Here is a 144,179-nt window from a genome sequence, read left to right as displayed (position 1 = left end):
GAATACATGTGGGGGAGGAGGTGGCACCTCATGGGGCAGTACTTGCCCTGGCAGCAACACTGAGCAGGGACAGAGGATGGAGCCCTGTTTTGGTGTCTCTCATGGACCAGAGAGTCCGTCCCCTTCTGTGTGTGTCTCTATGAATCAGAAGCCACACCACCCAGAGGGCTCTTCTGAGCCTTTGGGACACCTGAGCTCTCATCCTCTCCCACCTTATGTGAGTGCTTGTAGGGGCTGCATCAGTCTGGACCCTTTGGCAACTCACAGCATGTCTGCAAAGAACTTCAGTGTCCTTGCCCACATGCATGTCCTCTCTCCCTCAGAGCTAAAGGGGCAGCCCCACAACCAGATTACCTTGAGGTCTGCAGGTGAGCTGCTCTGGAGCTGATGAGCAGGACAGCCAGGGTGCAGATGAACATGGACACTGGGCCAGTTCCCATCAGTTCTGGTAACAGCACCTGTAGGTTTCCATGGCAAGTCAAATGGAGAAGTGGGTCCCTTACAAAAGTTCTGGATAATTAGAGAAATGGTTATCCCCAGAATACAAGCAGTGTACTGGGGAGGGGAAGAGTAAGGGAGCCTGCACTCCAGAAGCAGCTAAAAGAAGCAAACACTTCTCTGGCAGCTCCTGCATGGTCACACTGGGCAGTGTCAGCTGCAGGAGTCTCTCTGTACTCATGTCCCCTGGTCCAGAGGCTGAGAATACAGCACAAAGCTCCCTTTCCTCTGATTGCACCAAGGAGCTTCTAACTGGGACGTTTGAAAAGGTAAAGGAGATCAGTAGATGGGATGGTAGAAGAGTCAGAAGGACCATCTGTCATCCCTTCATTTCATTTAAGAGAGCTGAACTGAAGAACTACAGCAGATAGTAAGAGAAAAGGTATTGCAAACTCTGTGTGTGTGTGTTTAAGTTTGGTATGGACTGTAGAATGAGGTTACTTTTAAAGAACAGCTTAATATAGATTGGGATATATTATGAGCTAGCTGACATGCAATTTAGGTTGACTTATTGTATCAAACTATTTAATAAGTAAGTATACGTTGCATCAAAATATAGATTTTTCACACAGGACAAATAAATATTTTTCATGCAATATCCTATGAAGTACCCTAGGATATTCCATTAAATATGGATATTGGATTTGGAAGACAACAGAAATCGAAATGTAGAGCTGTGCTTTATGTTGAAATCCTTCTGGATTTCTCAGTTGGTGCCTTTGTAATTGAGACTGCTTCTCAACACAATCCTCTTAAACTGTGAAATTGTCTGTTCAGAAAGGCTTTATTTAGCAATAGCCCTTGGCCATTGCTTATCCCTGGTTTCCTGCTTATACTCTTCACCTGCTCTTAATTAGTGCCTTGGGCTTTGCCTGCCTGTCCCTGTAGGATATGAAAAAATAGTGAGGGAAATAATGAGGGAATCAGTAAGCAAGTTTATAACAGTATAATTAATAATGGATCCTGACTACAAGGGGACATTTTGTTATACAGAACTGCATTCACAAGAAGCAATTTGAAAATTAAAATATAATCTGAGTAATACACAAAATTGTGCTATAGAGGATGATTGTGCCTTAGCCAGGTGATGAATTGGACGATTTAATCATTCCTGCAGATTATAGTTCTGTTATTCAGATAAGTACCAAAATCATATGGCCTGTTTCAAAAAACACTTAACTTGACCTTATTACTCAAAAACAAAAACATGAAGAAAAACATTGTTTCCCTCAAATACACAACATCTTTTAAAAATCATTTTCATTTTGCCTTTGAAGGCCATAACATCCTGTTTGTTGGACTAGGACTGACACTGACCATGCCATAATTATGCCTCCCCTGCTGGGGGAGAGTTTTAGAGTCTTTGCCAGGAGTCCGAGAGACGAATGGGGCTATCAGCCTTCCGTGCTTTCAGATAGTTGTTTATTAAGTCTTATCAGAGAAATAGAGCCGCTTAACGTGACCCAGACATAGCACAGTGCACAGAATGTAAGAGAATGCCCAATTATCAAGATTTACACAGTCTTTTAAAGGTGAATTAACCAATGGTCACTAAAAGCGTACATTATTTTTACTTTTCCACCAATGTATAATAAATCATCTAGTCACATAGACAGGAACTGTGGAATTCTTTATCCAGTCATCCCAAACTACTTCTACTGCAGAATATGGGGTAGTAGAAGAAGAAGAAGAAGGTCTGGAGAACAACAATCCTGCATTTTGAAGTGACAATCTTACATAATATTCTATCACCTAGTTCACACCAGTGTAGATTCTAATTCTTCCCAGAGGGTAGGCAATTTTCTCCAAGGACGAAGGTTAAAAACACTGTTGTCCAGGGGGGTAGAACCTTTCAAAACAGGCAGAGAAAATAGTCTCTGCATTCTGGCTTCCTACAAGGACAGTAATTTATCAATTTAGACACTTGAAAGTACCGTTTTGTTTTGAAACATACGGAATTAATGTTGTTAATAAGTAGGGTTTTTTTTAAATCTTTGAAAAGCCCAGCATATACCTTGATCAGGGTATAGCTCTGGTTGCTTGTCCTGGTACCTCAAACATGAGCTGAGAGCAGCTTGAAAGACACAGGCAATACTGGGGGTTTTTTATCATTTAGGCCTAGTCCATTTCTATCTAACTTGAAACATTGCAATTAAGTGTTCTATTTATAATTCTTCTTTTTGACTGAATGCAGCACTAAAAATCCAGCCCAAGCACTGCTCCCTCCTCTTGGGTATTACATACCCTGCCCCAGAGGAGGCCTTGCCTGGTGCCTGCAAGGTGCTGCTGTGGGGAGCCCCATGTCCCCACAGAGGGTTCAGAGAGTCTGCTGCTGCCCCTCACACACTATGCCCCTCTCTGGCAGTCTGACAGGGCTGTGCTATAGATATGTTGAAGTTTTCCCACTCTTTCAGCCGCTTACGAAATCTGAATCGTAGTTTAAACTGTGAGATCCCTGATTTTATTGTCCCACTCTCATGACATCCAGTAGGAAGATACTTTACAACCCTTTCTGGCTTCACTGCAGGGAAATACTGAATTTACAGCAATGCTATCAAACATACTAATGGATTTAAAGGATTAAAGTTGAGTAACAACTGTTCTTGGATGCACAAAAATCAGCAGGAGGATTTTTTTATGGTTCTGGTACCTATATAAATTTACTTCTACGAATGAGTCAAATATTGACTGGCATCACATAAACTGAAGCTGGAAGTTAGAAAGTTATTTGCAAATCACCAGAGGAGTGAGGTGTTGAAAAGGCTTAATCTCAGGAAAATTCCACTTTTAGATTCCTGTTTATATGACTTAGGAGGAGTAACACATTATGAGTCTAACGCAGCTGGGGATTAGACCTCATGACCCATGCACTTATACTTCCTACACTCCCATCAGCCTATGGGATCTTAACTGCATTAATATGTCCAAAGTTTTGGAAAGAAACAGGAAAACGTTAGAAAAAAATTATAAACTTTTACAAATTGAGCGTTAAGACAGATGAATTAGTCACAAAAATCATTAGGTTTTGATCTGTTGTCAACTGCTATTACAAAACTCGCTATTAACGCTATTTCTGTCACTTATTTCAGCTGTAGATTCAGTCTTGTGCTGCTCCTTTGTGCCTGGATGAATGGAAACTGCTGTGACGTAGATACTTTGGAAGAAATGTGAGCACTATAAAGAGACTTTTAGTCTCAGTCCATCTTCTTCCTCTATTGTGCTCCGTATTCATCACAAGCCTAGAAAAGTTCTTCCAATTTCCTATTCATATACTGATCCATGAATAGTACAACTGTACTGCTATATATGTTCTCCAAATGTCTGGGCTGAATAGTTTATTTCCTCTGAGTTGTAATTATTCATCTCAGCATTTGGCAATGTTTTCAAGTGGTTTTAACTTTCCTCATGCAATGTGTCATCAGGTTTCAAAAATAGTAGTTTCTTTGGACAATCTGGATGCTGAAGTATTAGGTTGGCTCATAGGGTAGGAAATGGCCTCTGACCTTCACAACTAACTTGTGGTCAACTGCTTTAGCACATTTAAAAATTCAGATTAATGCAAAATAGTAAATTAGAAGAAAAAACATCAAGGAAAAGGATATGAAGTTGGGAAATAAATTGGGGTAAAAACTAGGATCTAATTTTGAGGAAATACAATTATGCTCTAGGACAATGGAAGTGCGATGGGAGGGTTGGTTTGGGGAGGCCACATGTAGAAACAAGTGGGTGGGAAAAGGGTTGTGATAGCAAGTGAGGAGCTCTGCTGAAGGTTCATTTGAGTCAATTACTACTTGAGGACAATTTTCGTGAGGAACTGTGAATGATCTTCCTAAATATTTTCTACTGTGTATGTGTGAAGCTGAACTACAACCTAAATTTTCAGCAACATGCACTGCAAGCAAAACCTGACCAGTTTTGCTCCAGTTTGCAGCAAGGATATACAGTCTGAAAAATTTCGATGTCCAGATACAATCCCCCTATCAACTGATGGTCTACATTCCTGTCCTCTTATATAGAAATTTTACACATTTTAGATGACATGAAGGCCATTTTTTGGCTCTCTACCTATGAAAAAATGAAAAATTTTCTGAGTATGTAATAGAATTGCAAAGCACTGATTCATCTTCTAAGACAGAAAAGACAAAAGCCTTTCACCCCACCAGACCAAGAAAGCATTTTTACACCAATAAACCAATAAGGTAATACATTTTGAGGGCATTAAACATAAATCATGAATATTGATCTCATTACCAAACTTAAACACTGTGGCATTAACTGTGTCAGCTGATGGACTGTGTGTGCTGTGATTTCCACAGCCAAAATCACTAATGAAAAATAATATTCCCTATACTTTCGTATGTCTCGAATATTTATTTTGTGATTCTCCCAAACCAAAACACAATAATTTTGGCTTTCACTCTTTCACGAGTGTCCAGTTTGTGCCTATTGAATTGCAAATGCTTCACTAAAGGTACAATCCCAGTAGCCAGCAGGCTGTCAACTATCAAAGTATAGCTCAGCACCAGTGAAGTAGGAAGTCGATTTTTGAGCACAACTCATTAATTTGCCCTTCAGTTTTCTACTTGAAAATAGTTAGCCTTTGGTTTCATTATTAATACAGCTTAAAGTTTGCCATCTACCTTTGTAAAACCATGGGTTTTGGACATGCTGGGTCAAATTCCTGCAAGGTAACCTATGGCCTATCCCAGCTTTAACTATGTGTCTGCTGTTCCTGACCTATTTATTCAAACTGTACTTCATGTCCCTCAGCAACAGGCACTGAACTAAGAGGGCAGAAATCCTCTCAGGGAGATGTTTGTCACAAGTTCTGGCTGGTGAAACACCTATGCTTTGTGTACAATTCCTCCTCCAATGAGATCCACAGATGTCACAGTATCATAGTAGTTGTTTGAAGGAAATTAATTGCTGCTCTAAAATAAGTCTTCTGCAATATGTTTTAGTTCATCTTCTGCAATGATCAAAACCTAAAAGCATCTGGATAGCTGCTTACCCTAAATTTTTATTGCTTTTAAATATTCACATTTTCAGCTACTGTATTATTGTATCTGTTGGGGGTACAAGTGACAGGTTGGTACCAGCTAGGAATATGTGCCCATTTCCTACAAAAGAACCACATTCTCTCAGGCCCGTTCAGGTATCCAGCTGTGCACATCTCAAGCTTTAAGCCTATATTTAAGTCCTAAAACATCAGCAGAACTTAGGATGCTAATCTGGTGTTTTGCTGACTATAAACACAGTTTAGAGCAATAGTGCTTGCTCTTCCCTGCTTATGCTTCATGGCTTCCATTGTGTAAATTACATATGATCTTGAGAATCCCTTATCAATACTTACCCATCTTACAGCATGTTTGTTACTCATCTTTTGCACTCCATCATGGATGCAGTTTCTTCTTGTGCAATATTATGAATATTTTATGATATTTTACATATTTCCCTTTAATTTATATGGACATGTTTGCTGACACTGGTCGCTGGATACAATATTTATGGTCTCTGGATATATTTTCAGAATTGTTATGGCAGGAGGAAAACAGGGTCACAACTACAGCTGTGACAAGACAGTCATGACACCCTTCAGGGAAGAAAACAGATTGGAACACCAAGCCAAGAGGGCAAGTGCCAGGGCAGGGAGCTGGAAGACCAAAGCTTGTCAACATGCAGCTGGAATGAACCTTGAGCACCCATCCTGCCACGGGCAGAGCCAAGGAGATACCATAGAGCCTCTCACAGGGGAGTCTGAAACCCTTTCCTAAGTGATCTTGGTGTTGACATGAATTGACAGCCTACTAGAAGAGCATAAGGGGAGGGCTTGGATCAGGTGCACCAGTGCTAAGGGAGCTCTTTTGAAGGCTTTAGCTGACTTTTTTCAGTGAGTGATTCAATCACCCTAATCTTTTCTGGGGCCATTGGACAGCAGTGCAGACAGCTCCAGACTTGCAGTATGACCTCCCAGCTGTGGGTTCCAGCAGGATCTCTGGCTCATACATCAGAAAGTCTCACTATCATTGCTCAAATTTTCTGTTTATTCTTTCAGATATCTCCTCACAAATGTTTGTTTTAATTTCATGGGAGTTACTTAAATCAAGATGGCTTTTATCAAAGTTAATTACTAAGAACTCAAACTTGAGAGATACTTTGAATATTCCTACCAGGCCTATGACTTTTTTACTGTGGAAGAAGAGATATTGAGTAAATTAAAAGCAGTCTCAGATTTTGAGGGTACAGGACCAGCCAAGAAGGAGGTGGCCATTGGGCCCAATTTTGTTTCTCCTTTTCTTGGTGAATAATAACTTGAAGCAAGCTTATAGATGAATTTCAATTGACAATAAACAAGTAAACACTTAGACAAGCCCACCTAGGTCCCAGTATCACTTAGCATTCTTTAAAAATAAGCCATTGTAATGTAGATGAGGAATTCAAACAAGTGGAGAGAGAAGCCCGCTAGATTTTCCTTGCAAACTCCCATGCAAACCTATTTTTAAAATGGTTGTGTTATGGATGGAAAATAAGAATAGTAGTCTGTAGCACTATTTGTACAGAATAGTAATCCTTAATGACATTCACATTAATTCCTGTTTTTTTCTAAGCTTTATTTCCTATATATAATTTTTCTTTCATCTTTTCCTGTGTCCCTCCACTACCCCAGCAATATTGTTTGTGATTTATCACATGATGTTTTAGTACCAAATTAACAAACCCCAGAGATGATGCCTGGACACTGAAAAATGGTGTAAATCACTGACAGAGGACACATGAATTAGTGCAGAATTTCTGTGCAATTAATGAGTGCACTTGAGAATGTTTCAGTGCATTTAAAGTACTTCAGAATTTCCACTAAGTCACACAACCCAAATGCAATAATTGTTACTAAAGCCATGTCTTGGATGGGGAAAAGTAAGAAAGCTTGGACTTGACTTTCTCAAGTCAGCAATGATGGAAAGACACAGATTTGCTTACAGGTAAGATTAGTGTTCCAGAAATAGACAGCTATATGGGCTTAGAACGGAGGGCTTTCTGTTTATCTGTACACTCTTCAGATTCTCATAAATTTACTTCAAATACAATTTTGCTCCAAGAATCATTTAACTGGGTTCTGTGAGGTGTCCCTACAAAGGGAAATAATTGGTGTAAAACAAAGTCTGCAACTGCCTGTTATAAACTGAGTATAAACTGTGTATATTTCTGCTAGTTTTCAAGAGGGTTTTTTTGTTTATTTATCTACTTGGAATAATTTCTGAATACATTGCTACATCATAGATAATACAGCATGCTCTACTAGATCAAAACAATGACCACATATAGCAAAAGCTTCAGCAAAAACACACCTAAACATTTTTACTCTACAACCTCTGTTTGGTGACCTTCTAACCCAGAGTTCCCAACTTACACCCAGAGACATGCAACACCCAGCTCCCTGTGCTGCATTTTAACTCTTCCCTAATACTCTCCTGAGACTGATTCTCTGTTTGCCATTCCTACCCCACTGTAGACTGTCCTTTCTAAAGGGTAATTTTCTTTTCAGCTCTGTTTGTTGAGCTGGCCAGTGCATTTTCTAAGTGCAATATTACCTTGCTGTATAATACAGTAGTTGCATAAGTCTGAAGTCTCCAAACTATGGTATTGCAGTTCATTTTTGGCTTCTGGGCTGAAGCATTTCCCTGTGCAGCTCCATGCTGCCTTCCTGCATACCAAGACATTTTCTTGCTATTGCTGATGGCTGGAAGATGTTCCTTGCCCTTCCCCAGCCCTTAGATTAGCAGATCCCTGGCTGCTTACATGGTTGAAATCAATCTGATGTACTAATGCTTTTGTTCAGGATTTCCACTCCCAGAAGAATAAAAAGCTTCATCATACATCAAATGTCTCAGACTCTACTGTTTCAGAAACTTTAGAGACTTGCAAGAACAAATAAAATTGCAAAATATCAATTGAATGTCTTTAATTATAAAAGTTTACTTTGTCTCCTTCATCCCAATTTCAATGAAGGTGGAATTAACTTCATGATGTTAAGATGAAGTTTTAAGATTGTCCAGAGCAGCAGCTTCTTCCTGCCTTCTCTTGCTTTTTGCCCTCTATATAAACAGGACCAAAAGCTAGAATTTTTATGTGTTCATGCAAGCTAGAAAGCCTTGTTGTACCCATTTGTCTGCTACAAAACCTTGCTTTTTTGTTTCTTGCTGTTGTCTTAGGATATTTATTTTCCAAATAAGGAAAATTTTCTCTTTGGAAGTGTGTAATAGTTCCCATTTTATATTTTTATTCACCTTTTTTTGCTTTCATATATCATGTCCTTTTGAAAATGGTTAGTAAGACCTTTTGTAACATCATATGAATAATTTTCAAACATTTTTTGCCAGATTCAAAGCTGTTTTCTCCCTCTGAGGTTGTGCAAAGATCTAAACCTATCACGGGTGGTGAAATTGAAACACAGCTACTTAATTTGACTAATATTCCTTTCCCTAATCTATGTTGTTAAGACCCATTGTATTCATACCCTTTTCCATTCATGAATAAATCATGAGCGTGTCAGCTGTGTTTGTAGGTTTCAGATCACAGTATTTATTTCTGAGGGTGACATCCAGAATTCAAATAATGTGGCATACCTCAGGTATTGCGAGCTCTGAGTGATTCTGTGAAAAGACCAGCTTACTTCTGAGCAGAGCTGAAAGGGGCAATTGAACTGGTTTTGTTGGAAAGGAGCAAGACTTTGATCAGGCAGTTAGTTAAGCAATCAAACTGTTTTGTTAATGATCCTGCAGGGGCTGTCAATTCACATTACGTGTTAGATTAGTTTCACTGGAGTGGAGCTGAAAGTTGAGGGTTGGTTTCTGCCTCTCTCCTCAAAAGCAGGAGTAGGTAGGTGGTGCAGAGCAATCTTCTTCACAAGCTCCTGAGCCAGCAGGCAAGGGAAGGGAATGGCAATGTTTTAGCACAGACACAAGAGGTGCTGCTGATCGATCTCACCTTCTCTCTGGTACCTTGGCAAAGGCACCATTCTGTCTGTGGATGCCTATCCCAAAAGAAAATCACCCTGCAAAATACGGTTATCTTTATCTTAGACGAGTTCCAGGCTCTGTTTCATCATGTTGCCCTGCAAATGGTTTATTTGGCACACTGAGAGTTGTAGACAAGGGAAACAGGATGGGAAAAGGGGGCCAGAAGCTGCCCAAGCCAAAAAGAAAGACTTATCACTCTGTGCCCATGAGTAGGGACAATATAAAGTCCTACATGTGGCCTTTCAGAGGAGCTGCAAATTCAATCTCCATAAAATAAAAACAATTGGTAAGATATGAATATAGAGAAAATTTAGTGGCTTCAAGACAAAGGGCTGGAAAATGACTGATGAAGAGAAAAGTCAAGGAAAATTAATTTCACCAAGTGAAAGATAAGATTATACTAATATTTCATGGTAAAAATCTGAAGTGCATGAATAATTTAGACTTCTACCAAGAAACAGAGTAAGTTCCAGGCGTAGATACCCTGCTATGCGCAGTGCTGTAGTATAATTTATATCCATTTTTTGTGGCTCTATACTGTCCCAAGAAAATCTGTCAGAGTACTTGAAAAATACCAGTTAATAAATTCTCCCAGTTTATTACCTTGATAGAGCTAATCACATTTTTCCTAGGAGAAAACTGGATATTTCTCATATGCTTGGATCATACGGGAAGTCTGTGGCAGCCCAGGATATAATCCAGATCTTCTGAATCCCAGCCCTGCTATTTAGCTATAAATCTTTTACTTGTTTTGAGTCATACCTTGTACTCTAAAATAGCCTACTTCTCCCCCCTCCCTCACACCACCCCCCAAAAAAAAGTTAATTCAAAATAAGATTAAGGAGATGAATTTTTGGACTGGTGAAAATTTGCATGGAGTTGAGCCCCAAATATATCAGCAGACTGGCTGGCTTGACACTGAAAAGAAAGAGAGAACACAGAAACTTCAAGAGCTATACAGACATTTTTGAAAGTTTTAAATGGACACATTGCAGGGTTGCATGTAAACTGTACAAGATGAGACACGCTGTCATTAACCTCATCTGTTCCCTTTCTGGATGACAGGGTCAAATCAGCCATTTGTCTCCTGGTTTTCACCTGTTCATGAAATATGTGCTAGTTTACTAAAACTCTTGTAGACTGACCTGGACTATTCTCGTGAAATAATTCTGGAGAAGGGAGAGAGTCTGTGTAATATAATTTTCTTGAATTATGAAAATTTTTACTCTCTATTCCTTCCCTGCCTGCTATCAGATCATCAGCATGCTGTAGTCTTAAATCCTACATTATTCAGAGCTTTGAAAGAAAAGTAAAAACATAACATTGCAACATATCCTACAGTCCAGACTGCAGCCACCACAGAATCCCTTCTAAATTGGGTTTCTTAATATTTCACTTCTATCTTGCTTTAAAAAAAAAAAAAATTAATTGGGTAAAATTATTTTCCACTAAATTTTGAATTCGTGATGAAAAACCCCAAAAATAGTTTTATGTTTTATGACACTTTCTACAATTCAAAGATATAAGCAGGTACATCCCAAATCCTGGCTGACTCCTTGTCCTAGCCTGCTCTTTCAGCACATTTTTAAGCTGAAGTTAATCTTTCCTGAGCACATCACTACAGCAGCATAAAACATCTCACTTAGAAACCCACATTTTCTGAAATCAATGCTTTTTTCTATAGGGAATACCTTACCAAACACCTTCTGGGACTGCAAAATTTTCCACAGAGTAGCAATGACAGTTCATGTCAATGAATGTGACCAATACATCTGTCAGTCATTCTCTCATTCATTCTCACAGAAACACAGAAATGTGGTTGGAAAAGATGTCTGCATCCCTGGTCCAGTTCTCCTCTCAGAGAGAAACTGTTGCCAGCTTGGATGATGACAGCTTTGGTTTTGTCTGGCCAAGCCTTGGAACCTCCAAGGTTGGCACTTCACAGCCAAAGTTTATACTAACAGCCCTTTTGTTCAATGGGCTTCTGTCTCACATGTTCAATGCCTGGGCACATGTTCATGTTTAATCACTCTTCTCACATTTTGATCCTCCAGTGACATGTAGCTCTATTTTGTTTACAAAATAAATCCCTCTATATGGATGGGTTTTTTGTCTTCATGTTACCAGCAAGTTTCATGAGTAAATTACTACGTTTCTGGGCCAAGACCCTATGAATTTAATTCATTATTGTTTTTAAATAAGATTTGTCTCAAGACTGATTCCTGAGGAATTCCTTGGATATCTCCCGCCACCCTAAACGGGGTCGACTGCCATTTCAGCTTTTTTCCTACAATGCTTACATTAATCCCCATCTTCTGCTTCCTAACTCACATTTTCAGTTATCACCCTTAGTGAAATGGGACACTGACCATGGGGTGACTCCTGTGCTGATGGATTAATTCACCAATTGCATTAATTGTTATTCAAATCTTTTTTCTCAGAAACACATATGGCTACATTATGTTAACTATTTAAATTACTAGAAATGCATTTTTCATTCTCTTCTGGCCATAAAGGGAGCATTCTTTGTGTCTCTAGCTCCAAATTTTTTCTAGAAAGCAGCAGAGATGTCCCTGAAATGTGTTCTATTGCAAATGACGACAAACCTGGTTTACCAGTTCCCATGTGGCTCTGGCAATGGGAGCATTTTGCTGGAATACTTAAAGTGTGAGTTTCAGGTGAGCAGCACATCACATATATCATGGTTAAAAATCATGAGTAACATTCCATATATGCTAGGTAACTAAAAGAAAGAGAGATCAAAAATCATGTGAACGGGTGAGACAACAGCTTTCATGGCTTCCCCTATTTCCGTCCATTTTGAGGACTTTGAGAGTTTTATGACAACATCATGACTAGTCCTACTGGCTGTGGCTGGTTCATTTCCACCCAAAACCCACTCAATTTATTTACCAGCCCTCCTGGCAGTGCCATGGGGCTGTCCTGACATGCAAACATACTCTAATGATTTGCTGACTTAGTGCAGCTTGAAAGCAATCAACATCACTTTTGAAAGTTCAGGTTATTTTAAAATAGAATAATCCTCGAACATCAGCTTCTTCTCTGTTTGATTTAACTGGGGAATATACAGATCTTAACCTGTCTCTGAAAGGAGTAAAATCAAAGGCATGTGTAACTGGAAGCATACCTGAAAGTATGCACCTGGCACAGTTCTCCATGACAGTGCAGCCTTGCAAGTCAGAGTGGGAGAAATTGCCCACAATTTAAGAAAGATACTAAACTATTAGAGAGTGTCCAAAGGAGGGCAACAAATAGGTCAAGGGCCTTGAGGAGAAGCTGTGTGAGGAGTGGCTGAAGGCACTTGGTCTGTTCAGCCTGGAGAAGAGGAGGCTGAGGGGAGACCTCATTGCAGATAAAATTCCTTGTGAGGGGAAGAGGAGGGGCAGGCACTGATCTCTTCTCTGTGGTGACAGGACCTGAGGGAATGGCCTAAAGTTGTGCCAGGAGAAGTTTAGGTTGGATATTAGAAAAAGGTTCTTCCCCCAGAGGGTGGTTGGGTACTGGAACAGGCTGCCCAGGGAAGCGGTCACAGCCCCAAGGCTGACAGAGCTCAAGGAGCATTTGGACAATGCTCTCCAGCACATGGTGTGACTCTTGGATGGTGCTGTGCAGGGCCAGGAGCTGGACTCGATGATCCTTGTGGGTCCTTCCAGCTCAGCTGATTCTGTGATTCTGTGATCAGCTGCTGTCTGAGCTCCTCAAGGTACCTGTCATGCATCTCCTGGAACCTCCTTTGCCTTTCTGGTCCCGGTGCCTTTTCTCTGCTGATCACAACTGACCTTCCCAGTTGTGCTGGACTGGAAGTGCAGTGCAGAGGACTTGGCAAGCTGTCTGTGAAATGGATGCATTCCAGCCTAAGGAAAGCAGGAATTTATCATTAAAGACTTCATAAATAATGATTTGCTCATAAAGAACAAAAATGGAAGCAGACTAGCTCGGAAACTCATGAACATTTGAAATGGCAGGAGCCATGTTACCAGCATCTGAAATACATTTAAATTGCTGTAAATGTTGTGGGTCAAGGATCACTAAATTGCATACTGGAAGAAAGCTAGTGACATATAAAGTAATGAAAAGAGCCAGAAGTGAACATTACTAATGTTCTTCATAAAAAGCAAGTTTCCATGACTGACTCATATATTGTCAATTACATGTGTTTAAGAGGCTGGATTTTAAGATTAAAATAGTGTACTAAATTTAACTGAGCCATTATCTTTATATTCTTGCAGAAATGTTTTTCCCTGGCAATTGCAGAGAATAGGAAGGTGTTTGTGAGCATGGGTTATGGTAACATCCGCCCATAACCTGCATTCACTGCTTATATAAATGTGTGGATAACATAGAGGATTTTTCTGTTCTTCTAAATATTTGCTTGCCAAATATTCACTGTTTAATTCCCATCTCCAAAGAGCTTTATTTTTACAGATGTATTTTCAGTATTTTCCTAGAGATGTTATTTATGTGCAATGTGAACTGAGCTTCCTAATGTCCTGGAGCGTGATGTTTCAAGGTGGTTGCAGCCACACCAGCACATGTGAGACACAATGACTTTCCCTCCCTCAGTCTTGGTTTGTGCTCACCTGTTAATAACTTTGTGGAGAATAAGAATGTAAATGCTACATTGTATTGATCCAGAGACCAGCCCAGGTGATTAGTCTGCCTCTGGCAGGAACTTGTGGTGGATGCAAGAGGAAAAGGAATGGGAAAAAAACTACGTATTCTTTCCTGTGTCTGTTCTCCCAGTTTACAACTTATTTTAAGCCTGAAAGCATCTTGAGTCAAAGTTGCATCCAGTGTAAGTAACTCAGTGTTAGTCTTGTCCTCCATTATCTGAACTAACACAATTATATGTTTTGACTGCCACAGCATCCTTAAAAACCTGAGTACTACAATTTTGCTATGCATTGTCAGAAAAAGTAATTATTTTTGTTTTAACACTGTAACTTAATAAATTGTTTGTCCCTGAAGTTTTCTGTTATGGGAAGTCATGAATAATACTTCCCTTGTTGCCCCACTCACAAGTTGGCTCTAAAGATCCTCTCTGCAGTCATCGCTCTTCTAAACCAGGTAGTGCCTGGAAACGGTCCTGGGTTAGTCTGAGACTGAATTAATTCTCTTCATAGCAGTCTGTAGGGAGCTGTTTTGGACTTGTGACCAAAACAACATTGATAACACAGGGATGTTTTAGCTGTTGCTGAGCAGCCTTTACACAGCATCGAGGCCTTCTCCACTTCTCACGCTGCCTCACCAGCGGGGCTTGGGAGTGCACAACAGGTTGGAATGGGACACAGCCAGGACAGCTGACCCCAACTGACCAAGGAGATGTCCCACACCACATGATATCTCAGTATTAAAAGCTGAGGGGAGGAGGAAGGGGGTACATTTGGAATGCTTTTGTTGCCAAGTCCCTGTTACGTGTGATAAAACTCTGCTTTCCTGGGGATGTCTTGATGCCTTAGGTAGCCTGTTAATTTCTGCTTTCTCATGCTACATAGACATAACAAAGCCTCTCCAGGCCTGCTCTTCAAGGACACCCAGACTGTCCTAGGCCCAAAAAGTATGAATCAAAAGCCTTTGAGAGGGGGGCAAGCTGAGGGGAATTACATCATTAAACTGAAGCTTTAATTGGAGAATTAACCCTGATATGCAAATGAACCAAACCTATAAAAGTGTGAAGAACTCGTGAGCTGTCGTCCATCTCGGGATCCATCTTGGCAATGGCCTCTGGCCCTCAGGGGGTACCTTTGAAGGCCTTTCCAATAAATACCTGCCTTATTCCCTTACTCCTGTCCAGTCTCTGTTTCTAGGAGGCCTCTCAAGGCATCAGGCTGAACACCTCCTGCCCATGGGAAGAGGGGAATGAATTCCTTGTTTTACTTTGCGCGTGTGTGTGCCTTTTATTCTACCTGTTAAACTGCCTTTATCTGAACCCATGAATTTTCTCACTTTCACTCTTCTGTTTCTGTCTCTTTCCCACTGAGGGAGGGTCAGTGCCTGGTTGTGTGGGGCTGAGTGGGGTTGAGCTCCCTGTCAGGGTCAGCCCACAACAGCTCTTTAATACATTCCAGTGCAGCAGATGCTCTGTCCCTCTGATCCTGCTCTTCTTCCCTCTTTGTATCATCTCTAGTTTTGCTGCATCTCCTTTCCAGAGGGAACCAGAGCTGCACATAGTGATAAAGAAATGGCTCCACGTTGATTTCTATGATGAACTGATGATTTCTGTTCATTAAGAAATACATACTAAGGGATCATAATTAAAGATCCTTATTTAATTTTTTTTTTTACTTTTGTCCATCACTGAGCAGCAAGACAACATTTTCACAAAATTATCTAAAGGCACATTTCTGAGTGAACACCTTTCCTATATTTGTGGCTCATTTTATGCCATATAGACCTACAGCTGTCATCTTTACTGCCCATCTTTTGACAGGCATACCTTCCAGAACAAAACTGACTTAAAGCAAAATGGACCTTCAGAAAGGAATGCATCAGGACTCTTTGAGTCTCATTCATAATGTGTTCAATTTCTTCTTTTCAGAACATGCTGCCTTGGAAGCTTTACAGCACAGAAGTCCTATGAATTTACATGAAATATTTGAGTGAAAAAGAATTACTGAACATGAATCTGAATCTTTCTGTCAGCAGAATATTCTTTTCTGTAACATTTAGTTTCTCTTTTCATTACATGACATAGCAGAAGTATTTTGAGTTGATTGAAAAGTAATTTATAATCAGTGGAAAACAGCATGTAAAAAGTTGTATACAATATATATTTATTTTCACATCCATCTCCCTATGAGCCTTTCACTTTTTTTCTCATGTGGTTTTGCCCCTATCTTAGGAAATACTGCAATTACAGTCAAGTAAAATCAGTGCAGCCCTTAATTAGAGTAATTAAATTCCTAAGGAAATAAAAAAAAACCACAACCAACCAAGGCAAAACAAACCCAAGACCAACAAAACCAAAAATACCCAGCCAACCAAACAAAAAAAAACCCAAACTAAACCCAGTTACTGAAAACATTTACTTCAGGTACAGAGTTTTGGTGTGGTTGTATTTGCAGAGCTTGTAACAGAAAGCCTCTTCCTTTAATAGAAGTGGTTTTATCTAAATAAATAAAATCAGAAATTCTAATTCTCAAATACAGGCATAACTCCTTTTTACTAGTCTATTCACTTTTCATCATGATCAGAAATGTTTAAGAGACCATGGGAGGAATTTCAGTTAAAAGCAATTCATGTTTATTAGTTTATCGTGGATTATCAGAACAGTTTAGAAATAGAAAAATATGAACAGGTGAATAATCTCATATAATTTATTTTAGTTAAATCACATTAATAAAAATATCTAATGAAGGACTTTTCTAGAGAGACACATCGTAAATGGTTGCTAAGTGTTTTAAACCTAACAGAAATCCCTCTATTTTTCTCTTTGCAAATACATAACTATTAGTAATAAGTAAAAAGATAAGGCAATGTCTTATCTTCAGGAACATCTGAGAGCCCAAAGCAAGGCTTCCCAAACTCAGTTTAACTGAGTGCCATTATTAGTTTGAAAAATACTGTGGCAAATGAGTGCCTGTGGTTGCTTCCCCTCTCTACCCAATCCTGATGTCTCTTGAGCCACAGCTGCCTTTGTAGCCACTGACCTGCAAGAGCCAGCACTGATGTGGTGAGGAGATATCTCTTTAATCACTGCTATTTTGACTAACCAGTATCCATCTTGCCAAGTCCTCCCAAATTCTGCCTTAGTAATGAAAACTTTGGGTTTTTCCATTCTGTTTCTGTCTTCACTTTTACTTCCATATTACGGGTTCTTTCCTTGCTCTTTGGTTTTTTCCCTATATCTAAGACTGATTTGATAATCTTTCCAACATGCACTTCCTATAGCTATTCTGATTTTGGCTTTCTCATAATTGCAGTTCAGATGCAGTTATGACACTTCATAATTTCAGAACTTGCAAAAAACGAAGTTTGCAATCATGGAAAGGTCATTTTCTGCAGGAAGGGAGCCACAAGGATTATTGAGTCCAATTGATTATTGGCCCTACACAGCACCTCAGGAGTCACACCATGTCAGAGTATTGTCTAAATGCTTCCTGAACTTTGTCAGGGTGGAGCTGTGACCACTTCCCTGGGCAGCTCGTCCCTGTTCCCAGCCCTCTGGGTGAAGAACCTGTTTCTAATATCCAAGCTAAACCTCCCTTGACACAACTTCAGGCCATTCCCTCAGGTCCTGTCACCACAGAGAAGAGATCAGTACCGGCCTCTGCTCTTCCCCTCATGAAGCTGCACCGAGGTCTCCCCTCAGCCTCCTCTTCTCCAGGCTGAACAGACTTCAGCCAGTTCTCATTTCCCCTCAAGGCCCTCACCATATTCATGTCCCTCCTCTGGACAATTTCCAATAGTTTTTCCTTCTTACATTGTGCTGCCCAAAATTGCACAGAGTGTTTGAGGTTGGGCCACATCAGGGTGGAGTAAAGCAGGATAATCCCCTCCTTGGACCAGCCAGGGATTCTGTGCCTGATGGACCCCAGGGTACACTTGATCTTTTTGGCCAATTTGTGTCTAATTCTTAAATAACATCTTTAAATCTTGAAATACATCAGCAGACAACACTGATTGTTCCTATCTGCCCATGCAGGCTCCATTTGCAGGCAGAGGGTCAGTGCCTTGCAGTTTTTTGCAGCCTGTTTTCTCTGGATTTATTAAGGATTATTCTTGAACAATGCCAGATAATAAATTTCCTTCTTAATATAAATTTTTTGTAGCCTTTTTCATTAAGGCCCCCTCACAGCGATCAAGGCCCATCCTCAGTTGCCCATTAATCATGTGTTATGGCATAGCAAGGGCTCCTATGAGTGGGTTTGCTCAAAGGTTTCCATCAAAATGCAACTTGAACATGTTTTCAGCAGACATTTACCTATAAATATTAGCACGTAGTTACTCCAAAAGTAATCTATGAAATGTCTCATCTGCTGAGTACATCAGTGAACTAAGTCAAGGTATAAATTTTCAAAGTAAATAAATCTGTTCAGATAAATCCAAGTCTGCCTGCTCTGATAGTTTTTAAACAAAACCTGTAATTGTGCAATGTCTTGTGGTCTGCAGTTGTGTTTGCTGTGTGCAATTTGTAGAGCAAGTAATTAAATTTCTTCTTGGACAGTCTCAAAATTTGCTCAATGAGTTTAAACCAAAGCTTGGTTTGATAATCATTTCATATCTCAGCATTAATTAGATTATTGTGAGATCAAACATCAAGGGAAGAAAAAACATCATTAATTTTTTGAAATAATTTTATTTGCTGCCCAAAGAAAACAAGTGGAATATTTGGACTGTTAATCTCTCATTCAGTAGCTCATATGTAAACTAATGCACTCCAGCAATGAAAGTCCAGTAAAAGACAGCCATTTGTAGGGACACCAGGGAAAATCAAGGAAGGATGATAAAGATATTTGCAATACCAGCTGAATTGCTGCTGGGTTATCACAAAGATATTTAAGTTAATTTCATGGCACAATATTCCTGGTTTAGTGTATTCAGTGAATTAGTATTGAATTAGTTGAACTTAGTTATTATTTGTAATTAGAATTAGTTCAACTATAAGGAAGTGCCTCAGAAGCCAAGCAGCACAAAATGATTATCATTATGTGCTGACAGGATAATCTCTTTTTTTCATAGACCTTGACTGAGCAAGTCACTCATGTGCTTGCTTTGCTGGCAAAACACTTACATTTGATTAAGAATCAGAATCTTATGAACATGAAGCATGTGCCCAAGATACAGTATGACCAGTCATCACCTGATTTTTCAAGAGATTTAAATAGACTTTGGATCAAGTCCCAGACTGCAGTGGTCTACTTCCTTACAACAAACACTGTCTTAACTAGCAAGAACTTGAAACAGTCCTGACATTTTATTTTATAAAAGCTACATAACTTAACAGAGTAAAGAAAGGGCATACAACACTCCATATGGTTAGTTATTAGAGGTCCTGAAAATAATATTATGTACTGTTAAAATGCTACCTTCTGTTGGTTTTGTCTTCCAATTATTTGTCCTTGTGGTTTGGCACTAAAAGTAATACTCAAGAACAGGCTGAGGTGTTCATTGGGTGCAAATGTTCAGTGTACATCTCTCAAGTTGGGAGTTTTTCAGGCAAATTGAAAAAATCTTATCATTATAATTCACTCTTTTGTGTGTGTTAGAGCACAGTTTACATATGCAAATAGGCATTTGCATCATTCACATGATTGAGTGGTGAAGGCTGTTGAAAACGTCACCTACACAGAGCCTAAAATGAAAGAAGTATCAGAGAGACTTACAGAATGACACCAATGGCTTTTCACTCACAGTAACTGTGTACTGTATTTCTACCACTGCCAAAAAATAGATACAAGAACTGTTTCTGTTGTTATCCTTCATGTGAGATATTCTGTGAACACAACGCGGAGTGGATACGTGAAACAAATGAAGTTATTTCACACAGAGCAGTCATTTAAGTGTTCATTCATTTAATCTTATTAAAAAGTACAACCCATATCCTTCCAGTGTTGAATTAAATTGATCTCCTTTGCCTGTTTATCTTGCTGCTTTTATGTTTGAGCTTTCTGACATCAAAGAGATGGATGTCTTCAGGCAAGATCCACCATTCAGTGTTCTGCAATGAAACAGCATTGACCTATGTGTATGTCAGCACTAGCATAAGGTTCGCTGTACAAACAATAGCAGAAGTTCATTTCCTCCAAATTTTCTTTAAAGAGTTATTTGAAAATGTTTGATTTATGGTTGGTAAAGGCTTATATGTATGGTAAATTCTTCTTTAGTCAGTTCTGATCTTTTTTATGCACCCTATGAGGCTGTCAGCTCTTATTAACATCAACACTAAAGCTTTGTATGTCTTAGTTCTGAAGTTTAACAGTTTACAGGGAAAAGAAACCTTTAACATTTGTTTCTACAGAATAGACTATAACCAAATAAGAAGGGCAGTAGACTTTAATATAATGCATTTATACTCAGCATTGAATGCCTTTTGGCTAATATGCTAACAAGCACTCCATGAAGTCTCAGAACAGAGGGAGAGGGAAGATACTTGTATCCATAGCAGCAATTCACAGGAACCAGTTTCTATTTCTCCTTACTGTCTATTGTGAGGAAACTGCATTAAATGAACTGCTCAGCAGGGAGGAGGGAAACAAGCATCTCATTTGCTGCTTTGTAAATAGGAAAGTGGAGTGGTTAATCATTAAAGAACAAAATGTAATATATTTTGTTGGAACAGCAATACTATCAGTAAGAACAACACAAAGGGCACCTACATGAGCAGCAAATCCATGTTAAAGAGTGTTGGGGATTATGGCATTTGGGATAAAAGTCAAGATTGAATTCCTAGCAGTTTTCAAAACCATTAATGTTTTTTAAATTTCTATTTAAGCGTCTTGAGGTACAAAAAACATCTTCTACAACTTCTGCAGTCCAACACTTAAATATTTTTAGCAATATTTATTCCCTCATTAAAAGAGTGGTTTTACCCTGAAAAGCTTCAATGTTCAAATATCCCAGGCTCCATCAAAAGAAACCTGACTTTCTGGGGCATGAGGGATGAAGCACCTCTCCCATGGAGACAGGCTGAGAAAGTTGGGGTTATTCAGCCAGGAGAAAAGAAGCCTCTAGAGAGACCTTAAAACACCTTACATTACCTGAAGGGGCTATTTGAGAGAGGTGGAGAGGGACTTTTTACAGGGGCATGGAAGGATAGGGCAAGGGTAATAGTTTTAAATTTAAAGGGAGTAGATTCAGATTAAGTATTAGTAAGAAATTCTTCCCTGTGAGGGTGGTGAGGCCCTGGCCCAGGCTGGCCAGAGAAGTTGTGGCTGCCCTATCCCTCAAAATGTTCAAGGCCAGGTTGGATGGGGTTTTGAGCAACCTGGTGTAGTGGAAGGTGTTCCTGGCAGGGGGGTTGAAGTGAGATTGTCTCTAAGGTCCCTTCCATCCCAACCCATTCTATGATTCACTTAAGCTGTTCAGTCCTAGTAGAGTATTTCAATACCCTACTGTTTCCTTTCATGAGTTGTTTCCATCAGATTGAGCATTCTGTGATTATCGCTGCAATGGCAGACCAAACACACAAAGCCAACTCAGAGAAGAAGCAGATGATATGCCAAGATTGTAACTTTTAGAGCAAGAACCTGGGTTGTTAGCTCAGTACTTCAAGGTGGAATCATGATGATAGGCCAATGTGCCTTATTCTTTAAACTGAACTGGAGACTGGGATGTGATTCACCTCCTGAAAAGCTGCTTTCAAAAAACCGTGTAGAGAGAAGGAGATGCTTCTTTTCTCATTCTCTGCAAGAGAATTTTCTCATTTCCTCTTGCAAGCCTTTTGCATATAGAAATTGAGATAATAAGATAGACACTGATGTTTTAGAAGTTATCAGGGCTCCGGTCCTGACTTCCACCACTGCTCATATGCAGTGTACTAAAGACCATTAACTAAAATACACAGGTGTTGTCATACCCCAAGTCCCTTTTCCCAGAAAGACTACTGATCCACAAGTAGCACCTTGGTTCCTATTTTGTTACTCTCCCTTTGCATTTCAGTCAAATGGCTTACTTTCACCAGGAGGAATGAAGATCTGCCACATTTTTTAATCTGGTGTTAGTCTTTAAGCAAAAGAATGATAACACTTATATATATGATAGAATTGTCTATGTAATTTCTCATTGAAATCAGGTCACTGCTGTAGAAATTAGATTGTTAGGTTGTTCCAGTGTTGCACAGTTCCAACTCCTCTGTAGTTGGCCAGGCCCAGGAATGACAGGAATACTGTGACTCTGGGACTACAGTCTTTCTGTTGTCCTCATGAGTACAGGAATCCCTGGGCCCATCTTTTTCTTCATGGAGCATTATAGGTCTTCAAAGAAATTCTGAGTTTATTATCTCCGCTTGATAAATCTCCATCCTCCAATTTTAGTTTTACACTCAGGAGCACCACGTCCTGGAGAACTGACATCTGAAAATGTATAGGACAAGTTACAGGGTTTAGAGCAGTTACTAGCTTGGCAGGTTTCCTTTCCTAGAAACCATTGTCTCTGGAGTCTGCAAAGCATGGGAAGACATCAGGGGTATCTATTCATTATACTGCTCTGGTGAATGCTTAAGAGATGAGTTTAAATTATAGCAGCCTGGGAACTAGTCATGTTATCTATCTGAAAAGACAGAGTAGTGTCAGTAAGTTTACAAAAGAACAGACATAGTTATCATATTCTCTGGAAAAGCACTTCAAAGAGGGAATTCCTGGAAGAAGATCATGAAGTCACAGTCGATAAATCCAACTAATGTTTTTAAAATATGTATTTTGAAATTTTTAAAATATGCGTTTTGAAACTACTGAATAAAATATGCTCACAGAAAATCAAACACAAAGAAGACCTTTTGTTCTTGGCCTTAGGATTGTTTGGCAGTCCAAATGAAGTGTGGGGTGGGGGACACTCCCACTGTACCAAGGGCAGGAGGTAAACAAATCATTAGTGTAGGAATGGGTAGGCCGTGAAGCAAGAAGATGAGGGAGTGAATTATTTGGTTTTTTGCTGAGGGCCATAGCATTTCTCACTGGTCCTGAGTAACTCATTATGCACCAGATCCTTTCTGAAGATGTAGATATTCCTAAGGGTTTTCTGTTAATCAAAGTTCAGAGCAAAATTTTGCACATTGGGTCTAGCTGAGAGCTGAGACATCACTCTCTGCCCACGTGCAATTGCAGACTGAGACGTGGCAGGTCCAAAAGGTGCTGCCCAATGAAACAAGGCTTGCTACAGATCAGAGGAGTGCCAAACCAGTTTTTTCTCAATTTTGTCAAAATAGTCCTATATTGGATGTGCGGGCCATAGGAGACTGGGGACATAACTGTAAGATACTGGCCAGGGGTATGCTTTTCATTTCGACCTCTTGTGGGGACCTTCTTCCTGAAGATCTTTGTTGTTGACTCTGGGGATGTTAGGAAGTGGTCAGCTTTTGAAATCACTGTTGTATAGTTGGTTGGTTGGTTTCTAACTGTAAAAACTTTATGCTTGTTAATGACCTGAAAATAAAAATTGAGTTGGGTCCCTACCAGGCAAGTCACACCTCCTGGTGAGAAGCTATGTCTTCTCAGCAACTCTAAATTGCACCACTCCAATCCCTGCCACCTCTTTTTCCCAGAACACTGAGCTGGTAACTCATGTGCCCTACCCGAATCAGGACATCCCACACTTAGCAAGGATGTTGCAGTGCATTCCTGTTAGTGATGGGATAAAGTCTGTTTTCAATTAAGGCCATGCAGATGTCTGTGCATTGAAGCAAAGTATTGATATATCAAATATAATTTCCATAATCAGCTACAGAAATCTCAGCCTTTAAGCTGCTGATGCAGAATGCTGTTCTACTTTCATTTATATATATGGATGTTGTATATTCACGACACACACATATACACTACGCTTAACAACAGAAAAACACTACCCACATGCAACAGATGGTTTCTTAATTCTGGGGTTTTTTGTTAGTAAAATATCTATTTAAGCAAATAGTAAATCCATAACTTCTTCAAGATAAAAAATATTGCATGATAGTCTCTATAAAGTAATGGAAATATTAATGAAATAATGCAGCCTCATTAATGGCAGAAAAAGAATTGAACATAATAATCAGTTGTAATTGAATGAAAGGCCACATAGGAGATTCTGTCTTGGAAATAACTTTTACATGAAAAACAGAGTAAGTCAAGAAATCAGAAGAAAGAGAAACACAGCTCACAATTCAAGAATATTTTCTGCAGGAATCAGTGATAAATGTTTCTTCAGAGCTATCGCTCCCTGCAGGAGGGAAAAAACATCTAATAAAATACAAGCTGCTGTACAGAAAATTAATGAGTGAATTCATTGAGTAGAGAACATAGCACACATAAAAATGAATCAGATACAAATAGATCAGCACTCTGATATTTCTATTAGCATTTATATATGAAGAAAGAAAGAGAATTTCTCAGTGACATACACAATAAACCTAAAAAACCAAAAAAACCCAAAAAACAAAAAACCCACAGAAATATTTTTAGAACATCTATTCTAGTTCTACGGAATTCTGATTTGCCATTTTTAAATCTTTTTTTGACTGTTTTTTTTTTTTAAAGATCAGAGAATCAAGGAACCCCCAATCCTCTGCAAAAGACCTCATGAAAATAACTGACTTGTAACTTCTGTCCTCAAGGATCAACTCAGTTTAAACCATTAGTTCATCATTTTTGTGGAGTGAGGACTGAAGGACCTCTCCTCATACACCTGGCTAAACGATTTCTGAAACATATAGCCTCATCTGTATTAAAAATCTCCCATTAAGACAAATTCATAGAATCACTGGACAACATTTTTAGCAGCCTTTTTTTTTTTTTTTTTTTTTGAAATATTCAATAACTTTCCAGTGAGTAGTCCCCTCATAAACTATTTTCTGCTCTAGTGGACATAGCAGTTTACACTCAAAGTGAATGTATGCCATGAAACTACATTTTGGGATCCAGTGTACAGTTTGTTTATACTTCATTCTGAATTTTTTACAAAAATATCATGTGGCAACTGAAACAGAGATGGAAAACCTTCCTTAAATCATGCCATATTTTTATCCCATAATATTTCCCAGGACATTTTAATCCCAGGACATTAAAATCTCCATAGAAGAGAAGAAAATGAAACAAATTATACCTTCTTAAATTTCTCACTGCCTAATTACTATCACTGACATTTACATGGCAATACTTTTCATATATTTCAGTTTCCTCAGTTCAGGACCGTTTGAGAAAATCACTTAAATAATCATTAGATCATTATCCCCATTCAGAGAGAAAGCATTTAAAATGTCATCACACCACTTATCCCATAAATAAAGCACTCAAAAACTGAGTACAGTTTTATGAGGGCCAAGCAGCCATTTGCAGTTAGTAACTTTTCTGACAATGAAATATAAGTGGGCAGCTCTGTAACAGTCAGAGATAGGTTTGTGTTTTATAGGAATATGATCTGTATCACTGCCATAGCTTGACTATTCTCCAATTTAAACTAAACTAGTCAATGCCTTGTTACTGACTGCCCCTATTTGTTATATTTTACAGCTTGCTCTTGGCTGTAACAAACATATCATACATCTCCCATAACACCTGGAGGTGTGCTACACTTCCCATGCAGTTTTCCAGAGGGCACAGCTCCGTAGCCAGGAGCCAAGGACAGACACATTTTGTCTTTTTATTTGCTTCTCTTAGTTTTGAGGGTTTTTCCCTACAGAGATAGAGCTCAGCCAGACAGCACAACCAGCTCACCCACTGGCTTCTCCTGTGCCCTGAAGTCACTCCATGTCTTTGCTGTCCCTTGCTCATTACAATTGCATTTCACAGTGATTGGCAAGTCAGCAGGTTATGCCATGAAAAATTGCTCCATCAGGCAGCACTTACTATCATTTCAAGAAATATAAAGTACTAATTCCTACACTGTGAGTGTTAAAGGGGACTGGGCTTTAGACAAGTGTGGATACACATTTAACCAATGGTGTATTTCTATGGGAGAGGAAGAGGAGCTGAGGGTCTGGTCTGAGTAAGTTTGACCTTGATGTCAACAAGATTGGTGCAGTTTGGAAGGAGAAAGCATGAAAGAATTTTTTTCAGACACCGAGTTGTCCTCAGATGTTTTGACTTTTGTTTCCCTTTCATCTCCCAACGTGATAATTACTTGGGATGGCTGTCAGAAGTGCAGCAGTGATTGCTTTTAGATAGTGCTCCTCTCTCAGCAAAGTAGCTGCATCCATCCCAACAGCACACTCCATGTCATTAAGGACAAGGCTCCGTGAGAAATTACTGCTCCGCCTAGTAGCAAATCTTCCATTTCCTTTGTTATCCAGACACTGTGGCCAAGGACTGTGTGTTCAGCCATGGACACACAGTGCAGGCCTGCAGGAAGGGGAAGATGGATAATTTATGCTGTGAGCCAGGACAGTGTCTCACACACTTTAAAACAAGCATTTCCTATTTCATTACTTTGGCCAATTCCACAGCTGGAGACGGCTTCTGTCCTACTGCACATAAGCCTCCTGTGCATATTTCAAAGTCTCAGCACTAGAGGAGAATTTCTATACTTAAGTGGAAATTAAAATTTCCTTCACATATCAGCCATCTCAAGCTAAATGTTTTTTTTTTTTCTTTCAGGCAGCTGCAGAGAATAAGTGCTAACACAGAAAGGGAAGGATGAAGGATATACCTCTTGCTCCAGGTACAAGTTCTAATAATTGGAGAGAGTCTGTTCTTATCTTCAACAGCAATTAATCTTTGAGAGGACATAAGCACTTGATTTTCCTTGTTGCTCTGTCCAGGTATCACTCCAGTCCCAGCTGTGGTATGTATAACCCTTCCTTGCCACCCAGTGAAGTTAGTCAGGACATGAGCCTGATCACTCAGTGGAAGACATGCAGATATTAAAATGCAGACATGCTGCATTTCAATCTGTCTTTGCAAGGCCACAAAACCTGAAAGATGCTGGGAGGACGTAGGGCAGAAAATAAATCAGAATTAAATGGTAGCCAGCATAACAGAAAAACTAGTCCTTTTTTCCTCTGCAGGAGCCAAATAGCACCACCCAAACTGATGCCATGAAAGTGTCTTGCTGGATGGGAACAGTAAGAAAACAGAGAAAAAGGACAAATCCTGTTTGAATTGTCATTTAAATAGTAATGTATTAAGTGGTGCCGTATTACTGGCAGTGGGTAAATCAATGACAGACTTGCTTTGCACAGTGAGAATTGTGATAGAAATAGTTAATGGCATTTTGAAATAGTTTTATGTTTTTGTGCAAGTAATTCTACATTTACATTCCCTTTAAACAGCTCAATTTATTTTACAGAGTGTTGTTGCAGTTGTGCAGCAATTTGCTCTGGACATTTCACTTAATATTCTAGAAAAATGAGAAGCACTAGAGGAAAGAAATAAAAACCAAAAACTTTAAGAATCCTCAGCCTCTCAAAAAAATTTGTAAGAATTATCTTTATTCATTCTAGAATAAAGAAGTGTTGCAGAAACATGATAATATTTTTCATATATATGCAGACATTATTACAAAATAGGATAATCCAGATATTTCCATTTACACTAATGTAAACCAAGATGTAATCAACTTCATTTGCAGTCAGAGGAATCTGGTTTAGGAAGGCATGTGTGCTACAGGAACTGGTAAATCCTACAGCAGATCACCAAGGGAGATGAAAGAATCTCCAACAGGTAAATATACCCATAAATTAATATTTATGTCTGGGATGATACACTTTGTGTGCATGTCTTAGACATACACCTGCTAGAGGTGTTTGGTCTTCAGAGATGCTGAAGGAGACAATGAAACAGCAGGCCTTTCCCCAAGGTCCCTTCCACAATTTATTTGAATTTATAGCAGAGAGTTTCAAAACAGAATCTGGCCACTCAGCAGTTAGAAAGGTGTACAAATCATAATAAACCTTCTAGAGGAGATTACCAGCTTTCACTCTCTAACAGCATCAATGTCTACACAGCGGCTGAGTGACCGAGAAACCAGTTTGCTGGTTTTTTAAGCAACATAAAGGCATGCAAATATTGTCCATGCTGAAAACCTCCCATAGCATTTACTCTAATCTAACTACTCTAATTAGAGCTGACAGAAAGGTCATGAAGGACAAGCTGATTTTCCTAAGCTGAAGAGGCTAACTCTTCTCATGGTTTTCCAGCTTGCAACTGGGACAACAACGGGCATGTTATAGGGTAGAAAATGACCCCTTGAGTGACACCTACTCCCTAAATTGTGCCAGATTATCTCAGAAAGTTCAAATTGAAACCCTACCACCACTGAATTTGATGGGAACTTTTTCCACTAGCTTCAGCAGAATGAAAGTTTTCCTCTCACATCAAGGCTGAATAACTTCCAGAATGGAGGAAATTTAGCTGCAAACTGTCTGCAACAATTCCATCACTTTCAGCTGTGGGAACACAAACTTGCTTTAAACTAAATGAATAATCTGACTCTCTGTAGTCTGTAAAAGCTCATCTGACCAGACATGACAGCTGTGAACTATTTTCACTGCTTGAGATAAGGAATACTGGGCTTGTGCAGCATACCTTCAGATCCTTGTTTGGAATATAACCAAACTGCCAATTTTTGTGGGCGGTGGCTGCATTTGGAATAACTTCAGAAAATCAGTGGGAGCTAAAAATCCCTGGAGATCCTCCTTCACTCCCTTACTGGCCTTTAATATGCTCATTAAAATGGTGCAACAGCCCTGTGCAGGTTTATACACTTCTCTCATCCTCTCTCATTTCCTAGTTCCTGCAGCTGTCCACTGCAGAGGCACCCCCGTCAAATGGCCCAGCCTGGATCTCATCCACCCCACACAGCAAACACTGAGAGTGACACGAGGTACCACACCTGCCACCACCACACACCTGCCTTACTTACATGTTTAAGCTGGTGACACACCCCAAGACAAAGGCAGTTTCCATCACTGGATTTAAGTTTGTTTGATCAGTCTTCAATACAAAACGTGCTGCCTGGAGCTAATTATGTCACTGGCCTTTAATTCTCTACCTGGCAGTCTTTTCAGGATTTCACTTGCCATTTTCCTTTCTCACCAATTCCAGATGTCCCAGAGTTTGAAAACAAGTGGAATTTTGAAAATGTGCAGCTTGATCAAACTGGTTTTGAGACTAGAGAAATACTGTGGTATTCACCTCACTGACTTTCCGACTCTCTTAAACTCTCATAAGGATCTGGCACCACAAGATATGGATTCCCTTCAGTTGCACTCAGCAAGTCAGGAAGTACCTACAAACTTTTCCTCATCTTCCCCAGCATGGGATAAAAAGGAATATTTGAAAAGCCTATTCCCTGCTCTAAGGATCTGCAAGATGCTGTGAGGTGCTCAGAAGACAGATTAACGTTCTCTTTCAACATTCTTGGGTATGTTTTACTGACTCCTTTCTACATTTAAACTTTCTATTGTCTTTCTTTTATGCTCTTTTATGCTCTCTTTGAGCTCTTGACTTCTGCCTAAACTGGTATATGTGCATGCAGTGATGTAAACCTCAACCATTCTAACTTTCCCTTACTTACTGTTGTGTATTAATACATTCATAGCCACTGCAATATTTTCTTGAATAACTCTTTTTAAAGTCTACCTCCACTATTATTATTACAGACAATTTAACTAGAGTCATATAGAAGGGTTTGCCATATGTTATTTTTGAATTTCTCTTCTAATAATTTGAGGTACAGACTGTTTACAAGGTACGAGATGCTATTTTTATAATTAGCTATAATAAATATGCAAAGGTCAGCTTGGCTAAATAGTGTCTTGACGATGGAAATTACTAAATAGAAATTCATTAAATCAAACATAGCAAGTTAAGATAAAACTGTAAACAGCAGTTTGGCAGATAAAAATAACTATCCAGGCCTGTAGAAGATATGGTAGAACAAAATAAGATGAGCAGAAACTGAGCCAACTTGATAGGAAGTGCTGCTGCTGATGCTGGTATTTTTAAAATAGACAAACACAAAAGAATAGTGTAGAAAGGATTTTTCAATTTAAAAGTGGCTACTGCACTTTTGAATTATAAAATACTGAAAAAAATCCTAGAGAAAGATATTGCAGGACACATATGTGTTATGATGTCACCTGGTTCTTAATCAAAACCTGTGAATTCCAGAAAATACGGAAACTCATACAACAAAATTTGAGCTAGCCTTTCCATCTCTTTGCTGTAGCAAGAATTGAATCAGTAGGAGGAAATTTGTTGAATTTGCACATCTGACTGTTTTGTATTTCTCTGCATTACCTTCCTTCGTTATCAGAAACTGAGCTACTGCTGCTTGGTTTTCCACCCATCTCCACAGAGCTGCTGAGCCAAACACCTTAGCTGCAAAGTGAAATGAGTTAGCTCACACCACCTGACTTGTGCCAGCACCTTTGGGACAGTCCCAAAGTTAGTAAGCAATCAACTCCGGAAGCTGAAATTTGCCTTACTGCCTGCAGCATGTAATGTGAATTGTTCTGAGGCGAGGACTGTCCACATGCTCAGCATTTACATCTTCTCATACTCCGTTGATGAGAAGCAGATGCTTAGACTATTTTTTTATCTGAGCTCCTTTGCTGTGAACCCTATGGCCCATCTGTGAGAGTTTGACAGCATTGTTTCTCCTGGGAACAGTCCACACAAACTGCCTCCATGGCTTTAGTAAGATAAAGAGAAGAAGCTTATCAGCAGACTTTAGCATGTGCAAAATTACACAGAGAAAACCAGTCTGTTCTGTCATGCTGAAGCACAGCCAGTGTTGTACCAAGACTCTGCCCTCATTACTGTTCATGCAAAGTCTGAGCTGGTTCGCATTCAGGCTCCTCTCTGACAGAGGTCAGATGGCTTGAGGCAGGGAAATGCAGCCGGAACTGGAGGTTGGATCATTCAGAGATTCCTACTCTACAGGTAGGGTGGGTGTGAGTGGTGACCAATATACAAGAGCAGATACTCTCTCTTGAGCAGAGAAAAGGCCTAAAGCCACCTAGAAGAGACTCAGAGATCTGGCAGAGATTTGGTACTTAAACACAGAAAAATCAATGATTCAGTCAGGCACTGCAGCACATACTTGATTTCAAGGGAATTCGGAAATTCACCTTTAACCAACAAAGCCTGAGTTCACCAAAGATTTGGTGATCCTTACCTAAATTAATGTCAAAGGGAGCCAACTTGGCTCTGAGGTCTCAGAAGGAGCCAGAGAAAAATGTGTTCTGCCTTGCTTTTACCCAAACCGATTTTTGTGTACACTAATGCACTGCACTTTCAAAGCAATTGAAGGGTTGCACAGAGCAATCCCAGCCAGGCACTGATTGTGAAAACAAACACTGATGTACAGACATTCAGGATTCAGTTTACTTTTCAACTTGCAACAATGATCAGTGATGTTACCAAGCACAAAAATAACCTACAGGAAATAATCTGTGTGCAAACTGTACAGAGAGCAGCCAGCCAAAGCAAAGGCAGCTTCACTCCCTGACTCCTGAGTTCATCCTTAATAATTTGTGTGCAGCTTTTCCAGTTTTTCTTTCTCGTACAGTATCACCAGTCTCCAAAGACAGCTGATGGGATTTTGAACTTTGCTGGTGTGTTTGGGCTATTCTGTTCTGCCACAGGGGCACACAGCACCCGGTTCCTGGGAGTCTGTGGGCCAGAGGAAGACAATTCACAGGAGTTCAAACACCAGAAAGAAGCAGGGGCACCATGCTGAGTACTAATAGCAAGCGTCAAAAGACATTTAAAGGATACTTCATTACAGCTTGTACTGCAGAGTGGTGAAAAGCCATGAGCTGAAAACAAGTGGGCTGACCTGTGTTATTTTTTGCAGACGGAAGAATTTCAGCACTCAGCAGTGCATCATGCAGCAGTTCTGTGTGATAGGTGGGTGCAGCACTATCATGGCCAAGAGGGGTGGTGATGACATGCAAAATAATTGCATTTATGTATTCAGGCTATCAACAAGTGCTATTCCCAGAGACGAGCAAAGGCCACAGTCGCTGGCAGCAAATCGTGTAGGTGCAAGCAGAGGTTACTCACTCCTCTTAACCCCACTTCCCTAAAGGAAAAAACATTCCAGAGTTTCAATGGACCTGAATTAGAAGCCATGATTAGCCTAGCTGACAAGGATTTGGGTGTGAGAAGTCAGATTAGCTGAGTTTAGCCACCACACTCTAAAAGTGACCTCCTTTCCTGTGCTCAGCTCCAGAGCTGCTCCCCACTGAGCAGCCACCATGTCAGGTCCTACCTCTCACTGTCCTCTGTTCCTCAGGCAGAAGTTTCAGAGAAACAAACCAAATCACAATCTCACTGATGGAAATCTCCCATGATACTAATGGAAATACCTGGAATTTACTTCAAGTTGTACCCATGCATTTCAGAGATTGTTCCAAAACTACTCACCATCACCTGTTTTGCTGCATTTGTATGAAAACTAGGTAAAAAAGTCCTTCCTGTAGTTTCTCCCTTCATGTTACAAGACATGTGCAGCCAAGACATCACGCAGCAGCATTTTATGTGCACAAGTAAGTTTAACTAAAAGCTTTGAAAGTGAAACTTGAAGAGAAACCAGAAAGAGTGAGCTGTGCAGGTCCAGTAGAAAATACTGTTAGGTGACTGTTGGCAACTTGACAGGTCTGCACACCTCTCATGATCTTGTACGTATTGGTGGCACCTTTAAAATGGCACAAAATTCACTGAAATGCTTTTGAAATTCTTACCTGCTTTTACCTGCCCACCTCTTCTGCTTTACCCATACTCAAGGAAAATAGTTTTTTCTGTCTCTCTCCAATTTATCACTTTTTTTTCAGTCTCAAGGTCATTAAATGAAAGATAGTTGTCTTAAATATTGAATTGTGAACATGTTCTGCTGGCTCTGTTGTCAGTGGCTGCTCCAGAGTTGCACTCAGCGCTCATGCTGAAACAGAAAGAGATGGCAATAATCCAAGCAAAGTCATTGCAGGAGGCACCACAGGGAGCTGGCAGCCACCATTCCCAGGGAATGGCTCCTCTGCCAGCAGGCATCATGCTGGCCCCTCCGCCCCCTCAAAACACCTCCATTCTCGAGCATTTGAAAATCACATAATAAACATTAATGAGTACTGTCAACCAGCTTCCTTCCTCCTCGAGATCAGCTTGCATAGTATTGAAAATATTTTGAGGTAATTTCATCGTAACAACACGTTTAATTACTTCAGACATTTCGGAGTGTGGGTTTCAGCACAATTAATTGCTCTACGTTATTCCACTTACTCGTGACAGTGACACAATTTTTGGCGATAAAAGGTTCTTAATCACAGCTTACTTGGTAGGCAAGTGCAAAGAAAGAGCAGCTGTCATCAGAGAAAAAAGCAGCACAAATCCTGCCTGTCTGGGATTGCAGATGAAGGAAGCCAAACATGTGAAACCAGACCATGAAGTAGCCCCTCTCCACCTGCACGTGCTGCTTCTTCCCCTGCACTCCAGCTGCAGAGGCTGGGAGGAGGAAAACACCCATCCAAGGGGAGTTTGAAGCTCCTTCCCTGTGTGTTCTCTGATGGTTGAACCAGTGCTGGCCCCAGGAGCTAAAGACAGGTGTGTTGTGAGAGGAGACAGGGGATTAAAGCATTCTTTAGCAATCCTGAAGTTAAAAGCAGGTTGTGAGTACCCGGGTAAGCCAGGCCCAGTGCATTAAACAGATGGTGTCCATCTCTTTGCAGAACTCTTCATCCTGACCCTGGGAACTGCTCCTCAGCTGCCTCTGAGCTGCCTCCATGGTCCCTTCTTGCCTTCTCTCCTGGCCCTCACAGGGCACAGACTGTCTCTCACCCAGCAGTAGCTGAACCTGAGATGCTGTCCTCCATCCATACTGTGTACCTTTCCCTCAACTCCAGGTTTCCCCATACTGCAAACTAACAATTCATTTTCCAGGAACCTTATTAGCCAGGACATAAAAGCACAAACTATTTTAATGAAGTATTGATGATTAGGATTTCTTGACTCTTGTTATGTCAAGTAATGAATTGTATCCAAGCACATAGCCATGTGCCAATTTTGATTTTAGATTATTTAGTGCCTGTCAGGACTAAAGTTTTCCTAAGAAGTTTTATGTTGTTCCCAACTGAATTTACTCCTTATATTTCTTACTGGAATATTTATCTCCACCAGCTCACGGTCAGTGTTCTTTGACTGCTTCTATTACTAGTAAGTGTCCATCTCCTGGTCAAGACTGTGCATTTGCTCTTTGATTATGGATTTTCCTGTTTCTTACAGATAGAAAGCTAAAGTGATCCCCTCAGCCCAAACAAAACTGACCAAGGAATGTGAAATTAAATCCCTGTGACTGTCTCTTGTCCCTAAAAATCATGCAGGGATACACAAGAAAGGATGGCAATGGAATTGGGGTCAAATTAATACAACAGGTATTTCTATCCCCTCCTAGAAAGGACACTGCCCCCAAAACCTCATATCCTTTACAGCAGCACAGATGTGCAGCCAAAGCTGACATGGCTCACCATCCAAGGATGTCTGGATGGGTAATGGAGTACCAGTGGGTTCTTCCATGCAGGTTGAGTGGAAGAAGTTCCAGTAGAGCTGCACTACTGATAAGCCATTAGATTGTGCCACTTCTTTACAGATATTCCAATGTTTCTCACACTTTATTATCATTTTAGTAAATGGAAATAATGCAAACACAGAAACGCAGAGGTGATAGGCAGGGCTTTTTTATCTGTGCTCTTTTATGTAACCCACCCTTAATGCTGAAAATATCCATGTGGTATCCATAATGTATGTACCTCCTGAGGCTGCAACACTGAGCTGGCAACAGCAAGTATTTTGCATGGGGTACCTATCACTTACTATTTCCAACTGAGGCTGAAGTATCGCAGGCAGGAGCTTTCCTGTGGCAGAGCAGCAGCCCATGCCAGCCTCCACTCAGTGCTGCTGGGCATAATTTAGGAGAGAATGAACAGGATATATTGTGAACATCCAACAAAAGTCATGTTCAAGCTTTGCTCAATGGCCCAGATGCAAAAGGCTGCCACCACTGCTAGCCCAGGGATAAAGTTTCAGGCATGAAGCACAGTTAAATGAGCAGATCTGAGGAGGGACCTCTCCCTCACCCCAGAGACAGAGGCTTGTGAGCTTGGGTAGATGCCTGAAAATTAAATATCTGTAACCTCAGGGGAAAAGACAAAAGGTATTTAGGGCCTTAACACAGTAATATTTGGAAAATTCTGGATTTGCTGATGATTCGTAGTGGAACATAGAGGTTTTACCTTTCCAGTTGGGTATGGAAAAACACTGAACATCTGTTATGGAATTCAGTAGCAGGCTGAAAGCATAAGCTTTTCATTGAGGGGAAAAAACCAGAATTTTTCCATGTGCCATTTGCAAATCAGAATGGCAAATCCTGATTAACCTCACAAAAGTTGCATCATCCAAATTCTCAGGCACACTTTTTATCTTTTTGGACAACTTAATTTATTCACCTACTTATTTTCACTGATGTCGGAATAATGGAAACTGAAATAAGCAAGATCCAAAACCGTAAGAGGATAGATTTTTGTCACTGTAGCTGTGTGGAAGGAGAGGGCAGACCATATCTTAGAGGGTTGTTGGCATCATTTAGACAGGCTGTGAGGATGGTTGGAAGATGCTGTGGAAAGAAAACTGACAGGTTTGGGACTAGCCTGACAGGTGGGATGGTGGTACAGAATGTGCTGGAATGAGAAGGTGGGCAAGGAAGTGAAAGGTGGAATGAAGCCAAAACAAGGAGGCGAAACTATTGAGTGTGAACAAAGAAAACTGCTGTCCAGATGAGAGAATAATAGATACCAGCACACACTGAATATGTTGAGGAAATAGACAAAGAGCTGAATTCTGCCAAGCCCAGCACCCAAGGCCACCAATAGCCATAGGTCCTGATCAGTCAGCGCCTCACACCTTGTCTTGGTCCTTGCATTTATGCAGAACTAGAGGAAGGGAGACTGGTAGAATTCTATGCTTATTTTCTACTTATTTGTAGGTATTTTGTACTTATTTTTCATGGATGTGTACACTGTTACAGCAGCATATTCATATTGCTCAAACACCTGTGCTTAATTATTTTCACAGGCTCACAACTGGGTGGTTGGAAAAACAGATCCAATCAGCAGGGATGACTGTGCTGTTCTGGATGAGTCTTTTAAGGCAGCTGTTTCCATGGTGTTTAAGCATTAAATACAGTAAGTGACATTCCTGAAGCTCCTTGCAAGGCAGCTAGAGTTGAAAAAATAAGGACTTTTATTCAGATGATGGTCAGAAGTTTATAAGGCAGATGGAAGACAGACTAGCAATTCCATGATGTCCTTATGCATGATCCAGAACTGCAATGTTTTGTATCTATGTATCTGTCAACACACATTTCACTGAACTCTAGAACACTCTGCCGGCAACTTTTTTATTTGCATATATCTGCTGATCCTTGAATCAACCTGGATAAAATATTTCCCCTTGCTTTCCTTCCTGTTGTTGATCTCATTCTACGTTACAGGAATTTTTTAACAAAATGTTAAGCAATGCTATTGCTACTATTGCGAATTGATAGATGTGCTCTAATGCAAACAGCCTGTGAGACAATCCCTGTGCTTTTGACAACATTTTGAAGGCGTCACAGTGATTGTTAAGTAGTCCATTAGGGATGTTCTAGTTTTTAAAATGTACTGATTTAAATTATGTATGTTAATGTACCTATCAACATTACAAATGTCATTTGCAGCAAACTGCTTATAATATATGAATGATAAGCCATAAATAATAACTGCTGCTGTAAATTAAATTACTTGATTAAGCTGCAAAGATGCACTCTAATTTGGAACAGAAAATTACTTTCAAGTAATTTCAGCAGCTGATAATTCTTTTAGAGTAGCAGAGTTTTATGAGCCATAGTCTTCTTCACATCAGGCATCAAACTTTCTGATGGATTTTGCCCACTTACATGGGTGGTTGGGTTTTGCTGTGCCCTGAATGCAATGGATGTGACAAAACAGTGAGTGACAACAATTTTAACCAAAATATGAAAGTGCTTTAAATCAAATACATGAACTCTTTTCTGATAGAATGTGAATAACCTTGGGTTGGGTGTCAGCAAGAGTAAAGATCATAGAAGGGCCTTAATTTCGAAAGACATGAGAGACAGCCTCCAAAGGAGTTACAGGTACTTTGGAATTTTTTAATAGGCACAAATAAATAATGGTATTATAAAACCTCCAAAACCTTCAGCAGAATTTAATATGAGGCTCTGAAATAAAAACTGAGTAGATATGCAAAGCTTAAGCTCTTCTCCCAGCACATCTTACATTGCTGGTATAGTAGATTAGATTCTGGATGACTTTCAGTAAATAGAATAACTTACAAACATGTACCCAAAAGCTGCTTTGGTAGTTTGCATGTACCTAAGTGGAAAGGGATGAAGTTGGGGGAGAGTTCTGGAGAGCTTGTGTTCAAGGAGAAGAGAGCCTTTTCTGTATAACCCAAGTGAAGTAGTGCACCTGCCCTAGAACCACAGAGTAAAACCTGTGACTGTTAAGGCACATGTAACTGCTCAAGGCTTATTTGGAGCTCAGGGCAGTGGTAGCACTGCTGTATATCCATTAGGAGACTCCTCAAACCTTCTTGGCCTAAGGACACCCTAGACACTTGCTGAGGCAGGTAGATGCCTCAGGGATTGTTACACAGTGTTATTGTGGAGTTTGTAATTTGTGGACTTCCCCTTTACAAGGCAAGGGCACACCAGCAATGGTTCATCTGGGCTGGATGAGCAACCAGATTTCTCATTACAAAGTGACAACAAAAAGACACTGATAAATGAAGTATAAAACCAATTCAACTTTAAGCCTGGTGGGTACTTCTAGTTGTCTGGGTGCATTTTTAAAAAAATAATCCAGTATTTCTAAATGTCCCAGCTATTGTAACTGGGGCTTCGGGTTCACCTCTTTCTTCTGAGTTCTTCCACTAGATCTCAACTTAGACATTTGTTGCTCTGAAAGCCAGTTTCTAGGTACTTCCAGTGTGGGTTGGCTTTTTTCCCCTTTACTCTATAAATGCAAATGCCAAGGATGGTGTGATCATGCATCACAGGATGATGAAGGATTCAAAGTGTTTCAAGTAAATGGGACTTGTTTGTTTGATCTCTCAACCTGATATTACAAAATCATTCAACGGCAGGATTTGGTTTTTTAATTATATTCTGATTTCTCCTCTGCTGGGTCTGGTTGGGCAGAGGTATCTCAGTTCTAGATATAGAGATACATATAAATATATGTTTATATTATTCAATTAGTATTTATATTTAAAAATTCCATTGATTGATAATTCCCATATTCCTTTCTCATGTCAATATTTTACAGCTGTATTTGAAAGTGTGTTTTAAAGACAAGATAACTGTCCGTGGTCTTTGGTTCTTTCTTAGGAGTTGAATGATGTCACTGTTCTCCATGAGCATTTGATTCCAAAGATCAATACCGACAAATACCAATCCATAAACTGTGGGGTTTTCCCTACAATTTCCTACAAACTGGTTAAGGGTCAATTTAACCCAAGAGCTGCCAGCTGCTGATGTGTTACACCCTGACTCATTCTGAGAGTCCAAGTTTCACCTGAAAGGATTCAAAAGGGTAATATTATCCTGTAATTTATAATTCACACCCCCAAAGCTTCCCCTGGATCACAGGGCAGCTGTTCTTTGCCAGGTTCTTTGTCTAAGGATTGTAACCCCTCCACTCACTTCAGCAGTCACTTGCCCTGCCCCAGAGCAGTGCTCCTTCCTTTCCTTTGGAAATCCACAGTCTCTCAATGAAAGGCACCTTTCTCAGTTCTCTGGGGCGATCAAACTGGTTGATCTACCACATCACTAGCCTAATTCTATGCCAAAATATGTATTCTGATTTTAAAAGGTGATCACTTTAGGAATGCCAACGTATTCCATTACTGACCTTTACTGGAGTCTAATAGGCTCCAGCTACACTGTGAAAAGTCTGAGGCTCCCAGGCGCTCTGCTTGAGGCTGATTTCAACACGTACCTACCTTCCTCATCTGAGCTAGTGTCTTTGGAGCAGGGTTTGATGCAATTTACTGGTATTCCCAGGCACAACTGCTACAGAAAACACCTTCATAGCTGAAAGTGAGACATTTGAGCCTAAATCATACTCTAAATGCAACTCACCTCAACATAGAGGTGAACATTTGGAAAATTTTCTCTATAAGGAGTGATAAATAGACAAGATATTATGGGAAATACTGATTTTTCTACTTATTTCCTGGTTAAAGTTTTCCTTTTCAGATAATACAACATGTAGGACATAGTGAACTGATCAGCCAGCAGGCTTGAAACAGAAGTGTTTATTTATATAGCCTAATTATTTGGTGGGATATATTGCCACAAAATATTTTGGGGACAAAATAAAAATAGTTTTTAAAAGCTATTGGATGAATCACTGGGAAAAAAAAAATCCTCCCTTTCTTTTAAGCACTGTGATCTGTTACCATCTGAGTCAGAAAATTCCTCTGCCACCAAGGAATTGCCTTCCAGATTGCCAGAAGCTTGGAAGACATACCATACTTGGAAGAAAAGTGTCATTGCATGTTCCTCTTTCTTCCCCTGTTACTCTGTCTTTTTTCTTCAGCATTTGCTGTTGGCCCATGTGTGTGTGTAAGATCAACCTGGTGGCAGAACATGGCTATTTTCATGTATGGATAGATTTTTCAGAAAGACCTTAAAATTCAGAGATCAGTAATCACATTAAAGAAATTAAGTTTTTTGGTTTTAAAGACATGCATGCAACGATATGAAGAAATGCAGTATATTGTGAAATCCTTACCTTTGTAAAATACAAAAAGAATGCAAAACAGAGCTTAAACAAATGCAAACTACACTGAATGTTTTTGAAGATTGTGGATAGGTAGTTTTCAACTGGACCCCATGCAACACCCACATAATTAGTAACGTATTTGCTTAGGGAATCAGCCTTATAGGACTGCCAAAATGCTAAGTATTGAGCAAGTAAACCAAAAGCCTCAGGGTAAGCAGTAATGTAGTGTCTAACCTATGTCCTGCGTTCCACAGCACCAATGAAGGAATTTCCTTTTACTTAATGTGAATTTCATCATTTTGGGTGAATTAATCTTTAAATGAGGCCCTTTGACACCGTCCCATAATGTGAAAAATAGCTGGATATCTAAAGTAACCTACGTAATCATTAATTTTCTAACTGAAGGTTAGAAGGGCAGTTTCACATCCATTTTTTGCTTTATCCTATTTTTCTGGTATTAATCAGTCTGTCCTTTGGCTCAACTGCATGCGCATTAAGAGTATCCTATTACCATTGCAAATAAATGGAGCAATCAAAAAAAAAATCTTTTCCACCTACCTCATATAAGCTCTGAGACAAAGACTTTTCTTGGTCACTTATTTCAACAGTGCAATAGAACTTGACTCCCAAATGATTGACAAAAATTATTCCAGATGAGGAAAGTTTATTAAATTTTTCTCTTAATTCTTTGCCCTTATGATACGGCATTGGAAATCTGGAGTTCTGAGTTCAGTCATGGTAATTCACAACTTTATGAAACTCACTGTAAGGGTTCACTGTTTGATTCTGCTATTTAAAAATTATAGCAAAGTCTGATTGTGGACTTTCAGATTGTTCTCTAAGCCTCTGGAAGAATTCCTCTATCACCCTAAATAATACTTTTTTACCAAGTCTCTCATCTTCTCTCTCCCAAGAAGTACCAAGTGGATTAAAAATGTGGCCTTCAAAATACATGCCTAACAAATTGCTGTGTTATGCCTCTTTGTTTTTCTATAACAGAGAGAGAAAACATTGCAGTTGGAGTTAGAGGCAAGTTATGAAATCCCTGATGTGCAACAACTGTGGTGGAGATGAGTTGAGTAGTTTTTCCTGGTCACAAGACAGACAATGTAAAAGAGGGAGAGCAGTAAAATTATCAGCTGGTGAAGCAGAGCTTCTGGCTAAGAAAGACTTCTTAAGAGTACTGTAGCACTTCAAGGCCTGACTAAAAAGACTAATAATATAGTCTACCTGTTTTTTATTTATTGTGTTGAACCTATTCAGCAGCAACAGATTGTCTGACATGTGCATGGGATTAGTTTCAAGTGGAGCTGTTATATTTCAGACTCCTAAAAGCAAAACCTACTTGACATCTGGGAGAAAAGGGCAGCAAATATATCACAAAATTTAATGAATCCAATGGAAGTAAGGGTTCAACTAAAGGTGAAAAATAATCATGTTTTAAGTGTCAATGGGTAGTATAGGCTATTACTCTACTGCTTTACTCCTGCTTTTAATAGGGTATCATTGCAATTTTCAATTGGGTTGCACCAGAAAAAAAACGGGAAATAGAGCCCTTAGGCTGTTTTAACTTATAATAGGATATAAATCATTTGGAGCTGAAATTCCATCAGTTTAATGGCACAGTGTCAAAAAGTTTAAGCTACATCCATGAAAAATACAGATTTTTCTAACTATGTGCAAATGTTAGTGCTTTTATTTGAGTCTGTATTTGACACTATGTCAGTAACCAATATGAAGAAAAAAAGACAGATTTCCTCATGCTCAAAGTCAAGCCCATCAATGCTATCAAACAATCTGACTTGTCTGCCTCCCTCCTCACAGCTGAGGAGGCTCAGAAACACAGACAAACAAGCAACTGTCTGTAAATAGAAGATAATAGAAGCTAATAATGAAAATATGGCTCATTAGACATTTCCCTGTCATGGTATCTTCACAACTTTTCCTGGTTTGCATTTCATGACTGATGGCCACACTCTGGTTACATCCTAAATGAATTCTACATAGGCCTATTCCAACAGTGTCCACAATTTAATGACACTTCAGTATTTGCTTTAGTCCTGCCGGTTTCTACACCTAGAATAGACCTAGATGGACTTTCCAACTCCTCAGGAAAAAGCTTCTATTTTTACGATTTAAATGTGTCCTGGTAAAAATATTCCAGCTTTCAGAATATTCCCTTCTTATGGAGGCTACAAAGTGCCTGTATCCTTCAATATGACTTAATTAAATGACAGCTATGATTAATTAAGGCAAAATTGCATTGGGTAGGATGGTCACCTTCAGTACAACTAAAAAGAAATGTTCTGGGACAAAGAAAGAGTCATTCTATTCCAGTTCTCCCAAGATCTGCTGCAAATGCAGGCTGACAGCTTAATAAAAGCATTCTAAACAGTTGTACAAAATCAGCCATCTGATTCAGGAATTCTGTTCCTCGGTTAGCTTACTATTGAGCTACTGAAAACTTGATTTTCCCATCTGTGAGATGACAAAATTGAATGAAAACGGTATTAATATTTATGTTCTAAATAGAAAAGGCTTTCAAAGCACATTCATAAAGTGGAAAATAAAACTTTTTATCCAAAATGTTCTGGCCTCTTGCAAATTTCAAATTTAGCAGCCTTGCTGGCAGGATTTGTTGATTTAAAAGCAAGTGATCATATTTTATAACGGTTATTAATATAGGTTAACTTTTATATCATTTGAATGGTCTCTATTATGTGGATAGTTAATTTCAACTACAGTTCATACTATCATGAATATGTATTTCAAAATTGCCCACAGGTGGGAAAAAAATATGTTTATTGGGTCTGGTTGAAATGTTTCGTGATGGCAATGTTTATATCCTACATAAAGATCATGCAACAGAACGTGTGTGCATATGAACACATAACAGAGGTACCAGTAAAAATTATATGGATATGAAAATACAGTGAACTTTTTTTCATAAGAGTCTCATTCCTAATTAATCATGTTACCTTCTTATGAATAAAATCCAATACCCTTATAGAACTTGACAATCATTAGAAGTAGCTGATGGAAAATTAAATGTTTTGTTTGAAACAATTTCTTAAATCTTTATGCATGGAATTGCCTGCAAATACTTACCCCTTTTCTGATACATGCTCCAAAAATGGTCATATCAAAATGTCCAACTGCTAAGACTGAGTGGCCTGCACTCTAATGACCTGCATTTACCCATTGAGAGAACATGCACAAAAAGGAGCAACTTCCACACACTTTTTTCTCATATTCTTGTAACAACAACTGTCAGCCCAGGATGCTTTCATTATAACTTATATTTTTACATTAGTTTCCAGTTCAAGAGAGAAAAATCCTTTAGGCAAGAAGCATTGGCCCAATGCAGGAACTGACTCTCCAGGCAGTACAAGCATAAAATAATAGAATATTTGGACATTTGAATTCAAGGATACCTAACAACAGCTGCTCAAAAGTAGTAACAGGTAATTCTGTGCAAATTCTGACACTATTTTTTTCCTTTTTGCATATTGAAAAGGCCCACCACAACTGCACACAGCACAAGGCAGGAAACCCCCAAACATCTCCTTACAGTTGCCATTTACAGAACTGGGTACAGGAGAGAAAATTAAGAATGGGAAGTCCTGAAAGTGATGAAACTATAATAGATTTCTTTCAGAATACTACTATAATCGATCTTCAAGTGTGGGGATGGAGCGGTGGAGTGTGTGGAATGTGTATCTCTCACTTTGGGATGGAAAGAGTGAGAGACTTGGGGTGGTTTGTTTACTATGGGTGTCAATAGAGATGCTCTGCTACCTTACTGGAAAAAATGCCTTGCCCTTTCTTCTTTATCTGCATTACTAAAGCTATTCTAATTTAACCTGTAGGGTATACTATTGTCAGCAATGAAGATAAGGAGGGTCACTTGTGTTTATGGACATTAAAAAAAGTCCACAGCTAACCAAGGACCTAGGATTGCAAAAATGTTATATGAAATATTATTTTCTCCAACAGTTCTTTGGGCTCTCCTTATTTGTGCAATGGACAACAACAGACTAACTGCTGAAGCGATGGATGTTGTTCTTGTAAGGCACTCATTTTTTACTGCTGTGACTTGGCACCATCATGTGGTCACTTTGAGTTTTCTCAATTTAAGTAACAATTTAAATAGAAAAACGCTTGCAATTAATTAATTTGAATTTACAAAATATTTTGATCTATTCTAGAAGGAGACAGTACATATATATACATCTGTTCACTAAATACTGAATACATTGTCTTCCAGTTGTCCTTGTCTTCATCGAATCAGAGCTTGTTTAATCAATGAGGTTTTATTCATGTTCTTTAAGCCAGGTTTTGTTACGTTACAAAAGACATTTTCAGTGCATCATCTGGGTCCAAACCTTACCAAGAGTGTACAAAAATCAGTACCATATTATAGACAGCTGTCCTCTTCCTCACTACAAGAGCTTTGGAAATTATATGCAGAATTAAACAGGTAAGTATGTTCTGGTTTACATCAGAAATCCCAAAGGATTTAGAATTTCAGTAAATCTCCCAGGCATACTGTTCACATAGTTCGATCCAAACAGGGAGTGTATGTGAGAAATGAGACAACTCTTAAAAAGATTAATTTATTGAAAACAGAAAAATTGAAAAACTACAGAAATTAAAAAAATATATAAAAATTTGGGATCCTATGGCTCAGTAGATGGTATGCCCCAGGAGCGCAGGGATATGAGATCTTCTGGCTGAGACAGCACTAGACCTCAGGTAGAGAAAAAAAACTTGCAGTGCTGGGTTGACTTAAAAAAATTACTAAAAGCCCCTTAAAAGGGGTAAGGCTTTTAATGCCCAGCACCGATGTGTCCCACAGCTAGTCTGGAGAGAGCAAGAGGGGAAGAGAGAAGAGAGCCCGCCTCTCGGCTTCGTCCTTTTTATAGTTTTTGCTCCGCCCCCAGTCCGCCCACAGCCCGCCCCTTCAGTCCAAGGCGATTGGTGCTTTCCCTTTGATGGATCATCTCTGTCCACCAATGGCTCATCGTTGTCAAGGGGGGTGGTATCAGTTAGAGATAAGGGAATACAATGCCTTCATTAAAATTCAGGTATTCAGGTTGCCACGGAACTTGCCTGCAGAGTAATGGCTGTGGCTAAAAATAACTGCTGGCTATTAAGACTGGGTGGGGGGTTTGGCCTTGGAATCAAAATGCAAGTGAAACACCTACAAAAAGTATTAAAATACATCCAACACACCTCAAAACACTTGTAAAAATATACAGTAAACACAGGAAAGGTAACTCTTATGGTGTACCAGTGGTTTGTAGCTTGAAAAGGGGCAAGTTTGTGATTTTTAACTGGGAAAATTTTAACTGGGAAGGGTGCAACTCTATTAATAAACTTTAAACAAATGGAAACACTGATAATGGAACTGGATTTTTGTACCTGGGCTAATGGGTTATTTGTAACATTCAATTTAAAAATAATTAACTCAAAATTAATTATTTAAAGCACTTAATATGCAAAGACCAAGCACAAATAGGGATTTCATGTATGACAGTGTACATGTCAGAACCTGAGTTAGTCAGGTATTCCCTTTGCAGTTTCAGGGTCAAAATCAGAAGATAGAGATGTGTGATGTTAATTTTTATTTTGATATGTTTGCATAAGGTCTTTAGGTAGACACATGAAAGTTTTACCAAGAATTAATGTTTAAGAGCCCCAAAGGTGGAAACCTCCCCACATCCAGGTTGTACAAAAATACAACTTCATGTTTGCCAAAGAATTGCTGTGATTTCCTTCAGAGTGGATTAATGAGAATCAGCAGTGCAATTTATAGGAATGTATTCTCGCTATTTTTAAAAAATATATGTACATCTAGAGTACTTTCAATAACGAAACACAACCATCATATTTTTGAGTACAATAATGGTAAATTTGATTCTGTTATTTTTATGATAAAATATATTGTTTCAATTGAAATATTGTATTGATAGTCTTTAAAATATATACAAGTTATATACAAATACAAAATTACATTACAAACCTTTTAATTTAAGTCAAAAATAAACTACACATTTTGCAATAAATTGTACAACCCTGTTTCTAAAAAGACTGCATTAAAATAGAATGCAGTTTGTCAGATTCCTCAGGCTGAGGTAATGCCCACTTCTTCTTTACATACTGAATGTCTATCTGTCCAGATTCCTTGGCCAGCACGATGCCTAACAATCCATTTGCTTTTTCTGGCTCTCCCAGCAGAGCCATAGTTACAACCCTGAAATCAGAAAAACAGGGGAGTGTTCTTTAATTGAGGCAAAATAAATAGAAATTGGTGCTTTTGAACATGTTTGTATCAGGTTACTTACAGTCAACTAAATTATTCTTCTTTTCTGCTTAAGTGCCAGCATGTTTTTTAGCTTTTCACAAGTTGCAAACATTTAATGTAAATATAACATGCAATTCTTCCCCCATTCATTTCATCATCAATTTCTAATCATGGTTGAAAATTATTTCAAGCTTGTAAAAATGAACAATGTTTGATGGCATTTTCCAGTACAGTGTAAAAAATTTAAAAATTGTAATACTTTCTCCAAAAGCTAGCAGTGTGTTGCTATAGTTTACAAGGATACAAAGAAAACTTTCAGTTTGAGGGATATTCAGCAAGGCTAACTTTTGCCTAGGGAAGACAGTCAAAATTTAGCTCACTGTAGTTTGTTTCCACACCTTTGGTAGTTCACAAAATAGAAAAGCAAATTCTAATGACCATTTAAAGTCAAGTAAAAAACCCCATACAACAATATTAATATTTTGTTAAAAAGAAAGCACTTACTTCTCTGATGGGATAGTCTGCTTTGCCACAGGCAACAAATCATTTTCCAGAAGATCCCAAATGTAAATATTGGATGATGCATCCAGGGCAAAGAACACAGCAGGTCTTGTCAAAGCCCATTGCAGGGCAATAATTGGCTGGCCCTTTGTGCTGTCATTCCACTGCATGAGGGGGTACTCTGATGTCATCTGGTGTAATCTAATACTTCCATCTGAACAGCCAACCTATGCCATAGTAAAAAAAAAAAAATACCTTCTGGAACAAAACAAACTAAGCAAGATATAAAAAGTGGTGTTTAGGTACACGGCTTACTGGTGGACTTGGCAGTGATGGTTTAAGGGTGGGACTTGATGATCTTGGGGGTCTTTTCCTAACCTAAATGATTCTATGATTCTATGATCTTTTTTGTCATCCTTCATTGGCAGATTGGAATCAGTGAGGTAAATCAACTACCACATCTAGTTTAAATACATCAAGCAAGTGCTTAAAAAATGAAACTTCTATTAAAATGTTTTCATACCAAAAAAAGTGGCTTTCCAAAAGGGAAGAAATCAATTGCAGTGATGCTTATTGATCTCAGTCTGCTCTCCTGAGGCCTGAATAGCCTTGGAACAACTTTTAAATCATGTCTTGTACCATGGCCTACCAGACCCTATGAACAATATAAAGAAAATTAATTAAACAAAAGTTGCATTATTGGTATAACAGGAAAAAGTTAAATAATTCACAGAGCTGCTACTTCAAAAGATGCTTACTAGCTAACAAATTTCAATAGCTAACATATATTAATAATAGGCTCAAATTATAAATTTTAAAAACAAAAATTCAACAAGATGAATTCCAGCATGCTACTCACAATGTTCGTTCCAACAATGAAGTGATTGGGATTAGAAGACAGGAATTTAATAGTCAGTGTCTGCAGCATTCTCTGGCTAATATCCTTTGGGAAAAGGCTGAAGAAAATGGCAAAGGCAAAAGATGACACTAACACAGGAAATTGTCTCCTAAAGCTGTGCAAGTTCACACAGAAACTCTTGATCTAAAATGTCTATGTCTAGATCTATGAAGAAACGTGTATTAAAAAACCCCCACAAACAGAAAATAATGTTTAATGTATCTTATGTAACAGCAAATTAGCAAAGTATAGGAAAAAATAAGCTTTGTGAGATACATATGTAAAATTGAAATGTCCCAGTTTTCTTACCTGTTATTCAAATCCACAGTAGAGCTATGTACTAACTTCACTTTCCCTCCAGGAACTAAACCTAAAATTATACAAAATTATTATTTGAACTGATTTAAGCACTTTGCATTAAGAAAAGTGCAATAAATAAATCGTAAGGTAATACGCTTCAGAATTCAAATCTGAAGAGTCACAATCTTTGACAGAAATAGAAAAATAGTTTCTTTTTTTAAACATGTTTCTTTTTCAGCACTTTTTAAGACCCAATTCTAGCAATGGTTAAAATGCACATTTATGTTACTTGGATCCTTGACAATGTATTATAGTAATGAGATACTGCAATAATGCACCATAAAGTTGGTCTGTGTTACTTGCTAGTAGAGAACAACATAAATTCAAATCCTTCAAAGACAAGAATTTTTTGAAGAGGAAAAAAAATTTTACTGCTGGTTGCAATAGAACTGTGTCAACACATGACCATAACTTTAAAATGTACCTCTCTACAGACATAATGCCCAGCTTTAACAGCTTAATATAGCCTGACATTGCACATGAGCTTACAGAAACTGATCAAAAATTCTAGTTTGCTAGCATTGCTTCATTGTTTATTGATGTATTTTCAAATGTACAAGGATTTTAGTCACAGTCTTTTCCAGTTAGGTAAGCATGTAAGTGTAAATTTGTTTAAAGAACAAAGAATGTAATTTTCTTCATTTGCGTAACTCAAAAAGGGTGGAATGGACTTAGTTCTTCCATTTGTTCACAGAAAATTTTTTTCACACTAAATTAAGTATCTCACCTACAAAAGACCTTTCAGGACAATTCTCAGAATGGAGACACAAGCAACAACAAAAGCATTATAACAGGTCTGCTTAAAACTAGAGTATAAAAAGGAGGACCAAAGACATAGAATTTCATATTCTTTGAAAAAAAAGCTGTTGACAACACAAAAAACTGCTTTGACATTATAAGAAATGTGGCTGTCTAGTGGCAATTACCAATACAAAATTAGCAGATGAGATTTAGATAGCAGTGAAAATGATTCTCATTATACCTAAACAACAACCTCAAACATCAGCTATGAACTATTCAGAATTAATCTTTTTCTCAATAATTTTGCCTTCTTCTAAACTACTTCTTGGCATCAGTGACTCTTCCTTTCTCTTTTCACTTCATAGGCTCAAAACTGGAGCATTTTATTCTACCTCTAATGTACAGTACTCACCTAAGTCAGTTTGTGACCCAGCTAGATCCACTTTTTGTAATTCAACAACTACCTGAAAGGTCAATATTTAACATTAACAAGCAATCAATATGTACCAGACTTGGAAGTTTTTTAAGCAGTTGTAATAGTAATAACTATAATATAATAGAAACAGCAATGACTCTAAAGGACTGTTTGGAGAGACAGGTTTAACATTACAGGTAGATTCTCTCTTCCCTGTCAATGTCTGCAATTCTAAAAATAGCTTCACATGCCTGCTGGATGTTCCCTGATGGAAAGCAGAATATGGAAAGCTACATTCTACACTTAATTGCTAGTTGGCATCTTGTTGGTCAGTCACAAAAAACCCCTCACTAAACAAGGAATTGTAATGCATTCCCTGTGCTTTCCACTACACATGAAATTAAAAGGGTAGAACAGTTGGCTTGAATCTGTTGCTACTAAAGTGTTGGGGTTTTAGGAGCTCTCTTGGGTTTTTCTTTTCTGTTAAAGGAATTTTCCCCATTCATGTTGCTAGGGGAGCAAATGGCTGGGTACTTCAGAAAAACAAAAGAGCTGGCTACAGAGGGTGGGGTGCATCTGGCTACTCTTTTGTTTCACCTGGGTGTGTGGGCAGTCGGTCTCTGGCATTTGGACAGAGAGAGAGGCTGCTTTCTTCGGCTGCTTTTCCTTCTGCTGGAGAAACCCCAGGATCCCAGGCCCGCCTTCCCTGCCCCGCTGGGAGCCGGGCCGTGGCCGCCCTGCCCCGCCGCTGCTTGGAGCCTTCGCTACGCTGTAGCCGTGCTCACCCTGCCTGCCCAGACCTCCGGGGGGTTCCCCGTTTGGATACACCTCATCTGCCACCCGGGATTTGTGCTCGTCCCTGCCGTTCCAGCCTGCTGTTCCCGAGGGTCCGGCCGGACACCGGGATCGGCTGCCCAGGGCTTTGTGAAGCCTTTGTCCCATCCCTTCCCGGGATCCCAGGCCGCCAGTGCCGCGTGCTCCCCGAGCTCGCTCCGGAGCGCCCCCTGCAGCCGCGGGGGAACCATCGCACCTGCCCTGCTCACCGGGAGCCGCCAGCGCCCCTGCCGGCTGCGAGCGGAACTGCACCCGAGGGGAAAGGGCCCGACAGCCGAGAAGGCTGGGACTGGGTTTGGGATTGTTTGCTGGTACTGCCATGGTTATTGCTGCTTGTTTGACTGGTTATACACATATAGATACGTAATAGTAAAGAACTGTTATTCTTATTTCCCACATCTTTGCCTAAAAGCCCCTTGATTTCAAAATTATAATAACTTGGAGGGAAGGGGGCTTGCATCTGCCATTCTAAGGGGGGCTCCTGCCTTCCTTAGCAGACACCTGTCTTTCAAACCAAAACATAAAGTTACTAAAGTAATTAAAGTTAAGGCTTTAAGGAACTTGATTACTGGCACAGAGGTGAAATACTTCTATGCCTTATCATTCACAGGTTCAGCAGCTGGGCCAAAGCTGCATCAAGAAGAAAGCCACTGAAAACGTGTGACAGAAAAGTTGTCAGGACAGTAATTAAGGGCAGCAGGCCTGGTGCTTTCCTGACCATCATATTTTAGGCAATGAAATTTTATCCTCTGATTTTCACTTTTTATCTCCTGAATATTTGTTTTATATAAATTATGAATTTAATTCCTCCCCTACATTCAGTACAGTCTTTGACACCACTGTGATTCTGAAATAAAGTAGGTGGGTGAAAGAGGACTGAGAACGATTAATCAACTAATAGAAATACGTGAACATATTTTTATGAAGCAAAACTACTGATTGCCTTTTTTCATGAATTCATGTACCTGTTAATACTTTTGCCTAAAGATAACGTTAGGGAGTCAGATCAAAACTTTTGAGTAGAATTCCAACAGAATGGTTAGTGTTGCTGTACTTTTCAGGGAAGCAGTTTTCATAAGAAATTCTGAATTTGTTATATTGTTAAATTGTTATATTTGAAGTATTTTATTACACATTATACTCTCTTTTCATACATGTATTACTCACCCACATATTGAGGATTCCATTTTCATCCATTGAAGCTATCTGAAATGGAGGGCCTGACATTTCTAAGGAAGGAATGGCAACAATTTATATTCATACACTGACCTTGCTCCTGAACAGTATCAAAGGATTTGAAACATTTCCTACATGAATACACCCTCTGAAACTTCTACAGTCCTCTCAGCTGCATAAAAAGGCAAAGTGCCCTAATTCTACTGAAGGGGAAAAAAGGCATGAAACTTTCTTTATTGACAGCGTGGTCAAGGCTTCCTAGAGAGGTGGACAATGCTCCAAGCCTGTCAGTGTTCAGGAGGTGTTTGGACAATGCCCTTAACAACCTGTTTTAACTTGGTCAGCCCTGAACTGATCAGGCAGTTGGACTGGATGATCCCTGTACGTCCCTTCCAACTCAAACAGTCTCTTCTACATCTCTATTCCAGTATGTGCAGTTTGTCCTACCAGAAAAGCAGATGATCTCTGTCTGCATCTTTTTTAAACGTCTGGGTTCTGCATGGACTTTGGAAGGGAACATAAAGTGAAACAGATGAAATCTTGTAAAACCTGCAATATGCAGCACATTTCTTCAAACCACTGTGGATTTCAAAGTACAAATCTGCAATGGAAGTGATAATGTCTTCCCTAGCACACTGTCTGAGAATTTGAGGATGTGAGGATTAGAGTTTCTTTGCAAAGGTTGGTCATAAGAAAAACCAGGCAAAAGGCACAGGAAAACCACCAGTTTCAAATCACAGCCATACATTTCAAGTGCTTTCAGATATAAGCAAGTTGCTCCACTGACTCAGACAGGGATTTTTTTGGATATTAGAGAAGCACTAAGATTCTTTCAAAGGCAGTTTTTGAGTGATGACTTTTTTTATCATGGAAATATTGCCTGGAAAACAGACATTGTAACAAGCACGCACCCACATCTGACATGATGCTGCACTGAATGCACATTACATAAAAATGAGAGCAGAAAACAAACATGAATGTTGTATGCAATTGATACTATAAACAACTAAAGATGTCGACTGGGATTATAAACTGGAGTTTGGCTATGATGTATCTGTTTCACTAGATACCTAAAGAAATACTCAGATGTATTGATTCTTAGAAGAGCAGCTTACATACCTTCCTGGTAAGAGAGGCTTGAGAGCCCATAACTGTGGTCACTGCTGAGAGAAGTTGAGACAGGTTCCACTGCCAGTATAGGAGAGGTGTGGTTTACTGAGTTCAGAATGCCATCTGTAAATAAGGATAATGAAAGTTAAACATAGTACTTTCCACAAAAAAACAACAACAAAACCTTAATCACTTTTCAGTTTATGGGAGAATGATGATTTCAAAGAAAGAATGGTAAATAATGAACTTTGCACAAGTCTCAAATACAATACTGCAAACTGTTTCCTAAATTAACAAAATACTACTAGATAAATCAGTATTTCAGTATTTCTATTCAATTCTCATTTTCCAAATGACTGATGCACCATTTATGCCACTGTACCAGACATTTCATTAAAATCTGCCACTTCAGAGTTACCAGGGAAAGAATTATGATTATTTCAAGCTCCATAAACAACAGGGGTAATCACTGTTTACTATAAAAGAAGACAAAATTGAAGAAAAATTACTCTTAGTAGAAAGTATCCTGAAAAATCCCGAAACAAAGTATTCACCACAAGAAAATATATATTGACCCTTTAATAGCATTTTAAGGCAAATGTGTGTTTAGTGTAATTTCAATGTGTGTTCTTTGTCAGATACTCATGTTTTCTGGACTTGCCCTGTGCACAGAACTTAATCTCACTTAAGACTGAAGGCATTAAAGCTTCCTAAGTGTCCAGCATTAAACCTGCCTGCTTACATAAGAAACTAAACGAAACTGTACACATACATTTGACTCCCAGTGTACAACACAAGACCAAACATCTTTGATCTATTAAGAAAATAGAAAGTCTATCTACCACCAATTACTGTTTACTTTTACATGGCTGCTACAATTAGAAACACTTGTGAAGGAAAGAGGATTTTGTGAATGCGTGTAGTGGCGTGTTTCAGAAAAATAATAGTACCACAGCCAAAGTTAAATCAGAAAATCATAGAATGGTTTGAATTGGAAGGAATCTTAAAGATCATCCTGATCCTACTCCCTGCCATGGGCAGGGACACCTTCCACTATGCCAGGTTTCTCAGAGCCCCATCCAGCCTGGCCTTGAACACTTGCAGGGATGGAGCACCCACAGCTTCTCTGGACAACCTGTGCCAGAGCCTCACCACCCTCACAGGAAAAAATGCCTTCCTAATAACTAACCTAAGCCTACCCTCCTTCAGATTATGGTCATTTCCCCTTGTCCTATCATTACATGGACCTGTGAAATCACAGCACCTGCACACATACACAAAAAGGGAAAAACACATAAAGAAGGAGTTGTTTTGAAATAATAAAATTATTTACAAAATTATTGCTGTATGTTATTCTTTGCTCTAGGATATCTTGCATGAACATTACAGAAACATCAACACTTAGGTGACAATTTCACTGTGCACAAAATGACTAACCAGGATGCACATGTACTCACCCGTGGAAAATGTGGGAACTCTAAATGCCCATTCAGTTTCACTGATCATCATACAAGGGTGCATTCTTGAGTCCTCTCGAAGATCCCACACCAACAATGAACCGTCTACTGTTCCAGCAAAAACTAATGTTGCTTTACTGGGACTAAAGCAGCAACATATCACCTGTTAAACAGCAAAAACATACAGGGTTGGTATTGTGATAAAGGTCAATGATTTGATGAGTCTGAAATAAGTCTGTGAGCATGTAAACCCAGAAAGCAGAGATTACATGTGTTTATGGCAGAAGGGCAATCTATTTAAAAGGGAAGGAGGATACAAGACTTTCAGTAGGCCTTCCCTTTTCAAAACAATTGTGTAATCTACATCTACTGCCACAAAGCTGAAGGGGGGTCACTCAACTGTACGAGAATGATGTGTAGAGAGAAGTCCTAACAACATCTGAACCAGATGTTTTACTTCCATTTACTCTTCAACCATGAAATAGAGTCAAAATTAAACAATCAAAACAACCAATGAAACACCATGATCATCACTACAATCTAGTTCTGGAGCACAAAATAGAATGAGAATAGCGCTTTGTTCACCAGGCTCAAATGTGTTTCTCAAAAGATATAAGATGGCATATTTTGCAAGACAAAAGAAAGACCCCAAGTAAAAATAAAATCTTCAAATAAAGTCTTTTAATTGATGGGCAAATATACAATGTCACTAAAACATACCTCTGAATCACATATTAAAACTTTCTGAGGACTGGAGGGCTGCCAGATGTTCCAAACACATATGAGGCTCTTTCTGCTCAGCAAACCAACACCTGCCTTTTCAGGTAATCCATGAACAGAAAGTAGTGCCTGCCTCTGAACTTGAGAGACATATAAGCAGGGTATTTTTCGGTCTAAACCATAAAAAAAAACATCAAGAAAGAAAAGCAATAAGTGAAAAAGCAAACTCACTGCAGATGGAAAAGCATATTTAGCTGCTATAGCAACAAACAAAGAAACTAAGATGTAATTATGAAGAATATTTCTATTAACACTGTGTTGCTTTTGAAGCTGTACAATAAAAAAGGAGGGACTAAAGAATGCATCCAAAATATTAGAAGTAGAAAGCAAAAAGGAAGAGAGCCAGGAAATTAATAGAATAATTATTCTGGGCATAAGCAAGCCAATCTGATCTGATGTCAGTATATATACTGAAAATTAAACTGAGTCTCAAACAGGAAACAGCACAGGCCAGGCTTTTTTTGTCTCATCTCATGTGTTCATGTTAGATGACATAGGGTTCTGTTAGAATGGGCCTTCCTAACATAATTACAGATGCTCTATTTTTCACTTTTCATCTGAACAGCTACTGTTTATATGGAGAAGATACAATTGCTTTTGAAATATATCAGGCTACAGTGTTCCTGTTCAATAACCTGCCTTTATTTGTAACTTTGGCCCTACTGCATAAAGAGCCCAAACAAAATTACACCTGTTGGGATGGCCCTTCAACAACAGGGACAAGAAATTACACACATTATATTAATTGCTGGCTTTTCTAGTTGGAATAGATGGAATATATTCCTTGTAAGATGCTCTGACGTTCCCTATGTGAAATCAATCTGCACAGAGTTCCAGCAAAATTAGTGCAATTAGAAGAAAAGTGACATTTACATCATCTGTATATCCTGATATGTGCTACTTGCACAGTAATGACAAAGAACATGGTAGTTTGCATAAGAAAGAAGAGTTCACTCTGTACACTAAAAGGTATAGAATAAAGTTCCCTTACCATGGAGGAATGGCTGGTTAGTATTTAACTGGAAACAGCTATCACTAATAGACAGACTGGTTTGTCGAGATCTTAGTTTCCTGGGTTGTGTTGCAACTTGATCTTCCTCTAGCAAAACAGCAACCACCTTTCAAACATAATTACATTTATAGAAATAAAAGGGTCATCTTATCTTTCAGCTTTGCTATTTGTAGCTTTCTAAAGTTATGTGGATTAATTTCATAAACCTTTATCAACTTCTTCCTAATTTTGTAACTTTGCAAATACAGCTTTACAGACATAAAAGTTGCACAGCTCTGATTCCATTCCTTTGCAGAGAGATTATTCCCTTTGATAATGAGTATTATTTAAGTAATTTATTTAAATTAGTCAGAACAAGAACTGTAAGTGATCTCTCACATTGTATACTTATGCACATAGCTCATAAGGGATATTAAGGATATAAGTGTACCTGGCAAGCAGACTGGAGAAAATTTGTTAATCTTTGAGAATCAATTTTAGGTGCTGGAGCTCCATTCACTGATGTATCCTGGTTGCTTATGGGACCTGTGAAAAACAGAAACTAAGCTTGAAGCTTCAAAAGGGAATCAGTTAAGAAAAGTATAAGGACAATTCAATTTTTAAGCAAGAGGAGAGCGGCAGGAATCAACTTATCTTCAGCAGAAATAACAGCACTGAAGAACAAGATCTGTTGGAGACTCATTTTTGCTGCCAACGGAAACATCAAGCCAGAAGGAAAAACTATTTCTGCCATTTGTTTTTCATAGCCTCCACATGAGGATTCAGAGTGCCTATGTCAGCTTGCTATCAATGCAGCCTGCCACTCTATAGATTCTCACAAGTAATGGATACCAAAGAGAAAGTTTACGTGACATGCACTCATCCACAAGTGAGTAAGACTAAAATCTTCTTCACCTCCAGATACAAGAGCACTTTCTCCTGGATGCTGTGTCCATTTCTCCGATGTCTCAACTTCCTCAGTCTGAATGTCTCTATCAAGATTATCCTCGTTACACTGAACATATGCCTAAAGTAGAAAGATAAAAGTGATCATCAGTATATGGGTTACACAACTAAGAATGACAGCACATAACTCAATAGAACTTAGTAATTTTAAAACTGAAATTTGAAGCTCAAACTTTTCTGTTTGTAAATTCAGACCTGAGCAAACTGACACACTGTCACTATTTTGTGCATGTACATTTTACCACATTTCACACCACAGTGCTAAATAAATAATATTGCAAAAATACAGAATGTCTTCCATGATGTGTAAACACCAAACCCAGCATATCTGAGGACAGTGGGCCACAGACAGACAGAAAGCCTTTTGAAAATAGGGAAGGATAATGAGAGTCCTCTTCTAATACAGAAAGGAAATGGCCTGTCTGGCCAAAAGTTTCGAGATCATTGCTTTATAGAAATTGAGGTTTAGAGATGAATATTATTAATTTATTACTTTATGTCCTGGTAGCTTTAGCAACTTTATTTTTTAAGGAAGATTATTTTCCAGAAGGAGGATCAGCACTTTGAGGATTTAAATGTTACTGTGTATTTGTTACGCACCTGCTTAGTGTTCATTTTACCAAAATTCCTGATATACATGTCGTACTCATTGACAGGGGGCAAATCCAGTAATGAAAAACTAACTGAGAAATCCAGGTCAATTAGTGGCAGAAGTTCTGAACTCCGTTTTCTTTAGGATGAATTACAAGAGAGAAACACAAAAATGGTTAAGACCAAGCATTTGGTATTCCTAAGGAATGACAACCTGATGTTGTATAGTACCAGAGATCTAACAATCCTTTAAAATATGTGAAGTTGTGCCAACATTAATTAGCAGATAAAAATATATCAATAGAAGTACATACAATACTGTTATGAGGTCTCATTTAATGTTATGCTGAGATAATGATCATATTTGAAAATGCAACACTAATTGCAAATGGCAAACTTAACATGGTTTTTTACAAAAGCCAAACTATCAAAATCTCAGCAGACCATCTTGCCTAAGTATTCCAAAGCTGTTCTGTGAGGTGACAGATGAATGTCTTTTTCTTCTGTAGTTAGGACAGTGGATAATTCTCCTAAATTCATTTTATTAACTCACATCACTCCTATGTGTACATGCTTTATAAAGACCGTCTGTAACGTCCTAGCTTTGTTAGACATATGCAACAGACTGAACTTGTACCTCTTTACATCACTAAGGAAACAAACAATATTAGCAGCAATCCTAAAATATATTTTAAATATATACATTTAATTAATTTACTGCAGATTCATAACCTGTGGACACGGATGCTGACCTCTTGGCCTAACACGAGGCCTCAAAAAAAAAATCATCATTTACTGGACAATTGGACTTGGTCTAAACTGTATGGAAATTAGTACTCTAGATAGAGGAAGATGTGCATTTTTCCACTTGGATTTTTTGTCTGGAGTAAGATTAGCATATTGTACAGGATTTGAGATAGTTGAGTCTCTTTGTCCTATGAAATGCCAAATCTTTCTAAATTCCCCTGTTGGAATGATAAAACGTGACTCAGCTGTCTTATCCATCTTCCCTCAATTCTTTTATTTTCTGCCTACCTTAATTTTTTTCATTTTTGCTCACAAATAAATCTATATTTTGATTCTTAATTGGAAAACTAGTCTACCCGCATATACTGCATCTTACTTCGTCAACTAAGAAACCGTGATATTACTTATTACCATCAGCTACAAAGAGATTCTTATCATTCCACTTGTATGGATGTGTGGATAATGAAAAGACTGACAGTTTTTGTCACAATTCACACAACTATCTATCTGCTTTAATGCCATAAAGCTGTTAAGATATTTCATTTTAAGAGTGAACTGCTTGAATTACATAGAGATGTCTGCTTACAAGTCAATTCCAGGCTCTTGCTCTAGTGCAGTCTTTGACAACGAGACAATTTTTGCAGTCTCCCTTTCTCTCTCTTGCGCTTGCAGGCTTTTTTAATGTACTTAAAAGTGATATATAAATACAAACCAGATACAATTATGGATCTGTAGCAATTCCACAATAAACAGCCTTGCAGATGCATGCCCTAGTTATGGCTTCTTCTCAGAAAGATGGTATTTGAAAAAGGAAAAGACAGAGCAACAAGAGCTCAAATTTCATCAGTATTTTAAGGTGAATTTTTCTTTATGCATAAGGACAATTTTTGCATCTCCTTTTTGCTACTTGATGACATCTATTGCATATTCTTACCCACATTTTATTTTAACTTGTGCTTCCTAATATATCACCTCTTCACAAACACCGGCATAGATTGCTGAGATCTAACTCAAACATATGAAAGTTGCTTACTAGCTACAAACCTTAATGGTGCATGCAGACAAATCCTTAAAATAAACTAATAAGTTTATATTTATAATTTACAACTCCCAAGTCCCACAATTCATTTATGGGATGCTTTCAGTCTATTTACTGGTAGTAATGCATTATCACAGCATTAAATTCCACAACCCCTTTCTCTTTCCATGAAAATACTTATCTTCACAGGCTGTGTATGTTGTTAGCAAGCACACAGAGTTATAAACATAGTCATAATCAGTCATGGTACATAATCAGCAGAGGCTGACAAACATTTCAGAAGGCAATTCTTCAGAGATGCCTTCCTGAGTTTCTTAATCTGTCTCCAGTGTCTAGAGGGGAAACCTAGACAATGAACTTGTGTAAAAATTTGAGCATAAAATTTTAGGCAATGTGAGTTAAGTACCTTAGACAATAAAATCTCCCTTATGTAAAGATTAGCCACTGATGTGCAGCCATGAAACAGTGGAATCTAGTATTAACAACAACATTTAATAATCTTGCTTTATGCATCCAGCATTGTAACAAAGAATTGGAGATACATACAGTGCTTCAGACAAATCTGGAGGTTCCACAAAAAGCAGGCATCAATTTGTTTCTTTAAAATATGGAGATGTCTTAGGTATCTCAAATCTAGATCAATTTTAGATCAGTAGTAGCATATTTTTACAGTAATTGGTGTTATCCCTGAAAGGGAACGTGCTATTTTGGCAACTACATGCACCATATATTCTTGATTATTTCAAAAAAGTCCTGCAGAGACCTGATGGTAACTAAAAAGCTTGCTCTTTAGTACTTTAAGTCAATATCTAATTAAGTGACTGAAGCATTATACAAAGAAATTACAATCCTGACAACTCATTCTGTAATAAAATAATGCACATAAACTGATATATAGATACATTTCTCTTATAAAATGACATGAAGCAATACCTGTAAATTATATTTACTTAAGAATTAATTACTGCTAGTTAACAAAACATTTGATTCCATACGGCTCAAGTTTCTAAACTTCACATATTTCAAATATAATGAAAACTACATCTCACATAGTGAACTGCCATTTTGTGTGGATTATTTAAAATACACTTACTTCTGCTTACTGGCCATACTTCGACTGCTTTGTCGTTGGCTTGCCATTTGGAAATCCATGAATATTCCACAAAAAGAGCTTCTGACAGAAGAATCTTGCCTTTCTGTGATATTGTAAAACATAAGAGTTACAGTTCACACTTAAAAGCACATGAAAATGTTAAGTCTAAAAAGCAGATTTGTTACAACACAGCTACTAAAAGTTACTGGCTCGCATGTTACACAAAACGCCCTATCACCTTTTAATTACAATGAGTTTAACTTCAGTAATGGGCCAGCATATGGCCCTTACAATGGTTCTTTATCAATCAATCAACTCAAAATGACTGATGATTGTAATTTTTACTTTAGAAGACTATGATGCACTAAGTGCCTCTTTCTTTCTCTTGCCATCAGCAGGTCACTTGTCCCCCTGTGTACAATAAAACGCTCTATGATCAATTCTAAAAATTGTATTAAAGTCACACAGACTTCACCATGTGCACACTACACCTCTGAGTAAGAACTCATCTCTACAGGTAGTGGAGAACCTCATCAACACAGGCTTAACTAATGTCCTTGGATGAAGAAGGAAAGCATTGAAAACTGTTCCTTAAAAAGCCACAGTTAAGAGACCAATTACAACAACTGATGTCACGTCTATCTTACCCCCTTTCTGGCTAGGCTGTAGCTAATTGACCTTAAGATCCAACTTCCAGTCAGGACTAATGGTGTTCCATTTCCTCAAAGGATGACTGCCTTTTTAGACAATACTTGTAAAATGCTTTTAAACTTATAAAAATAATTACCAGACTGATCAACCACCATTTTAGGCACACGAGATCAAAAGGTCATCAAAAAAAGAACACATTGTGTAATTAAGAATAAAGCAACAAGTGCTACAATTTTGAAATTTAAAAATCTTTATTGATTCTGTATTGTTCACTAGAAAAATAATAATTGCATAAATCTTCTGCAAAAAGAAATTTACATTACAGTATACTGGTTCTGACTGCAATGACCATTAACTGAAAATCTATCGACTGAATCAGAGACTCTTCTACGCTAGAAAAGATCTTTAAGAGATGCTGTGAAGACTTACTGAAATTCCATGCTATTCTTCCATGACTGTACTAACTTTGTATAAACCAGACTAAAAATATATTAAATATTCTTTTGTACAATGATTCTAGATGGCTGCTCACTTCAGTGCAGGCTGCAAAGAAGAACCACAACTGCAGTTACATAAGTAGCTCTGGCACTCACAGGTATCAGATCAACTGAATGCCAGACAACATTTCAGAAAGAGCCTGCATTTAAAAGTGACTAAGTGCTATATATTTGAGTAGTATTGATATTTCTCTTGCCTTCCCTCCCAGAACAGTTGCTTCAAATTTGCTTAAAAGAAAAAGGTGAATTTAATGCCAGCAGAAGTCCCAAACTGTTCCAGCACTCCTCAAGTTTTCAAAATCCAGACTCTCATATGCTCCTCTTACCCAAAATAAGATGTATTAAATGTCAGTCTGTTCATTTTTGTATTTCACATTTTAAATGATTAGTAATGTCTATGAATCATTTAGTAATGTGGACGTTACAGTGCTTACCCACAAACCTACATGACTCATCCAGAGGACCAGATTTTGGCCTTTAGGCAGACTTCTAGAAAAGGTGGCCTGCTGACTTGTAAGTTGTATGTGTTATTCACACATTTAATAAAAAAACACGGGTATCTAATCACATACCCATGACTAGTTCCTTTCTTCCATTTTCCAGTTTCTTCGGCAATGGAGTAAAAATTCTATCATTTTCTGCAGTAATTGCTCTTTGAATTTCTTCAATTTCTGATGTTCTGGAAAATGGAACCTCTCTCTGCTTTTCTCCTGCATCTCTTTCTTCACTGCTTTTGTCTTCATCATCTTCAAAATCATCTTCATAGTCCTTTGAAAGTAACGAACTTTCAATACTTAGTAAACAGGGACTATAGATACCTTTTTCAAGAACTTTTACAGAAATTATAAAACAGTGCCAAAATAAAAACCTCATACAGATGGCTATAAATCCTCTGAATAAAAAGCATTCTAAAATAACTGATGGAGGGAAAATGGCATCTCTTGATTGTGCAGTAATTTTAATCAAGATAAGATAATCTCAGTGTTGTTCTACAGTGCCCAAAATAGTTTCTTAATTTAATGTCCTAAAGTAGATACTATATGTTTCGGTGAATTATGTGCTCTTTAAAAAGATAAAATAACAGTGTTCAGTGGCATAAATGCTTCAGGGATGTATAAAGTTGCTTATTTGACAGTTTTAATTCAAGCTGTCCTTTAATGGCAGGCTCACATTTACTGAACTACCACACTCCCTGTCCATGCCTAAGGGTCAAACTTTAATAAATTCACTAAACTAAGACAATCCATGTCATGCTAAAATAATCACCTAACACACATGATATGAACAAGTCTTAAATGTGCTTATTTCTCTTCACTGAGTGGCAAAGGGCCACTACAGTGACCAGGTCAACAGTGGAAATCATCACTCCTGACATGAGTGGAGATGAATTCTACCCTCACTGAACAAAGATGATTCTAGTTCAGCTCACAATGAAAGCACATCCAATACACTCTTGTATCCTAATAACTTTAAAGTAGACAAAAGAGAGCTATAAAACAGGGAGTTCAATTAAACTAATTAGTGAAGTGAATGCTGTGTGTCTATACCTTTTTCCTATGATATTTTTGCAATGATAAACAAACATGCTTTTAAAAGTTTTTTTATCTGAAATTATTAGCTCTGATTATTTAATCATTTTTCACAGAAAGTCATTTAAGTAATTGAAATCCAGAAAGGTAGAGAAAGACTTTTGTGAACACTTCAACTCAAAACCAAAAGTCGGTTCCCAACCTCTGATGAAAACTAACTAAATACGTAGCAGAGAGTTTCTACATAACATTTTAATTACTCACTGTCTACTGTTAGACAAGTTAAGGTCACAGTCACCAAAAAAATAAATAAAAACCATGTAACATCCTGTTTATTTCTGTGAACAAAGTTATTCTCTGTTTTGATGCTTAAGAATTACTTCAGACAGACAACTGTATACTTTCACTTACTTCAAAGTCATCTTCATAATCTGGTGAAAAATCATCAAGTCCTGTGTCTGGATTAGATATGTGTGCATCTTTCATTTCCTAAATGAGAAAAATAAATGAAGCTGTTAAATAATCTTACCAAAAAAATCTCTTACCTGCCAAATCTTAGAATAAAATAGATTTGTTGTTCTCAGCTATTTCTACATTTTCAAGCAAATATACAGCATATAGTTTATACAGGTAAATAAAAGTGTATTATCAAGTGATAATTACTGAAACCAATAGTACAGGAAGAAAACCAGAACTCAACCTTATCTTGGGAAGACCAACTATTTTTCTACCAGTATTTTTACTGGAAAAGACATAAAAACAGTTGTGTTGCCTATCATTTCAGTGATGGTGTAACAACAAAATAAGACTGCTCTACCCTTTTGAGGACTAGACAAAATTATCCCTAACCTACGTTACACTGGGGGACTCAATCTGCTAATAAAATATTGCAAGGGTTGAAACCAGGGAAGTTGTCATAAATAAATGGCATTATTTTGATCAAATTAAAAATTTAGAGAAAGGAAATTTATTTGAAGTTATTGCTGGGATATCATAAGTCTTATTCCATGTAAAAAGAGGATTCAATGTTAGCAAAATTATTTATATATAAAAATTATCTTATTATCCTGTTGTATCCACGTCTCTGCTTTCCTGGTTTCAACATTTGTACTATTTTATTAACAGATTGAGTCCCCCAGTATAACTTAGGTTGTGAGAAATTTCTCTAATTTGTTCTGCCTGCAAGGTTGCAGGTACTCAGCAGTGACTAATTCATGTAGTATAATTCACAGAATTTTTTAAAAAATCCTTATTACAATTAGTCAGACACCTTTAGTAATACATTCACAACGATGAGTCGTTATTAGCTATCAGGCTACTTTGGCATCTTTATTACCTTACTATGATCACCTCAGAAAATGCCTACAGAGCTGTCAGCTTTATTAATAACACAAATGTTTACAACCTTGCATCTGTTACACATGCAGTTTTTACACACTAAAAACCTCCACCTGTCAGTAGTTGTGTGGGTTCCTACTTCAAAGAATTTATAGAGAAAACATATATATTGTCAATGCAAAGCAGGATTACGAAGTCATGCTGGAATACCTGGAAGGAATTTGGAGCAACAAATACACCAGAAAAATCAACAGCATAAAATGCAAAGCCCTGGAATTTGATTTAATTCTCCCTGTTGAGTCAGGTCTTAAGCAGGGATTTCACCCTCCTAGGTTGCCTCCTACTGCCAATGAAGACAGAGAAGACAATGGAAACAGAAACCAAATATAAAAGGACTGAATTGCCTATTTCTCTCCACAAACTACAAACGAAATTTAGGTCCTCACCACAGACAATTCACACTTAAAGATGAGCTGAATCAAACAGTTGAAAATATCACAAAACTTTTGAAAATTTTTATGGTAGAGTTTGCCTGTATCTGCACAGACTGTTGCAAATAAACCCAAGTCTATACAACTTCAGCATCAGGCTGAAAATTTGGCTCTATCTGCACCTGTCCATTTAAAAACAGAAAAATAACTTAAATAATTTCAAAATTTTAAAATAATTTTCTCTTCCTTAGTTTTACCTCTTGTCTTGTGTCTGTCTCCTCTTTTTCAATGAGTTTTCCTTTATCTTTTACAGTCCTATACAAAAAGAGAATGGTTTTATTGGTTAACTTGTAGAAAAGCAGTTCCGCTTCAGTTTTGTTTTCTGGGCATTTTTTTTGTTTTAGAAAAAAAAAAAAAGCTTTTTTTCCTGAAAAGGAAAAAACAGTTGGAAATTTCCAATTAGCTGAAATATTTCTACAAGTATTTTTATAGATCTATGATACAAAAGGGTAACGAAACAACCAAGTGATTAACCAGCAAAAAATTCAGAAACTTTGTCCAAATTTAACACCTATAATTGCATCAAAAGTCAAGAAATAGTAGTGAGGAAAAAGAATTATTAAACCCACACATTTATTACTTGTATTAATACCCACAGCAAACCAGAGATCAAGATCAGGTTGGTGCAATATGCTCAAAAGCTATAAATCAAAGACTGATTTCAAACCTGTTTTTTCATTCAGAGGTCTTATTCATGAGGACAATACAATCAGAGTCAGAGAGCAGGAGCAAATGAACAACAAGCTGTGCTCCTTAATAATCTATTTGATTATTTTATAAATAAAAGTATCAGACCTCAAGAAGAAAATATTTTTACTTCTTAATTGAGTATTTGTATATACTGCCATTGGGACTGATAAACATATGACAAGGCAACAATAAAAATTAAAATTTGGCTGGATCCTGCTATAAAAAATCAAGAATGATTCAACATTAACAGTGCTTGAAGCTGAACCAGGGTTTCAGAACATCCCACTGAACCATACTGCCTTCCCTGCCATTCAGGAATGGCTGAACTCTTCTTCCCCAGCTATGCACAAACAGTGACTCAGCCACAACCTCAGCAGCAACAGCTTCAAAACATTGCCTGCATATTCAGCACTGCTGACACAGCATAAGAGAGTCCTGTGTAGTTCATCATGCAACTTACATGTGTCCACATGACTGCATAGTGAATTTCCAGGTAGCAAAATACAGCATTTCTGTCTCCCAAACTAAGTGCCCAGATTAATATATATGTAAGTTTACAAGGACTGCAAAATATCTCTTGTTATTAGGTGTAGAAAAATAATTAGTGGAATACAAATATATACATTTTTATCTGAATCACTTTAGAGGCAACACACAGACTTTTTTTTTTAATTGCTATTGTATTGGGCCTATGAAAAAAAATTATATTAACCCCAGATATGTGAGATTAAGAATTTATGCTGATGACTGAATCTTAGTAGACACCATCTAGTACATAATTATTTTAAATCTCTGAATTTACCTTACAAGCTGATGGCTCATTTCTTCTTGAATTCTCTCCTTCTTTTTGTATTCACTGTTCTGTAAAAGAAGTCACAATATTCATGAGTCAGAAATGCAGGGAGGAAATATGTGTATGAACCTGTATTAGTAGTACTGTTATCAAACAGTAAGAAAGATTATTAATGAGTTGTTCAATTACAGACTATTCTTTATTTCAGTCATTGCTTGTAAGATGTTCTGAAAAACTGGCAGGGGCTACGGTCTGACCTTGGAAGGCTGTGGCCAGCCTGTTCCAAAGAAAGAGATTTTAACAGTATATACTGCAACAACTCACACAAACTGGACCCAGGGACAGATAACAGTCTCAGGCATTTTTAATTCCCAATAGAGGGACTTGACTCTTAAATTCTGTGTTATGATCATTTGCCTAAGTTTGGAAATGTATTCAATAGGTTAAGATAAAGGTATTTGTCTCTATCCATGAACTTCAGAAAACAGGGACAGAAGCACCAGAGTGTGTGTTCTCTACCTGAGTAAACTTCCAAGGAAGTCAAACCTTGAGCAAGCCCCGATAGACTCCTCTTGTCTGCTGCAGAAAGTCAGTTACAGGAATCACTCATGGAGGGCCCCTACACTGAAGATGACTGGTATTTTCACTAGAAAATACAGCTCTGAAATTTTATTTATATTGTACATCTTCACTCTTTAGGCAGCAGAAGAAACTACCCTAGACCATCTCAACTGTTGTGTGTTCCATACAACATTGGATTTCAAGAGCTACATATTACTAGATATCCCTCTCCCATTCTTGTAGAATGAACACTTACAAAAATCAGTAAAAAATGACAAAGTTTTGATTAAGTCTCTAGAATATAACATCATGATCCCTATTAGAAACATAAAAGACATTTTGTGGGTTCAGAAGTAGAGGCAAACCCCACAAATATAAAGGGTCTATATTCACATACCTACTTATGAGCTGGACAGCTGTGCTCCCTTCATAGACAACATAAAAGTAGCTTCTATTAAAATCGCACTTTTTCCTATAAAGGCAGCCAATAAAATTTAATGGACCTCAAGCCTTATGACAAAGTGTTTGTAAAAATTTCAGAAGTCATAGCAAGAAAGAATTTTATGAATAAAAGAGATTTCTAACATTTAGGCAATTTTTTCGTTTAAGTTTTACGGAAGGAATCAATTCTGAATTAGCATACTTAAATGCAGATGTAGTGTTTTCTTCCACCACTTCAGCCTCAAATTTCAGAAAATGTTGCCTCTAAATTCTAGTCTTTTTATCATTCCTAGCTTTAGCGGGGGGGGTTCCGAGTGCTGGGGAGACCGGCCAGAGTCACGACACGAACACCGATAGGATATGAGCATCGTGCTCCCTTTATTGTTCACTTACACCAACTTATATCTACTTTACAAAGATTCACGCCCTATTCCCACGGGACGGCCTCTAAGCGGCGGGGGAGCCGACCAGTGTGTAACTTTGCCCAAGGCTGTTCAAGGCTGCCCGCTGCCAGGTGTCTTGGCAAGCCCGTCTGCAGCCTGAGGCCCCTTCAGGGCTTCTTCCGCAGCAGCCCTGGGTTGCCCAGAGTCTCCTGGCGGATCATATGCCCCTGTTCCACAAGGAATCCCTCTGCACCTAGCAACAATGTATCAATGACTGAAGTAAGTGATACGGTAATGTTTTAACAAAACTTACCCTTAGATCATGCTTCTTTCTTTCATTTTCGCTACTTTTTAGAATCTTATTAGCTTCTGCTGCTGGCCCTTCTCTGTCTCCATGGGAAGATTTTTCTTTAGACCTCCTTGATTTATGTTTTTCTTCCTCCTCTTTTCCATAATGTTTATGACTTTTCTCTTTAGAAAGCCTCTCTTTTTCTGTCCCAACAGAAAGTTCTTTTTTTTCTCTGTGTCTTCTTTCTCTCTCTTTATCCAGCTCTTGATGTTTCTGTAACTTGTGCACACGTTCACCTTCTTCAACTTTGTAGGCTAAAACCTTCTCAGCTTTCTTTCTTACATCACTATCCTGCAAAGAGGAAAATAATATTAAAGGGTTAAAAAGTTCTCCAAGACTGTTTTATCTTCACAAATCTATCAATTTTTTTACCTTTAAAATGATTGAATTGTAAGCACTTAATCTTTCTGTCACATGGATCTTCCAGTCATTTTTTTTTTATTTCCTATGATAACAAGTTTCAAATTATAACTGCACTTGAGATTCTGGTATTTCTTCTGTGATACTGCACACTTTGCTACAGAAAATTCTTTGGATTAGATGTTCTTCACACAAAAATTTAATTCTTGTTTAGTAGGTGGTCTAAAGCAGGATGTACACTATGAATTACCCTTGTAATAAAGGCATAAATAGCAGATGGAAACATTTGATGTAGCTGTACAAAAATGAAGCACTGTTTGCTATGAAAATTTTATTTCATGTTTACTTAAAAAAAAAAAAGAATTAAATATGTCCTTAAAGTGGGGTAGCTGAGATACATTTTTTTTGTGTTTTGAACACTTGTCAGCACCTTACTACCTATGCATCTCTTGGATTTCTTGGGAGTTGCAGTCTGATCCAGTTTCTTCATTTTTCTACAATTTTATCTTACTCAGTTATGGAAACACTTCACTAATTTCCTTTCCTTTACCTTCTGTGCTTTATGTCTTCTTTCTCGCTCTTCAGTTCTTGCTTTCTCCTCCTCTAGAAACCAGATGTATAAATTAGGGAACAAATTTTATAGTACTCAAACTCTGTATAATTAATTCTAGCATCTAGAAAACAGTATTTTAGCAGCATATTTTCTCTAACATAAGAGCTTTCTAAAAAGGAATTCTCTTGAAATTCTCTCTCCAAAGCTGGTTACTCCTTCTTCTCTCCTAACAAATCCATCCAGTTTTGTTTGTGTAATGGTAAGAGTAATGACACATGCTACTGTATTCAGTTATCACCCTGCAAGTGAATGGACCACTCAGTAGAGAATGTCTAGGCACTGATCAACAAAACCAGTGGCATCCATCCTCTCTTCAGAGGAAGGGAAACAAGCAACAATTTTTTTTAAAGCATCAAAATAAAAGTAGGTTACCACAACATTCCATAACGACACACATGCCAGCAGCTACTCACACCTGCCTGTTTTATCCTCTCTGCACAGATGGGTGTGCTTTCAGAGTATTCCTATCTAAATATCAAATATTTCCAAGTACAGCAACAACCCAAAGTTACTTACCCAAGCGATGCCTGATTTCTCTTCTTCTGTGATGTTCTGTATCTCTTTCTTCAAATGATTTCAGATTATTTTGTGGATCTATTTGCTTTATCTCATATGTCTTGTATTTTTTGTCTCGTTCTCTACCACTCTCCTTGTCCTTATGTTTTAGTACACTGTGTCTCTCCTCCTCCAAATGTGACTCTTGAACCTTATCTTTGTGTCCCTCTCGGTCTCCTCTTTGGTATTCTTTTTCCCTTTCTCTCTCTCTCCTTTTAACCCTGTCCCTTTCACTGGATTTAAACCTCTCTCTCTCTCTTGTTCTTTCCTTGCTCTTCTCTCTGTCTTTGTGTTCATGTCTGTTAGGGTCTATATCATGAACAGTCCTATCTCTCTGCAGTTTCTTTTCTCTGTGTTTTTGGTCTTCATTTTGACTATCTGCTAGTGATGCCTGAAACAAAATAAAAAAATCTATCATTGTAATTCAGCAATCTATTTTGATAAGAGTATATTCATGTGAAAAAAAATATTGCTGGATTACTAAATGTGTATTTAATTTCCCAAACCCTATTAAAATGCTGATAGGCTTAATTTGTAAATAGTAACATTATGTCTGTGCTTACAGTAAAAAGAATTAATAAATGGAATAATAAGATACAAAATATAAAACAGGTTTTAAAAAATACAACACAAACCTAATATGAATATCAGTTATATAACTGACTGGAGCCTGAATGCCTATTTGACCAGGGGATAATGTAATTAACCAGTTTAAAAACACATGACAAACATGATAGATGATGAAAATAAATAAAATAGGTAATATACATTGTAGGAAAGTGAATAAGTATACATAAAGCATAGCTGTCACTTGTATTTGGGTGGCCAGAAAATCAGACCCCATTCACTGCTGTGTGATTACTGTAACAATGTATTATTTCCATTTACCGAATTTAGAAATTACTAGAGTAATCTTATATGACTCATGCAGCTAGAAACAGCTGAGTGGACCAGCCTCTGGATAACCTTGGACTGGTGAGATTCCAGAACAGTCAGTTGCGACAAGGAACTCAGCAGCTACACATTAAAGCTCTGTACCATTTGTATTCAATGACGCAGATTTGAAGTGTCTGGTGCACCAGAAAGTGTTAAAGAGCTACTACAGATCCCACAAAGCAGAGTGGCTTGTAGAACAGTCAATTCTTTATGTTTAAACCACCAATAAATTCTAGTGCTGTAAGGTAACTTAACATCAAGACTAGCAGAAATAAAATAAAACCACCTTAAGATGTTTCCTAAGTTCCTCTGCTTTCCAAGTATCTTCTTTGGTTCTTCTCTAGAACACAAAATGCAGAAGAGACTGAGTAACCAAATTGCAGAGAGAAGTAAATCATTTAACAATCAATCATATTTCTAAGGTAAGGATCAAGGTACACATGGCAACTATCTCTGAAAGAATAATGCAAACAGCAATTTGATTTAGCTCTAACATCTATTTACAGTAAACTTCATCTGACTGGACCTGGAAGAAGCCTGAAGCTCAGAATACATGTATAAGTTGACTGCATGTTAAATATTTGTATGTAACACTGAAGGTAAAAAGCAAAAAGATAATGAAACTAATCAAAGTACACATGATGATTGTTTCACTAAAGTGCTCCCTAGTAAAATAGGTTATATTTCTTCTATTTTCATTTGCAGAGCTCCTGCACTTGGCTGCTTGATTGCTGTTAAAAAGACTAAATAAAAAAATCCTATTGTTTGAGATCATTAAGGGAAAGGAGGAATTTTAATCGATTAAGTATTTTAACTAGTTCATTGGAGGATGATGACTATATCCAAAGTGATGTGATCAGGCTACCCTTATTTAGACTTGGCAAAAGCTACTGAAGATTAACAAAATAATCACTGATAAATATTGTAACGATGAGTTGCACTGGTGGAAGAAAATAAACATATGGTGCCCATTTTTTTTTTGTTAATTATTTATATGGAAGCAGTATTTTAACAGTATATATATATTTTAAATTACTCTACATTAAAAAAGTCTTGTGTTTTCAAACTTCAATTTTTTAGAAGATTATAGTGGACTGGTAAATTTCATCTAAAGTCAAGGAGAAGTCCCAAGAAGGCAGCATTTGTAACAAAAAGAAAGTGCCCTTTAAGTTTTATTTTCTTCTGATACTTTAAAAACGCAAAAAACCAAAGAATGCATATATTTGCTACTGCTGAAAGTCAGATGAGAAAGTAAAAACAAAGCTGAGAATTTTCTTAAGTCAAGCTTTAACAAAGCCTAAGAAATTCAACAGAACTTGAGTGAATGTAACCTGGAAGAAAGGATATGGATGGGAAGAGAGCAGAATGCTGTATTATAGTCTCAAACAATAACCTATTTAAAATCACTAATATATGATCACGTTTTGGTTTTAGACAATACTTATGTATGCATCAGCAAACAAAGAAAGAATGCTAATGATGCTAATAGCATAAAATCAGCATAACCAACAGAACACCAGATAAGGCAGCTTCAGGTTTATTGCAAAGCTGAGGCAAAAAGCATGCAGTAAACATTCATATGTGATTCTCTGGCACCCCATAATATGAATCTGCCAGTTTTCTGCAGTCTGCAGTTTTCACCTCCCCACCACAACCAGAAGCTGTTGATTTTGTGTATGATCATTTTCCACTTAAATCTCTGCTTTTTCAGGAGTATAATAAACAAACAGGAGATATTTCATGACGGTCTTAATAACATTGAGACCACTGTCCCTCTGCAGCTAAATGTTCACATAAAAATGTTTAAAACAAACTTTGAAAGGATTTATAGAACTTTCTCACCTGTCTGCTAATTTAGACTACTTATATACTCATTTAAATCCAGATTAAGATTAGTTACTTAAATGACACTGGAGTTTAACTTAATTCATCCACCTGAGAGCATTCAGCTTACATGAAATGACACAGAGTTACTGAACTCAAAAAGTGCTATGAAAAACTTTGCCATTTAAGAATCTGTCCTTTAATCTAAAGAAAAAGCAGTCAGTGGAACAAATCTTGTTCCTATAGATAAACTTTGAAAGAGATCAGCACGGGCTTCTTCCCTCACAACTAGAAAGATAAGAGGTTTCCAGAACATACTGTTTTTAAGTAACATAAGAATTCAATTACATACAATTCTAAAGAAAAAGAAAAAAAAGAACAGCAAGACAAAATTCTGTCTTTAATTTTTAAGCCAGAGCAAAGTACTTTATTTTTTACATGTAAACATTTATCTTTCTTATTTCCAATATGAGTTGCCAATTTGAGAGCCCACAAATAGGTAGGAGCACGAGAACAGAGGCAGCAAAAGGGGGGTTCCTCAGTATGGCTGTTCCTGCCACTGCCTCCGGCTCTTTGGCACTCACAGCGACACACCTGAAAACTTTTAGATCAAAAGTTTAACTTTCCCATCACAACTCACTAGCTCACTGATTTGGCACTTCTACTTTTTCAAGTGAAAATATCACACAGTAATTGATGTTAGCATGCGCATGTGGTTTTGCTTCCTTTATCCTGGAGCTCTACAAACGCTCAATAATTTAACACCTTAATGCAAAAGTTACGTGTGTTCCTGAAGAACTAAAGCCCGACAATTAGCGGTTACGGGAGCATCAATTACTAAACACACTTTTATCTAGAACGTGAAGCAACGGGTATTTCCTTAACCACCTATTCCCTTCAGCAGGAGGATGTGCGGCTGGTACAGCCTCATCCCCCTGCGGGAGGGGTAAGGATTGCCTTGCTACGGCTGTTGCGGTGGGGGGGATTCGCCGCCGTGCCGACAAAACAAGGCGACCCGACCGGCCCCAGCAGAGCCGCGGGGGTTCTCGGGGCAGCAGAGGAGACACCGGCGCTGTCCCCCGGCGCTGTCCCCCGCCCCTGCCCCGCTCGCCCGGCCGCTGCCCCTCACCTTGTCCCCCTCCATGGGGCCGGGAGGCCGCGTCCGCCGCCGCGGGCCGGGATCGGGCGCTGCGTGCGGGCCCGCCCCGGCAACCAGGGGCAGCAGCCGCTCGCCGAGCGATGGATGCGCCGGCGCCGCCCGGGTGGCGGCATGGCCGCGGGAAGGTCGCCGTGCAGCGACAGCGGACAAGGACAAGGGGATCCTGGGGTGCCAACAGGTCAGGGAGGTGATCCTGCCCTTCTCCTCAGCCCCGGTGATGCACATCTGGAGTGCTGTGTTCATTTCTGGACTCCTCAGTACAGGAGGGACAAGGAGCTCCTGTCGCGGGTCCAGCGGAGGGCAACGAAGTTAATGAAGTGACAGGAGCATATTTTACAAGGAACAGCTGAGGGAGCGGGGCCAGTTTAGCCTTAAGAAGAGACAAGTGACAGGCGACCTCGTTAATGTGTATAAATATCTATGGGAGGATGCCAAGAGGATGGACCAGGTTCTGCTTGGTGATCCTGAGCAATAGGACAAGAGACACCGTGCAGAAACTGCTGCACAGAAGTTCCACCTGAACGTGAGGAAGAACTTCTTTACTGTGCAGGTGACCGTGCACCGAAACAGATTGTGCAGAGACACTGTGGAGTCTCCCTCACTGGAGATATTCCAGAATCATCTGGACAAAATCCTGTCCACACATCCCATGTGCTCTGGGATGACCCTGCTTGAGCAGGGAGGTTGGACCAGATGACCCACTGATCATATTCTAATTTCAATAACTGTAGTACATCAATCACCTCTTTACTGAAACGAGGTGAGTTGGTGAATTGTGATGGAAAGACCAGATGACCCTTCCAGCCTGACCCATTCTGTGATTCGGAGCTGATGCCCAGCTGGGTTTCCACAGGTGAGAGCTTAGACCCTGTGAGTTGGGGATGGGGCACACATCCCCACAGCCCTCAAGTAGTGTTGTTCTCCTCTTCAGCACCGACCAACTCTAGGTTAAGTGTATAATGAAACCATCCCTCATCATGGCTGACTCACTTGTAATAAAGTTGTGCACAATTACTGCAGGGCAAAAATATTGTGAAAGGGTGCTATGCTTAATCTGCCACTTATCCAGATGCTGGGTAGAGGCAGGTATGAAAAACACTTGTACAAATAAATTAAAATGGTAATAATATTCCCCCAGTGACAAGTACCAGAGCTGATTTCTGCAACAAAGTGCAAGTGGCAGCTCACCAAACACACCTGGAATGAGCTCGATGGTTGCCTGAAGGAAAGGTGTGTGCCATTTCACAGCAAATATTTACAACCCATTAACACGTGCAATTTAAAAGACCAAGTGAAAGTTCCTCTGGGTTCTTTTAACTTTGTTCCCTATTTTCAGAGTGTAAAAAAAAGTTAATATGTAACTGCTACTGCTAATATTGATGGTTGTAGAAAACTGACTACTGAGGGGGAAAGAAAGCAAAGGAAGACGCATTTTTGCATTTGAGAAACATTCTTGCCATAGTTCAATGGGAGTTTGTGGCTGACTTCAAAGAGATAAAATTTAACTCCTTATACTTGGCCTTAAATAATCAGTTGACAAGTACGTACAAACCCGTGATACCTTGCCTTGTGTTCATATTTCCAGAATAAATTAAAAATGGTGTAGAAGTTTCCACTGTCCAAACTGTGAAATATTTTCCTCTATCATGTAGCAAAAAAGTAAATCATGCATGCAGTTATGAACAAAACCCCCCCATCTTAATATTTTATTTAAAAAACCCAAACTACACACACAAACAAACAAACAAAACACGCACACAAAAACCCAAGGAAAAAAGAAAAAGCCCAAACACACCATTAATGTAAGTATGACTCTTAAGGGCTAAATTGCATCCACTAAATATAAACATCTATGGATACTAAAATATTCATAAACCTTCTTATGAATTATTTATCTGGTTTTGGCAGAACAATAATAATCTATAAGCATCTCTTATCGACACAGGCTGAGGGATGAACAGATCGAGAGCAGCCCTGCCCAGAAGGACTTGGGGGTTTTGGTAGATGAGAGGCTGGACATGAGCCAGCCATGGGCACTCACAGCCCAGAAATCCAGACATGTCCTGGGCTGCATCCAAAGTACTGTGGGCAGCAGGGGAGGGAGGGGATTCTTCTCCTCTGCCCCGCTCTGGTGAGATCCCACCTGCAGATCTGCCTCCAGCTCTGGGGTCCCAGCACAGGAAGGACATAAAACTGTAGGAGCAAGTCCACAGGAGGCCACCAAGGTGCTCAGAGGGATGGAGCACCTCTGCTATGAGGAAAGGCTGAGAGAATTGGGATTGTTCAGCCTGGAGAAGAGAAGGCTTTGGGGTGACATTACTGCAGCCTTCCAGTACCTGAAGGGAGCCTGCAAGAAAGAGAGGGACTTTTTGCAAGAGCATGAGCTAACAGGACACTGGAGAATGGATTAAAAGAGAGTAGATTTAGATTGATTATTGGGTAAAAATTCTTTACTGTGAAGGTGGTAAAGAACTGGAACAGGTTGCCCAGAGAAGCCCCATTCCCTGGAAGTGTTCAAGGCCAGGTTGGATGGAGCTCTGAGCAACCTGGACTAGTGGAAGATGTCTCTGCCCATGGCAAGAGAGGTGGAACTAGATGATCTTAAAGGTCCCTCCCAACTCAAACTTTGCTATGACTCTATGATTTTATACGTTCTTCCCTGAACAAATAAAAGTGGCCATAAAAGTCATCTTGGATTAACTCAAAGAGCTCTTTAGCCACAGTGGAGACAGTGTTATAAACACATGGAACTAGGCATCTGCCTAGGAAGGGTCTCTACAGAAATGCTTTCCTATGTATAGAAACTGAAGGACAAAACAACTTTATAACTGAATTTTATTTCTAACAACAATATAGCAAACACATGTAACTAAATAAGTAAATGTGACAGTGATACCAAAAATTGGATTGAAGAAGCAGCTTTTTTTTCAAGTTCTGTTTCTCTTGTCTGCTGTTTAGAACAAGCATATGTATTTACTGCAAAAAAAAATTTTTAAATGTCAGTTTTGGCTGCTAATAGCTTTTTTCTTCTTAGCAGTATGATAGTATACTAGTCAGGCATCTCTAAGACAGGAGAAAAATTCCAGATGCGGGAAAGTGCCACTAGAGGGTTTGGAAAGAACTATTCAAATCTTAAACTGGGGGTTCAAACTGAAGTTTAACTGCTGCATGAGAACACAAGGTAGAATAGCACCTTTGCAATAACAGTACTAAAATTTGTGCATTCTTAAATGTTTCCACTGTTGCCTTTCTCTGGTCTTAAAATTAAGAGCCAGACATGGTTAAGGGAAAAAGGGGTTTTTACTTTGGTATTTAATTAAGGATCTTTAAGGTGCACCACTTCGCCAAGGTGGAATGCGCCGAAACGCACACACACGGTAGATCGCGTACACAATTTATAGATTTTGCAAATTAGTACATTTATCAAAGATTTTCTAATGAGAGGCTTGAATGATTAGTGTGATATTTCTCCATCCTGAGGAATTTTCCCCTGGATGGGTTTATCTTAGTTTACAGGATGTGTTTTAGAGAGGACCTTGGTTTCTCAGGATAGTGTAGGGCTTTTTGGCTTCCAACTGCAAGGCCTCCAGGACGTTTGGCTTCTTGGCATGATGGAATATTATAACTTTGCTAAGTTATTTGACTTAAGGAATTACAAGTATGCATGTTAAAAGCACTGAGGATACATAAAATTTATATAAAAGGGTATATAAAAGGTATATAAAAGAAAAGGCAAAAAATCATCATGGCATCACCACCATGTATTAAAATACACTACAATGTCTCACCAATGTAGTGGAGAAAATTAATACATCAGTGGTTTGACTGCTTCTATAAAATGTGTGTTAGACTCAATGAATGCAGGCAATAAAATGACACATACCTGTTGCGTAAAGTCAGCACAAAAGGATGTCCCAGATTTTCTTTCCAAGAAAAGTGTTGTAAACAAGGGGTTTGGTAGCCCTGGGAACTTTTTTACAATTTTAGCTTCTACAGGTTTTTCTCTTGTCTGGCTTGGTACATATATCTCCTTTTCCACCTGCACTGTTATCTGAAAAACAGGAATATAAAATAGCACAGCTTTTTCTATTCTGTAGTAATAAACTTTTTTTGTTTGTTTGTTTTTATCTTCGGATGTTCCTCTAAGCCTGTGAAACAATATTGCATTTTTCTTCACCTCTGTGGAATGACACATCACAGTATTATACCAAAAAGTTACTGGAAATATTACCCCTCAGAGGGACAACATGACAACTTTCCACTAGGCTTAGAAGTCATGACTCTTCTATTATTTAAAAAAACCCCATACTTTTTTCTTTTTTTTTCTTTTTAATGACGAAAGGAATTTGTTAGGATCTAGACTTTGTAGGGGTTCCTCCCCTCCCCCCCCCTTTTTTTATCAGCAGACATACATAAATGACCTCCTGCAAAGTGTCAAAATGCTTCTCTTAGTCCTCCAGGTTCATAAATAGAAATAGCAAAAATGTGTGTCTTTGTAGTAAAGTTTGTGCCTTTAGTTTTGAACTTGTAAGAATCCCATGGGGGTTAAAAAATGAGACTATAATTACTGTGAAAACTTGTTAAGAAACACATTTTAGTGGAAAGTATTTCTGTCTTCAGGAACAATAAATATTTGAGGATCTTGTCATGAGAGTACAATTTATGCATTCAGTGAAACTGAAGCCAGCCTGGGTGATACCAGGGATCAGACATACGTAGTTTTTCTCCAAACAACAGAAGCTCAGGTATGTTAGAGTCTTTTGACTCTTCTTTGTGCTATATATTAGATAATGTGAAGCAGGCAGAAAATATTTGTGGTCTACACTAGATAATCTGGAGCAGGTTGAGACAGCTGGATAACATTAAACACAGAACTAGAGAGTATTCCATCATGAGAATCTACTAGGATAAAATTTCATGTAAATTATATTTGCATTAATAATTCAATTTTTTAAGGATAAAGTTCCTCAGCAAAAATTCTCCGATTTCTATTCAATAAAGATTTCTCTTCAATAGCTAAAAACCTCTACAGAGAACCATTAGACTGAAATAATGTTGTTGGGTAAACTAAGGTGTAATACCACACATTGTCCTTCAGGGAAATAAATCATTACTGAAAATGTCACAAAGTAACAATTAAAATTGCTTCCAAAACATGTTTTCTTATGTGAAATACAAAGAAGTCAGGAAAACGGAGGTTTTCTTTTTTTCCACATAAACTGAATTTTCCCAATTTTTCTCATCATCAAAAATGATGTACAAACAAGACCTTTTGGGAAGTTATTCTGAAGAGTAGTGCCAGTATTTACTGGAAAAAAAATCATCATGGCAAACTGATGGTGATGCAAGGTAAAGGTAAACATAGAATGACACTCCTTTGCTATGAAAGCTATTGCATTCAAAAGAGCAAAAAAGGAGAAGCAAACACATATGGCTAAGAATGGGTATAAAGAAATATTGCAAACAAAACATATTAATTAAAATTCTAATAACACAACAGGCCTAAAAAGGCAGGATGTGAAAAGAATAAATGTTATCTAAATAAAATAAATACAATCAGCTGTGTAGCTGATACAATTGATTATAGGATACTTAAGGAGAAGTCAGAGCAGTCTCTGGGCCATATGTCTTCAAGAGTTCCTGATGCATAGGAGACTGAATTTGTAAATATTAAAGTATACGATCAGAAATATGTGCACTAACATCCAAGATTCTTGAGCAAATTATTAAACTCTTTATCAACACCAAAATATTAGAATGAACAAATAACTAGTGTTTATCCAGAACATTTTAGTAAAAAAAATTATAATGGAGTAACTAGCACTAATTTATGCCTTAGCAGCAGACTTTGTATCTTGATTTTAACAAGACTCTTTTGTCTCTATTACAACAGTGGGTATGCTAATTTCATACCACCCAGTTTCTTCATCAAAATATTGTGTGGGTCCAAGTCAGCTATCTACAGAGGTTCTTAGAAGTCAGCGGTAACCTCTTTATCAGAACTGCCTCTTGATGTTACAGATAAACATTATCAAATGCATGCTACAAGATCTTGCTTCTGTTTTCCTATTTGACTGGCACATTATCACCCACTTTTAGTTCTGATTAATCAAACTTCCACATAGATTAATGAATTACTCTGCTCAGAATCAGTGCTAGGCTGCCTGGTCTACACTTATATGTTTGTCATCCTAAATGCTCCTACAAGATTAATTTTTATTTCCTGTTGTGTTTCTCCATTGTATTAAATTTGACTGTGTGGGGTACTCCTCTAAATTCTATATTCAGCTGATTTTCAAAATACATGCTGGACATATATGAGAGCAGAATGATATGTACCATATGGTAAAGTGTTACTTGCCAAATATCACATTAATTCAATCACTTTTTTTTCTTTCATTTTTAATTTTCATTTTAGTCTGTGGTACAGTTGTATTCTGATGCAGATACTGTGAGGCCAGATGGGGAAATAAAATGGACAATGGAGTCCAAGGCTGAGAACAAAAGACTTGAAAAAATGAGAGAATATTAATAGTGTTGGATGTAATGGAGGAAGCCAGCATACAATATGTCCATTTGTAGTAGGTGTTACTGAAACTCAGGAGTGATGAGTCCACATTAAAGTCACATTATAAGCAGAGTAAGTAATAAGAAGAGGAATTCAATAAATGCAAAAAATCACCCAGATTTACTGTAGTTAATTTCACTGGTGTCCAAAGGGGTCACAGCATCATACTCGATATCCTCAGTTTAAGGTCACAGAATTTTCTAGGGTTTCATGCTGCTCTTCAGTTCCCTCATGGTTAGAGCCTGTAGGTGTTTTGAGTTCTCTAGAAGGCCTAAAGTAAATTGTTATTTGAAAGCTTGGATTGCCACCTAGTAGTAAATCACTGATTTTGTTACTTCTTTTTTTATTATTTGGTTCTTCTGAATTTTCATCCTTAGTAACCTAATACACAGATGGGAAACATACACTGTCAATGGTAAAGAGGAAGTACAGAAGAGCAGCATGAGTCTATGGCCAGAAATTGTTTTAGCTTAAAGTGGTCCATTGAGTCTGATGGCAGGCATGGAGGGATTTTGGAAAGAAGAGAAAACAGAACACCACATTCAGTTGTCAAAATACAGATTCTTTTTCCAATTCTGCTGTGCAGCACGAAGCAAACAACTTTTCCTTTGATGCCATTGCCTTTTCAACTTTCTCTGGATAATTGAGATGAGGTTACTTTCACTTCTTAATAAAGTGAAGCTTATACAGCTTTCCTATTTGTCCATTTGTGTGTGTTTTCATAACTTTTCAGACTATTGGCTAAAGCCATTCTCCCCTCATCCCTGCCTGCAAATATTAAGTCTCAAAGTCCTACACATTGTGTGAACATTGGCATTTGAAGAGAGGAGAAAGGACCCTCATTCACACTAAGTGAAAAGTCAGCTATTTAAAGCCAAAAGAAAAAAAAACCCAAACTCGTGGTAAATGCTGAGTTTTATCAGTGAGTGTGTACCAGCAAGCTGATAAGGACAGAGCTAAGGACAAGCAACAGCTGCCTCTTACGAAACTGGTCGCGGGCTACATTATTTGAAAAGATAAAGGAATGATAGGAGGAATGATGTGGGAACCAGGTGTTAAAGGGATATAGGACACAAACCTATGTAAAATCAGGTTTTTTCTGTTTAACAAATCCCGAAACAGTGGGTGCCATCCTCGGTACTCGTGTGAGTTAACAAGATGACAGAGGAGGCAGCTTTATGTGAGGATGTGTGAGCAAAGCTTCAGGAAGCACCTGTTGTAACTAAGACGCGGAGTGACCAGCGTCTGGTTCCTCTGAGGCATTGATCAGTCTCTCCTTTAATAATACCCATCAACAAGGAACAAAGAGAGACACGAAGGCTGTTATCGAAGGGCGTAACAGGTAGAAACCATACAACCGCATACGTGACTGAAGAGAATGGGAGACGGTGTGGTTTGCCCATGAGGAAGTGCACACACGCCTTCGCACGCTCGTCCTGCTCCTGCCACCCACCAAGAGCCCTTTCCTCGCGGTGCCCCCCAGAGCCGCGTTCCTCTTCCCGCATTCCCGGAGGCCGCGCAGTGATGGCCGTAGCCCCGAGCGCAGCCGGGCGAGGGACCCGAGCGGACGCGGTTCCCGGCGGCGGTGCGAACCCGCGCTTGCCGGGCAGGCCTGCGAGGGAGGGATGAGCGAGCGGCGCAGGGGAGGGGAAGAGGCTGCCCGGGGCGGGGGAGGTGGCGGGCAGAGGCGTTCGTGCGGCGGCCGGGCGCCAATAGCGGCGGCCGGGCCGAGCCGCCTACTCCCGGCGGCAGCGGCGGTCGGAGCTGGGCCGGCCAAGCCCGGAAGCGGCAGCGGGTGGTGCCGGAGCGCGGTGAGCGGGGCCGGGCGCGGGATGCGAGGAGGCGCTGCCGCCACCGCCCTGCCCCCTGCCCGCTCGCCGCCAGCGCCCCAGGAGGAGGAGCAGCGGGAGGAGCGGCAGCAGCAGTAGGAGCCGCCGCTGCGGTAGCATGAGCGGGGCAGGCGCTAAGCAGCCCCCCGGCGCGGGGTCCGCCGCGGATCCCGCTGCGGAGAACGCGGCGGCTGCGGACCCTGTGCCGGAGTCGCCTCCACCGCTGCTGAGCGTGGACGTGACGGGCTTGGTGTCGCAGTTTGCGAGGAGCTTCGTGCTGATCTTCCCCGTGTATGTGCTGGGCTACCTGGGGCTGAGCTTCAGCTGGGTGCTCATCGCCCTGTGCGGGCTCTTCTGGATCCGCAGGCACCGCGGCGGCAAGAGCTCCCGCCTGGGCCGGGCGCTCGCCTTCCTGGAGGACGAGGAGGAGGCGGTGCGGCTCAGCGTCTCCTCCGCGGATCTGCCTGCGTGGGTGAGTGGCCAACACCCTTCGGCGCTGCCGGGAGCACCCGCGCCCGGCGGGCCGGGGCCTGTTACCTCCCCGGGACCTGCGTGAGACCCTCCCCCGCGGCGGTGCCCCCCGCCCCGGCACGCGGGGCTGCGCCACAGGCCGGAGGCCGGAGCCCCAGAGCCGGCCTGGCGGGAGGGGTGAGGGCATTGCATCTCCCGCGCCCCATAGCTGCCTGTCCCGGTTCGCCAGCCTCTTCTGAGACGGTGTTCAGCGGCGGGAGCGGGCGGGCAGGGTGTCCCTTGCCTCTCTCTCTCCCTCCGCCGGGGTGGCCTGTCCCTGTCCCCGCCGCCCGCTCTGCTACGCCCGCGGCGCTGGCGGCGGTGACAGCCTGAGCCTGCCGTGGCCGGGGTTTCCCTCGCAGAAATAAACTTTACTGCAGCGTTTGGGTTTCTTTCCCCTCAGGTGCCAGTGACGCGCACGGCTTTGCTCTAGCACGGTCTCTCTACAGAACGCGGATGTCGTGGCTTGGGCCGTTCCTTAAAAAGTTGAGATGAGAGGGAAAAACAATCGGGCTCTTAACGTTGTTAGGGCTTTCAGTGAAGTGTTACCAAATGGGGGTGAAACAGAAGTGAGGTGGAGTTTCTGACTGGTTTCAGGGCTGTGACGTGAGGGTTAAGGTACAGAGGCTGTGGTGGCTTTATTTGTAGATTGATGTGGAGTTTTTAAAATGCTTTCTCCAAATCTTCCTTTGAAAGTTTCAGGCTTTCTAATAAGTCGTCATAACTAACGTTGCTTACTTTTTTTAGCTGAAATCCAGCTTCAAAGTTGAATACCTTTTCTTTGTAATTTCTCCTTTGGAGGATTAATGATGTTTTTGATGCAGCTGCCAGCTGCTAGTGCCAGTACCAGTGTGCATCCAGGCCTCCCTGTGCTCTGCTCTTCCCCTGTGATGGGCTGTGCAGAGCTTGCTGCTCTCTTAGTACCCGTACCTGAAGTCTTGAGGGTTTCTGCTGATTCTTTCCGTGCGATTCCTTTATTGACTACTCTCTGCTCCTGACCTATAGTCACATCTCTCCTAGGGACTCTTTGCAGTGACTGTGCATCCAGCAGTACGGAGATGATAAAGAGTCCATGTAGCCGTTTTCATGTTATCAGATTGCAATACTTGATGTGACCTGTTCTAGCTCTACTAAGGAAATTATAGGAGAGAATAGAGTGGGTAGGTGTGAGACAGGAGTCTTTTACTCCTCTTTTATTCTATCTTTTGCCAAAGTTCTGGTGGAAGATCAAGATAAAAATGAGTACAGTGTACAGGAAATATTAAATGGTTTTACCTCTTGAAGCAGAGATGATGCAGTAAATAGCTCTTACATTACTTGTGTGTTGTGTTTGGTTTGTCCTGTAATCACACAGCAATATAATGGAGGTATTCTGACTTGATGCATTTAAAATGAATTAATTGAAGCGAGATTTGTAGTGGAGAGTTGTATATAGTAACAATCTGCTGGTAACTAAGCCGTAGATATTCAGGCTTAGTGCTATGGGTTTGAAGTTTCAATTTGTTACCTTTGATAAAATGGCCATTAATTGCTATGTGGAGTTGTCCAAATAACTAAAGATTTAGAAAGGGCCCTTCTGACTGAAGTCAGAAGCAAAAAAATCAAGTGCTGGCTGCAAGTACCTGCATATATCCTACGGCATTGTGAGAAAGCAACTGATCAATATGCAAGGTTTTCCAAAAGTGTGTGTTCTTCTCACACACCAGTTGGCAGATGGATGTAGATTTTTTTGTTATTTTTTTTTCTCCCTCTTTATCCATATTCTTAAATTTTAGCGGTCTTGGTTCTTTCAGCTGATGTATTTGCTATGTTCTGGAAGCATCATTCCTTCAAATAAAAGTAGCGTCCGGAATAAATGTAATCTGGACAACAGAAGACTTCTGCAAACTGAAGGCCCACTTAAATCAAAAGTGGTCTTCATTGTCTGCTGTCATAGTCCTTAACGTTTATATGAGTCTTAATACTGCTTCTGTAGTGTGTCTGTTTGAAATAAGAGCTGCTGGATGGAACCTGACTTCTCTAATAGGGATCAGCTTTATCCATCTCAGTGTGAACTCCAAACTGAAGTATTTTCCCTTGGTTTCTGATCATGGAAATAAACTTTAAATTACTTGAGTAGGACAGTGCTGTGTTTTAAATATAGGAAACTTTGTTTTCTTGTGGGACTGAAACTGCGGTGTAATAAACCATTTTTCAACTAAATTATGTGGTATCTCAAAGATTTATATGACATGTGGTATTTTTCTGTGCCTGTGATTGGAGAAGGGCTTTAGCTTTGTGTGTTAGGTATGACTCCCTTTCCCCCACACACCTTGGTATCATCTGTTGCTTTAGTGGTTCATATTATGTACTCCGTAATACTGCACTGAGTTATTTATTTTTAAGAAAGCGATTATTTCAGGAGAATGTTTTTCTGCTGGCAGTATTAGATTTGCTTCTTCCATAAGCAGGTGGTTACAGAGCAGGAATATTCTATACTGTGCATGTAAAGTGAATTAATTCAACATGAATAGAAGTTACGTTACTTAAAATGTAAACACAGAATTAACTGCAAAAAAGTATGCGCTGAAAAATACTGTGTTTACTGTCTTAAAAAAATAAGATCTGTCTTCATAGACTTGTTGACATGTAGTTAATAGCTCTGCTGCATATTTGAAAGATGTCATGGATTATATGGGGTGGGATGAAGCAGAGGTTTAAATTATTTTCCAAATAATTTAAAACTAGGCAGCAGAACTTACAATGAGAAAGAACTGGAGATCAAAATAGTCTTTTTAAAGACATTTTAAGACATGAAAAGGTCTTTAGATAAAGACATTTCCACTTTATTTGCAGCATTTTTATGCACTAGTTGTATTTTATACTGGAATGAATGTAATTTAGAAACAAAAATATATAAGGAAAGTGGCAGTTTAAGTATCACTACATAGAGGAGCAAAGGTAGGAAACCAGGACTCTTAAGTTTTTGAAGGCCAGGTATCATGTTACCTTTTACTTTAAAAATGGTAATGGAATTTAATAATCTAAGGCGTATAACAAATTTACTTTGTTCTTTCTCAGATAAGCTGAAAAAGTTGATCTAATTTTTCCATTTTAGGGGTGGTTCTTGTTGCTTAGTGCCACTTTCATGACTTGACAACATAGCACGTTCAACATGTTTTTCGATTAGTGAAACTTTGACTCCTGTTTTCTTGAATATACAGATAAAAAGCCATGCTGGATTTGTTTTCCCCAGATTAAATGTAAGTTTGGCCTGGTACCAGAAGCTGTATCTGTGTGCAGTCTGTCAACAATCAGCAGGTGACCACAATAGCAAGAAATCTTAGCATTTTTAAAGAATTGATTCTGTAAACAGATTTAGACAATTTTTTGTAAACTTAAGCATGTATTATACAGAAACTGAAATACTGTATGCAATTGTAGTAAAAGTAGTGACATGCTAAAACATTAATTATAAGTCTGCTGTGGCATTTTGGGTCCTACATACTTGCTTAAGTTTCTGCTCTAGTTTGGAGTGATTTTTATGGTTTTGTTTGTTGGGGTTTTTTTCCCTCTTGTTTTATTTTCTCATCTACTCAAGAAAAAGGGAAAAAAGCCTGCCTAAGGCTAAGTAGGTGTCATCATCTTTTTAATTAAACTGATTTGCAGTACTATTGTAAAGAAATCTGGTAGGTCTCCTTTTTCTTGGGAAGCTGTATGAAGTTCTTGCAGATTGTGAGTATTGTGGGTCACCACTGAACTGCTGTACCACTCCTACACCTGGTGGAAGGAGATAATGTCCAATTATATGGTTAGAGCAACAAAGACTTTGGTTTTTACTGGTATTGGAAAGGCAGAGCCAGCGTTTGTAATAGAAAAGTGGTTTGGTTGCTCTAACTGCAGGATCACACCTGTACTGAGTGACATTTGCGGAGAAGGTTAAGGTGGTTATACTCTTACGTGTATCTTATATGAAGATTTCTTAATGATACAGAATCAAACTTGTTAACTGGATCTTAGATAGAAAGTTCAGGACAGGAATCTTCAAAGAATCCCTGCTGATGGATGTTATGTACTCAGTAAACCTGATAAACAGGTGAACTTCTGCTATACAATGCATCTTTTTATTTGCTGTAGAAGAAAAAGATGTTCATCCTAACTTCTCATTATACTTTTGGTTAATGCTGTTATTGCTGCAGCTGTAGGAACTGTAGGAGGGTATTTATACATCTTATGAAATTTGAAGACACTGCGACGCTGTGACACATTCTTCTGATCCTTTCTCCAACTTAGTTGAGCATATTAGATGGAACTTACCAAGGGGTGATTTGTAAGAAGAATTACTCCCATATATGGTAACTTAATGTTAAGCAGGATGTAATCAGTTTGGGTAGTGGTTACTGCTCTGGATAGGTGGCCATTGCTCCGGGCTGCCAGGCTGCATCTGGAAAGGGTGAAGAGGTGTGAATAAGAATAGAGTAATAACTTGTGAGTACTTAACAGCTGAACTCTGTGTCCTTCTTCTGCCTGATTATTTTTCATTTTAAACTGCCTTCTGTTCTAGCTGATTCATAGTGTATGAATATGTACGTATGTGTATTGTGGGTTGTGTGTGTTTTTGTGGTTAGGCATTCTTCTTAAAGGAAGAAGTTTAATTTGTTCAGTATTACTTCTTGAAATTTAGGTAACCTGGGTGACATCCTAAGAGTACCCCATAGTTAGAAGAAATGTAAATAATGGGTTTGGAAATGGAGAACCAAAGGGAAAAAAAAAAGATATTGGACAATTGATCCTATCTCCCTGTTTCCCAGAGTTTTCAAGGTGAGAGTGTTAAAGCTGTGCTGAGATGATGTCTGTCCCAAAACACCTTCTCTCATGTAGTAATGTGGTGAGCTTCACTATGTGATTCATATATAAAGATCCCTTTCCAAAATATTTATGGTAGAAACCCACATGTTGAGCTGATGTTTATGAACATGGTATCAAACTACTGAAGAAAAACATCAGCCTAAAAGTATTAGTATGCCTCTTGAACTTTATGTAGATGACACAGGCCTTCTAAATATGTGTGTATAATACATTCTTTTTTCATCTAACAAATCATTATTACATAAAAATGATTACTGAGTTTTGGGACTACTGCAGATATGTTCTTTATATATGCAGTTTGTCTGAACTAGGGAAGATGCATACTAGTCTCTTTAGGTTTTTTTTGTTTGCTTGTTTGGTATTTTTAAATTTTGTGTTGTGGTCTGCTAGTATTGTTTCCATGCCTAAGTGCCTTTGCATATAAGGACTAGCCCAGCTTTAACCGTATTTGAAAATGCACGAGTCAGAAAGATCTTGTCTGTACAGACTGAGGTTTTATGGAAGGAAAAATAAATCTAGGATAACAGGCAACCTTTTTTGCCTCTTCAACAAGATTCTTCTCACTTTAAATTACTACTGCTTTTTGAGATTGTTGGCACATCACAGTTGGTGGGCTATGCATTCTAAGATTTTTTTTTTAAACATGAGAGCCCTCTGGGAAATAAAGTTGAATCAGGGTTATTGTCAAAACATTTTCATTGCACTTTTGTAATGAAAACCCATTTTATAAATTCTAAGTAACTAAAAACAATTCTTTGGTGTCCTGTTCTTTTTCTTCAAAATGAAAGAAGAGGTGACATTTTGTTTCTGGTCAGATAAAGTTCTTTGACTTAACCTTTGATATAAACGGAATTATTTATCTCCCATTTATCAATTCATCACTAGTTTTCTAGTTGCTGAAATGGTGTAACTTCTTCTGAACTTGCAACAATTTCATGCTGACCATATACCTGTACTGAATCTGGTTTTTTTTTTTTTTAACTTTAAAATAATACTGAGTTTTAAAAAAACGCTAATTTCTAAATATCCTCTGTAGTGTCTGAAACCAGTTTGTCAGTCTTACAGCAGTATATAAGATTCTGATAGCAGAAGTTAATGGTTATGAGTTAATCTCTGCCACTGATTTAGTATGTTTTGATATGTACATAAAAGGAAATCAATAAAAGGATATGATTCTTCTGGATGTACTAGAGAAATAATACATTTGGTATGAGATATTGCTAGTTTAGATACAGAGTTGTTTGACCTGTGATATCTTTCTTTTTGCTTTTCTCTACTCTTGGACAATATAAATTAAATCTGATACTACCCTTTCGTAAGGAAGTGGAGAATGGACACCCCACCAGCAGCTTCAGAGCTTTCCTGTGGCCTAGCAGGGGCCAGCTTCTAAGGGTTGTGTACCAAGCTTGAAAGGGCAGCCGAATTTCAAAGGCAGTATGTGTAGAGCCATTTCTGCACATTCAGGGTAAATACTGCGCCACTTCAAAGAAGAAAATTAAATCCTTATCTTTGGCTGCTGTTTGTGAACATTTAACGAAAATAAAGGCTATACTGAGCTGGTGTGTTCCACATAGAATCAAATGTAAATAGAAGTGGAGAAACAGTATTTTGATAAGAAGAGGGGGAGAGTGTTTTTTTTTTTTAAAACAACTCTTTGAATTCAGTAAATTCTGAAATTGAACTGTTTAGAGAAGTCTGACACTTTATCATTTGTATAACTTTTAGATCATATGGCATTTTGATTCTGGGTAAGACTTTTCAGTTGAATAAGGAGAGAGTTCTGTGAAGTTTAGAAAGCAAATGTTTGATAAGAAACAAGAGGGAGGAATAAACCAAGAATTTGCTAAAAGTGTGTGAAATGGTAAAACAACATTTATGTGTTTGACAGGCTTGGTAATTTCCAAGATAGCATGAACTGATCCAGGACCCTTTGGTTCCATCTGCTGTGCACTAAATGCTTTTCTTTTTTTGTAAAATCAAAAGAAAGAAGATCTGCACTTTCATTTCTTAGACAGCCTTAACTTTTTTTGAGGAGGCCTTGACCTCTCACTGGGTAAGAATAAAGTTCTCTTGGGGTGGGTGGGAAAAGATGATAGTGTAATTAAAGATGTGTGTTTATTTTTTGAAAATAGCTAACTTAAATTTGTTGGTGGTTTTTTTTTTTTTTTTCTGGCATATGCCACGTTCTTTCTGTTTCTTAGCTGGCAATAATGGATCGTCAGGCGTGGAAAGAGAGGTTGTACAAACTTGCCCCATCAGCTAGGGAAGTATCTGATAGTAGACTTCTCCATTGACTAGAATTAGTTCAGATTTAACTTGCTTTGTAGGGTCCTCTCCTTACAAAAGCAAGGTTCAAGAATTAGGAATCCTTGCCTTGCTAAATCTGTTCCATTTACCTCAGCTTTTCAAGATACCTTTTGATCCCTAGTTCCTTTATAAAGGCCTGTATAATTTCCATCCTGATGTCAGGGTTCAGGTGAGAAGCTGTGTCCCATCTCCTCTTGAATCCCATTAATAGAGTGCCTGGGACACGGAGGAAAAGAGGTGCTCCTCAGCTTTCTTTCGCATCATTTGATCCCCATCCCCAGCCTACTTCTAATGTTTTATTCCCAACAGCTTTAACAAGCTTCATGTACCAGTCTTTCAGTCTTTGTTACATTGGTGGAGTTTTTATTTCCTTTCATTTTAAATGACACAGGTTTTTGTTGGTTGGTTGGTTTGGTTTTGTTCTCTCTATGTGCTTCCTGTGATACAGTTAAAAGTTGGAGCAGCAGCGAGAATTTTAAAGCTTCTTTCCACTTGGTCCTTATTTAGGAGAATTTAAATTTTGTTTGTAGGCTCTGCTCTGCACTCCTGTATGCTTGTTGCAGAGAGGATCAGGGGGGTTAGTAAAGGGCCTGATTCTGCAGTTTCAAAATGAAGTAAATGTGCACTTCTCACAAAAAGGATGTTCTGCATCCAGCTGCACTTTCCCAGTGCCACCTTGTGCCAACATTAGAATTTACTTGGCCAACTAATTGTGAGTTTTCTGCCAAGTTGGGTGTTCAGCTGGATGAGTTTCATGAGTTTACTGTGAGACCACACAAGTGCCAGTGCCTACGAAAGGGGGGTGGCGGAAGCCTGTGCTCAGGTTTAAAGTGAGATGGAGAAATGGCCTGCACAAAGAAGCTTTTCTTAGAAAAAGGGTGGCAAATAATGCTGCTGAGGTATATTTGTGGGGAAACAAAGTTTGAATTTGAGCTGTTTATAATGTCAATTTGCATATCTAACTTCTTTTATAACATTTTAACAGATGTGTCAACATATCTAATCACTGAGCATATAAACTCTCAGTATTTTGATTCAGCTTTAAAGTTGACCCAGTTTTTAGTGCGTGGTTGGATTGGATGAACTCCACAAGTCACTTCTTACCTGAATTATTCTATAATTTTTGCTTTTGTTTTAAGCTGTCATTTAAAATAGCTCAGTCTCCAGTTACGGCTTACAAATTTTAAGAAATCTTTTCTGCATAAAATACAAGTATTTGCTTAAATATTAAGTGTACTAGCAAGAAAAAAATTTTTAAAAGGTTGTCTATAGAGAAGTGTTTTGTGGGAGGCAGTGACACCTTTTAAATCATTTGGATGCCTGTCAACTAAATAGATAGTATTAAAAGTTCTGTGCAGCAAACGTTAAAACACACTATTTTTCAAATGGAACTCCTGTTATATAAATAAGCTTTGTAAGACCAGCGTTCCCATATAATGAGTCATTGCACAAAGTTTTGTCTGCTACACCCTGATGTGACTATGAAATTCTCCTTAAGAGCTGAAAATCTGAAACAGGACTAACGGTTTTCAGCTGAAGCAGTCTGGATTTGTGTACCATGAAGTTGTTACTATACTAGAAATACAAAACTAGTTTTACTTGGCTGAAAATAACTGTCATATGACAGACAAGAATTGCATTGTCATTTGGCTGTCCTTATCATATAGCAGCATGGGTTGAGTTTACTTTAGTTCAGTTGCAGCACTTTTACCTGAGAGATTTATATTTGCAATGTAAATTGTGTAACTGTTGGCATCTGTTTATGTGAAAACTTCAGTTGAGAGAGTCTGGTACAGACTACACTATTGTTTTCATAACCTTTGTTGGCATTCCTTTATTTAGATACTGCCTCAGTGAATTATCCAAGCAGACTGAAATAGTTTCCTCTGAGAAAATTTTGAAAGATGTAACGCCAAATGTAAAAATAAACATATTGACAATCCATTGTCATGTCATTGTCAATCCTTAGTGGGAAGATGGGAAGAAAGCGAGTGAATGTCTAAGAATTTAGTGTCTTCCTGTTTCATTTTTAAAAGTAAACAGGATATGCTGAAGCATGACGGTAGCTGTAAAACCTTGATTGCTCTGTTTTGAATTAATTATGCAGTGTTATGATCCACACTTATGCTCTTAAAGTTTGTAGGTGATCTTTAAAATAGCTTACTGAAAAAAATTGTGTGGAGAAAAACTTTGCAGAAAGAACTGAAATGGAACTTCACAGCTCAGGAAGCTCATAGTTTGCTTTGTATTTTAAGCATTACTGCTGCTTCTTTGTACTATGTCATTCTTACGCCTTATTTCAGATCTGCAAAGCTTGATAGAAAAAATCCGGTGTCTGTGCTTTGTCAGATGCCCTTCTTGACACAGCATATTCTGTAAACTAGTGAATAAGTTTACAGCTTCATATCCAAAAGCTCGACAAGAACTCTTGTGGCTTTTTTCTGCAGGGAGAATATTAGAAGACGTGCTCTGAGCTGTGAGATTTTGTGCAGGCTTACAGGGCAAACTCTCAGGAGCAGTTGGTATTTAGCTTGTTTGAGCTGTCTGCATGTTTCAAGCTGACTGTTAATATAATGAATGTAATGATACTTCTAGGAAATGTTTTCTCTTCATTTGTTAATATTTCCTAATGCAGCAAGCTTGCTGGTCCAGAATTTTGAAAAATTGTAGTTTGTTTTGAGGCAAGTTTTCCCTCCTCCTCCAGGCTGTTGATTCATCTTGCTAATTGTTGAACTAGAATGCTAAATTCTCTCTTGTGTGTGGCTAGGATGTTGTCTTAGTCTAGTAATAAATTTTATGGTGCAGACTAAATTTATATCTTAAAAAGCAGTGTTCCTCTCTCAATGACTTTCTCCTAAAATACTTGAACTAGAAAAAGAACACTTTTCCACCCACCCACCCTCTGCCAGTTAAATATCAAATGACAGCCAGGAAATGATAAGAGAGTGTTTCATGGGGGGAACAGAAAACCAGTGTTCAGTCATCTGACTTGTATGTGTTAAAAGAGATTAATATATTAGTTTAAATTGTTGTAATGTTTTGTTCTCTGTTCATGCTTATATTTTGGTTTATATTTTAGGGAAGATATTTGGGCTTTTGAAAGTGTTTGGGTTTCTTTTTTCTCTTAAGGGTGTGCTAGGTATGAGTACAGTGTTGATGTGAATATGTCTAAACGGTCCATATTCATTTGGTAAAATCACTTATTTCTGTCATGTTCATGTAAGTCTTTATAATGGGAATTAATTTTCTTCTACATTTGGCTATGTATAAACTTTTTAAAATGCTGCATATATTATGTGCCTGTGTTGTTTTCAGGTCTTAACATAGATGTCTAATAACAGAAAACATATTTGCCAACAATTGTTTTTAGTTCCTTTGTGATTTGAAAGTTTTGCAGTTATAGTTGACATTTCTTTTCCATGTGTCCTATCTTCTGTGTATTCAAGTGAATAACCAAAATGTTATCAATCTGTTCATTTTGTTACTTTTGATTTACCAAAAGAAAAGCCCTAATGAAGTTTGGTCTTTTTAGTTCATTAAGTTAATCTATTACACACAGAGCCATAGTGACAGCCTAAAAGTAGATTTAATTTAGAGATTGCTTAGTTTACAAATAAAGTTTTCATACAAGAATGTGTACTTTAATTTTGCTATTTGAGAGATGAGGAACTACAAAATTGTTCTTTTAAACAATATTGCAGTGTTCAGTGGTTTGCTTCCAGTGCACACATGTTGTTACTGGTCTACCTGCTGCCTTTATGCTAATCTCTTTGGTTTTCTGGCACAGCGGGTGAGAAAGTCTCTTGTACTAGTCACTAACAACACTGTGACAGTAAATCTGACAAAGTTCTTAAACCTCTATTGGGTTTGGGGAGAGGGTTTGGACAGTGGTGGTCTGGATATGATGCAGGAGTGGCAGACAATTGTAGGTGGCAGTTCTTATTACAGTGGTAATAAGTTCTATTACAGTGGTAATAAGTGTAGACAGGACCATTGAGGACTAATGGACAGTTTTAGATGATGTTTAAACAATTACCTGGGAAATGGGCAATAGGAAAACTTGATGGGATACTGGGAGACAGTCTGTATTGGCTCTGGTGGGAGACACCAAAACTTTCATTTTCATTCACTTCGAGTGAGTTTGGTATTTGGGATGTAGAATATTTAGCAGATATTTTGTAAAACATTTTAGTGTAAGAAGTGGAGCTACTTGTGCTTGAAATGACAAGTAGACACTGCTAAAGGGGTGGAAGTGATTGCAGCTTTAAAGCCTTTATCCTTGACTAAAATAAAATCGATTCACATTGCTCTCCTCAGGGAGTAAGCTGATCAACTGTAGGTTCAATTTTTCGGGAAGCAGTAGAATGTATCCACATGCCAGAGAGAGAAGATTAGTTCATCAGTGGTCCTAAATGGGTTTTAAGCCCTGACAAATCACTTTGGAATTTCCTTTGCTGTAACGTTCTGATTCTTGATTCCCATGTAACACACAAGATTCTAGTTTAGTTTTAACCTGTAAGAATCTACAAGGTCATTTGCTTTCTTGCTGGAGACTTGCAGTGCTTGGAGAAATGGTTTTTCTTTTTGTCAACCCCAGTTGTGTTGAGTGTTTTCATTTGTTCTAGTTTCTTTTTCCAGCAAAGTTACAAACTCCAGGTCTGCTTTCTGCTACTGTGGTTGTTTGCATTGTCAGCTGCATGGAAATAACATTCCTGTCTGTCATATTCCAGTGGAGAAGGCAATGTGTAAGAAAAGCTCTTACATTGTGATCTCCCACTGAGTAAGTAAAATGGAAAAAACTCTTGACTTGAAGCAGTTCAAATTAGTCAATGACAAGAGAGAGAACATTCGGGAATGAGACATTGAAATAAATATCTTAGAAACCATTTTTTCCCCAACATAGTTTACAAGTTAATTTCAGTTGTTGTGGTTTGACCCTGGCTGGATGCTAAATGCTCACCAAAGTTGTTCTATCACTCCCCTCCTCAGCTGAATGGGGAGAAAAATGCAATGGAAAGTTTGAGAGTTGAGATAAGCACAGGGGGAGAGATAACTGACCGGTTACCAACATGGGCAAAACAGACTCGAATTGGGGACATTAACTGAGATTTTTACAAATCAAATCAGAGTAGTATATTGTGAAGTAAAACATATCTTAGAAACACCTTCCTCCTACCTCTCCCTCCTTCCTGAGCTTCAATTTCTTCCTGATTCACTACCTCCTCCTCCACAGACTGCAGGGGAATCTCAGCTCTGGCATCTGGAGCACCTCCTCCCCTCCTTCACTGACCTTGGTGTCTGCAGCATTGTTTCTCTCATGTTTTCCCGCTTGTCTTCCCTGGACAGAATTACTTCTGTGCAATAATTTTATTTTTTCTTCTGAAGGAAGTTATCTCAGAGATGCTGCCAATGTTGCTGATGGGCTCAGCCTTGGCCAACAGCATGTCCATCCTGGAGCTGGCTGTCATTGGCTCTGTTGGGAGGGAAATACGGAAATAGCTCCATAGCAAAAGCTTCTGGCAACTTTTCACAGAAGCTGCCCCTGTGGTCCTAACCCTCTTCCTGCACCCAAAACCTTGCCACACAAATCTGATACAATCCTAAATTGTTCAGTTAAGGCAGAAGTCCTCAATATATTTTTAAAAAATAGTCACCAAGCTTAGCATTCATGTCCTAATGATTTCTCAAATACATTGAGTATTTCAGGACTGTATCAGATGCAGCAAATCGTATATGGCAACAAGAACAGTGGACTTGACTTCAACATCCCTTGATGGTGAAAAAAAATACAATATTTGGATTTTTTTTCTTCTCAGAGGCTAGTTGTACATGGAAAAGACTTTATCAGGTTCTTGAAAATACTTTTTTGAGCTGGAAAGATATAGTTGCAAATTAACTGCTGTTTATGCAGATCTCTGAAAATAACTGTGGCATTTTACTCAAGGGGGTTGATTTCATTTTAACTGTCATCACTGCATTCTTCTAACTCAAGTGATGTCTTTTGCAAGAAAGTTATTACATGTGATTAAAAGCTGCATACAGATCTTAGACTGCTGAAAATATCTGGTAGCTATACAGGGCTGGGATTCAGCACAATCACCAGTAAAAGCTGTAAAAGAATCTATAGCCAGTTAGCACACACAGTCGTGTTTCCTGTAACAAACTGAAATTAAGATACGAGACTTGGGCACCTCATTCCAGAGATGAAGGTCTCTCCCTGCCACCTGCCTTTGGTGAATGGGAAGGGGTGAACATCGCTGTTTGCAGGAGGTCCCTTTTCTCTGTATAGTAAGAATGTACAGTAACGAGGTCATAACTCCACTGCTGCTTTTTACATGCTTAAATTTATCAAGGAATAATTTGGGCCACAGCTGTTAGATTTTAATTAATACATGTAGTAAATACTCTGTGGTAGAACTTCTAAAAAAATTACTAGCATCTGTTATAAAATCTGCTGAGAGTTTTAGAGCTGACAGTGACTTGGCAGCATGTATTATTCACTGCATGGGCACAGACATTAACCTTTCCAAGAGAAATTCAGCCTAAGGAAGGTTCTGCTTAAGAGCAGTCAAATAAATTGGCATTGCCATGGGCAAGATTTCTTAAAGCTAGATTTTAGGCAACTGACTGACTAGGTGGTTGTTGGCAGCTCAGGCAGTTGTCTTAGAATTGACAGAAATTTCTTTTCATGTATAGAATTATTACTAAGCTGTGTTTTAGGCACTAGGCGTTTGGGTTCCCCTTAGAGCTAGAATTTGCTGAACTTAAATTTAAACATACAGGTGCAAATTAGTTGGAGATTATCTTTAAGGTCAGTACACACATCTCCAGAGGACTGTATTTGATTATAAGAAAATTTTCAAGATGTCAGATATATCTCTCCAGAAGCCTTTATTTTTCTTCATTGATGGTAAAGCAGGTGTAGAGTAACTTGTTTGTTCTTGGACATGTAAAAGAAAGAATTTTGCAAAATTAGAGAAAAGTAATTAATAGTTGCAATTGCCTACTGATTAATAATATTTGAATCTTAAAAACTGAAAATCTTTGAAACTGCTGTGAAACAAAATTGTATAGGCAAAAAGGGTTGCTGAGACATAGAAAGAATCTTTCCTTTGTCATAAACTAAACCAAGATGTAGTGGGTATGATCTGATTATCACAGTTCCAGCTATGGACTGTACAAATACACAAAGTGGGATAGTAGATGCAAATTAAAATGCAGAAATGGAGAGCTTAAGTATCAGTTATGAACTGCTCAGTTTTAAAAGACTCTTACGTGCTTAATGTTATGGTTAAATTGTAGGCTGTATCTTTATAACGTGACACTGCCTACTGCTGTCATTAATTAAAATGGTATTGATTTATGATGGTTATTTTTGCTGTTAAACGGGGAAGTGACAGAACATAATGTGTTTGTAATAGTTAAGCTAGGGGTAAAGAATATTCAGGAGATCCCCAAATGCTCGGGTTATCTTCAGCATTGATGATAATAGGAGAGGTGACAGTTCTGTGCTGTATTTATAAAAGGGATGATGTATCCAACTGCTCTTTTTTCATTCTTGCTACCTCTCCATGCTGTCTATCAAACACCCAACAATTCTAACGCTGGAACATTCCTCCTCCAAGACCAAGAAGTTACTGAATCTTAATCACTCAGCTACTTGCTACCCATCATTCGTTTGAAGGGCAGAAGCTGCCTTTATGTAAGGGCTGGTTTCAGGTGTGGGGAAAACATCTTCAAGCAATTGGTCCTGAACATAAGCAGTGGCTGTGTATAGAAGCAAAGTTATGTCATTCAGGTCACCACTGAATGCTTGATTGGGCACTCTGGAAGTGAACTGATGGTGTTACTGGAAATCTTTGGCATAAACTCAGTACAGTAGTTTGTCCACAGTCTGTGCTTCCACTGAAGGGTTGGTTTTGTAACTGCTTCTGTGAAAACTAGAGTATATTCTCTCAAAAAATACTGGAACTCCTCTCCAAACATATGCAAATAAGTGAATTTACATTAGAAGCAGAGAAATTGAAATAGAATGTCATTTAAGGCATATATGGCCAAATAGTAAACTTCCCAAAACACGGGATAAAAGTGGATTGTTTAGTTTCCAGTATTGTTTTAAAAAAGCTTAATTTAGAAAGAGGATTTATGTTTTTTAGAATTTATGATCCCTTACTTTGCCTGTTTTTTTTTAAGATGGAAAAGCTCTTTAACAGAGTCTGAAGAATGTTTTGATGCAGAGCATTTCAAGACAGCTATTTCAGAAGACTATCAGTGATGGTTTGCAGTCATAACATGAGAGAAAGTGTCTATGTCTGCAGGAAGCTGGAATCTCAGGAGATGTTTCCTGGAAACAGGGCCTGGAGGAATTTTGGTGGGATGAAGGGGAGCATGGCAAACTGACTGGACTTTTAATCTCTGTTTAGTATTTTGTATTTTTGTATTTACTACTGATCTCTTAGAGGACATCAACTTCTTGAAACCTGATCACTGTTTATTTTTTGAGTTTTGTTTGTTTTGGTTTTTCTTTTTTTTCAAAAGATCAAATGTTTGTTGTAAACTCCAGATTTCCTACATATTAGCAGTATTTCTTTTCCCTTGGCTTTGTTGAATTTTAAGAACTTGAGTGACAGGACAAGTGACTGAACAAATGTTGCTGTGTACACAAGTCAGAGGATCAAGGACTGTCAAATATCTGTGTGTGTTTTAACTAAAATATTACAAAATGTAATAGGGTGTTGGAGAAAAGGTACTGTGTACCCTTGGGTACTCGTTTGCTGCAATTCCACTTGAGGGGTTTCATCTTTCTTTTGCTGTGTGTGGACTTCAATTTGTTGCAGACTGATGTGTCTGCTAGGCAGTGTTCATCTGTTTGTGGATTAACATAAATCTCCTTGTGCTGTGAATGTTGTACTTAGGTATAAATTCACTTTCTGATGAAAATTACAGTACAGTTCTAGAGAGACACTGTAAGCCCAGGGCATTTGCAACTTGCTGGATGTTCCACTGTGCAGATGCAGTATGTGCCAACCCAGTAGCATAAGCACATGATTTCTCCTCAGAGGATGCAGTTTCAGTAGTGTCCTGTCCTTCTGCAGGTTTGATTTAAGTACACTTACCCTGCTTTTTCTAAAATAGCTTCTTGGATAAGAGGTGCTAAGCTCAGTCATGGGATAGATATTCCAGCTGGAAGATAGGCTGTCCAAACACAATTTCTGTGAATACAAGAATTAAAAGCTGCGGGTGTAAATTTAAAAATCTTTTTACATGCTTGTCAAATCTTTTCAATAAATTAGAAAATACCTTTTCTGCTTTAAAACAAAGTGATATTACTGGGTGCGGATTTTTGTTGATGTTGAACATTACCTTGTCATTTGTTGAGGACTTTTTTTCCTGTAAAGTACCTTTTGTTAACATATAGAGTCAAAACAGTAGGACTGATATTTAAGGATGAGGATAATAGTTAATTTAGTTGGGGAGGCAGTCTGGGTTTTGATTCCACCTTGTAGCTCAAACATATGATGTAGCATTCCTAAGTTTAGAAACTTAATTTAGCAGAGAGTGCTTTCAGTGTCTTTCCTTAGCAACCCAGCCTACCAGAACACACCAGAGCTGCCCTTCCAGCAGGTAGGAAACTCCATGCTTTTAAGGTGGAGTTTATAAAGAAAAATAGGATAATGAGTCTTGCAATTGTAGGTGATTGGAATTGAGTGGTCCGAGTATTTTCCAGTTATATATTTCATTGGTCTTGCATTTTCAGTATGATCTTATATGAGGTTAAGGGCTGCCCTAAAACACTAGAGCATCATTTTTGTTTTACGTAAACTTACCTGAAGAGTATTCATAAAATTGAATTGCTTGGGGGTTTTTTTGTTTGGCTTTTTTTTTTTGGTAGAGGCTAAGCATTCCTCAAGATAGAAGGGGTGCTGGAGCATGCCAGCAGCTACTAAGGGTTACAGCCAGCCTTTGCAGAAGCTGAGAGGGCATTCAGAGAAGGATAACTCCACAGTACTGTTTTACTTTTGATTTTTCCTTAGATATAACTTCTGATTGCTGTGTTAGCTGGACCTTTGATCTTGCCTAGTGCAGAAGTTTCTATGTTATGTGTTGCCAGTGAAATGTATGACATACTTTGCATATCTTTTTCTAACAAATAAAACTGTTCTGTGTTTGGTACTGATACACAATCCTTTGAGGGGGACAGAATTGTTCTAGAGTAGAGAGAACAAATCTCATAAACCTTAAAAATTTTAGTGTCTACCCGATTATTAGAAACACTGAGCTTTGTATATGAACCTGGTATAAGTATTTGGTTAAATGCTTGAATGGAAGAACCAGAAGGAGTTACACATGTAAGCTTGCATCTGATACCTGATGCTGTCAGGTTTACCTGGGCTTTCCTCTCTACCATTTGTCACTACACTGAGACCCAATTTAAACATTGCAGCTCTTCTTGGGTTCACTTTATTAGGGTGCTCTGCTTTCTGTTACTTTGTCAGTGAAGTTTTATAGTTTCAGAGAGAGCTAATCACTGATTATTTACAGGTTCCACAAAACTGCCAGACTGTTGGTCTGTACTCTTTATACTCTCTGGATCTTGCATTGTGAGTTTCTAGCATTTTGGCTAGAAATTATATGGGGATTTAAAGATATCTGTTATATCTTGCATGATTTCTGAATATATTTAAAAATGTTTTAATATTAGGAATAAGCTCTGGCTGGATAGTACTGGATGCAGTGCAGTATGTAGAAAAACACTTTTGCTGGTGTTGGGTCAGAGTCAGTCAAAAGAAGTGTGTGTGCATATATATATATATATAGCATATGTATCTATCTCTTTTTTTTTTTTTTTTGGTAGTGTAAGTACTAAATAATAAGCATGTAAGCTCTGACTACTGAATGTATTCTACACAGTCATTTGACTTCTTAGGATGCAGGTTAACCCAGCTCGAATTTTTATGTCCTGATACTGCATTTTAGTTTAGATACCACCACAAAAAAAAAACCCAAACACTCAAGTTCTCCATTTTGCTCTTTTGTATTTTCAAATACAAGTTTGCAGTTTGCTCATTCCCAAACCAATAAGAAGTGAATGATACTTGTCATAGTTCACATAGATTTGTTTCAAATGTATTGTGAATTACAGGTTACATTAAAAAGAACGAAAGGTTTTCAGTACATGGAGATGTTTCAGGCTAAACACAGGGAAGAAGATTTAATCTGCCTGAGAAAGAGGAGGCTTGCAGAAGGTGGTCGTTGCTTTTTAACACTTACCTTTCCTGAAAGCTGATGCCTATTTCAGGCCTCACAGAACACCTGCATGGTTCCCTTAGAGAGATGAACGGTGTAATCGAGTGAGTGCCAGCAGGAATGAGCTCTCCCTGCTGCAGGAACCTCAGTCTCAGTGGATCAGAGCTCCTGACTGCAGGGTTAGGGAAGCGGGCAGTGGGTCAGTGGAATAAAAGCTGAAGAAACCATCAATGTTTTATTGTAAATACCAGCAACAAGGGTGGCTGACAATTTGGGGCAGATCCCAGCAATTCTTTTCATAGCTGTAGACAGTTCAAAGACAGTAAGTTGTGCTGTGACACTGGTTGTATAAGCCGTTTTGAAAGCTAATGTTTAGCAATCCAGAGAGGAAAATTTGTCTTCTGTTGACTGTTGAGAAAATAAAACACTCTGGCATGCACTGGGGTGGGAACATGCCTGGATTCTCAAGGGAACTGAAAAGGAATTTGTTATAGAGACTTGAAAGTACAAAAGTGGTCATGTTTTTGAAATGTGACAAATTCAAAATATTGTGCTAATGCCTTTATAATTTTATGTTAAAACCCAAAAGCTAGAATTTCAAGGTATTAAGACTTTATTTGTAGAAGGAGAACAAGAAATGAAAGTACTCCTGGGAATAAGAGTAAAGTCAATAATGTCAAAAAGGAGTACTGTGCAAGCTTTTTAAGTGGTAAAATTTGGTGAGTCCTGAGAGCTATGGTTCATCCTATGCTTTTTAGCAGTTTAAACATTTACAGTCTGGGTCTTGCTTTCAGTAATTGCAGTGCTTGTGGGAATTTGGAGATGTGCTAATGCAGTCTGTCATTAAATGTTTCATTTTGTAAACCTTGGTTCCACTACTTCTCTGTAACATGGTGTGAGAGCAAGACACAGTCAGTATAAATCCAGTTCTTGGTATTTTGCTTGTATAGAGTCTTATGCTATTAATTTTTTTATTTTTTTTTTTCCTTGTCCTGGCCCTCTGTTGGACATCAGCATTTAAAATATAATTGTTACTGCTGTGAATGCCTGTTGAAGGTGAGATTGGAAAAGGGCATCCTACTGTCCTAAGAGTTCATAATGAGTTCTGGTCTTCTGAATGAGGTAGTGGTATAGATAAAAACACTATTGTAAATGTGGATAGTAAACAGTCAAAATGTTAAACCTAAATTCTTACGTTTCCTCACTTTAAGAAGTGCTTAACAGGTGTGTTACGTGTGAAAAATGTCTCTTCCTGTGTCAGGATATCAGTCTTCTGTCAGAGGTTCTGGATGTTGAGCCCTCAGAAGTGAAAACCATTAAAAGGTTCCTGCAACCTAATACCCCTATATACCTTCTACTTTTTTATTATGATTTTCACTATCCTGTCTCACTCCAAACTGAGCACTGAAAACTTGCTGTCATTTTTGAGATGGAAAGTGAAAAAGAAATGTGAACATGGTGATCCAGGAAAAATTACAAGATATTAAACTGCAGTGAAAAAAAAAGCAGTTTGGCTACAGAGCTGACTTCATCTCTGTATTGAAGCCTGAGTTATGATATATGTTACTAATATACGAGTACTTGAAGTTAATTCTGAAATTAGGCTGTGCTAGAAGGTGGATCTGCAGTAGTGGACTAAAGGCTTCAAGTTTTCTGTTCAGAAAGAGGTAAGAACTGAGCAAAGCAAACCCATGTGATTTCCTCTGGCAGACATCCTGTGCTGTGTTTAGGGTAGATTCTGCACCCAGATAACAGAGAGAACCATACTTCCAGATATTTGGAAGGAACCTCTGTAACCTTTACTGGTAGAGAAAGGGATTTTTTTTTTTCATGTTGTTCATCAGGTAATTAAGCTTGGATGCTTCTGGAAGTTAATGATGGTTGGTTTTTAATTTCTAGGCTGAACCTCTGTCTTCCAGTTGGGGCTGCAGAGGCTGAGTGTCAGGCTAGAAGCAGGATTTCCCAGTTCCCTCACTAGCAGACTACTGTTCTGTCATTCTTCCAGAGCAGCTGCTTATAATGCCTATCCCGGAGGATTTTGTTATGGCAAGCTGCTGCTAAGTAGGAGGTCTCTGGGTAACTTTCTTTTGTGGCATGCAGGCTCCATCTCTGCAAAAATAGCAGCACTTAAGCAAATTCTATCAGTTTTGGTATTGGTGAGTCAAACTGCTGAAAAGTAATGCAGCTCTTGACACGTCTCACTGCCACTGTGAGTGAAGCGTATTTAATAGCTGTTGAAGTGAAAGCTGTGCATGAGAAAAATTAAACTGCTGTGCTTTGAAATGGCTCAGCATCCTTCACTTTTGAATTGCACCACTTACTTCTGGGCTGCTTTTTCAGTCATATCAGAGCTCTGGAGCCTCTTTTAGGCAGGGTTTATCTTTTGCAAATACATCATTATTTTGCATTGCCAAAGACATTGTTTGCCATAGAAACTGGGGAGAATATCCAGGTGAAAATATTCTGGTGGTGTTGCAGGGCTGCATAAAGATGGATTCTGAATCCTCAGCTGCCAGAACTATAAGCTGATCAGGCTTTTGCTGGGCTGCTAGCAAAAACTGGCAGATTGCTAATTTTCTAAATACTATTCCAATGAATTCTGCAATGAGAAGGAAAACAGAGGGACAACTCCCTCAATTACAGTCCTGTATATGCATTTAATGTATAATACATTTTTAAAAATAATCTTAGTAAAGTAGCATGTTTGTATTTAAATGATAAATGTAGACATAGTAATTGGTAAAATATAAAAAAAGCATTTTGTATTTCGAATAAACTGTATGCTTTAATTTTAGCACAGCAGAAAGGGTAGATATGGGATCCCTCTGTGGAGTTTGGGTTCTAGTGAGGTTCAGAGGGTGTGTGTATGGGCAGTGGTGGCTCTTGGCAGCATTTTAGGAAGGCCTGGTTTATGGTAGTTTAGCCTTTACTTTACAAGACGCAGCCTATGTGCTGCTAGTTGTTTTCCTGGTCTCCCAGATATGCTACCTATGAATATATATTTTAGGAAATACGGTCCTTCAGGCCATACCAGGATGCTGAAATGTCCTGTGTATGTGAATTGCTGTTTATTCCAGGTTTGAACTACTCAGTATGTTAGGCTTTTCTTTAGACCTTTAAGAAAGGGAAGAGGAACAGAGATAACAGAAGGTTGCAAGGAACTTAAACTTTCTTTACCTTACAAAGAACCTTAGTTTTATTACTTGAGGTGTATGAATTATATTGTAGTAGCTTTCCTGTGTTAGCACTTAACCCTGCAGGTGTTGAAAACCTGTTTGTTTCAATTTCTCCAACCACCAGCTTGTTTTGTGTTTAATTTCTGTGTTGGAGAAAGTACTTTTCACCCTGATGCTCACAGTGACTGAAGCAGATAGCTCAGGACAGTGGGGAGTACAGAGATCCCCTTGGAAAACACGTGCTGAACAGCTGTCTGTAATTTGTTGTGGCACCGCACAAGACTTGAACTTACAGAGGCAGCTCATGTGGGATGACAGTGTTTGTGCTGGTAGAGTGTTTTGGGAACATCTGGTGGGATACCAAATCCGTGTTTCTAGAGCCACTCTTGTCTTATAGGTGCAAATCTGACTCAAAAGGCATGTAACTGTTTCTTTCATAAGGGTTTATGTTGCTTTCCAATGTCTTGTCCAAACACTTAAATGGCTTATGTTCCAGTTTATAAATAAATACAGCCCTTCACCTTGCTTGGTATTACAGCTGTTTCTTTTGTTTAAGTATGTTTCCACTTTTTCCAGTATTTCCGTTTTTCTTTGAGGGTTTATCATGATCGTTGAGCCATGGCAAAAACTCTAGGGCCCTTCCCCACCTCCTTTATCTCTGTATCTTTGTGTTTGTGTACTCTGTGTGTCAAGGGCGATAGTTTTATATTTTCCCCTACCCTTAGTTCTCTGATGTTTGATTTTTGAAAAATTTTTTGTTTGTTTGTTCATGGACAATTACTGTCAAACCCTATACTGCTTATTTTGTAACCCTTTTAGATTAGTTGATACTGATTTATATGGGTCTTTCTGAATGTTATTTTGTGAAGTACCCTATGGATATAAATACTGTGTTTCACAAAACTGATTTTCTAAATTCAGTCTGCTTCTGGACCTTCCAGATGTTTCTGTTGAAGGACGTGGCACATGCAGCTCATCTGTAATGATTCTCAGGGAAACTGTTTCAAGAGTCCTGGCTGAATCCTCCTGCTGCAAACACACAGCATTTGTAGTCCTGAGCATGAATTTTGCTGTGCAAAGGTTAATCATTTTAATATATTTAAAATGGAAAACAGAAAATCCATCCCAAGGCATGATAAACAGAAACTGAATCAGATTACCAGAAGTAATGGAAATACCTGTTTGTTAGTTTAGTAACAAGGGCCTACAGGATTTTTGAGGAACTCTCATTATTAGCATTACCCTTCTCTTTCAGAAATACTGAATCCTGCGGTTCTGCAACAGTAAATATTTTGTGGGATTTTCTTTTATTCAGAAGAGGAGAGAGCCAGGGTATTTCTGGTATTGATAGAGATTAGGAAAATTTCTCGGCTAACCCTGGAGGTGAAATACTGAAATGACAGGAGACAGCCTGGCTGCTCTGCTTTCCCTCACAGCCCCCTTCTTTACCTCCCATCAGAAAGGAGTGGTTGTCTCCCCAGTGCTGTTTGAGAAGCCTCTTCAGGTTGTGTCAAGTAGCAGAAGGGTCGTTTCCTCTGTGGGAGGAACAAACAGTTCACCTATTGCTGCTCCTTGTTTCTTCTGAGAGTGAGGGGGGTGATTGCTGGCTGGAATACCATGGGATTAAGCTATTAGCCCTGCTCAGCTGTTTTACCTAAAATGTCCTTAGGCCAGCCTGCTTTACCAACTGGAAAACACTGGAGTGAATAGCTGTTAAATTGAGCTTGAATATCACTATATGACACGATTTATTCTATCACGCTGGGCTTCTTCTTTTAGTAACTTTCTCAGGCATTTTGAGTTACAAGTGCAGTGAGTTTAGACAAATTGTCAGCTATAATTCAAAAGATAATTTAATTTTAGTGTGTTTTGGTTTTTTGCCACACCTCCCGGCTTTAGGCTTAATGGTTAAATAACTGCTTATGTTTTACATTCAGGAAGTTTTAGAGCACTGATTTGGGCTTCTATCCTGAATTTCCTTCTGTGGTATGGTCTCCCTATCCACTGATGATGCATGAGGACACTATGAAAACTTACTGTGATTCCTTTACACATTTTTACATTTAAACTAGACAAATGTACTTTTAATAGAGAGGAGGATTTTTGTATGTAATTTTAGCTTTCCAAAATAAGCAGAAGGGATTGGCATCTAATAGAAAGGGTATTTGTGAAATAGCTGGAAAACTGCTCAAGAATACTTTGCTGCATTGTAACTGTATTGAGAAACTTGATTATATTGTGTGGCCTTAAAGTGACTGGTATATTTTCTTTAAGATTTACATCCAGAGCAACAAATAATCAGTGCAAATGGAAGGAACTAAGCATAAATTAAGTGATGCTGAGTCAGTTAAGTATCTGTTAAACATAGCTATGATAATACATTATTTTTAATGTAGAGTATGCTGAGTTGGAAGTGACTCATCAGGATTGTTGAGTCCAACTCCTGGCCCTATGCAGGACACCCCAAGAATCACACCATGTGCCTGAGAGCGTTGGGATTCTTACCTTTTAATCCTTGAATGTTAAAAGGAAGAAACCCAACATTTTGGGGGGTTTCGGGGCTTTTTATGTGTTGTTGTTCTTTGTTTTTTCTTTTTCTTTGAATCTAATCTGCTTTTATTGCTTCCTTTTCTTACATTGCTGTAATATACAATTTGGGAGAAAGTGGTTGGTTTGTAGCAAATACAGTTTTCAGGTTTTGGAATGCTCTGGTCAATACCTGTAGTTTTGTACTTTCCATATAGTTGCTGGGGGGTTTTTATCTGAGTTCATGTGAATAATACTTAGGACCTATGTGTTAATCATAATCATCAAATAGATGTTAAATTTAACAAGGGTTGTCTGATAAATACCTTTAAGGATGGAGAAAGCTTTCAAAGATAATTTTTAAAAGAAAAATGTTTTACAGTGAGGGGATCAGTGAATAGCAACAGCTATTATGCAATTTATATTTAAAAGTAGATTATTAGTACCTGTAATTTGTGGTGAGAGCAATTCACCATTACTTAAAGAAGGGTGTTGTCTTTCCTTCTGAATTTCTTGTCAATGCTTGGTTTTAGTGACATTTATGTAGATAAGTGAAACTTCCTTTATGTGAATGAAGAATTGTATTTAAGCATTAGTTATTATTTGCACTTTGAAGCTTGTTTCATATTATTTGCTGATTGCTATTTGACTTTTCAAAATTTCCCACCAATCCTTAGTCCATGGCATTTGAGTGTTATAGTCATTATTCTGTGTCTAGCCTTGTTTCCTTAGAAATATGCAGGTGATAGTCTTGCTAGAAAACTGAGTCACTAATTTAGCCAGTATGAAGAGTGTATGTAGAGAGTTTGAAAAATAAAATAATTGTGGGTAAGAAGCATTTCTACTGTTGTTACTGTTGTTTTATTGTTAGTGATTTTCTTTGTCCCTTTTTTCTACTGTCTTCTAGGACAGTAACTACAAAAAACTGCATTCCTTGGGCTCTTTCTGGTATTTTATTGATCATTACAAAAAACACTGTGTTCTGAATTGAGTTTTTGAAAGTGCAGGATCTGAGCATATCAGAAATAGGAAGGAAATCTGAAAGTTGGTTAGAGCTAAGCACAAGCAGTTGTGTGAGAAAGCCAGATCATGTCTTTTTAATGTGCAGAAACACATCTTTTGAGCACTTCCAAGTATTTTGCAAGGTAATGTTTAGTAATAGAACATTCCTGGAACATGTAATATTATGATGGTTTTGGTGTTGAACATGGTTGTTAGAGCATTTCTTGCAACAGTTCTCTCTTGTTATACTTTGCTTTAAATAATAAATTACTACACTGATGGTTGAAATGACGGTACTTGCCAAACCTGCATGAGCAATTTACTAACAGAAGCCAAGAGGAAAACGCTTTTAGTCTTTAACTGTCTTAGCTGAAATCTTGACTTCTGTCTCTTTCTGTCATGCTTGTCAATAGATTTTTATACAAGAATTAACAGATTTTGCACATCAGTTAGTCTGATTCTTGCTTCTGGCCATAAAACGTTTGTGCAGTTGCTTCAATGCTGTGTCAGTCCTGACTGATCCAGCGTACCAACTTCCATCCCTCAGGCTTTCTTCTGTTGTCTATGCATAAGATTGTGTTTGAAGTCAAAAACTCTTAAAGCGAAATATAACTTTGCCACTAATATTGTGGTCTCATATAGCAGGCTAAAAATATATAGGATTAGTAGATTGATAAATATTTTGTTCTTTGTTTTCAGACAACCTGGGTTTGTAGCATCTAAAGATTAAATAAAACTCAGCTTTTGATTCAAGGTTGACTTAACTGAAAATTTCACAGTCTTGAAAATGTAAGGTTCTCTGCTCTTTTTTGAGTGTCCAAACTGAATTGTATTAAAAGTGGAATGAGCTAGCAGAAAAGCAAGAATGGAAAAGGGATGAGAATCGGGAGTGGAAGATACTGAATTATTTGTTGCCTATTATCACATGCAACTGCAGGAGTAAACTAGGCTTATATAATTGGCTTAGTGCCAACTTGTTGTAGTCGCTAGGTTTAGTTTAGCAAGCTGCAGCTTTCCCGAGAGCTCAGTGGAGCTGCTTAGGGCAGTGCGACACTGTCGCTATCCTGTAGTCCATTTCGGACGTCCCTGCGGTTTTGCTCTGGCAGCTATCAACCCTACAACCAGTGATGGCAAAGGAGGCGAGAAGGGTCTCTCTATAAGGTTTTAAGAGGATCTTTGAATAGTTACATCTTGTCCCAGCGATCCCCAGAGGCAGAGAGACCTCCTGATCCGAGCGCTGGAGGTTTTCTCGGGGGCTCAGGGGTGGTACATGGGCCCAGTTGGGGTACAGGAAGCAATAGGGAGGACCTGAGGGAGTGGCCAGGGCTAGGGGCAGGGGAACATGGCAGGGGGAACAATGTGAAAGGCATTTAATAAGTGAATCAGTGGGAAATACAGCACTACACCAGCTCATGTAACTGTAGGAGCATGATAGGTGTGGCACACTAAAGGACAAGTAATTATTAAATCTGTGGAAAAATTAAGAACCATGTCCTGTTAAGCAAGGTCTTAATAAAGACTATAGAGTAGATAAAATAAAAAATGAATAAATTAGCATACATGGCTAGATATTAGTATCTGTGGCCTCTTAGTTGTTTCCCAACCTATTTCAAGTGTTCCTGCATAATTTGGGACTGAATGTGAAGAGTGCTTGATAGGTGCAAGAGAGATGCTACCTCTTTTCCTCATTCCACAGTGGTGTACTGCATGTCGGCTGTGTGCGTGGTGCAGGAAACGTGGCCTGCGCCTTAGGAAGTTCATACTCTGAATCTGGGAAGTTGGATCACCCTGTGGAGGAAGGTGAATTTTATCTGGGCTGAGGTTATATTTAGAGCGGGAAGCCTCTCTCAGTCTAGTGTGTCTCTTCTGTTGAATGTCAACTGGATACTTGTACAGAAGACTAAAAATGAGTGGTTAACATGACAACTGTTATATCTTGCATTACTCACAGCAGACAGGTTTGCTTTTGGTATTTCCATGAATTTTCTTTCCCTTTCCTCATCTGTGTGTTTAATTGGTTGTTTCTATTTATTTTAGTTGGTTGCTGTTCATTGCAATGGCTGTAGAACCATAGAATTTAGGAAAAGACCTCTAAGATCGACTCCAACTATTAATCTGACACTGCTAGATCCACCACTAAACTGTCCCTAAATGCCGTAACTGCAAGACTTTTTTAATACATCCAGTAATGGTGACTCTGCCACTTGCCATGGCAGTCTGTTCCAATACTTGACAACCCTTTCCATGAAAAAATTTTTCTTATATCCGTTCTAAACCTCCCTGGTGCAACTCGAGGCTGTTTCCTCTTACCGTCTGTCTTTTTTACATGGGAGAAGAGAGCGACTCTCACCTGGCTACAACCTCCTTTCAGGAAGTTGTAGGGAGCAATAAGGTCTCCTCTGAGTTTCCTTTTCTCCAGGATAAACAACCCCAGCTGCTGTTTACCAGCACCTCCAGGTCCATTCCAGCAGGGCCAATTTCCAGCCACTCTGTCCCCAGCCTCTAGCACTACCTGGGATTGTTGTGACCTAAATGCAGGACCCGGCATTTGGCCTTGTGGAACCTCATACCATTGGCCTTGGCAATGTGTTCAGCCTGACCAGATCCCTCTGCAAACCCTTCCTGCCCTCCAGCAGATCAACACTCCCACGCAACTTGGTGTCACCTGCAAACTGACCGAGGGCTCAATCGATCCCTTCATTCAGATCATTGATACCAACAGTAGTGTCCCCAGTACTGAGCCCTGTGGAACATGCTTGTGAGCAGCCAGAGTTACAGCCATGGATGTAACTCTGTTTTCCACCACTCTCTGGGCCTGGCCATCCAGCCAGTTTTTTACCCAGCTAATTGTACACCAGTCCAAACCATGAGCAGCCAGTTTCTCCAGGAGGATGCTGTGGGAAAACATGTCAAAGGCTTCACGAAAGTCAGGGTCGACACATCCACAGCTGGTTCACGCTGTCATACCAGTAGATCAGCAGCATGATCTTTCCTGGCACCAAGGTCAGAGTGACAGGCCTGTAATTCCCCAGGCCACTGTGGATGGGGTTACATTTGCTGACCTCCAGTCACTTGGGACCTCCCCAGTTAGCCGGGACTGCTGGTAATGTTGGGGAAGTGGCTCTGTGAGCACTTCTGCCAGCTGCCCCAGTACCCTTTGGTGGATCTCTTCCAGCCACAGAGACCTGTGCTTGTCTCAGTAGTGTAGCAGGTTGCTGACTATTTCCTCTTGGATTACGGTGGTCTCCACTATGTGGAACAGCTCTGCAGTTCTCACCCTGTGAAACTGAACATCACTGATAGCTCTCCTAAGCAAATCAAAATGAACTTTGTTGATCCAACATCATGCACAAGTCATTACTGAGAATTGGCACCTTTTCTGTTTGCAGATTCAGAAGACAAATATAGACAAAGATTAAAATGTTATTTAATAGCATAGGGGTTAACAGTATTCATGCTTTCTGTTCCTTTAACGTTTTGACCATTGAGAGCAACTTGAGAACCCTGCAAGACAAAAACTGAGTGTAAACTCTGTTCAGCTGTAATTTTGTGTACATACTTGTAACTGCTGGTGTTGCAAATGTTAAAAAAAAAAAATTCAGTATTTTTTGTTTGCAAAAAGCAGACACCACCCCCAGCCCTCTAAGTACAGAGCTCTGACATTCTACCCACCATAATTTTCTAGGAAATTAATTATAAATAAATAAAATAACATGGTTCCCAAATCATTCCATCTGTTATTAATAATTCTATTTTTAAAAACTTATTTAGTAAAATAAACCACATTTAATGTTTTTTCTTACAGCTAAACTGGTGCAAAAATGATTTTGCACCACTTGTAATAGTTTTGAGAGATACCTGATATACTTGAAAAACATAATTTGAAAAAGATGCTGAGAACTTCTCTTGGCAGTGGAAGATAGCAGCATTTGTAATTCTTAAAGAATCTGTAGAAGCATAGGACTTACCTTTGTTATGGACCTGGGGATGTTGAAAAAGGAACAGACTGGAGAGATAACTGTGACATTATCGATTATGCTGCAGGGGCCAATCCTCCAGCATAGCAAAAACGCGGAGGTTTAGATGAAAGTAAAGACTGCTCTGAGGGTAGATTGAGTATATGAAGAATGTGTTAGTGCTGATTGTTAATTCAAGAACTGAATTAAAACTGAAAAAAATTGTTAGTGGGGCTTGCTATCAAATTCGTCTTGTTGAAAATACAGTTTAAAGAGTACGTCTGTCACTGACTGTTCTCATCTGGGATATGCATAATAAAAATAACTGCTTTTGGAGCCAGTGGTACAATCTGTTGTGCTATGAAGAGATTAAGACTTCGCAATTCAGTTAAGTAGAGACAGTGCTTCACGAAAGTCATTATATGTAGGTCATGGTTTTTTAGTCTGTTCAAAGGCTCTTTGTGCTTGGGAGGTGTGATCTGCATCTTGTCCTACAGCCTGTGAGTCTCTAAAGAAATGCTTGTTAGCTCTGCTTCTTCAGGGCTTTATTTTTGTTCGGTGGTGATTTTTGGTTGGTTTTTTTGTGTATGTGTGTGTGTGTAAAATGTACAGCTACTAACTGTGCACTCCTTCTATGTCTGGAAAACTGTGTCTGTTCTTCCAGCATTTAATTGATGTTTTTGTATTGCCTTGGGTGTTTTCTGCCCCGTGTATGAACTGTCATACTGTCTCTGACTAGTTTCTGTAGTTGTTTAAGAAAAGAAGTCACTAGAAGTGTCTTTCGAAGGCTTTTGGCCAAAATTAAATCCATATTCCTGAGCTTCAACTTCACTGACTAAATATTTATAGCCATGGTTTATTGATATTGAAAAAGATTTGGCATGAATGAAAGGAAGTAGAAGTGCAGGCAGTTAGGACTCTGTCACGTGTGTTGTGTTAATATTGGTTGACACAAGATGTCTTGGCTGTGCTTGTTTTTTAGTTTGTTTATGGTGTTACAGCAACACTTCACTCCAGATGCTACTATTAGAAACCAGTCCAAGCATATATTTATATAGCTCAGAAATGAGTTCATGTTTTTATCTGCTTGTATGCTGATTCTCTTGTCAAGAATGTTAACTGTTCAATATGTTGTCCACTGTCTAGGGAGATCCCTAAGCTTTCTGGTATTATAAATGACTGGACACAATTATTTCATATTTGAATTAATTGTTTGTTTTGTGTTTTGTTTTGATTTTTTAGGTACATTTTCCAGACACTGAGAGAGCAGAATGGCTCAACAAGGTAAGGAGAAACATTGATCCCAAATGGGAAGGAGCAGGAGGGAAAGCTGAGATTAAAATAAAAGGTGAGGCAAGAGCCTGAGAACAGAGTAGTTTTAGCATTATGCTTTATACACTTGAAGTCTCTGGTTGTTGATCCAGTTAGTCACAAGAAAGATTAAATTTAGTTTCATGGTCCTGAAGTTGTGAGTTTTGTAATGATTTTAAGTGGCAGTAATGACAGCTGTAATTGTGTGGAAGTCATAGCAGCTGTAAACACAATCTTTAATTTTCTACTTGTCTGGGATACTTTCCAGTTACTGTAGGTTCCTGACCTATAATCTAAAAATAAATTAAATTTATGGTTTTGATTTGTGTGTGTGATAATTTAAGATATAAATCTACGTAGCTTGCTTTTTAAAAAATATCTTTCATCAAAGAGCATAGAAGAACATGAGTTAATTAGAAAATAGTAAGAAAAAAAGCGATATAGAATCTTATGATAGAAAATTTAGATGCAGTGAAGTTCTGACTTTTTACATTTATAACTTATGCATGTATTTAAGAACTGTACTTCCATGTAGATTTTCTTTTCCTCCTTAGACTGTAAAACAGATGTGGCCTTTTATTTGTCAATTCATTGAGAAACTCTTCCGAGAGACCATAGAACCAGCAGTAAGAGGCGCAAACAACCACCTCAGTACCTTCAGTTTTACAAAGATTGATATTGGTCATCAGGTCAGTGTCCAAGGAAGTTTTTTTAAGAGATCCTGTTTTACATACCATTTTCATGTAGTCTGTTCAAATCTACACAGAAATATTTCTCAGTGACACTTGCTCATAAGCCTGATTCTGGTTTCTGTTGTAACAATAAACTAAAAATGTGTGGGTTTTTTAGCAGAGGCTTTACTATCTTTTGTGGGATCTATGCCTCAGAAACTTGACTGAGAATTTGGAGAGGACTCCAAGTGTAGTAATGCCTTGTCACATGAAGAGTTCACAGCAATGTGATTTTAATATTGTTTATGTAATGCTTTACGTTAAGTGAGCAGGGACCATTATCCTTTTGCCAGATGATCCAAGTGTAGTTTTCTTGTAACAGATGCACTTCTAATCATGTTATGTGTGGCGTCAATGGCAAGGCTGCTGGCTTGGCTTTCCAAAGGACTGCATATAGCACAGCATTAAGGAGCATACAGATGTTTGTCTTCTGTTTCATCCCAGGGAAGAAGGGGTTGCACATGCTTGCAGAAGAGCCTGTTTGACCAATGCAAGCTGAGCTCCCTCTGCTTGCAATGAGTTCAGCGCTACTTAATCTTCTCTGCATCAACCAGAACTTTACTGCTTTGAGATGCAGTTTAACAGCTTTTGTTTGAAGTTGCCTTTCGTGTTCCTATTGTGTGTGTCATAAATAGAATTTCAAGTAAGGATTTAAAAATCAACACCTCCACACACCCCCAAATGTTAGGAAACCTGAAATTAATTTCAGGTGTGATAGAGGGGAATCATTTTTCTCTTTGTGACTCTGTTTCATGTAGGTTACAATTCATTATGCTTTACTGCACCTTTTGTGTGTTGGATTTATTATTTTTTTAAATTGTAAATCCTTTCACACAAGGCCTCTGTCCTGCCCTAGATGTAGTTGTATTACAGACTGTAGCATTCCTTTTAAGCCATACTAATTTTAAGTAGGTTTTAGATTAGCGCCCAGACCTCTGTATGGTTCTGAAGTTGGATTGAGTAATCTTTGACATGACAAACAGCTATTCTTACTTTATACTGCAGCCTTGATTGAGTGGATTGAGCTGCACAGCCCCAAGACAGCAGTGAGATTTTGGTTTTACGTAAATTATCAAAAAGGTGTAAAAAGAAATACGACAATTTTTCCAGAACGAAAAACTCAAAAGTGAGGTTGTTGGTCATCCTCTCCTACCTAGTGTTTGATGAATGTTTGAGGCTTCAGAGTGTGTGGTTGATACATGTTAGTTCTGTATGAGGAAGGGAGAGAGGCGAGAGTGTCAACACAATGATTTAGAGAGAGAGAGCACAGAGGGGTTGACACAACTTTTTTTGGGAGTTATGGATTCTTTTCCATCTATCGTCACTAAATTCTACTTGAGGCAACTACCTTTTTGTGAATTAAATTTAACTTGTTGTTGTAGTTGCACAGAAAAGAATGCTTTAGGAGTGTTAGACACACACCTGTACAGAAAAATCGGATATTTATGCAGGGGCGAGGGAAAGCGTGATTTTTAAATATTTTATAAATCTTGAAGTTTAGTGGTCTATACCCAGGGTAATTGCCAGAAGGATTGTGGTTAAGTGGATCCCAGAAAGGTAATTTTTACTCTTGAAATAAGAATTCAAACTAAATTGATAGCTTTACTTCACACCTTTTAATGTTTATAGTAGATTCTTAACTTCAGGCCTGAATGTGCCTGTCTTTGCCTTTATTTCAAACTTAAGAGTTTAATATACTTCTGTAGAAGAATCCAACTTTTACTTGCTTCATTGTTCCAGCCTCTGAGGATAAATGGTGTAAAAGTGTACACTGAAAATGTGGACAAAAGGCAGATCATTTTGGATCTTCAAATCAGGTAAACTTTATTACCATATTTCAGTGGGGTCTATGCTTTATAATATGCACATTGTTTGATTTGCCAGTTATGTTGGCCTGAAAGGAGAATTGCTTCATTATGCAAATGTAGTTAGTTCTAATTGTGTATGAATGCAGGAAGAAACTGCATGCTGTAAATAGCATTTATCTGAGGGAAAGGGAATATCAACTCTGTTTGGTTTCATTATTAAAGTAGTGTTTGTTAATAAAGAAATACTTTCCAAAGATAAAGCACTATTTTCGATTTTTTTTCCTTAACGTACTAATACTTTGCCATTAAATTTAGTCTGAAATCTAAGATGTAAGATTTTTTGGGTTTTTTACTTTTCTCAGTTACTTAGATTCTTTTTATAAACATAGTATTAGAAAAAATTAATGATAGCAACAGAAGTATTTGTGCTTACTTTACTCAGAGTACTGTAAAATGTCAGAATGATTGTGCTTCATCGCTTCACGTTTCTTTGCCATTTCATCCTAGCTCCTTTTATATAGGTTTTTCAGTAGGTCTACCCTACGTTTAACCAAGTCATTCTCAACACAATCTGCAGCTGCAGAGCTTTTTGGAAGTTCAGTCAGTGAACCCAGAAATGTTTTTATAATTGACCATCATAGGTCTGTGTTACAGTGAGTATTTTTGCCTGTTCATGGGTTATGGAGAGGCCAAATTTGTCAGTCATTGGCAGTCGAGCAAAGAGCAGCCTTCTGTGTTCCTCACTGCTTCCCTGGCAGTAGCCAGAAGGATCATTGGGCATCTCAGCTTCAGAGTTATTTCCAAAATTTGAATGTGGTTATTCTTAATTTTGAATTATTTTTTTAAAGCTCTGCTATGCTGAAGCCTCTGGTGCTTTGGCAGAGCTGGTCAGGCCCCAAAATGACGAGAGAAAATCCTGCTCTCTCCTTCCCTGGGTTCCAGAGCAGGTGGGGGCTACACCTGTGAGCAGAGCCCAGTCTTTAGTTAACTGAATCACTTTATTTCTCTAGGAAAAAGACAGCTATCCAAACCAGGGATTGGTGTTCCTGGACAAAATACAACAGGATTAACTCTTGAGAGTTTATTTCACTGGATGAATGTGTTAGCCCTAATGGAGAAATTTCCTTCAGTTTTCTTTGTTGGCACTTTTGACAGCAGCTGTGAGAGCAGCCTCACCTCTGCAGATATAAGCCCTCAGGAAAACAATTTTGTCTGACCACAAACAGACCATAGAAATTGTTTTTGAGAAGTTGTTTCTGTTCCAAGACCACTTCTTCCCTTTAAAGCAGAACTATTCACAGGAAGACAAGAGTAAATATAGTATTTTTATTTTTTTTTGTTTCTGCTCATCCTCATGAAGTAGGTAAAAGTAAAAAGGCCAGTAGGTTTGTACAAAAATTTCAGGAATAATGTCCTGTTATGTAGACCTGAAGGAGATCTCTACCCATATGTCTCGCTTGCAGCCTACTTAGAGAAGTGGTAGACTGTAGATACAAAAATGCTGCTAGCAAGGATTTTCTTGCTATTTTCTAAGTCCATGAGAGACTTTTCTCTCTCACAGAAGAGGTAGCAGAGTTATGTGAACAATCAAACCACCTGCAACCTTGAAAAGTCTTGTTTATGATATAGTAGAAAAATATTTTGACAATGGATGTTTTAGGATTTTAGCCAATCACCCCAAGGGGTGGCTGATCCCTTGTCCAATTAGATTATGAAGAAAAAAGTCTATAAAAGAGTTTGTAAAATAATTAAATAAATCAATCTTGCTGCACAATTCCTGCCTGCTGGATCTTCTCTCCTCCTCCTCCCTATGGCTGCGGGATGCGGTGATATACCCTAGGGCCCAGGCCTGTGGTAATAGTAGACAGCTGCAATAGAATCCAATCTAAAAGGCTGAAAGAAATTCCCTGAAGTGGTTTAAATAACAATAATAGTGCTGGGTCAGCTGGGTGCTTGTTGAGCCCAACAGCCTGTCCCTACTGCCAGGGGCATAGGCTTCCAGGAAGAAAATGGAAACGAGAGCTATGGAGTGACTATCACAGGTTCTAGGAATTAAGGCTTAGACAAAACCATCATCAAAGGAAGTCCTGTTTCATATTTAAGACTTGTCCTTGGCGCCTCATTTGGAAAGGGCTCTTTTTCAAAAGCTTCTATATGCAAGTTTAAGAAAGAGCCCCCCTGGCCCCCAATATCAGTTGTTACTGTTTGATGTTGTTATTTGCTTTTTAACAGTTTCGTTTATAGGTCCTCTGAGGGTCTTATCACTGGGATTGTCTCAGTAGTAACAGGAAGAATAAGTGTCTCTCGGTACATTTAAATATGGAGTCAAATACAGATACCAACCCTAAATTGTCTTACATTGCAGTCTTGCAAGATTATAAAGAACAGTCTTGCTGCTGGAGAAAAGTCCATCCTTTGGAATATTTACCCCTGTAGATTTTAATCTCCAGTTAAATTAGTTCATTATAATTTTAATTTATTTCTAAGTTTAAAGTTAGGAGCTTTCTATAAACCCTTCATTCCCTAAATACAGTTGAGAAGGAAAACAACCTCTTTCAACATTCATAAGAATAGTTGTAGGAAGCCAAGCCCTGTGGGGTGTGCGGTGAGGGAAGGAAGGAAAGATTTGATTTTATTTATATTTTTTTTCTGTTTAAAGTACATTAATTCTTTTAAGAATCCCCTTTTATCCTGCAGTTTCACTATTGTGGCTTCTTTTAGCCTTTCTACTGTCAGTTGTTTGTGGTGGGGTGTGTGCATTTGCTTTTGGACCTTCCACAGTACATTTAAGTAGTTTCAATGTGTCTCTGAAACTCTAGAGTATTTTTTTGCATCATCCTTGAGGGTTTTTTTTTTTTTGTCTGCTTTTAATTTTAATTGCAAAAGGAGTGTGTTTTGGTTAAGTTTCTGTTGTTTCTGCAAGGATATTGAGTGCATTATGATCATTGCTTCAGACTATTTTTCAGAACCCTTCGGGACAGGTTTTGTGCATCTCAGGATCCAATTAAGAACTTCACTCTAAGTAGCTTGAATAGCTAATCCACAAAGCACTCACTGGAGACTGTATTTAAAGGTTCCGTTTGAGGACCGTATTTGTGAAGGGAGTGCTTTACCTTTCTCTTACTGTGGAGTTTATGTTAAAAAAATTATCAAAAGTCATGTTACAGTTTAAAAGTCTAGTTCTTGATGACAAATACGGGCAACGGAAAAATTTCAACTATTTGAGCAAATGAAGATAAAAATCTAAATAAATTGTTAATAAAAAGGAGTCTTACAGTTGCTAAAGTGCATGAATGTAGTAGATACTTGGTGGAAGTTAAAGGTTATGGATCAACAGAAAACAAGATAAACTCAGTTTAAATGGGAACTGTAGCAAAGAAAGCAAAAAAGATTGAGAGATTGAAGAAGTAATTATTAGTAACCTGAGTTTTTTCAGCTTCTTATGACACAAAAAAATTGATGCACTGAAAGAGTTTTAGGCTGCAGATTGAAACACATGGCAGATTTTTTCAGATGTGGAATACTTGAATGGGGAAACTCACTACATTGTACTGCCAGAAGGCAGTTGAAAAATAGGGTCTAAAGACCTTCTACAAACAATTAAGATAGTCCAGTGTACAGAACCACATATCTCTGTTATATAGGAAATATTTTTGTCCTAACCTTTTATTTTCTGTTCTTTTTCTTCTGGATATCTTCCATGGGCTACAATGACCACATGCAGTACATTGCACTTTTCTTCTTATTCAGTACAGCTGCTGTTAATATTCTTGCAAGAGTGTCCTCATTAAACTGTAATCTATCTCAGTGTTCCGTACCTTAAAGGGATCATAAATATTTCTGGGATATTATGATCTGAATGTACAGAATTTGCTTACTAAATGATCTTTCAAGTTGTATGGTATATTACAGTGGAATTGCGTAGGCATCGACTGTTAATGGACTCAGCCAAATATCTTAGGGGATAACACCATATTTAGCTTTATTATGAAGTTAAATTTTGTTGACTTAGTCCCCTCAAATGCAGTTTGTTACTATTTTTACTGCAGTTTGTCATCATGTTGTTATGGATTTTCAAACAAGTATATTGCTTCCCCGGTCTTCATAACTCAAATAGTTCTGATGCTGCAGAGTGTTGAGATTGAGGTTTCAGTTGCAGGTTTTAATTGACCTTGCTTCTCTGTGTCATGTTGTTATGCAACTATATATAAATATGTGGGAGTGTATTTATATATATCCCTACTATGTCTATATATAGTTAGATGGCTTAAAAATAGAAATTACATCGTTTTAAATTGTGTATTAGAAGTTATGCACCTATTTTTAAACTGTACAGTCACACTACATTCTTTCCAAGGAAAGCAACTGTCACCTTCCTTTGACATAGACCCCATCATGTTGTTGTCTTCCAGTTCCCCAAACTGGCCATTGAACAAAAAGGATTCTGCATAGTGTTATCTTTTCAATAGTCAAAAATAAATTCCAGTGATGGATGTTTACAGGAAAGTCTTGGTGCTATTGTTTATTTCTGTTTAAGGGATTGATAAGATTTGCATTTGTTGAATTCCGAAAGACAGCACCGCCACACACAGAGTAGAGGAGGTTACAGATCATTTGGATAATGGATATGTGGAATGCAGGAGCTCTCATCTTTGTTTTCTTTTGCTAGTACCTTGTGGCCATCAGATTCAGGGGGAGGAACAGCAATCCTGCTGTTCTGCTCTTATTGTGCGAGTAATTTATTTTATATTGACTTGAGCCTAGAATGGCTGATGAAGAGAGGAATTCCATTTTGTTCACAATTCCCCAAACATTTTTGTAATAACATCCCTTCATACTCCCAAACACAGCTAACAGTGTTTCACTGTACAGGCCAGGTCTGAGGAACTAATGTGCAGAAAACTGGGCTCTGCTGCAGAGTCTGGAACAGGATGCCCTGCAGAGGAAACATTTTGCCTCTCCTTCCAGCAGTGTCTGGCTTTAATCTGCCTCATCTCCATCCCACTTGGTTCCTTCTTCCATTTTCTTTACCTAGGCAGTCTGTTCAGAAAGCTCTTCAGATTTCATTTGTCCTTCTGTTACAGCCTCTATCTACTTAGCCAGTGTCCTCATCCAGCTCACCTCTCCCTATCTGGAGCATGGTATTCAACCTGTTGGGTTTTGCTTTTAGCTCTCATTCTGTACAATCATTGACCAATTCCTTACTAAATCAGAGTCTCAAGCTTTCTTTCTGAACTCCTTGTTGACTCTCAAAATTTGTTGGTTTTCAGAACCAGTGTGTCTCACAGCAGTACCAGCTCTTGGAAAAAAGCTCAGCTCTGCTTGAACTGCATGAAACTTCAAGGAGGGTAGCTAAAAATCCAAGCCTCAGTTGTGTGTGAATAATCTTGTAGCCTTGTAGCATGGGCAAAATAGATGGGACTTCTTTTTACCGTCTTTGACAAATCTAAAATACAGGGCAGCATCTGGGAAATTCCAATCACTTGACCTTGCATCCCCAAAAACGGGATGCAAGAACTGTTCAGGGAAAAATCTGCATAGTTTTTAATATATTCTCTAATTTGCTTCCTGCCTTCTCTCCCTTCAGAATGGGCCCAACTGTTTTTGGCATAAAACTTGCTTAGAGGATCATTCAGCTCAGCATGCCCTGCTTATTGAAATTCTAAATACGACTGGCTTTGCAAGTCTATGAATATTTCAGACAAGTTTCATTTTTAGCATAACACGCATTTCTGTCTAGTGCTTCTCATGATTATGTTAGATGAGCATGAATTTGGGTAGGTTTGCTATCAATGAGATCTGTGGAGAGCTTTCGTGAAATGGAGTATGAGTTCTGTGTCCATTATTTCCCAAAAGTTGGGCCTCTTGCTTGTTTTCTGTTATGCATCCTTCTGGAGATGATAGCAAACCTAGGTATTTGAGTGATTTTGATGACAGTGGTGATGTTTTGAAGGGGATGTTTTAGCAGACTGACATTGTTTTATGTTCTGATATTTCAACGTGCATTTTTTGTGCATACACTGAGATACAAAATACATTGTCATGACAGTGCAAAACAGAACCAACAGTTTATTGCAATTTAGTCCATAAAAGTGAAATGTATACTTCCTTTTTTGGTTTAGTTTCGTTGGAAACTGTGAAATTGATTTGGAGATCAAGAGATACTTCTGCAGAGCTGGTGTGAAAAGTATACAGGTGAAATTAAATTTTTTTCTTTTGATTTTCATATCACTTAGTCATTATTTTCTGATGAAATAATCTATAAGAAAGAAACTGTAGTTTTCTAGCTTACTATTTTTTTTTTCTCATTTAAATAGTATTGATATTGCATGGTAATTTCAGTAACATGACTTAAAAGATCAAATTCCTTTAAGATGTAGAACTATTTCAAATATATAACATTTATATAGGAAAAGCTGGAGATAATTTCGCATCAAGACAATGTGATGTGTCATGTGTTCAAGTGTTGCTCAGTTTATGAAGGCACCACAGATGTTAAAATTTTGTTTCATTTAATATCTCACTGTCAGACAGAATTACTGGTTTAGATGCAATTACAATTAGTAGTCTTTCCATTTGATATTCTTTCTGAGGTTTCCTTAACTTTCTGATAACAGATCTCTCCCTGAGGAAGAGAATTAACTCTTTTGCATGTGTGTCTTGACACACCTATAAGCATTTACCTGCTTTTGCTCTAGTACCTGTGGATGCTGCTGTGCTTCTTGTGTCAAATTTGTTTACGTTGAGCTGTAGAAATAATCTACTTCACACTTCTAGGAAATTGCCACCAACATGACACTGCATGATACAGATGAATGTAATGAATTTTTAAGCCCAGCTGTTGAGTGCTTGTGTAAATTTTTTTGGGTTTGGGTGACATGTAAAGTAAGAAAAAAATTTTATATATATCTTCCATAATCAAGAATTTAATGAATTAGAAGTGTGAGCATTGCCAGCAAATAAATTTTATTTAAAACTTGAACTAAGGTCAATTTCATTGTCTTTTTTTCTTCCCTTTCCACAGATCCATGGCACCATGAGGGTTATCCTGGAGCCACTAATTGGAGACATGCCCCTAATTGGAGCACTATCCCTTTTTTTCCTCAGGAAACCTGTAAGCACTTTTCTCTACCTTTCTACATTTTTTGACAGTGCTGATGACGGTAGTTAGAAAATGATGGAGCAAGAATTAAGCAGCAAAAGGAAAGAATTTGGAAAATCACTACTGTTTGGTTGAGCTTTCACAGATAAGCAGTGGACAAATTTTATGAATGCTATCAGGAACCAAGATGGATAATAACTACCTTGGAATTTAGAAGTGTGTTTTGTCAAAGCTGTCAAACTTTTATTACAAGCCTTCTGAATAAGGCAAGATCAAAAGTTACCATCTAGATTGCTTGTAAAAAAGCTTCTGTTGGTGTTCTCATGACATTCTGTAGGTACATGATCTAACTTAAAATTTCACAAAATCTGTGCAAGATCGTTAAGAAAACCAGTGCCAGTGTTAGCACAAATTAAATTAGAATGGGAAATGACCCACCTGCTGTGAAGTTTTTGTCCTAGATTGCAAGTGGGCAATTTCTATTACGTTTACCAGTGACCCAAGTATGAGGGTGGATAAAGCACATAGTGAGGTGGAATTGGAATTCAAAATGATCATGACAGTAGCAGAAGTGGAAAGGAGAGAGAAGGTAACAGAATTTAGCTGGAAAGTGTGCTAGGCCCAAGTGCACGTTTGGGCAGGAATAATAGTAAAACACAGTTGAGCCCACAAGGTCTTGCTGGTAGGAAGATGATACAGCCAGACTGGCGTGTGTAAACAAGAGGACAGCCCTCAAATGCTTTCAGTTTTAGGCACAGCACTTCAGCAAATCTTGTTTTATAAAAATATAAAGGGTGACATAATACACATTGCACACTGACTGGCTGGTGGACAATTCTTTGATGTTGTGTATGTGTGTGTGAGAGTTTCAGCAATTTGAAGTTCAGTACTGTATCAGGAAGAGAGCTTAATAGAAAATGTGAACAATGTAGAAATTCTTACGCTACACAGACTTCTTTAAAGAAATTAATTGTTTCCATCTCTTAGTTGGAAGTATATTTGCCATTGGAAGCTTTTCTTCAATATATTGTATTTAAACATAAAACTTACGGTGTCAAGGTTTAACAGTTTCTGACTGGCAGGTCACAAATTACAAGTGTATGGGTTTAGACACTTTGAAGCATCTCAAATTGATCATCTTGGTTTCATCAGCAGTCCGGAGCTCTGAGAAGTTGGTCTGGTTTAAAAGGCTTGGGGGGTGAGAGTGAATTCTTCAACTTTAGAAAGCATGTTTTTTTCTTCAAAGAAATCACATTCTTGTAATAAGTTCTTAAGAACAAATGTTCTATGATAAATTTTTTGCTACCTTGTTGAAAAGATAGGTTTGGTTTTGGGTGTTTATGTATGGCCTAGAAACAACTTGCATCATTTATGTTATTTATTTGGATCATTTCATCTGTCTGGAGAAACCATGTGTGCTTGGGTAGAATGAATGGAGACTTAAATCTTAGTAAAATATGCAAGGATTTGGAAATATTTTGAGACTGATTAAGTCAGTGTTTTTGTAAAAGTGAATTAGTTCATGCAAAACTGATAAAACATCATTGCTCTTATTTGGAAATAGTTGAGGAAGTACATTGGGATGAACTAAATTTGGATTTCCACAGATTTCTTTGAAGTGAGCCTATACACGAGGAGATGTCTGCTTAAGTTTCACCTCATTTTTACCCTCTGGCTGAGCAGTGAGTGTAGGACATCTGTTAATCTTCATGTTATAGTAACAAAGTAAGCATGGCCCTGACAAGGATTGAATGCTGTCTTATGCTGGTTTGCACTATATTATTGTTAGCATACTCTCTGATATTATTTTGCTATTTAGTCCTCTCCTAAACAATTTCCATACTCACTACAGTCCCCAGCTCATTCCAGGGACCATCCAATAAACAAGTTAAATGCAAACATTCTGGTTTAGAGGAAAAGTGTAGCTGTGTGAATGGATGCGTTGCCTTTTTTTTTTCCCCTACAGGAATAACCTTTCTCCGTGTTCTAGCTGTTGTTTGTGTTGTCTCTCTCAGTTCTGCTTTGTACAGTCCTTCTGCAGAAGCCATTCTGACACACTCTGTGCTGGAGCCATGACCTGACCCAGTATGTTTGGATTGCTTCCCTGGGGTACCTCCTGCAGATGCTTCTGTTTGGTGCCTTCTGGGGGAGAGGTAGGAAAGCTGGCCATGGTAGGGAGGGAGAGATCAGCAGCAGGCATCCCTATAAGCAGTTCCTGGCACTGCTCTGCTGCCTAGCATCCTGCTCTGGTAGGAGGTATCCAAACTTTCCACTTCTGGTACTCCCAGAGCCCTCTCCAGTAGATTTTCAGTCTGGTACCTGTGCCCAGTCCTTTCTGTCCCTGATCCACTCGAAGGGTGATGCCTCTGCAAAGTGCGTAACTAGGACAGATTGCACTTGAGAGAAGAAACTGAAAACATACCAAGTGAAACACCTGTCATTTGGGGTCAGTTTCTGAACTTTGGGAAATACTTTGCCCACAGTAAATTTGTCTTGCTCCTATCCCCATGACACTTTATTAGGGATTTGGCTGACTTCTTGGGACAAAAAAAAGGATGGGAAGTAGAGTGGAGTATCAGCTTGGACTATTAAAAAGTTAAGTTCTCCCCAAAAGTATTCAGTTACAAAAATGTTAAAAGTATTTTTCATGTTCCTTTCATTTAAAAACTAAGGTAGTGATCAAGGTCTGAGCAAGCCTAAGGGTGAATGGTTCAACAAATAATCTAAGGTAGCCCATAATTTTGACAGTTATCCATGGCTGTTCAGCTTTTTCCAAGCAGACTTCTCCCCACTGCATTGTGTTTTCTCAGTGTTTATTTTTCTGACTTCGGTAGAAAAATGTAAAATAATGCTTATTATAGCAAGAACCAAATTCTGTTCTCTTACTAGAGAGCAAGTGGCTGCAGCCAAAGAAAGCTTTTCTTAACTATTTTTGTTAGAAGAGAAGAGGAATTAGTTGGCAGCTAGCATTAGATTTTGTTCTCATATTTTCCAGTCTAAAGTAACTGGCAACAATTCCTCTTGCTCTGTATCATCTGTTTGCTGGACTTAATGACTATATAAGGCAACATGGCCTATGAGTTTACCAGTCTCATATTTCTGAGTAATACATGAAATTTTTGATCTTTCAAGAGTTCTTACATCTTATGAAACCTTTTTATATACTGTATTTTGTTGTTATTGTGAAGAAGGTGCTAGAAGTTTCATCAGCTTATAAAATGTCCAGATATGTAGGAGATTTTAAGGGAGGGAAATATGTGCATGCTAATGTTTGAAGCAATCTTTTAAATCCGAGTGTCAATGCTAGAGAGAAGGTAGCACTGGATTAACAGTCAGGATTTGTGAGGTTCTTTGCATACTTCTCATTATGTTAACATTATATATATTTACCAGATACTCAGTTTCCAAAGTTTTAGTTATGATTTTACTTTTAGCACAAGTCACTACATAGTTATTTTGATTTGTGGTTCAGTTATAGAAGTTTAGGTGGCTTATAGTTGTACTATAAATGGGTAATTTTCAAAAGCTTATTCAGTGGTGCACTCAGAATTGAGGGTGTGTCCTAACCCAATCATTTTCTCTTAATAAAAGCCAAAACCCTCCCAATAAGACAAACACATAAAAATACTATTGTTCTAAAAAGAACAATGGCTGGAAAACAGGATGTCTTCCAGGAAAATTGGGCAGCTCTTCCAAAGCTCTGATTTTCAGATTCACAGTTTTGCTTTCTACTTTCTGACTTGAGTATTACTCTCCCTCTACTCACTTTACAGATTGGTTCTGTCCTGTAGTTTTGATTTATTTTTATATAGATTTAGTTTCATTTAATATTGCCTGCCTTTGGAAAACTGGCTGGATGGACTTTCAAAATTATAAGTATGATGAAAATTAGACTCAAAAGGAGTGCTTGCAGCAAGAACGAGTCCCAGTGAAATGGCTGGAAATAAACATAAAGTGGTTATGTAGAATGCATAGATTGCCTCTAGAACATAAGAGACTGTCAGGTTTGTTGAACACCTGTATAAATGCTGATGCACAGCTACTGTTAGAATAATATTTGTTAAGAATTAGTCTTGTTGCTTATGAAGTGAATGATTTGCCCTGCTACTCAGCATACTTATAATTTGCTATAACTTATCTTTTTCTCAGTGATTTTAGATTTTGGTAGTTTATGGGATGTTTTAAGGTCCATCACAGTTGGTGTTTCCACAGCACCATACTCTTTTCTCCCTGTGCCCTCCCATTCAATGTTGTTGTCTCTCCTACACCAGTGTTGAAACTTATGCTGCTGGAGGAAGCTGGCAAAGGGAGGTGAGCTGGCAGGATATTGAACATCACAAGAAGTGCCCAGTTTCGTGTCCTTCGGATGTATTTTAGCAGCCTGAGCCGGCTCACTAAAGTCAGGAGAGTGTCAAGACTGGTGTGAGGCTGTGAACCAAAATGCAGACTGGTGGAAGGGTAGGAAGGAGTAGAGAGAGTGGAGAGAATTGGCTTGAATGAAGCTGTGAGTAGCTGGCACTGTGGAGAACAGCAGGTGCACTGGATTTGTGTAAAGTCAACTGTGATCCTGCTTCTGGTCACTTTACTCACTTGCCTGCTTTGTCTTCTGCCCCCTCGACTATACATCTTACCTCTCAAGCAGTTGTCTCACTTAAATCTTCAGAGAGTTACAAAACTTTTAAACACCATTTCTGTGCAGAGATACTCCATGTTTCCTATAGCAACCAGTGGGACTACTGTAGCAACTACTCTCTGTAGTATTGTTTGAGAGGCTGAGTTTCTGGGAGATACACTGGATAATGTTATATATTAAATTATTACAACAATGCCAGCACTTCAGCATTGTAGGTGGTGATGGGCTTTGCTCTGCTAACAGACAAATTGTACCATGTCTCTGTATGACCATTCACAAGCAACAGAAGAGGGCATCTTAGTCCCCTCCTTGTAATGCATTTCTGAGAAGAAACACAGCTTATCCCATGGAATTGTCTCCTAGTGGCTTAAGTTTTTCCTGCAGAAGTCTTACACGTCCATAACTTGTTTAGCAGGAAGTTTTTAATCAGCATTTTAAAATATTGTGTGGCTTCCCTTCTGAGAATTAGTAGTGCTTACGGCAGCCAAATCAAGCCAGAAGGTTGGCAGTGTTTAGAGGCTGCCTTTTGTGCGTCTGTGAACTTTGTTTATGGCCCTGTGTATTCTATATTCCACTACATATTTTTCCCTTTGTAAAGGTTTCTAGGGTCTTGAGAACACCCAATGTCATACAGAGATACATGTCGTATAGAGATACTCAAGAGGTTTTAGACTGCCTTTTCTTATAGGCTGCAGGGGTTTATTTTTAAATTTTATTTTTTAACCTCTTCTTATGTATGTGTTGCATTAGTTCTCAGTACAGAGCTTTGGTAAGACATTAATTTCTTGGTTTTCAGGGAGATAACAAAATTTGTTTTCACTTCTCTGAGCAGAGGAAAAATTGTAAGAGGTTTGAGTAACAAGACACACAGACTACTTCATTGGAAAGTGTAACTGGTGTCTGGAATCCTGCCTTTGTCCAGTGAGCTGGCTGGTAGAGGCACATCAGTGAGCTCTGTAAGGCACATCACCTCTCAGTTTCAGTGTGTTGTGGAAGAACACCCTCGTTTCTGGCTTCTGGCAGAATTTCACTTAGTGACAAATGCTGCACACAGTTTTTCCAGTGCCCTGTTAGTTCTGCTGCAGAGAACCAGCTGGCATTCTCTGAATTTAGCTAAACTAAGGGAATTATGCATTGCTTAAAGCAGTGACAGAGAAGGAAATTATATTGTTAAGCGATTTTTTAAATATGGAAATTTTTTATATTTGGTGCTTCATAAAAGATTCATCAGCTGGCAGTCCTTTGCTTGCTCCCTTTTTCTCCACAGCACTCTTCAGTTAGTTAGGATGGCAACGTTCCTGTAACTTCTGTCAGAACCACAAGTTAGGGGGTCATCATCTTTTCCAGCAAGTCATGGCATGGCAGTCCCCAAAATGTAGAATAAAATCCCTTGGTATGTGGCTGGACTGTGACTGGGGGGCTCCCTCCTGCCTATGAAGAAATTCTTTGCCTCATTTCTTCTCAGTCTGCTGTGTGTTTGTCTGCTGTCAGTGCTATTTCTATACCTCTGCAGGTGTAAGGATGTTTTTTGTCTGAACTGGTGTTGCCTTTTGGAAAACTCTTCTTATGTTGCAAACGGTGTATCTATTGCTGGTCTGATTTCCTTTGGAAGCCAGGAGAAGACCTGAAACATCTTTATTGAATGGAATGTTGAGGTGATGGCAGGGGGAGATAGAGCACTAAAAAAAATGTAAGTGAAGAATACAAAAAAAGCGTTTCTCCCTAATACCTGTAGACTAAAATTAGAGTGTGTGTTACTGCTGGGTGCTTCTGGTAGAACGGGAAAGGAAGCTCTGTGATGGGCAAATGCAACAAATTTTATCTGCAAGGAGAACTTACCTTCAAAGCCCAAACAGTGAAAGCTTGATTATGCCAGGAGTTTGAAGGCTCATATTCCTTCCAAAACATTTAATGGCATAAGATTTATTTGCAAAGCTTTTCTAATAATCCTGTAAAGTGCTTAGCCAAAGTAATGTTTTTTAATTTCTGAGCTTCAGCTTCAAATGGAAGAAGATTTGTCTTTAACATTTCTGAAATTGGTCTTTGTCTTTAGTCCTATACAATAAGTGAAGAGAATTTCTGATATTGTATGTACTAATTGTATTTCTTGTCTAAGTGACCAGTCTTAATAGCACTGTTTTCAGGTTATTTGTGTAATTGTTTTTCCATGCTTCATGCTCTAAGGACTGATGATGGAATGAATGGGTAGCCTTGTTTGTGAGCAGAGGTGTGTAATAATCAAAATATTGACACTGAGGTTGTACCATAGGCACTGTTTGTGTTTCATATGCTGTGTTGCAGCCTTTTGAAATGCTTTTAGTCACATCTATGAAAAGTATCAGTTCTCAGTGGCATCTCTTAGGTTGTTCTTGGTTTTCTTTTGGGCTCTGGCAGTTAATACAGAAACTGCTGGAATTAGTGTTTAAGTCCAGTGCAAGAGATGTTTCTCAATGCTGAATTTCAACATGCGTTGTGTTGCTCAATGCATTTATTCAGTGAAGTCTGTTTAGGAGACAGTACAGGACTTTGCTGTGTTAATTACTGTATGCAAACATGAAAACAAAAGGAAATGCAAATATTTTCTCATTTGCTATTTAGTCTGAAAACATCATTATGTAAAATTGCTAAATACAGGATGCAGGTATGAACACCTTAGGATAGGAACCCCTTTTTGAGGGTATTTATGGTGTGCATTTGCCTTCTATTTTGCCTATCAGTAAAGAAAAAATAAATCATAAATTGGGTTCCTTGTCTTGAAACAGTATAAAGTTACTTCTTCTAGAACCTTGGTAGACTGCATAGATTTTTAAAGTGTCTCATAAAGTACAGTCAAAACTTGTGATTAGAACAAGAGAATCAGTCTGAATACTCAAGTTGTGGTTAGTCTTATCAGCTACTACTGAGCTACTTCTTTGCTATATTACTTAAACATCTGTGGGTTTGCAGGATTGAGGAAGTACTACAAAACTGAAATTATTCACATTATTTAATTCTTAACTTTTTTTTCCCAGATTGAAGATGAAGAGGAGATTTGAGAATGTATACGAATAATTTGCGCAATTAATTTTCAGAGAAGAATGTAGTGAAATCATCTTAGTTTTCCTAAATGTAAATGTTCTGTGTTCTAGCACATAGTTTGTTATTTTAGAACTGTACAACTAAAGCTTACATACCAACGTAAAAGAACCCATTTTATAACAAATTATTTTCAACAAGGGTTTTTTTAAATTTGGAAATTAAAAACCTCATAGCTTTAAATTGATAATAATGTAGAAAAAATATAGCACCTCAAAAAAAAAAAAGGAAAAAGACTGTTCAGTATACTGTAGGAGTTTTAGCTAAGAACTTACTCTCCTCTGAAAGGTATTACTGCCATTTAGACTTGCTAATATTCTATAAACAGATGTGCATTAGCCTTTTCTCACAAAAATAATCCTGCTAGTATTCTAATAAAAAGTGAGCAAAACTAGTTGTAAATGAGGTGCTTTAAAAAAGACATTGAATACAAAGTGGTACTGCAGCCAGTGGTAGCTTTGTGCTTTCACCTGAAGAAGGATGAAAGTCAGCAATCTCTGTAGAACTGCTGAAGAATTTTTACTTGAGATTCTGACAGTCTGCTTTCATATATAAGAAATGTATGTCAGGTACATGGCTTAGTCTGAAATTAGTTTCCCTTACGTAGGCATCTAGCGTGATTCTCTGTAGAGAGGGAACATGTGAAACAGGATCTCTGACTTTCTGGAGAAACTACTGGGTGGAATTATTCCATGATAGGGAAAGATGGAAATTTTCTGCCACAAGGAAGATGACTTCCATCCCATCTGCAGATTTGCAGTGTGGAACAGATTTGGGGCCAGTGTAGCAGAGAGGGCCTGGGAGCATCTGAGCCAGCAGAGCCTGAATGCATCAGGAGAAAGGGGAAAGTGGTCACTACTGAGAGACTCCTGGCCCCATGTGCCAGCCTGACCTGTTTCCTCATGAGGTTTCTGTTTGCCTGGACCTCAGATTCAGGATGCTGTCAACTGTTAAAGCTTGTCTGGCCCTCAGATTATTACCCACTGCTGCTCCTCCTTGTGGGGATCAACAGCACGGGGAGATCTGGAAAGCACGAAACGTGACTGCACGGCTGTGGGGGTGATTCAAGGGCACAGGGGCTCAAGTGGTGATCTTGGTCCTGCTGGTAAGGGAGAAGAGACAAGAAAAGTGATTGGGAGTAGGCAGGAGGGAGTCATGAACGGGAACTCATGGTTAACCAAGCCAATAGCCCTCTGTGATCAGAAGGCTGGCTTGGTGGATGAGGGAAGAACTATGGATACAGAGTATCTTGACTTCAGTAAAGCTTTTGACATTGTCTTCTGCCACATCCTCATAGGTAAACTGCTGAGTACAGACTGGATAAATGCACAGTGAGCTTGGTTTATAAGTGGCTAAACCCTTCAGGCTCAGTGAGTTGTGGTCAGCAACATGAAGTTTAGCTGGAGGACAGTCAGTAGTGGTTTACCCAGGAGAAAATGCTGGAGCCAGCACAAATTCATGGCTGTCCTGGATGGTGGGACAGAGTGTGCTCTCAGCAAGTTTGCTTACTTAAAACTGGAAGGAGTGCTTGATACACCTGATAGTTGTACTCCTATTTAGAGGGACCTTAACAAGCTGGAGAAATGTGCCAGCAGGAATCTCATGGAGTTCAACAAATGGAAATGTGAAGTCTTGTGCCTAGAAAGGAACAACCCTGTCCCCCAGGGCAGGCTGGGGGCTCACTGTCTGGCAAGCAGCTTTGCTGGAAAAGATATGGGCTGTTCAGTTGGACAGAAAGGGGGACAGGAGTCAGAAATGTGCAGTTGTGGCAAAGAAGGCCAACAGCATCCTGGGCTGCATTTAGGGAGAAGCACTGTCAGCTGGTTGAGAGAGATTTTTCCTTTCACCACAGCACTGGTGTACTCCCCAGTACAAGAGAGACAGGGACATGCTGGAACAAGTCCAGTGAAGGGCCACAAAAGTAATTAAGGTACTGGGCATCTCTCAGACATCGTGTTCCAGTCCCTTAATTGTCTTCATGAAGCCCAGGATAGCCTTAGCCCTGTTTCTGGCAAGGGCATGGAGCTGGCTTGTGTAGGTTCTTGCAGTGTGTCCCATGATATGTCTTTCCTTTTGTTCTGGAATATGTGGTTATTACATTTGGCTTTTTTCATTGAAAGGATAACGATTGTCTTTTTTTTCCTACGTGTTTGTTGCAGATAGGCTTGGTAATATTGTTCATATAAATATTTTGCTACTATTACAAAAGTATATTAAGTAAGTGTTCCTTATATGAGTAAATGCATTGTGTGTTATCTTTACTGGAAGTATTCGCAAACGAAATCACTAATTAAGCTATTAATAGATCCTTTGTAAAAAAATGTTATGTGCTATTTTTAGAAAAGAAAGTGAAGGCAGGGTGATGATTCTTGTCTGTGAAAATATGCAACATTTGTTCTTATAGAGATTTGTTGTTTTGTTTTAGCTTTTAGCTGAACCACTACCTTTAGTTTCTTAACTGAGGAATATCAATATCTTTTTCTCATACAGTTATGCTTAGATTGGGTGAGTTGGATTTGGAAAAGTGGTAACTGGGTGAGTTTGGTTTTGTTTGTTGTTTAAGTATTCTGTTAACTTCTGTGAAGTTAATAGAAATCATTCAATGAAGAGAGAACTGAGGGAACTCGGGTCTGTTGGTTTTGCAATCTAGAATTAGAATATTATGGGATCAAAAAGGATGTTTTGAATTAGTTGTTAGTGCCAGCAATCCTGAAACAGAATAGGTACCTTTATACAGCATAATACTCTGCAAAGATTTTTCAGTGAAGAAAGTATGTGTGATCTAGTAATTAGTTATCCCTTTTAATCATTTCAGAGTATTTTTCTCACTTTGATATTTAATCCTGTTAATACTTTTCTTCTTTATTAGTGATAGAATGAACTTGTGCCTTGAAAACAGCCTCCTCTTATATTTGCAAGCTGTTACCCATGTTCTTTCCACCTTCTTAATCCGAATTTTTCATTCTTTCTGTTGGTTATGTCTTCTAGATCTCTTATTTTCCTGGTCTCACATGGGATTCTTTGTCAGTTTATTATAATTTGCAAATTCATGTTAATGACTATTCATCTATAACAGGTCTATGGTGACTCTAAAAATGTTTCTCCAGAAAATAGGACCACATTTCATTATTCTGTATTGGTTGTATGGAGTAGATCCTGTGTACTTGTGTATATTGTGGGGTGTGTGTATTTATATGCACGGTGGAAGAGTGGATAAGAGAATGGTGAAACTTTTTATAACTTTTAAAAAAATGTGTCTAAAAATTCTTAAGAATGGAAGAGGGTTGTTTTGTTTGTTTGTTTAAGAAAATCCTGGAAACTGCTTAATTCTCCACTGATCAGATTTTATAACAATTGGGTTTATTTCTTCAGTGTTATGAATTCTAAGTTGCTTTTCTTTTTTTTCCTTCCTTTTTTTTTCCCCCCTCCTTTTTTTCTCTGTAATTCACAGCTTTTGGAAATTAACTGGACTGGGCTGACCAATCTTCTGGATGTCCCAGGACTGAAGTGAGTATACCTAAAGTAGTGTTTGCTATATCTGCACCCCAGTAAAGCCCAGAAAATCCGAAGACCATCAATTGAATCATTTTCAGGTTAGATGACTCTGCGCAGTTCTCTCTTAAAGTGGAATTATATGAAATTGCTCAATTTGCAGAAGATAGGGATTTCACTACAAGTCAAAGTACGCCAAAAGTATATCTAGGAGGTCTTGTAAAAAGTACTTTGAAATATAATTTTTAATATACTTCTCTTAGTGTTCTCAGCCTTTCCAGATTTCCAGAATCTTGTGAATTTCCTATCTGCCAACTCCTAGGACAGCAGAAAGGCACAGAGCCTTCCTTTCATGCCAGTGGGTTCATGACATCTTGGCTCTTGGCTTTGTATGCCAATCCATCTCTATTTGCTTGTGTAAAGGTAGTTAGAAATACCTTAAGACTATTCAAATTAAATAAAGTTTGTAATATCTTCAAGTGCTTACTTTTAAAGCTTTCAGTGTATTATGTGAAGGTCAACTGGAGTAGCAAAAATATTGACCAAATATAGCTATAAAAATGCTTAGCTTATTCAGAGCTTTTCCTAAAACCACAGGATAAAATCCCAGATTAAAAAGCATCAATAGAGGTGCAAATCAAGCTGCTTTGAATCATTGCAATCCTGATAAAGTTAAATCCATGAATATATTCATAATTGCCAGCTTTTAATAGTTACCCAGGGGCTTTTTTAATATGGAGACAATGGCAAAGGAGATAGTGGTGGATCTGATACATGCTTGGATTTTGTGACTACCCCTTTTATTAGATCACATACTCTCAAGAGTTGGCTAACTCCAGAATTAATTTTTTGTTGTTTCAAAACAGGAGTTTGAATTTAGGTATTAAATTAATCCCAGAGTAATCAATTGCACGACTGAAGTGGATCTTGCTTTCCTTAGACACGTGAAGCCATTGCATGCAATCCCAGCTGAACAGTTTGAAATTAGAACTTGCAGTAAGTAGGTTAATGGCTGCAAGAATTGCTCACGTTTCAAGCCTGCTTAAGGCCGTCTCTGAGGAGAGAGGTTTTCTTGATCAGTGAGAGAAAATGGCTTCCAAAATACAGCTCCTGAGTAATAATTCGCTCTTTTGATATGACTAAATTTACATTTAGTACTTAAGTTTACTAGGCTCCTGAGATTGACATCCTGCTACGTATTTGCCCGATTGCAAACACAAAACCTCAGATGTAAACAAAGTCTCGCTAAATATCTCAAGTTTATGGTTTCCAGAGCAACCAAACTTGGCTACACATGCACAGACTGGTGCCATCTAGACGTGGTATAGTTTCTATAGTAACTGTAACTGAGGTGACTCATGCTCTGCCTTGCCAAGAGGTTTCTTTAGTGCTGTATTTGTTTTTCTTATCTGTATAGGTAAGTTGTATATTTTGGTATGATGACTTGACATACTGTAGTCGTTATAAAAAATGATGAACAAGAGATTGCTGGCACCACAGGTACCTTTTTAGTCTTATGGCTGTTGGCTGCACACTAAACTGCTTATTTGTACTCTGCAAATGTCTTGTACTAATTGAATTTCTGTGTTAGCTGCTGGATGCTTCCCTGTCAGCTGTTAGCAACTTTCATTACTCTTCCTGTATGACTCCACAATGAGAAGGACATACAAGTAATTCATACTCCATCATTAGTACAGCTTGTGGAGAAGTGGAATTAACATCTCTGTGTGAGGAGGAGCCAGGCTGTGAGAATACTCAAGTGCTGTCAGGAGGAGTTGTAGATGATGATGGGAAGATGTTGGGGTTGCTTGAGATAAAGTGAAAACACTCTATGCAGTCAGAGATGTGCTGTTTCTGCAGTATGAATAAAGACAGCACAGGAAAAATACACAGCTGATAAAAATTAAGTTAAGTAGAGAGCAATACAAAAGAGTGGGCAGCTAACAAATTACTTTTCTGCAATGAAATTGAGCTTTTGAAGAGTCTAATAAACTATACCTAATAAACTATATGAAACACTGCATACTTCTTTCGTTTTTATGAACTGAAAAAATAATTGTACAAAGAACCATTGACTAAAGTTTTATGATCTTAGGAAGCTGTTTTTTAATGATGCATCAGCATAAGGGTTTATATTGATGCATCTTTCTCTGTTGTTTGGTCAGTGTTTGTCTGTGTTTTCCATAGGTCAGACCACTTACTTTAAGTAACAAAAAATGCAAAAGATTGTCATTTTTGCCTTGTATTCATGAAGAATACTTTGCATCTGAGAGCACCCCAGCTGGATAATACTAGATGAGATTTAAACAGCTTGAAAGTATCATGTTGTTTTAGAATTCATTTAATTCATTAGTTGGTTACGTACAATCTTCAGTGTTCTTTTTCAGCTCCCTATATTTAAAGTTAAGATATCTGCTACCTTCTAGGAGCCCAGTTTCTCTGCATATAACTTGGTGAAACTTCATTAATGCTGGCTCATTTTTCTCAGGTGTTTTAGTGAAATTCAAGTGTTAATGTTGGGAAAAAATTATGAGAATAAACTCTGGAGTCAGAGTTGGGGTTTGATGCTGGCATAAAGGATTGTGAGTCCTTCCAGTGCTTGGGCTGTGTTGTGTTACTGTCTGTTTCTTTCTCTTATTTAAGGGAATCTCTTACTGCTGTAGTTCTGTTTGAACGTTAGTCAGTCTCTGAACCTTATGCTAGTCTAGAGTAGGTTTATTTATGCCCGTGGCTTATTTCATAAAGTCTGTCATCTTAAGGAAATACTAGAGGAGAACACAGCAGCCTTTCTTTCAAGGCAGCTTTGGTACCTTTGCTTTCCTTGCACTGGTCCTTTGCTTTCTGCAGCCTAGGTCAGTTGGTTTTCTCCATTAGTCATCTGTTCTTCATGGACTGAGCATAAAGGCAGAGCTTTCTCTTCTTGCCAAGTAGGGACACTTAACAAAAACAGAAACGAAAAAGTTTACCTGATCTCTATACTAGAGTTTTGTCATTAGACTTGTATTTTGAAAAGTGTAATTGTTGCTTGTGTAGTTACCATCACCTCAGCTTGGGTTTGTTTATTTTTTTCCTTTTAATGTTAAGACTGGTTGAGATGCTTATCTTCAGTTTTTTGTCAACTGTTAAGAAAATAATGAATTCTATTTTCTTGGCTCATTTCAGAGAATTTAGCATACATAAATTGAAAACTAGATGTTTGGCAAAATGAAACTTAAAAGTTTGAAAAGCACAGTGTTAAAATGATGGCTAAATGAAGCTTCTCTTCAGATAACAGGATTATCTTGCAGTATTTGTCTTAAGAATTACTGAAACTGAATTTCTAGAGTTCACATAGAATGAAAATCTCTGTAAATGTGATTGGCTAAGCTCTACATGCAGGGAAGGGGAATGAAGACTTTAGGGCAGATGTGAATTATCTCACAGAAGCGGAGAGGAAACTTTTTTCCTCTGAGCAGTATCGTAACATTATCCACTGTTTCTTCTTTCTAACCAGAGGCCTGCACAGACCTGTCCATTGATTTTGATGCAGCCTTGAGCTCCTTCTGTTCCTGTTGTTCTGAGTACCATTAAAAAGTCAGCCATGTTCCATCACGTATTGTAGTTATCTGGGTTTGCAGTGGAAGTGGGCAGCCAAGGGGATGCAGGCTGTACAGGTTGCAAACCTCTGGCATGAAAATCAGTATGCATTTCCAATGGGCCAGATTGTATTTAATGGGTTCATTCTGTTGCCCACCTCTAGCATAATGGTAATTGCTCACGACATTTTCTTTCCAAATGAAACTGTAATATGTATCACATTTCACTGCAGTTTTTGTGGTTTTATATGCTAGCTTCTGAGTTAGAGCTACTCCCAGCTTCAGATTCAGTCTTAGAAAAACTTCACAGGGTGCTTACATGCAAGTGCTTCATCCGGCAAATTATTATCTGCATCTTGATTTCACAAAGACTGTAAAAAGGGAATCATGGAGTGTATTTAGGAGGAGAAATCGCAGCTCCACCAACTTTAGTGAGAATGCACTTCTGCAGTTCAGAGTATTCTTGTAATTACCTCTCTGAACCTTTGGACATACTCCTGAGATCTTCTGGGTACTTGTGTTCTCCCTTTTGCCCGTGTAGGCAATGTGTGTAACCAGTGCTGTTGGTCTGACAATGAACTGATCTGTTGTCAGTTCAGACCTGAGCTGGGTGAACTTGTAGCTTAGGAAATTGTTCTCATTTCTGTGTTTGTGGAGGGGTGTGGGGTTGAGTTTTCTGTGATTCATTGCCAGTGTGGTTGCACTGCCACTCCCTTTTCACTGAACAAAACCTGTTTTGCTTCCCTAGGCTACATTTTACTCAGCCGTGAGCTTGTGTTCTGTGTGTCTGTGGTTTAAATGATGGTCCTCCCAGCTCAAGAGGACAACTGGTTTCATAACAATGCAGGAATGGGTAGCCAAACTTCCAAGGAGAGTTAAATAAATCATTATTGAAATATGAAAGTAAATAAACAGTTACCATCTGCTTGGTTGTATGCAATGCAGACAAGAGAACTTACGCAATAGCCTTTTACCCGGGCTGGTTTTAAAAGGCGAGGGTGAGGGGGAAATTTGGCTGTGGCAGGGAAATGGGAACTTTAAATTCATCCTTGTGGTTTTTGCTATTCAGTGTCAGCTGCTTCCACCTGGTGGCCGTTTGGGCAAGAATCCTTTATTTTAAGTTTACAAACCAGATGTGTCTTCTACTCCCCCAGAAAGGCAAATATTTTTTCCATTTAGGTTGTTAAGCAGCAAAAGGAGTATTTTTTTTTTTAAGTAACTGAGGATTCTTTTCTCCAACAGTGGCTTATCAGATACAATAATACTGGATATTATATCCAACTACTTGGTCCTTCCAAATAGAATTACAGTCCCCCTTGTCAGTGAAGTGCAGATTGCTCAGTTGCGGTTTCCTATACCAAAGGTAAGCATGTTTCTGTTAACACTAATAACTGGGCATTTTGTTTTTTCTGTAGTAACTGTTCAAGACAATCTGTGTGAATTTCTAAGTAGTTACTGCAGTGATACAAGTTACTATGAATCCAGTCACTGATAATAATTGATTTAATTAATGATTTCTGGGAAGTCAATATTTCAAAAGAACACCAAGAAAGATGTATTTATTTATTTATTTATTCTGTTTTGCTGGAATCTTAAACATATTACTTGCTGCAATATAGTTCAACTGTATAGATTAAAAATTAAGTACCATATGTTTTATATTATCATGGAAAATTATTATTAGTTTGCTTCACTAAAAAGTTGTTGCTATTTTTTGCTACTCTCAGAAACCTGGTATTTCTTGATGTAACTGGCATGTTTCTGATGGTTGATGACAGTTTTTAGGAATCTCTTGAGTGCTAGGTCTGTTGTGTGTGTGGATCATCACTGATATTTTCTGCTTACAGTATGTCCAAAATAAGTTTCATATTAAGGAAATGGCAATGGAAATGATAAAACATCCATTGTGTAAGTTGTGATGACATGGAAGCTTTCAGATTACTACACAAACTCATCTTTTCCTTTTTCAGGGTGTTCTAAGAATACACTTTATTGAAGCTCAGGACCTGGAGGGGAAAGATACTTACTTAAAAGGGATTGTCAAAGGAAAGTCAGATCCTTATGGAATCATCCGTGTGGGCAACCAAATTTTCCAAAGCAAGGTCATCAAAGAAAATCTCAATCCAAAATGGAATGAAGTTTATGAGGTATAACCAATAAAAATATCTTGTATGTTCTGTAAAGAGTTATCTTCTAGAGATTCTTTTGTTAAAGAGGATATTTTGGGGTTGTCCTCAAGGAGCTTCTTGATGTCTCCCTCTAGAAGCCCAAAGTTCTGTAACAAAACAGAAATTCTCCATTGGTTTTATATACTTTTTTTTTTTTGTCTAGACTGAGCATCAGTAATTTTGAAAAAGTAATTTGGTCTCTTAGAGCCAATGTTAACAAATTTAATCTGAAAAGCTCTTAAAATTGCTCTACTCATTAAACTGCAATTTTTTAAAGCATTTGCTTACTGATGTGTTTTATTACACAGAGGTACTGCAGGTTATTATGTTACTATGCCATTTAACCAAGCTGGTCAGTTGTACTGACAGTGCCCTCTCACTGAACTTCCAGGCCTTAGTGTATGAACATCCAGGACAGGAGCTAGAGATTGAGCTCTTTGATGAAGATCCAGATAAAGATGACTTCCTGGGAAGGTAAATGTTATGGAGAATATGTTTTTAGGTATTGGAAAGAGACAAAATCTTGTAATTTTTCTTTAATTAGTATTTTTATTTTATTGCAGTTGCTCTGCTATCTAATTGTATTTATAAATCAATTTTCTTGATAGTAATTCCCTAACTACTTCATTTTTGTTATATGAAAATGTGCTTGGGTGTTTATATACACATCTATATGTTTACATCTTCTATTAAAAAACAAGGTAAGTATTGTGGGTACCCAGAATTGTGCCCTAGCTGATTTAATGTTTGTAAGCTAGCACTAAGTCTTAATTCTTTCTTCAGGCAAAGTTAATACAGTTTTATAACTGTTTATCTTCTTCATCTCCATAGCATCTAAATGAGTGTCTCAAGTTTGTTTTTCTCTTAAGAGGTGATCTTAACTATTTGATTAAAGAAAAAAGTTTGCTGTAATGCTTTTGCAAACATGACTCACTCTTTGACTCCATAGGCCAGAGGTGTTTACCCATAAACATTTCAGGGTTTTAGTCAGCTGCTTTCTCCAGTAATTTGTCACCTTTATTTCTTGCAGAGTTTTGGAACCTCCCATTGTTGCTTTCCATTCAGAGTAGAACTCCCTTACCTTTCCAGCTCCTTTTCTCTTAACAGGAGCAACAGTACCTACTTCTCATTAAAATAAAGAAGTAGGTAGTACGAAGGCTTCTTTTTCTTTGCACTTCCCTAATCTTACACTGAAGTGATGGTGGGGGGAAGTGATATAATATGTACATCAGTACTAATAAAATAAAAAGCCAGGCAAATGTTCATGTGCTGGCATGCAGTTGTCTGCTCTGTTAAATTTTTAGCAGATTCATTGCCTGCTACATTTTTAGCTTGTGAGAACTAGAACTCTCCCAGACACTGCCAAGGCATGAATTTGGTCATAGCATATGTCCAGGTGCTATTTCCAGTGGGTAGTTTTGATGTGGTCTCTGTTTTGAGAGTTGGGTCACATATATGTGAGTCATACTGTGCCAGCTGCCCTTGTGGCTACAAAATGGGCTCTAGTGTAGGCTTATTTTCTGTTCTCCTGCACTCATCTTCGTTGTGCCATTTCATTCCCTCCTTCTTTTCTTAGGGGCTAAAATAATAGTATGCTGCTCTTTTGATCTCAGTGGAAGCCTGGATACTCAGCAAGCACAGGGTGGTGTTTAAATTCTGTGCTAGATCTTTTGTTTCTTGGCTAAAATACTACTTCTTTCTCTCCATTTTTCTAGTTTGATGATTGATTTAATTGAAGTTGAAAAGGAGCGTCTCCTAGACGAGGTAAGCAAGTTCAGTAAGTTTTGGTTTACAAAGGCCCATATGTTGTATATGTAGTTGTTCTTGCATTATTTTTTCCTGGGCATAGTTCCTGTATGTGCAAGAATAACCTTAATGCTGTAGAAATAGATTCCCTGATGATCAGTACAGGGGTTTAAGGGATATCTGAACCAATGAAATCTGAAAAATAATGACATTCTTTGTCGGTCCTATGCAAATGTAAATGTAAAAAATAGTAACTTACATATTTGGTGAGAGGTTTTTTTGCAAGAGAATAGCTAATTGCTGGGTTTAACTATTATTAGGTGCAGTAGACTAATTTTTGTCCTGAGAGAGAATTTTATAGGAACATTGTGTAGGGTTTGTATTCCCAGAACATCTTTACAGAACTTAAAGAATTTTTATGGTATTTTAAATATTCTTTTATCATATAATGTAGAGGTTTGTCTGGCTGTTTTTGTCATTCTGTGTTGTAATATTTTATGTGAAATAGGATATTTTAATGGATCAGATCTTTTCAGATTATGTGGGCTTCAGCTCTGAGAGATTCCTAGTAGACTTTAGAGTTTCCTAAATGCCCTGAAGAAGCAGTTGCAATTATATCTTTGTTTGGTGCCAGATTATTTCACATTACTTTGATTAATTTTCAGTGGTTTACTTTGGATGAAGTGTCCAAAGGAAAGTTGCATTTAAAACTGGAATGGCTCACATTGATGCCAACTGCTGACAATCTAGACAAGGTATTAAAGGAACACATTACTTTCATTCTGATCTTAATTGTTCTGGGGTGATTTTGTTGTGATTTTTTTGTTTATTTGTTAAGTATGTAACCGGTTCTCTAGCTGCTATGAATTCGGAGAAACCTGTAACTTTATTCCAAGCTGTTTGTCTTTAGAAATCTCAAACCAGTCATAAGTGTCAATGGTTTAAATGAGATTTTAAAATGCTTTTGTAGTTCACTTCTTTTCTCTTAATGTTACTGTTTGAGAATATCTGTTAACATTTCCTTAGTCTGGGAGATAAAACTGGATATGATATTACAATCTGTCCAATCTAAAAAAAAAGTGGGAAATGGGGTGCAAATTTCCATGCAAATGGTTTTGAAATGTCTGTATGAGTCTTGAAAACTTACTCTTTATGCTTCATGCTGTGAATTTGTGAATGTTTTCTTTCTGGGAGATTTTTTTTTTTTTTTTTTTTTTTCCAGAAATAATACTTGATTTCCAGAAAGGCTTACAGTGTGTTTTTGGTTTAGGTGCTAACAAGCATTAGAGCTGATAAAGACCAAGCTAATGATGGGCTTTCATCTGCATTGCTTATACTGTATTTGGACTCAGCAAGAAATCTGCCTGTAAGTTACATTCTCATGGATACCCTTTTGTCACAGAGGCTCTTGAGTACTCCTAGCATGTCTTGCTTGGTAGTATGACACTGCTTTACTAACACACATTGTGCCATCTTCTCTATAATTTCTCTCCTTTCAAGACGTGTAATGTAAGGTCCACTTTTTTAGTAGCATAGTATTACAGCTGTATATTTAATAAAACATTACTCTTTAATCAGTGTGATTTTTCTTTAAAGAATGCTCCTTTCCTGGACTTGAAAGGCTGCATGTTTTTATTACACAATATTTTACATAAATTGTATGGGATTAGCATGAGGAATTTTAAGGAACTAACTGGGAGAAACCCACTTCCATGAGTTCAGGTAAACTTGCTTGCTTTGGCTTAGGGTATTGCTGGAGATTTGAAGGTACTGAAGTCCTCCTCATGAAATGAATCCTTTGCAGTTGATGTCACAGTGCCAGATTACTTGTATGAGATTTCTATCAGATTGTTGTTTGCAGGATGATTTATTTGCTTGTGCAAAACATAAAAACAAATCATGTTCTCTCACTCTATGGATTTATCTAATGGGACTGTGAAATAACTTGTTTTGGAGTTTATTTCAGGTTAGTGAAGTACTATTCCTGCTCGAAATTGATAGCAGGAGTAAAGTCAATCCTACCATAAATAGATGCATGAAGCTTAACTGAGTTTTGCTGGTTTTCAGCATTTCTGTTAGATGAGAGGTTCTGGAAGTGATGACTACAATACTTATCAGAGGATACAGTTTTCAAGCTTTGGATTTTTTTGCAAGTATTTTGCAGATTTGTCTGCTGAAATTTAAGTTAAAATGTTGCATCACAGTGGTAACAAATGAATCCTTAGTAGCCCAAACAATTTACATGACTGACTAGTGATTTCATGTGTGTTCCAGGGTGTAGAGAGCAGAGTTTGGAAGTAGTATTTCTAGGCTATTTTAAAAGCTAAAAAGACTCATTTGGAATAGATCCTCACATTATCTTCTTAACCTCACCATATATTGAGTTCAGGCAAACTCTGTAACTTAGCAGAAAAAAAATAGAATTACTACAGTACAGAGTAAGCAGTAACAGAATAGAAGAGAATTATGGTGTGCTTAGCATCAGTTTCAGAATACTGCAACACACAAAAAGTCTGTCTGCCATCTGTTTTGTGTATTAGATTCAACTGAACCAATTTATGGATCTTCTTGTTCAACTACTGAATTCTACTGAAACAGTTACAAATTCAGTATGTTTGGTAAAATACACTACAGCTTCTTATTTAAAATAAAACAGGGTAAAGTTTTCTCGTACACCAGTTCCAATCTTTTCTATACAAGTCTGATTCTCTATATTACATTCTCCAGCAAATACTCTGAGGCTTTGTCATAAATTAAATCTTTTGTTTTAAACAAACATTCTCTAACATTGTCTCCCTCCTTCAGAAAGATTAGGTTGCAAACCTTGAGTTCTACCTATTTTTGCAGACAGTATTTTAATTTCAGTTCATTTAATCAGTAGATCTCTAAACTCTAGGGCACAGAAATGGGGAGTTCTTTGCACAAAGCTGACCAGTTAGGAAATTTGGGAGCAGCATCCCAGATTTCCTCTTGCTGATACCTGTATCTGATATTCTGTCTACAGGACAAGAATTGCTTGGGTGGGTTGAGAATAATGGTCATAGTGTGTGACCTGTTTAATCCTCTTGTTTCTTCCTCCACCAGCCCAGAGACACAGTTGCTGCAAATGACTCAGTATTTAACTTCAAGTCATTTTCTTCCCAGTACTGTAAAGAATATAATAGAAAATAACATGGAACAGTTGAAAATTCCATGTGCAAGTTTACAACAATGAAATAATGTGATACTGTGTTAAATTAAATTTTCCAATACCAGATACAAAAAGACTTCACAGTTAGGTCAAATAGGGGGAAGTACCATGGGAAGACTTTTTTATGCAGGAGGACTGAAAAGGTTTCTGTACATTCTAGAAAGACAATGTCATGGAGCTTCTACATGAACAGCAGTTAACTGTAGTAAATAGAGCTTTTTGTGGCCATAGGGTTCT

At 38.4% G+C, this 144,179-nt stretch overlaps 2 protein-coding genes across 2 annotated transcripts; one reads left to right on the top strand and one right to left on the bottom strand.

Annotated features, from left to right (window-relative positions):
* Nucleotides 1-45,578: 45,578 nt before the first annotated feature.
* On the bottom strand, nucleotides 45,579-73,161 carry DYNC2I1 (dynein 2 intermediate chain 1). Its single transcript, XM_082295686.1, has 24 exons — nucleotides 73,113-73,161; nucleotides 70,446-70,499; nucleotides 69,185-69,614; nucleotides 68,606-68,658; nucleotides 67,660-67,986; nucleotides 65,971-66,029; nucleotides 64,676-64,733; nucleotides 63,061-63,138; nucleotides 61,693-61,888; nucleotides 59,973-60,075; nucleotides 57,103-57,232; nucleotides 56,452-56,563; nucleotides 55,988-56,082; nucleotides 55,537-55,663; nucleotides 54,486-54,658; nucleotides 53,766-53,928; nucleotides 52,318-52,431; nucleotides 51,190-51,251; nucleotides 49,186-49,237; nucleotides 47,982-48,042; nucleotides 47,634-47,730; nucleotides 47,298-47,429; nucleotides 46,778-47,001; nucleotides 45,579-46,222 (listed from the first exon to the last, which is right to left on the bottom strand). Exons 1-24 carry the CDS (start codon nucleotides 73,125-73,127, stop codon nucleotides 46,051-46,053), a joined length of 3,087 nt encoding a protein of 1,028 aa, XP_082151812.1. The 5' UTR covers nucleotides 73,128-73,161; the 3' UTR covers nucleotides 45,579-46,050.
* Nucleotides 73,162-81,554: 8,393 nt separating this feature from the next.
* Nucleotides 81,555-142,196, top strand: LOC309580043 (extended synaptotagmin-2-like; the record flags this gene model as incomplete). Its single annotated transcript, XM_082293732.1, has 13 exons — nucleotides 81,555-82,011; nucleotides 112,354-112,395; nucleotides 112,977-113,111; nucleotides 114,894-114,970; nucleotides 121,084-121,156; nucleotides 121,986-122,075; nucleotides 133,223-133,278; nucleotides 138,081-138,201; nucleotides 138,809-138,985; nucleotides 139,398-139,480; nucleotides 140,722-140,770; nucleotides 141,418-141,507; nucleotides 142,023-142,196. Exons 1-13 carry the CDS (start codon nucleotides 81,658-81,660, stop codon nucleotides 142,194-142,196), a joined length of 1,521 nt encoding a protein of 506 aa, XP_082149858.1. The 5' UTR covers nucleotides 81,555-81,657.
* Between the last annotated feature and the right edge of the window lie 1,983 nt (nucleotides 142,197-144,179).

Source organism: Coloeus monedula (assembly GCF_965178545.1).
Source record: "Coloeus monedula genome assembly, chromosome: 1".
In the NCBI taxonomy this organism is placed as follows: domain Eukaryota; kingdom Metazoa; phylum Chordata; class Aves; order Passeriformes; family Corvidae; genus Coloeus; species Coloeus monedula.
Note: the sequence above shows the minus strand (reverse complement) of the source record. Positions and strands in the feature narration are given on the sequence as shown.

Bases quoted from the DNA above. Each gene is read 5' to 3' on its own strand.
- DYNC2I1 (XM_082295686.1), bottom strand. The intron at 68,659-69,184 runs GTAAGTAACTTT...TCTGGTTTCTAG, and splicing joins AGAAATCAGGCATCGCTTGG to AGGAGGAGAAAGCAAGAACT. The intron at 55,664-55,987 runs GTACACTTATAT...TATGTTTGAAAG, and splicing joins TTCTCCAGTCTGCTTGCCAG to GTGGTTGCTGTTTTGCTAGA.